Source organism: Silurus meridionalis, chromosome 15 (assembly GCF_014805685.1).
Source record: "Silurus meridionalis isolate SWU-2019-XX chromosome 15, ASM1480568v1, whole genome shotgun sequence".
In the NCBI taxonomy this organism is placed as follows: Eukaryota; Metazoa; Chordata; class Actinopteri; order Siluriformes; family Siluridae; genus Silurus; species Silurus meridionalis.
The window spans coordinates 12,223,562-12,345,457 of NC_060898.1; the positions used below are offsets into that span (position 1 = coordinate 12,223,562).

The 121,896-nt window shown below is 40.0% G+C and overlaps 2 protein-coding genes across 4 annotated transcripts; one reads left to right on the forward strand and one right to left on the reverse strand.

Annotated features, from left to right (window-relative positions):
* Positions 1–12,447: 12,447 nt before the first annotated feature.
* dusp4 (dual specificity phosphatase 4) lies at positions 12,448–17,930 on the forward strand. Its single transcript, XM_046868681.1, has 4 exons — positions 12,448–13,014; positions 13,656–13,783; positions 14,553–14,772; positions 16,053–17,930. Exons 1-4 carry the CDS (start codon positions 12,645–12,647, stop codon positions 16,433–16,435), a joined length of 1,101 nt encoding a protein of 366 aa, XP_046724637.1. The 5' UTR covers positions 12,448–12,644; the 3' UTR covers positions 16,436–17,930.
* Positions 17,931–21,167: 3,237 nt separating this feature from the next.
* Positions 21,168–120,748, reverse strand: tnksa (tankyrase, TRF1-interacting ankyrin-related ADP-ribose polymerase a). Of its 3 annotated transcripts, none has more exons than XM_046867533.1 (28): positions 120,172–120,748; positions 117,433–117,657; positions 106,992–107,087; positions 76,899–76,935; positions 73,911–73,986; positions 53,312–53,332; positions 50,311–50,405; positions 48,270–48,336; positions 44,502–44,688; positions 43,978–44,099; positions 43,491–43,582; positions 42,722–42,800; positions 37,160–37,331; positions 36,988–37,067; positions 35,816–35,961; positions 34,234–34,399; positions 33,324–33,543; positions 32,153–32,262; positions 30,098–30,286; positions 28,533–28,770; positions 28,088–28,170; positions 26,917–27,028; positions 26,372–26,469; positions 26,101–26,175; positions 25,884–25,989; positions 24,270–24,456; positions 24,025–24,181; positions 21,168–23,222 (listed from the first exon to the last, which is right to left on the reverse strand). In XM_046867533.1, exons 1-28 carry the CDS (start codon positions 120,629–120,631, stop codon positions 23,136–23,138), a joined length of 3,783 nt encoding a protein of 1,260 aa, XP_046723489.1. In that variant the 5' UTR covers positions 120,632–120,748; the 3' UTR covers positions 21,168–23,135. The 3 variants fall into 3 exon arrangements, with proteins under 3 accessions (XP_046723489.1, XP_046723488.1, XP_046723490.1); XM_046867532.1 differs by having other exon boundaries at positions 26,908–27,028; positions 120,172–120,747; XM_046867534.1 differs by lacking the exon at positions 53,312–53,332 and having other exon boundaries at positions 26,908–27,028; positions 120,172–120,747.
* Positions 120,749–121,896: the final 1,148 nt, after the last annotated feature.

The following is a 121,896-nucleotide window of genomic DNA, read 5'->3' on the forward strand; positions in this document are numbered from 1 at the left end:
CAAATGAAACTGTATATATATATATATATATATATATATATATATATATATATATATATATATATATATATATATATACACACACACTGTTGTCACTGAACTTGATGTAATTTTACATTTATTTTTATATGATTTTTTTTCCTTTCATCACTAGCAATATTAGCCTTATAGTAAAAGTCTGACACAACAGCTGGCAGGTCAGTAACATTTGCAGGGTTAAAAGCACTTTTTCAACAAACCGGTGTTTTAACCTCATTAAGAACTTTTTAGCGATTATTTTGCTACTATCTAGCTATTTTTACTTTGCTATATAAACCTCTTCAGTAGGGACCGAATGCTCAGGCCAGATGGTGAAGCTGCAGACCTAGCCAAATGACACAAAAATAAGAGGAGATAAACACACATTTCAACACAACACACAGTTCTGAGAGTGGAACAGAAAAGCTGTCATACACATGCTGACTGTAATCACACCTCTCTCTTCCTTCAAAACCGCATCTGTTTCCAGGGTTAAAAGTGAGAGAAAAAAAAAAAAAAAAAAAGCTTGAAGGCTGTCTGCATCTACTGTGTCACATGACTTCATGGTGGACTTCTGCTAATTAGTGAATAAAGCTTGAAATTATTGTGTAAGTTAGTTCGTAGATAAAAACATCTGTGCTGAATCAATTCATCCTGTTTCCTTGCCTCTACAGACAAATGTATAGGACACCAATTCAACCTGTCTGTCAAAGCTCAGTGTCAAACTGTTTATCTGTGTCTCTGCCTGTCTTACTGGATGACTTCCTGATTTCTAGCAACCATGTCCCTAATCAGGATTGAGCATTTACTAAAAAATTAAGTTTGTCTGTCTATCTATACCTTTTTCGTCTGTAAAAGGTGTATATCTATTAAAGATTTTTGCCTGACTGTCAAAGTCAGAGATTTACATCTGTATGTCTCGCTGTGTATCTATCTGTCTCACTGTCTGTATGTCTGTTTGACTGTTTCTCAAAGCTGCACATACACCTGTTTAGCTGTACATCTCTCTTTCTACCTGTACATCGGTCCATAAACCACAGAAGAGTCTATATGAATATATGTACATAAAAAAATCTGGTGTCTCTGCTTTGTCTACAGTACTAATCAGTCGTTCCACCTGTCAGTCAGACAGTCTGTCGCTTTGCCTCCTTGTCTACCTCTCTACCTTTTCATCTAGTTGTATGTTTGTCTTTCTGTCTATCTTCTTGTCATTACAGTGTGAAAGCTTAGCACTTGTAAACGTTACTATGTGGTCGGCGAGAGATACTGTGGATTAGGTGGTATTTAGTGGGTGTTTATTCATGCAATCAATAAAGTGAGCTAACTGAGACGAAACCGAGCAACTAGCAATGATGAATGGAGTTTCGCACTTAATCCCTTCTTGCAGGCCCGGCCTGCTTTAATCGGTTTACCCAGGAGATTAAAGTGCAGGCGGGGGATGTTGAGGAAAGCAAATGCAATCCTCCAATATTGCACCAGGTCAGGGTTTTCAGGGTGGATGGACATTTTTTAACAACCAATAAAGCTTTACAATTCCTTACCTAAGTCATCCCAAATCTTACATCATATCTATTTCATCAGCCAACAAACATGGGAAACAGCACATCTTTGTAGATATTTCAGCAATCTGCAGCCTGACACATGGCCCTGTTCTCTCATAGCTTTGGGATACGTATGAAGCTGTTATTATGTTTTTGTTTTGTTTTGTTTTTTTCAGAAAATTTCATTAATGATATTTTTGTAACATTACAGCAAAATACATTTAATAATAAACTGATAGCTGGGCTCTTGATACTTTTACATTCATACAACATGTAATCTGTGAAGAATTGAAACACACTTTTATGCTAATGTACTGTTACATGCAACGTTTTGTGAGTAAAAAAGTACATTGTTCTTATATAAAGTGCTCCAACAACATTTCTTTAGTTGTAGCAATACAAACATGAACAGGTATATAAGTATTAAACATTCTGTGTAGACTCTAGTTAGGCTCAGTTATTGTGAGCTTAAGTGCTGATAAAAACTCAGAGCCATGTGTCATGAACCTGTGTCCGAGGTCATCAGCATTCACGTGGCATTTGATGGTGATTTCTCTGCATGTCCTCCGTCCTCTGTAATCCTGTCACATGTCCTTGATTCTTCCGCTTCCTCTTTACGTGACTTTTTCTATTTCGAGTCGGTTGATACACTCAGGTGATTCTAGCTCATCCGAAGAGCTACAGCTGGCAATAACGACTGCACATGCAAGAATATTATATACACAGATTTACTACCTCGGAGTCTGTCATGCCCTGACCTCCATCCTGCCTCTTCCTTTTGTGATTTGCTTACACAAAGCAGGGTGTTTTGAATGAGCCGGATGTGACTTTCACAGAAGCTTGTTTGTGTGTGTGTGTGTGTGTGTGTGTGTGTGTGTGTGTGTGTGTGTGTGTGTGTGTGTGTGTGTTGGTGGGGGGGGTTATGTACATGGGATCATATGACCAAGAGTAATTAGGAGGATGATGGACCATTGATTGCCAACCAGAAGTCAAAGGAAACCACAGTGTAGTGGCCTCAACATTGTGCTTTGCATACCAGAGAAAAAAAACACCTTGTATACGTCTGTATTGTGGCCACATGTCACAAAAGGCAGAATGTGTCCTGAACCACGGATTCTGTTTTGTGTTAGTCACAATGCAGCAGTCAGATTTCTTACTTTAAATAAATAGTTATTAAAGAGTCACACCTTTGGACAATTTTAGCTAATTCTGACTATTTCCTATGTATGACATTGTCCAGGAAATCTGTTTTTTCATGTCACACTTTACCAATAATTTTACATAGTCAGAAAATAAATTAATTTGAGTACCATTGTTGTTATTTTCCATCCTGTTGCAGGTGTAATAATAAAGTTTAAAATTTTGTTATAAATTGTAACTGGTTTAATTGGTTCCAATCAGAATATTGATGATAAATTCAAGGAAAACTGTTTCTTTTGAACACAATAATAGAAATAATAAAATTATTGACAGTCGACCCTGCATAATTAGTTCTCATTTTTATTGCTGGTTAGTGTGGTGATGGATTCGGACACTATTCGAGATTACCTGTTGGCAAGGTGGAAGAATTCAATCTGAATTGGATGAAGTACATCACAGGACACCGTGCATACACATGTTCACACCTACTGCCATGTTTTTGAGATTTAACCTAGAACATATGAAACGCCACACAGACAGTAGCCCAATGTTAGGATTAAGCAATTGAGCTGTTCCAGTGTGCTGCCATTTGCAATTAGTGTATAGGTATATCATTTTTCTAAAAATTACACATTTTTTTTTGTTGTTATAGACATTTGGGCTTGAGAGCCAAAAAGGATATTAGAGTAATTGATTAAACAATGAATGTTTTCTTATGGGTTTAGCTCTGAGTTTTGCATGTGATTTTTGCATTTCTTATTAAAAAGGTTAAACTAATATGACTGTATGACCTATAAGGCCAGAGATCTGTTCCAACAAGAGATTCTTAAGCTAAGAAAAGTGAGTGACTAACTATAACATTGCTCAAGCTAATTACTCATCTATTACACTCTATCAAGTTCAGCATGCTTATTTAGATATCACAGCTACTCAGTTAGCCAAAATGCAATTTTCTACTTAATAAATATATGCATAAAACTATTGTATGGTGAGTGGAAATACATGATAATACTTAGGAGAATATAGGTCTTTTCATCAGTAAAGTTCTTTAAAAAGTATGGCCCCATTGGCTAACCAAAATATTAGTACCAATAAAATAATAATAATATAAAATATATCTAAATATAAAAAACTTACTGACTTTTAACCAAAATCAATTATTTTTCTACATTTTTAATTGAGTAAGGTTTCAACACATACATATATATTTGTGGCTGTGCGTGTGTGTGTGTGTGTGTGTGTGAATTTATCTTACACATATTCTAAAATACTTTATTTAGATGTATTATTATTAATATGTAAAAAATGTAAATATGTTATTATTATTTCTATTGTTATTATTGATATATAATAATAAAATTATTATTTGTATTAATTCCAGTAATGCTAAAGAGCTATCTATTCAAAGGAAATACGTTTTTAGCTTCACCCTTTTTGCCACTGTTGAGCTTGAGATCCTCATTTCCAGAGAAGTGTGTGAGTCATGTTTTGGGACTGGATGATGTTTGAAGGAGGTTTATTACACAAACACAGAACTCAATAGGGAATCGGTGACACTCCTTAGATTCCACAGTGATGGGCACAGCGTGACTGACGTGCTAATCATCAGGAAGCAAAGCACAGTCAAGAACAAACGCATGGGCAGTGAGGGAGTGTTAATGCTGACATTTCTGTTCATCTTACTCACATAGTAAAGCTCATCTCACACTCAATCACACTTTTCCCTCTCTCTTGTAATATCTGTTCTGAATAAATAGTTAACAAGACCAGGCAAGACCAGGCCTCACGCAGATCACGCAGATCCTCACACAGTTCCTGCTCACAAAATTTTCTCTTCCATTTGATTTGAAATATAACTAAGCACAAGAGAGGAACATCTACATATTATAACTTTAGTTCTGATATTGTGGTTTTAGAAATGTTTAAATTCAAGAATGTGAAACTTGGCTGGTTTTAGAATGTTGAAGAAATATTATTCTTACAACAATTTATGATTCTCAATGTTCTAATAATGATAACTGTTGGAAAATGAAAGGACATTCATCAGAGTGTTTCTGAGTATAACTCAATTATCTATGGAAACCTTCAAGAACCCTTTTTCTACCAAGACAGTTTGGCTGAATGTTAAATGCAAGGTACATTTTAGGGTATCAAGAAAACATATTTGTAATCTGTAGTCCTTGCTTACCCTGTTACTGCATACACTTTACATAACTGTATGTACAGAATTTTCTTATAATAAAATGTTTGTGTTTTGCACAGGACTCGAAGGGACTAAATAACCCTTAAGATTCAGAATTTTCTATGATATATAAATCAGCATATCAGTTGAGTTCATTCTCTGGTACTTGGAAAGTTACAGGGTCTAATATTTCTAAAGGGTTCATATGTACAGAGGGGGAAATAATTATTCACACAGAAATAAACAGTATAAAGTTTTATGGTAGGTTTATTCCAACAGAGAGCGACAGAATATTTAAAAAATTCATAAGAAAAAAAAAAATGTAGGGTTATAAATTAATTTGTATTTGATCGAGTGAAATAAGTATTTGAACCCGTACCAACCAGCAAGAATTCTGACTCCCACAGACTCAAATTAGTCCTGTCCCTTTTAAGAAGGGACTTCTAATATCCATTCGTGATGTGTATAAAAGACACCGGTTAAAGAATCAACCTCTTCCATTCACACCTCCCCACCACCCTGGGCAAGACCAAATAGAGCGGTCAAAAGACGTAAGGGACAAAATTGTAGACCTGCACAAGGTTGGAATGGGCTATAAGACCATCAGATTGTTGCCTAGGCCGTATGTTTTTGGTCATCGTCATGCTGGAAGACCAATCCAGGACCCATCTTCAGTGTTTTGGCTGTGGCCCCGTTCATGTGGTGAAGTCTTTCTGTACCCTTAGCAGAGAAACATCCCCTAAGCAGATGTGACACCAGTGTGTTTTTTGGCATCACTGTGTTGTACTTTCATGCCACACAAGCTTCGCTTCACAGGTTGCAGTGTGCTCTGTTGCATTTAAAACAAGCCGGTTGGCTTGTACTCTTAGTGTTATCTTACCGTCCTGCTTACCCGTGACTTGAGAAGCCCAACTAATCGATAACGGCATTTGTTGACAAGTAATAAATTTTTTGATTATTATAGATTTTATCGAATAGTTGCAGAACTAGAATTAACGTACTAGACTTTAGCAAAATATAGACTGGATTACAATGTAAAAGACGTTAAATGAGTTTATTGTGCAGTAAACACAGTAGAGAGGCAACGAATTCTGATTCTGAAGATCTTTAGAGCTGCATTGAGTACTAAAACTTATTCACAAGCCCTGCGAACACACACTGGTGTATCATCAATAAAATTCTCAAAGCTAGCAGATTTACTGGGTGGTCTTGAGAAGCTCAATGTGTCAACCAAGGCCCACTCTTAGGCAAAGTCCAGCACAAATGCTGTGAAAGCGAACCATGGCAGTATTTCTCAAGAGAACCAATGGCCAAGTAACCTTATAACCCCTGAATACCCGGCACAGATTTTCTCACCCGCATGCAGACACAGTCAGAGCTTTCATTCTGGATTACAGAGTGGAGGAGGAGGAGAGTAATTGCATAGAAGCTGGAGAATCTGAGTCGGCTTCATGACAGAGTGGTGGGAGGGGATGGAGATGGACAGATTGCACAGTGTTTGGGAGACACGGTTCTAATGAATACGACAGAAGTGGATCGAGTGACTCATCCTACAGAGCCGAAAAAAAACAAAGCTTTGCCTGCTTATCAGATCAACACTGAGAGACAGAGAAAAAGGATGGTGGAATAGTAGCATTCCAAAGATTTATGAAAGATCCAACTTTCTTTGCATCACACTCACACTCTCTCTCACACACACACACACACACACACACACACACAGACAGATACACAGATACACACACACAGCTTGACGTCAAATGACTTATGCTCAAGAAACCCGCACACATCTTCTGCCACTTCTAACCTCTCCATGTGCCATTCCTCCGTTGCTATGACAGCTAACTCAGATTCACATATAGTTCCTCAAGAGAGAGCTGTGCAGCACGTGTGCAGTGGCTGCCATGGCGACAGGACACATGTCAGCTTGGCATAGCTTTGCACAGTGAGCTCTCACACGCACACACACACAGACTTATCAAACCACAACCTTTCCACTCTGAAACATTTAAAGGCTCACATACATAATTCAGTTTGTTCTGCAATGCCACACTACCGGCCAGGCCGACATCCTCACCTCCACCCACGTCACGATGTTCTGTGGTGGACTAAGAAACGTTTAGCACAGCTGTCCATAAGGTGGATCAAACAAATTAGCCCAAATGTAGAACTGTTTTTATTTAGCTTTCTGAAATGTCCTTGGGTTTTATTTTTAGCATATACAGCAGCCACCAGATTGGCACTTTGTGTATCACACACTCTTTTCAAAAGCAATAGTTTACCTTAATTACAAACACTGTGACAGCACGTTTCAGTTAAAGATGCTTGAGTGAAATGAAACACCAAATTGTCTACTGGTAAATGTCACACAAATACCCAATGTAGCAAATGTTACGTAGCAAATGTTGGAACTTTTCAACAAGACTCCACAAGGCATTTTTTTCAGTTTATCCTGCCAATCCAAATTCGGACATAATTGTCAGGAGGTTTGCTTGACATCTGAAAGTTTTTGGAAGTTTTACTTTATAGAAAAAAAAAGCAGTGGAGTGGAGCAATGGCAGCTTCATACAGAGTTAGCATAAACCAACAGCTAAATTGAAAAATGGTGAGGGAACAACAATGAAGGGGAATTAAAAGATTTATAGCTTGCTAAAAATAAGAGCCTACAGTCAAAAGGTGTTTTTATTTATCTATGTTTCACATTTTTAGATATATTTTGTTGTGTGAACTCACTAACATCCCAAAACAGGCAAGCCTCTGTCATACTGTCTCCTGATCACTGTATATGCATCCTCAGCATTCTCCTACCGATATACCCCATGTCCGTCCTCTGCACATGTCCAAACCATTTCAATCTCGCCTCCCTCACCTTGTCTCTAAAACGTCCTACATGCGCTGTCCCTCTAATAAACTCATTTCTAATCCTGTCCATCCTCATCACTCCCAACAAAAACCTCAACATCTTCAGCTCTGCTACCTCCAGCTCCACCTCCTGTCTTTTACTCAATGCCACTGTCTCTAAACCATACAACATCTCAGATCTCACCATAGTCCTATAAACTTTCCCTTTCACTCTTGCAGATACCCTACTATCACAAATCACTCCTGCTATCACTCTTCTCCACTCACTCAAAATTAACAATATTCTCTAAAATATTTTTTTTTTCAATTAGCATTGATGGTGGTGATAGAAAACGCTATATAGCACATCATGAATATCATGGTGGATTTGATCTGAAGCCATTTTCCTTAATAAACCATGCATAGAGATCTTATGTCAAGTGGATTTGGGAGTGGTCCACCCTAGAAGAGCCCATGCCATTCTGATCAGTCTTAAGAACTTTGCAGTGATTTGCAGTGACATTTTTCTCTTAAGGGTACAAGTGAACCACTGTTTGTCTCTTTACTTTACCATCTGTTTATCAAAATGTGACCTGATCTTTCTATCTATCTATCTATCTATCTATCTATCTATCTATCTATCTATCTATCTATCTATCTATCTATCTATCTGTCTGTCTGTCTGTCTGTCTGTCTGTCTGTCTGTCTGTCTGTCTGTCTGTCTGTCTGTCTGTCTATATATCTTGATTTTTAAAAGCATTCATGTGATGTTATTTTAGACATGCTATCAACTTTATAAAGTAATATCACATTTAAACACTTCAGGCTTCACTAGGGTTACATAACATAACTCTTATGAAGTCTTAATCATCAGCTAGCAGATGATGTTCAGCAAACCTTTTTTTGGTTTTGTCATTTTATTTTTGGGCTTGTTATGTTTTGCTTGTATAGTAAAAATACCAGCAGGTCTTATTTTTTGGGGTGTGTGTGTGTGACCTTTTTGTTAGCTGCTTGAGCCTCAGAGCATGTTCAGACTGATCTACAGTTGGTATGAAATCTGTTGTCTTTAAATGTCTCCCATTTAAGTTTACAGCCTGAAGCAACCCAAATACTCGTTATTTAACACACGAAAGTACACACACACACACACACACACCCAACAGACATGAAGTAGGAAAAAAGGACAGATAATGAGAAGCCTGTTAAGGTGTGAGCATGAGTGTATTCCATGCTCCCTCTCCCCCTCTCCCCCGCTCTCTCTCTCTCTCTCTCTCTCTCTCTCTCTCTCTCTCTGTCAGCTTGCTGCAAAAGGGTGTGTCCTTGTAATAACATTATCACCTCCTGCGGGTGAATAATGAGCATGTCTCGGCTCACGACTCTCGGCTCTCTGCCCCGTGAGGGCAAAACACAATGCAAATGGCTGCAAGTCGTCAATGAGCTTGTGTTAAATCATGCAAATGTTTTCCATTCAACATCCGGAGAGTTGAAAGCACAGCAGTTCTGTGTGTGAAACCCAACTCTTAAGATAACGCATCCAAGTGGCCATACAAGTGCACTACTATTTTTGACAGCATCTATTAATATTGCACACACAAGACGCCATTTTATAGTTTCATAAAGTAGCAATGACGACGCTGGCAGGTTCTTTGGGTTCAAGTATAAAAGTTTGAAATGGAGAACAGGCGCACGTGCTTAGTTTGCAGCAGAATATTCGCATTCAACCCAATTTTCTCCCCATTCAATATTTTTGCTTTATGTAAATGTCTTTTATTCCCCTTTTTTTTGTTGGTGAGGCAGTCTGAAAAGCAGCCTGATTTCCAGAGAGAGATTTAGGCCTCTTTCCTGCAGCAGGTTCCAGGTTCAGTAGGATCAGGTTATACACAGCAGCCCCTTTACTCAAATCACATCTGTTCAGTACAAAACCTGAAATCAGCGTCCGTTTATATGTTTTGTAAATGAGAGACAAAACTTTCAACGCCAGTCAGTCTGTTTTTCATTTAAGAACCCACTCTATCTATCTATCTAGCTAGCTAGCTATCTTCTTTGTTTACTACACAATTTGGGAAATATTTATGTACAGAAAAATATACACTATTTATGTACAGTATATATTATATATTACAATATTATGACTGTCAGTTTTTATAGACTATTGGAAGGTAATACTTTTATGGAATCAAAAGTAAAAAATGTAATAAAAATAAACAATAGATTTCCACATTTAAAATAATTATCAATGGCCACTGCTACACCTTTGTGTCTTTTTCATTCAATCATCTTTAGTAAATGCTTTATCTTGTTCAGCTTTACAGTGGCTCTGGAAGCAGGTGGACAGTTCATTAAGTACTGTACACACACACCCCACCCCCACCACACACATGTACACACTCATTCACACAATTTAGCAATTCACCTAGTGGAATGTTTTTTTTAAGTGAGAGAACAGTGAAACTCAAGAGGAACCCCACAATAACACAAGAAGTCTTGATTAAACCAGAGATCATGGCGCTGCGATGTGACGATGCTGCCCACTGCAACATTATGCTGTCCTCAGGATTTTCTTTTACAAGGTTGCATGAATATGTGCTTCTTAAAGCAATCTATGTAAAAAAAAGTATGACCTTTTACTTGTAAAATATCTGATATTTGAATTTGAATGAGTTATTTTAAGGTCAAATTAAATACATAACATTAGAAGAAACATGGTTATAAATGAAAGGGGAATGCAACATCAGAACAAACAAACAAAAAAAGTAGATAAATTTTCATTATAACCTCAAATGAGAGACTATATTTGCTGAAAACAAATTGTTTTTTGGTTTTATATCGTTATTTTTCAAGGTGAAGCAGCTGCATTGCAAAATTATACCTTTAACAAAATAAATGTCTGAGGAGTGTTTGTTAAAAGTGTCATCTAGTGTCTATCCAGCAAATTATACTTTAATATGAGACACACAGGAAATGTTTTGTTTTGCAGACCTTTATTTCAAGAACTTCTGCTCCATTCTCAGAAAAGTGAAGGGAAGTTTGATATTGAAAAACACGGTTTTTCATTTACCCATGACAAACCAGTGACTGATTTTCTCTCTGTCTCAGTTCAATCCACTTAAATAGCCCCTGCAGTGGAGGGTCAGTCTGTTAGCATTCGTAAAAGAAAACAATCATTAACCCGTAAGCTATTTTCTCTCATCTTTACTGTTGATAATAAATAAGTATTCAACAATAATTGACGCCTTCATTCAGAGCCGTGGACGATGGAGTGATTTGTGTTGTTTGTTGATTTTAAAGTAAAACCAAGCAAGACAAATACATTCAGTGCCTCCTATAGAGAAAGGGAAGATTTGGATCCTTTCACACAAGTGAAATGCAGAATGATTAAGAAATCTCAGAATCATCAGTTTGTCATGGCATGAGTGGCTTTGTTTTCAGACCTGTATTTTTTTCCAGTTTATTTTCAGATTTGCATTCATATGCATAAAAAGAGTTTGGTGCTTTATTCTTTAATAATTGTTGTTGGTGCCACAATAAAGAAAAATAATTTGCCATAACCTTTTATGTGCTTAAAGTGTTTTTAATATGAGTGTTGTTTATACTGTATATATAAAGTGAATAGAAGCTAAGAATGCACTCCTATCCATGGAGCCCCTGATCACAACCCATCCGAATGATGAGATTCTTTCAGTTTGTGTGGTAATTAGCATGTCTGTTCTGTTAGTAAGAATTTCAGAAATAAAATGTTCTAGCACCCCAATAAGAAAGAAAGAAAGAAAGAAAGAAAGAAAGAAAGAAAGAAAGAAAGAAAGAAAGAAAGAAAGAAAGAAAGAAAGAAAATAAAAATTTTTTTACTTGTCACCTACACATTACAGCAAAGTGAAAATCTTTCTTCACATATTTAAGCTGTGGATGCTGGGGTCAGCCATGATCCAGCATTCCTGGAGCACAAAGGGTTAAGGGCCTTGTTCAAGGGCCCAAGAGTGGCAGCTTGACAATACTGAGGCAAGAACCCCAACCTTCCAATCAGTACCCCAGAACAGATTATTAACATGTCTAGTATAAATACAGAGTCTAATCTATATCCATAAATTAAACTAATGTTTAAGGATTTCATTTTACAATTAAACAGATTGGAGCAGGAATGTGTTTAAGAAGTATATAACTTAAAAAAACACTTTGATGCAGGACCTTTGCAAAACAAAATACTAGTCTAAGGAAAGCTAAAAAATGGAATGAATAAATAAATGATTTACAATAGTGGTTATTTCTACACAGCAGTATGATTTCAGTTCTTTGGGCTACCGGTCAGAAGGTTGTGAGGTTGAACCCCAGCACTGTTTGCTCTGTAAGCAATCCAGGGGCAGTGTATCCGCGCTGTGTAAAGAAAACAGTTTCTCTCACATGTCCATGTGATAATAAAAGCTCTACTCCTCATTTAAACAGAAACAGCCAGGCTTTGCATTGATCTAACTCCGTGATTAAATACAGTGATTAGGAAAAGCACATTTTAAACAAATATATCGCCAGACGATTTAGATATTTAGGGGAAATGGGTTGCTGTTGTGTTTTTGTCGCGCCACGCGGTCATCTCCGCGGCTTTTCTTTCTCGTCTGTTTTTTTTTATGAATGAAGAGGCGCTCGCGCTTGATGAATGGTGCTAGTAGAAGACGTCATCGCCATTGTGACGTCGCGCTCCTTTTATGGACACGAGCTCGCCCATTCATAAAAACGGGAAGAGCTCTTCTCCGCCTGTGGTAGTAAAGCTCTCGGGAGGATAAGTGCGCAAGAGGAGACTGCGAACACGAAAACCTGTGGTTCTTCTTTACTGGTTCGTTTCTAATAGAAAAAAAGAGGAGAAGTAAAAAAAGAAAGACGCACACACAAAAACAGCTCCGTTTGTACGCTAGAGATATCAGCTCGACAGTAGGATGGAGCAGCTGAGTGAAATGGAGTGCGGAGTGCTGAAGCGGCTGCTGAAGGAGGAAAACACGGCGCGGTGCCTGCTGCTGGACTGCCGCTCGTTCCTGGCGTTCAGCTCCTGCCACATCCGGAGCGCCGTGAACGTCCGCTGCAACACGATCGTGCGCCGGAGAGCGAAGGGATCCGTGTCTCTGGACCAGATCCTGGCCGGTGATGAGGAGGTGAAGTGCAGACTGATCTCGGGCCTCTATTCGGCCGTTATCCTGTACGATGAGCGCACTCCGGACGCGGACGCTCTCAAAGACGACAGCACCATCGCACTGGTGTTTAATGCGCTGGGCAGAGACACCTTCAACACAGAGGTCTATCTCCTCAAAGGTAAAAAATAAAATTAAAAAAAAAATACAGATAGATAGATAGATAGATAGATAGATAGATAGATAGATAGATAGATAGATAGATAGATAGATAGATAGATAGATAGATCATTTATAGGGTCGCATCTTAAACTGCAGATTTTTGTGTTCTCTAACAATGATTTATTTTATTTTTTTGGGAAACAAATCAGTTGTTCATTTTTTTATTTATTTGATTATTATTATTATTATTATTATTATTATTTTCAACTCGTCCATTGGTCATGTTATTGAGGATGAACTAATACCCACAGTTATGCCTGTATTGCTTCATAACCACACGACTTTCTCTTTTTGCTGTATGAGGTCTTATGAGGCCTGGTTTATAAAAACACCACACCGAAACACTAAACCTGCTCTCACTGGTTATACATTTCTTTAATCTCGCAGTGAGAATAAATATTTAGAGAATCGTAGTTACTTATAAGCTCATGCGAGGTTATATATTTCGAAAGAAAAAGAACGAGAAATAATAAATCTGCGTGGGGAGAAATGTAACCCCGCAGTCTTGGACCTGGTCTTATTGCAGTTTTTAGCGCACAGTAAATATAAATGCTTGGTGTTTTACTCCTTAAAGTCATGCTGACTGTTTGCTCTTTACAGGAGGTTACGACCGGTTTTTCTCTCAGTATCCAGAATACTGTTTGAAGAGCAAAACTCTGGCCATGGCGGCGTCTCAGAGCAGCACTGAGGCGAGCTGTACCTCCTGCACAACTCCACAACACGACCAGGTGAGGATCCGAACCTCTGCCTTCGTGCTCACGGCGAAGCCTGAGGGAGAAGGTTTTGGTTTGAGAGGAACTAAAAAACACATTAGCTGGCCTAAAGTAACCTGGGCTACAAAATGGAGCCTTAATGGTCCATCGATTGGTGTCATTAGGCTCTCATCTTTCCGCCCGGTAGCTATCTTTACCCGGCTCTGTTTTACTCCGCCATCATTTCCTGGCCGGAGCTTAAAAAACAGGTCAGCGACCTCAAATCAATATGGCTGCTTCCGGTTCCTGTAAATCCAACATGCTAATAATATTAGGCAAATTATTTAAAAAGAAAGAGGTTTCTCCTGCTCTAGGAGCCTTTTTTTATTTATTATTATTGTTTTATTTTTTAAAAGGTGGATTCGTGTTTAACTATGTACTACAGTTGGGAAGATTGTGAATCCCCCAGATGCCATTGTTTACCACATTTAACCATCATTTAAAAGAGTTTAAAAATCCGAGACTACAGTCAAACATTTTCGTTGTACCTCCTAGTAGATCTCTGAGAGGTACAAATGTTTTGGGCGCTTAGTATTTAGCTCCAAATATGTCCATGTCCAGGTGAAAAATGCACATTATTCAAGATGTTCACACTGCTACTAGACACAAGGAAATGTCTAGTTTGTTACTATTTAAGTAAATAGATGTACATTTAAAAGTTGTACAACCTGGATATTTTGAAAGCTTGCCTACGATGAAGTAGGTATATTTTTCATCAGTGGTATTTATTTCTTTATTTTCACAGGGTGGCCCCGTGGAGATCCTCCCCTTCCTGTTTCTCGGCAGCGCCTTCCACGCATCCAAAAAGGACATGCTGGACGGCATGGGCATCTCTGCCTTGCTGAACGTGTCTTCAAATTGTCCCAACCACTTTGAAGGAGCCTACCAGTATAAGTGCATCCCGGTGGAAGACAACCACAAGGAGGACATCAGCTCCTGGTTCATCGAAGCCATCGACTTCATAGGTGAGCTCACACAAATTTCCCTTTTTCCCCAGCATGTGCAAATCGACTGGGCAGGGCTGATCTGGTGTTGCATAAACTGTTGGAAATGGGTTTTGCCAAGCGCTGCTGCTTTTTAGCTTTTCCCCTGTCCTCATGAATGGTTCCGTGTCAGTGATTAACAGGCTCATCTGCATTACACAGAACTCTGTTTAGTTTATTCGCGTCACACCCACTGTTTTAACCTCTCGTCCATTTCTCCATCGTGAAAGCATCGAGCATTCATGAGTGCATTCATTTGTGTGCTGCAGATGGGTGATGTATTAAAAATGGGTGGAATAGTTAGAAACACAGGGTTGGTTGTTGTATGTGCATGTGTTGGTTTGCAGTATGTGTGGTTCTCCCCGAGGCAGGGATTTCTGACTGTGGGAGGTGGAGAAGAGCAGGGCATTCTCGAGATCCTTTTTCAGTGCAGCACACATCATCTGCAACAAAACTCAATGCTGAAAAAGGAGGGGGGGTAGGGGGGCTTTGTGAGCATGTATGAATGCATCAGAGTGCGGAGCTCGGGGACTGGGGTCTGACTCATCCCCCCCATTCAGCAGCACTCGCTTCCTTCAGTTATTATACATGCGCACTGTGAAAACTGCCGAAATGTCATTTTATTAAAAAAAAAACAACAACAAACAATAGTGCTGAATGGAGGTGAATCTTCAGAGTCGTGCCACAACCTAAGATGCATGTTTTTGTTGGTACCAGAAACCACTTTAGATTATGCAGAAGGCTCTTTTCCTAGTGGGAAGAAAGAATGGCTGAAGAAGTACGCACCAAAATAGGTTCATCTATGCCGTTACTTTAATGAGCCGTTTTTTTTTTTTTTGGGACTGTTATTTTAGGTCCAATTTGAACACGTATTAAATGAAGAGGAGATAATTCATAGTCGGGAAGGAAATGATTGTTCTCTGCCTTTGTGCTACTGCCGATTTCTCGCTTCCTAATTAATGACTAGCATCTCTTTAGTAATGGCAGGGTGTCGACGTTTACATGTTCTAGTGGGTGTAGGGTGTGAAACACACCCCAGGCAGTATTGTCCGTGTGAGAATTGTTCTCCCACTAAAGGTGTCGGCCTGCTTTGAAACCATTGATACCATTTTAGAGTTATTAGACAGCGTTTCTTTTTGTTCCATTTGACAGCTATTCAGCCCATCAGTTTAGACTGTTGGCAACATGCTACAGTTTATCGAAAGTTCATTATTTAGTTGTTTATATTGAACCTAACAAATCCGATGTTTTTTTTCCCACAGACTCTGTGAAAGACTCCAAAGGCCGTGTCCTTGTTCATTGTCAAGCGGGGATTTCACGTTCAGCTACCATTTGCCTGGCCTACCTGATGAAGAAGAAGCGCGTGTGCCTGGACGAGGCTTTCGAGTTTGTCAAGCAGCGGCGCAGCATCATCTCGCCCAATTTCAGTTTCATGGGCCAGCTGCTGCAGTTTGAGTCACAGGTGCTGGCCACGTCATGCTCAGTGGAGGCAGCCAGCCCGTCAGCCACTCTGGGGCCCAAGTCTTCCCCATCTAAAAGCTCACCCTTCATCTTCAGCTTCCCTATGGGGCCGGTGGGGCCACACGGGCAGCCCAGTAGCCTTTCCTACTTGCAGAGTCCGATCACCACCTCACCCAGCTGCTGATAAACTGCCCAAACAATCTCAGACTGGGGTGTGAATGAACTGAGGCCTCACTAATGAAGGATACTTGTATGGACAGTCCCTCTGAGGGGGTTGGGGGAATTGTCACAAATGTTCACCCTTAACGTTTTACCCACCGAAGTTTGATTAGTGGCTGGGCAGCTGGAAGGGGATCTCCAGCAATCAATCATGAACTTGGCAAAGACAAGAAGAAGAATGACTTTGTATTCACCTGTGAGAGCAATGTATTTCGTGTTCTTCCAAAGCCCTGCTGTTTGATTTGGTAGGGTGGGTTGGAGACATGCATCCTCCTTTCCCTGCTGTCTCACTTCCTGACAAAGAGCAGTAGGCCCTTCGGCTGTGCCAGGTGCTGTACACTGTGTCCAGGACTGTTGGCTTTCGGTTTTCCTCCTCCTCCTTTTCTTAGTCAGAAAGAAAAAGTCCAGCACAGACAGAACCTGCTCGTGGTCAGGGGGTTCATGCAGCATGTTTCATTTGTATTTGTTTTGTTTGTTTGTTTTTTGTGGTCAGTGCCTTCTACAGAGAAGGTACAGGCACAGAAGGGTCTGTCTTGGCAATCACATCCTGAACATCACCTTCCCTGTATGATCAGATCTTTGAAGGCGGTCTCCGTCTTTTAACCGAAACAGAGCAATAACTTTTCTCTGCCTCTTCCCAGTTGCCACCAAAGCACTGCCGTGTTTCAGATGTCTATCACACTGTACGATCATACCCTTCATGTCTTAGTTTCTGTTCTAATCATTTGTAAAGTAGCAAGCTCGGGCGTTATCGCCGCCGTACGCGTTGCAAGCTGTCGAATTCTCCGGGAACCGAATGTTCTCGTTTTTTTTAAAACTCATTTTGGTACAGATTTGTTTTGTGAAGTGTACACAGATTTCCCTAGGTCACTATGATAGGTCTAACCACTGTAACCTTTATTTCTCACGTAAACGTGGATCCGTTAACGGCAGCAACTCTTGGTGCCGTGGGACTGCACCGGATGAACATATAAACAGAATGAAGACGTCCGCAATCTTCTCTATGTTTATGTTAAGACACCGCTCAGCAAGAGACTCCACCTTTTGACTCCTTCCACTTGCCTTGAAGAGTAGACTTCATCTCAACAATGAATTGAGGGTTTCCTGGTTTCACGTTTCCTGACAAATGTGGGCACCTTTTTTCTTTTTAAAGAGCACTTTTTAAGTGATGCAATATGCTGAGGTTTTGTTTTGCACACGACCGGAGTAGATAAATGTAGAGTACAGTTTGCGTTTGTTACGCCCGTTAGAGCTTTACTTCGTTGTCCATGTAAATTCCATGGTCTGTCAACACATCACTGATAAATGCAATACTTTTTACTGAATCTGTCAACTCAGACGTTTAGACTGCCTATGGCAATATCAGTCAGTTGAATTTTTAAAGCGATTTGTTGTGTATGTATAGTTTTATTTATTCCTTGACTTCCATTGTCAAATATAACTACGTTCTTTAATAAAAAGTGTGGTGTGATTCATTAACACATTGCTCAAATGGACTCGCAGCACCCTCTTGTGGAGTCAAATTGTAACTGCAAATCCAGTCATTCTCCATTCTCTCTTTGTTTACGGTGAAAAGCCAAATTTCTCTCTAGCAGCATAACTAAGATACCGAAATGTAAAATATGAATATAAAGTACTTAGATTTTACGAGCAAAATAGCACTGCCACACACACACACACACAAATGTTTTTTTAAACAGTCAGTGCTACTGTAATACATGAGTCATCCCTCTGGGATGAATTACGTCATCTATTATATATATATAACGTTTATAAAGTTAATTTAAAAGTTAACTAAAGAAAAGCTCTATAAATTGGCAGTTTTGTGAGCTGTTCAGGATGACACAGTCTCTAAAAAGTGGTATTTTAAATTAAATTGCATTAAAAGCAAGTAAATAAGTAGTTGGCCAGCATCAGTAATCTCAAATCTATTTCTGTTTACATGTTAGTAACTTTTTAAAAATAAAATTCAGGTTCAAGGGTGTGAATGATAACACAGTGTTATGTAGTGTCACGATTTACACATCTAGTGAGTGGAAGCCAGAAATACACAACCATTTGAGAAAACGCAGTGGACATCACCGTCGAGAGAACGGAAAAATCACACCATACTGAATAGACTGTTGGATATGGCATTTCTTATGTTCCAGCCAAAAGAAAATCACACTAGCACTTCCACCTCTAAGCAATTCTCTCACCCCATACTGCACCCCACACGCCCTCTGATCCTCAGCCACAACTCAAATGGTCCCAACATCTCACCCTGAGTATAAAGAGGATACGTGATTACAGACTCTTGGTCTTTCCACTTCATTCCAAACAGCTAAGGCTCCAGCAATCTTCAAAATGTCGTCTAAAGGCAAAACCCTCATTCAGAGGTTTTTAAATAAGCACTTTATTTAAATTAAAAAATGCATTTATAAAGGATTTAATGTATTTTTTTAATGGAGGCTTTAAAGCACCTTGTACATTTCTCTGGACAAACTCATCTGCTAACTTCCATAAATGTAATTTATGTAAAAGACAAATTTGGAAATCCTTCAAACAGGGGCCATAGTTCTGATTTCATACGTTATATATTAAAAAGCCAAATAAAAATACACCTCCCAACCCAAACACAACTTTCCAGTAGTTTTATATTTCAAACACATTTCACACCAATAGAATATATTTAGTGAGGATCTTTTATAATAAGGAGTTTGGCTAATAAAGTAAATGATAGACTATTATATGTCTGTGACACAGATTATATCTTTACTGTTTCCCACCCCTTCTAAAAGTTGGTTTATATTCATAAAAAAAACTCCAGGACCTCTAGAAGCTTCTAATGCACTTTAAAATATTCATGTTTTCATATTGTTTGTTTCCCTTGGTTTTACGGAATATGGATATTAGAAAAACAAAAATCTTTGTTCCCCGAGCAGGTCATTAAATGTATATATTTGCACATTTATTGCTTCTTTATCTTCAGTTCGCAGTAGAAATAAGATCCAGCCTGATTTCCTGTTCAAATGGAAACACGTTTATATACAGAATCCAATCAGCAACTTCGAGATGTTTGAAAGTGCAAACAATTCTACTTTGCATGAGTACCAATGGCTTGTTATAGTTGATGCAGGAGTCCAAAAGAACAATAATGACATTTCGGTTTACGTTTTTATTGATTTCATTTTTTTACTTGCGGAACATCGTTACAATCTGGAGGAGCGTAAGTTTGTTTAGACTCCGCCTCGATTTTATTTATTTGTTTTTTACATTATTTTGAAACTTCAAAACATACACAACAATGCCAGGGTTATGAAAAAGAAATGAGTTAGTGTAGTGTCACCATGGTAACTCACTCCTTACCGGAAATAAGATTTGTTTTGCACATGCATGAAAACGCTAAAGAATCAATAGCGATAGCCGCTAACCAGGAAGTGGTCAGATTCAAGATTTTTTTATTTGTCACAAACATGGTTATATGCAGGATACACCTTGCAGTGAAATAAAAAGTATCCTGCATATGGATTCTTTAGCGTTTAATGTTCAGCTTCAAGAAATTTCTCTTAAAAGGAGAAAATCCTGACAATTCTACATATCCAGAGAGTGAATATATGAATGAATGATGGAAGAATGAAGATATTTGTTAAAGTATGCAGGAATAAGTAGAACAGTTAAGTAGATTACATCTTTAGAAAATTCAATATTTAAATGTAAAACACACACACACACACGTTTGAAGGTTGAACTTCCCAAGTTATTTCACATCACCCCACTGCGTTCCATATATTTATTTATTTAATTTGTGCCAATTAAATTGTTTACTGAAAATAAACAAAATAAAATGTATTGCATTCATTTGATCTATTATATATATATATATATATATATATATATATATATATATATATATATATATATATATATATATATATATATATATATATATATATATATATATATATATATATATAATTTGACCAAGCAGGCATTTTAATAAAAATAATTTTGAAATTTAAACTGTTCAAATGTTGATCACAAATAATAATAATAATCTGCATTAATAAAAAAAAGACAAGCAATTTTGTTTTGCATTACTTCCCCTAACTGTACCCAAATTCTCTCACACACACACATATTATATATATATATATATATATATATATATATATATATATATATATACATATTATATATATATATATATATATATAGTGTGTATGTATACATATATATATATATATATATATATATATATATATATATATATATATATATATATATATATATATATATTTACATATATACACATACACACACACATACACACGATATATGCGTGTGTAAGAAATTGCTTAATATTTTAGTGATTGAAAAAAAGTGATTAGCTTTTTTTTTTTTTAAACAAAAACTGCTGCCTTCAATGTGTTTCTAGGGAACGTGATTTTGTGATCTGTCTGTGTTTGTAATAGCCCTGTTTATGTGATTATATAATCCTTCCCTGGTCTATGAGCATGACGCCAATCAGCAACATGTACAAACAGCAGCCAGTGACTTTAAACCAAAACCTCACACCTGCTGTGCGATCGGATCGGATCAGATCAGGATAACTTTTTTTTTCTTTTTTATATACATGGAACAGGGGTGAAAGAGAATCACTACACCACTCCGATGATAAACGTGGGAGGGACGACAAACCCAACATGAGAAGCACATGTGACATATGTACTTTATTAAGACTGGTTTACACATTTGAGGACTGTTCAGTTAGTCTGCTTGTGGTAAATAGCTCATCACATTCTGATCAAAGTAGAATTAAATAATGAAAAAAAAAAAACAACAGGAAAGAATTGGATACGAGTGAAAATTATAAAGTGGTTCAGGCTGAGAGGTGAAAAAGAAGTGTGTGCTCTTTTCCACCAACATGGTGCTGGTGCCCAAAAAAATAAAAAATAAAAACCCACAAAAGAAAAGTAAAAAAATAAATAAATAAAATTAAAAAAAAAAAGTGTGTCCCCATCACTGGCTCTCGGTTTTGTCCCAGCAATAAAATGTTGCTCGTTAGAAATCAAGAACCAGCGATGTCGGATTGCTTGTTGCCATGACAACACTGAGTTATTTAAATAAGACGTGTGCAGACGTGAGTGGTGGTGTTTTTACCGTATTAAATCCCAAAATTCTATCACAAGAATGAATCATAGGTCTCTCAAAGAATTCACTCTTACCTGACAAACTTCATTAAAAGAAGCTACGACGAGCATCTTTGATATCTGATGTGTATAGATGCTGAAATATTTGACCTAACGCGGTAAAAATATGTTTCCAATCCATCCTACATGGCTATTATTTCCCCCATTAGAGAACTCCTACACTGGTCACATTGCGTAATAGTTCATGTCTTTAAATTGTGTAAAAACGTAGGCCGGTTATTCCCCCAAAACATTAAAATAATAAAAATGGCTGATTCCCTGTACAGCACCAGTACTGTGTTGGTAGAGAAGTGGAATACCATTCACCCCATTAAAGTGATTTACTTAACAAAAACAAAACAAAAAAAACCTCCAGGGGCATGTTCTACACAACCTGTGAATGTGCATCAGTGATGCTGAAAAGTCAGTAGTGTCTCAGAGGAGAAAGAAATCTCTGCAAGAGATTACACTGGAATGAGACTGAAAATACTGATCACTCGGCCGTCATCCAACAACCGATGAACGCAAAAAATGTTATTGAATGCAAAGTGATCAGAGAACAAGAAGGGTGGTGGAAGGGGGGGTTGGGGGAAGCTCCACTAATGAAGCCGCTCTTCATCAGTAAACAAAGAGCAAAGAGAACAGAGCTCTTTCCAAAGCACTCATCCATCACAAGCATTACAGGAAATGTCTGCTTTTTTCCCCTGTAAATGCTATTTCTCACTTTCCTTAGAATAAGTTAAATCCTGCCTCAAGTCTTTTAAAACGATGCATTTTTTTTTTATAAATCGGATATGCTAACGGAGGTGATACATCTGACTTTTTCAAGTCAAAAAGGGCACAAACGGAAAAAAAAAAAACCTTAAGCGTTAAACATTTCGATATTAAAGGCTCAAATAAGAGAACTGGGTTTCCACACGTGTCTGACTTCCGAAATGCTTTTACAATTCATTAAAAAATAAGAAAGTGTCAGAGACGAGAGGCTCCATGAAACATGAAAGAAAAAAAGAAAAAAAAAAACATGGCCGGTCCCCAGAACATTAACGATGAGGTGGTCCATCTTGTAGTGTGTTAGGTTTAAAATAATTCACATAAAATGGTTTAAAGAGAAAAAAAAAACAACAAGGGGGAAGAGACATGTGTACTGGATTAAACTAGTATTAAATGAAAAAAATTATAATAATCTGGCAATTAGGGCACTTGTCTTAGTTCACTTCAGCCATCAGCCCTGGGAGCTGTGACCTCTGACCCAGGTAAGCACATAGAGGAGAAGGGTTGCTTAAAAACACTAACGCTGCAGGTGTGAGCAGAAATGCAGGGAGGTCAGGTTGGAGGCTGGAGGCTGGAGATCAGGTTGGAGGTTGGAGGCTGGAGGTGGTCATGTTGGAGGCTGGAGAAAGACAAGCATGGGCTGGAGGCCAGAATGTGTGTGGAGGAGTGTGGAACAGTCTGAGCAGTGTACAGGAGACGCCCTGGAGACATTCCGCGAGACACTCAAGACTTCTGCTCTGCTGCGTTCGGCGGCTGCGCTGTGCTCTCCGGCTTCATGATCTGGTATGTGATGAGGTACTCCGGGAACGCCTGCGCGTAGTTTAAAAAATGAAAATTAAATTAATAAATAAATAAACAAATTAAATTAAATAAAAAAAACAGTGTGTGATCAAAAAGTAAAGCGGTTATGGAGGCACAATATTATTATTTTCACCCTAGGAAACTGCTAGTCAGTCAGACGCACATGCTTCATTTAGATTTATACTGATAATTAAGTGTCTGCTGTGGACAGAAAGTTAGCGAGATGCTGAAGAGTTGATGGGGCAACATTAATACTGGTAAAACATTTAAAGGTATTGTTACCTGTTGTACTTAAACTAAACTAGAAGCTACTAGACCAGGCCAGGCATTAGTCACCATGGCAACAATCTCCGGAATTCTATTCCTGTAATCCTGAGAGCTATTAGATCCTGTTTCCACCTGTTCATTTAATGCATCCTGTAACTGGGGGATTGGATCCTGATAAGATTTTAACCACATGCATTCACAAATGTGGGGAAAGTGCTTAAAAAAAGAAATTAGGGAAGCAACTTCCTGTTGTGTGTGCGAGCCTCTTTTTCCCTCTCAGTGCTTAGCGCAGAGCAACACACTTCAACTCATTTCTAAAACATGTCTTAATGTTAAAAGCAGAGCCTGTAGATTTCTAATAGTACATTCTTATATCCAACTAAATATTTTTTTGTCTTCTTTTTTCTCAAAATTAATGTCATGCCATCTTTTATTTTGTGTCACCTAAGTGGTTAAGTTCATATGTGGAGCCTCATCTTCTCACTTGAAAAATAACTTAACGTGACTGAAAACCTGGACTCATTCCGAAAGCGTGAACTCTGACCTGTTCCCCTCTGTAGATGACGTACTCGGCGTAGGCCAGGCCGTTGACACTGGGCCGCCCGATGACCGAGTGGTGCCCTGGCGGTGCGTGGGCCATTTTCATGGCGCTGAACTGCAGGAACGATTTGCCCAGAGTCACGCGACAAAACAGCATCTGCCTGCAATACACAGCGAGCACACGAAAACTATCAACCTGCAGGGCCATCCCCTGGTTATTAAACACACTGCTGGCGGAAGCTGCTGTACCTGTGGCAGATGTAGCAGGAGCGGTCTTTGTGTGTGGGGCAGCCGGTGCCGCCGCCGATGCCGTATACATACTGGTTGCTCTTGGATGAATTCTCAGCGAAGTAGATGCCTGCGCCGAACATTCCCCCAATGTAGGCGTGTCTCTCATCAAAACCTTTGTGGATGATGGCGTTAATGAAGGGAGAGCCTGCGCAGGGAGGAGAGAAAAAAAAATAAAACAGGAGTTTGGATTTTAAAAGGATGCTGTCACTTAATGGAGAAAACCTTTATTCTTTGATCTGGTGATGAAGTCTCTGGTGTCAGTGCTTTCACAGTCAGAGGCAAAGCTGAAAAGAACAAAGTCTTCAGAATTGAGGACTTTGTGGCTTCTGTGAAACATGATGTGGTATTTTTTTTGTCTTATTAACATCAAGAGACGGATAAAAGAACCAGCAGTTGGTTATACCCGCTATATCACAGCTGTGATTTTCATTTGAACGGCAGTTCATTGCTGCTTTAGAGTAAATGAGCATTAAATCTAACTGTAAATTGATTAAAAGTTTTAAGTTTCAATAAATTAAATGGTAATTAATTGTACACTGCTGGGCTACAAGAGGGAAAAAAATGCTGCACATCTAGATGAAAGGAATATACCAATGCCCTAGAACATACCAAGTGTGTTATTCATTCAGAATAGTCTCTCCTGCCTCTAAAAGGTCTCCAGTGTCCCTTTACTGGTATGAGTTAAGGTCAGTCTTATAGAATCTGTTAAAAGATGTTGTTAGGAGAAGACCAGAGATGGATCCAACATTAGTCTTTTTTTATGAACCTTCACAGTGTGTAATCACTGTATAATCAGTCAGACTCTGGCTGACATCCATTGAGATCATCACTGGTATTTTCATGTATTTTATATGCCACACAATTTCTGTGGTTTTTATTATATACCGTATTTTCCGAACTATAAGCCGCTACTTTTTTCCCAGCTTTGAACCCGGCGGCTTAAACAATGAAGCGGCTAATTTATGGATTTTTCCTGGGTTTTTCCGGTTTCACAAACTTCAAGCCAAAAAACTGAGCCCCATAACATTAGACCAATGAAATTGCAGAACGGGTTCAGGTGAACCAATGAAACTCTTTATATTAAATCAGAAGCGCTCTCACTGAATCGGCCCACACCACATCATAAATATTGATGAGGTTCCTCTGATGTTTGACCTGCCGCTCACTCGGACTGTCAACAGGAAATGCGAATCATTCGTCACGCTGAAAACAACCGGGCATGAAAAAACGCACTTCACCTGTGTTCTGAGCTGCACGGCATCGGGAGAAAAGCTTCACTGATGGTGATTTTTAAACGCACAACGATGCCAAAAGAAAAACTCCCGAGAGAAATTGTTGTGAAAGGAAGGAGGAAGACAGTGAACAATGACTTTCTTGAGTAGGCTACTGTTTAGAAGTCCATGATCACTACTTTATATTCCAGAAAATAAAGATTGGTTAAACTAGTTAAAAAAAAATATGTGAAAAAAAACCAAAATATTTTATATATATATATATATATATATATATATATATATATATATATATATATATATATATATATATATAAAAAAAATATAACAGAAGTCATACCATGAAAGAGCATACGCTCGTTGTGGTGGTTGTGGTTTTCGTCAGCGATTTCTTTCTGTCTGTGTGCGTATCTCTCTCTCAGCTTCTTATTCACCACCTTCTGGATCTGCACACACATACACGCATAGCTGGGTCGGAGCATAACAACAAATGAATAATTATCACTTAACGGGCGAGTGCTCAGTTTCGACAAGCTCCATGTTCAGCACTTGATTACCTTCAGGATGTTGTACCTGCTGAACACTCCACCGGCGTTTCCCCCGTCCCTGTGCTCTCTGATCGTGCTCTGAAGCTAAAACGCACACAAAAACATTTAACACATTTCTGTTCTGTGATCAAATAAAAATCACACTTCTGTTCACTGTGCTGCTTTTATTTTGCAAATACTTCCAGTACCAAGCTTTTTATTTATAATTTTTTTTCCTTCCTGTACATTGACTTTGTGTAGTGTAATTATAGTGTAAACAAGGTCAGGAATTACGACTCACCTCCTCTTCCACAGACTGAAACTCTTTATCGTCGGGTGCCAGGTCGATCAGCACTGTGCCCTGACTCCCACAGTGGAATGTCAGGTATGGGTTGCCACCTGTCAGGTCAGACACCCCACACACACACTTTAATATTTAATATTAATATAATCATCGTGATTTTGTCTTGCTGCTAATATTTACATTGATTTTACTTTTTTTTTTAGGTGATTAAGAATGTATATTTGCAATTTGAGCTTGCCAATTAGAGAATTTAAATAAAAAGCACTAAATACATCTATAAGGAAACATAATGGCTAGTAGAAGCATCTAGATCACCAATAAGATCCTGTTTTTATTCAACACCTTTATTGAACATTTTCTGACTATATTCATATAAATGAATTCGACATAAAAAAAAAGCAATAGGCCTTTTAATTAAATGGCAAAAACGTGTATCTCGTACACGTCTTCGAATGATCCAGAACTCGACTGTGTATTCCTAACAAAAAGAAAGCCAAGGTTAAAAGAAGGTTAAGGTTAAATGAAGTTTAAACCTTGCTGACCGCCCAGCAGTCTTTCAATGCCTTTGATAAGCTTGTGGCGGTGACCGTACGCATTGATGCCGATCTCCTTAAGCTCCTCATGGCCCATATCAGCCAACACGTCCAGAGTGATCTACAAGACAAAGCGATAGTCGATCAGGCAAAGAAATCCAATAGCTATTATGCAGAACATCCAAGCTCAAAAGATAAATGCAGTAAAATGACAGGATGGGGATTAAACAGTGGGATGGGGAAGACACCCTTATCGCGGATTCCTCTCGCCGTTGATACAAGAATCCCTCCTACACAGCCAGATGAAGATTTATTATTAATGGATGCAGCGGAGAGCAGTAGAGCGAGATGAAAGCCGGTAGAGGAGGGAGATGCTGAGTCTGAGCCAGATAAGGCAGCAGCCTGGCACTGATGTCGCACTCCTCTGGATTTGATCATTTCTTCTTTTATTCGGTCGCCACGAGCCTCCATCGGCTCTCGCTCACACGCTGGCACTTTCAGTACATCACAACTGTTATAGGTCTATTTACAAGTCTCATTCTCTCATCAACAGGAGTGTGACGAGTGTGATGCGGATGGCATCACATTTACTTGATGCCATTACATCATGTGGATGGCAAAAACTTGTGAATTTCTGTCATTTTTATTTAGTATTCAGTATTAATCAGAACACAATGTGTTCATTCTAAACATTTTACTCTTCACTTACATCTCTAACAATTTTACTTTGTTTAAAACCTCGTAACCTACATATGTATATGGTGAGATGTCTTCAAATTCGGTGAAATCATACTTCATATATTTACACTGCAACCCATTACTAGAGCAACAAGTAGTAGAAAGCACAAAAGAAAAAGGGCAGGAAGTGAAATGAGCCGTGCAATCATGGATGCTTCCTGCTCACATGGCACTGCAGGAGCCTGTTTCCTTCATCTATGTGCAAATGAGCGGCCAGTGAGACTCGGCGTGATTAACTCAGAGCCGAGAACCTTCAGCCCTCTACCCATCATGAAGGTGGGCATCACAGAGGGACCAATCAAGCAGAGCAGTGAAACGGTGCTACACTGCAGTGATGGAAATGACAGAGCGCGGCCGATGACAGCAAGCTGAATGACGCAATTACATTTGCATAGTTTTGAACACAACGTTCGGCTTTTCATCAAGATTTGGGGCTTCTCACCTGCTCCCTCTCGAAAATGTCCCGAAGATGCTCGAGACCCAAACTCTTCAGGAACTGGCTGATGTTCATATCGAGAATGGTAACTAAAAAAACAAAACAGAAAATTATTATACACCTTTAATCACCATGAGTTATATAGAAATCTGTTATCTAAAAGTGACAAAATGTATCTGTCACAATGTTTTTTTTTTTTGCTCTCTACAATATCTTCCATTATCAACATATTTTACTTGCTATGTCACACCTGAAGAGGATAAATATAAAATGTACTCAAGATCATAATAGCATAATCAAATTCCTGTGCACTAGAAATGTGGCCAAGACAGCAGTTTTCATCAAGGGTGCCTGATTCCAATGTCAGGGTCTTTACAGGTTAATGCTGTACAGGTGTAAACAAAATGTAAAACTGTTTTTCAAAAATTAAAAAAAATGTAACCAGACTCACTCTCTCCCTCCTTTCTCTCAGTCCCTGTGGCTCCGTCCGCAGGCCCCGAAGCTCCAGCCACTGAGAGCTCAGCCAACGGGCCGGCCAGGTTATCAATGCTGCTGGCGGCTGAAAGGCAGGATGGCGTGGAGGCGGGCGAGATCACAGCAGCGCTCACAACTGTGGCCTGAGGCTTAAAGCAGCTGGGCAGGGAATCAGGATGCATGGCATCAATCAGCAAAGCCCGGATATCATCAGCCTACAGAGCACAGAGGAGATATCATTTAACTATTGCACAGCATACAGGACATTATATCACCGTATACCACAGCACTGCTTAATTCTGATTGATAGAAAATGAATGAATACCTTTTTATCACAGTCCAGCTGTAAGACACAGGTTATTTAATAAACTCATTCTGATATATCATTTCTATTCTAACGCCTCATTCACGTCGGAGTGTCTGTTGTATGAGATGCCTGAGGAGATGTGTATTATTTAGAGAACGAGTGTCCAGTGTCAGGGCTTTGCATCAGACAGAAAACAAAAGCAGTAATAATTTCAGAATTTCTTAGAAAGTTTTCAGCATATTGAGTGACTGCTATAATTCTAAAATATAATATAAACTTGTTGTATAGGTTTTCGACATTATTAAATAGTATTATAAAAGAATGCACAGTATGGTATGTACGACAATAATCAGCACCAGGTGGTAGCAGTAACTCTACTTCATATTTTAATGATCATTGTCCTAGAATAGAATTATAAATGACTCGAATATAATGGATACCAATACTGATGATTCATGATCATTATCAGCTTTATTCAATTGTGCTTTAGGCAAATACATAAAGATAAATAATTTGACACATTACTTTTAAATTGTACAGCAGTGCATTACGATAAGCGAATGCAAAAACGTGTTTGTTATGTAAACACATCTCTCACAAGCCTTCATTGGCATAAATGAGACAGATGGTTGCCGGGTTCTGTGGGAATATAGGAAAATAAATAAATAAATAAATAAATAAACAGGAAAGAAAGAGACAAATTCCTCTACCATGATTTGTGAGCAACTCTAATAACGAAAGGTCACCGTGGATCGGAGCAGCTGACATGCCAACACCTGCAGCATTTCTTAAACAGATATGAGGGCATGTACCAAACCATCCAGGGATTAAGTTCCATCTGCACTGGTGGCTTGGATGCATTTTTAATCATCTCCAACCTGTTTGTTTAAACCTCGCATCTGAAAGGTCCTCGAAATACAGAATGCTTTGATGATGTACTGAATACAGGAGCACCAAAATCTGTCTCATTTTTATAATGACCTTTTTCTTGTTTTAACAAATTACAGTTACATTTCATCTGATGGACCGTGTATAAGACAAAACTGCATTTGTCAGAACACTGAGAAAATGTAAAGCTGTAAAACTGTCCTGCATAGATTTTTTTTTTAAAGCATGAACACACTGTTAAAAGAAATACATTCATATATTTTTTTTTTCCCTCCTTGTCTTTCTAGTTGAAAGAAGTTAAAAGTTATAATAATGCTTGTTAATATTTCTATAATTATTGTGAATACCGTGGCGAGATCGAGTGGCGTCTGGCCCTCCTGGTTTTTCATGGTGGGGTCGGCTCCATGGGCCAGCAGCAGGGCACACAGTTGGGTGCGTCCCTTTTGCGCAGCCTCGTGAAGAGGAGTGAAAGCCCACTTGTCCGTGGCGTTCACACACGTGTTGTACTTGATCAGCAGAGCCGCAATATCCACGTGCTGGGGAAACCAAAAAAAGGCCTACTGTGTTACAACAAAGCAATCAATTATTGTCAGCGAATAACGCACGAGATCGTAGAAGACTTGGTAATGAAATCTTGACATTTAAATCTTTCCCAAAGCTACACAAGTCAAACCTGTTATTCTCACCACTTTCCATTTTCTGGTTTATCTGTGAGATTCGTGGCCTAGGAGTCAATTTAAAAGACAGCTGTCCCTATTTAGCATGAGACAAATGTTGAAGCATTGATGTTTGTAAGAAATCAGCTGTGATATTTTTAATCATTATGCTTGTGATGTGTTCAGATGCCATGATTATATATATATATATATATATATATATATATATAAACTAGCTAAATATACTGAACAACGCTAAGTTTAATGCAACCTGTCACAATTTGCACAAACTGCAGACACTATCACAAAAATGAAGTCCAAGACCAGATATTTTTCTCCATCAGGAACATTTAGAAGAAGGGAAAAGTGTAAAAGAAGACACACTAATACTAGTATAGATCAAGATTTGCCCTGCGACATTTTTAAAAGGCATTTAAATAAATGAATACAAGATTAATACAGGTGACAGGTAATTTTTAACCAGAAGTGTTGAACTACACTCAGTCAGAGTGACCAACAGCCTCTTACTAATGCTCTTCCCCCGATTGCTCAGTTTGGCCATGCGACCAGCTCTTAAGCTCTTAGCAACCTTTGAGAATTATGGAGGCGACTGTGCTCTTGGGAATCTCCAGTGCAGCAGCAATTTTTGTTGTAGCCTTCCTCAGATCTTTGCATTGCAACCATCCTGTTTCTGAGCCATGCAGGCTGTTCCTTTAACCTGGTTTTTGCACGCCGTGTACGCTGCAAAGCCTTTTACAGACAGGTGTGTGCCTTTCAACATTGTGTCCAATCAATTTTATTTGCCACAAGTAGACTCCAGTCAAGGGGTAGAAACGATCCAGAGAAATAGGAGGCACCTGAGCTAAATTTCAAGTGGGTCTTAATAGTTCTGTACATGTGATATTTCAGCTTTTCCTTTTTCAAACATTTCTAGAATTCTGTTTTCACTGTCATTATGGGGTGCTGAGTGTAGATTAAGGAGAAATATGTATTTGAAGGATTGTAGTATCAGGATGCAACATAAAACTGAAAAAAGTGAAGCAGGTTTGAATACTTTCAGAATGTACTGTATATACATGAGGTTTAAGCACACACACTCTCTCCTAAGCTTTTACAGGCATTCTGTTAGCCGTACCGAAGGCCTTCTGCAGCCAATCGGTGTGCAGCAGGAAATGATCCAGCTCTGAGTGTGGTGTGTCTGCTGTAACGTTATCATGTATAATAAATATGCTGTCAGACACAATCATGTTTTGGATGATTGTAACAGTGGAAAAAAAACGTGTCTGTAAACAGAGCAGGCAAAGATGAGAAGACAATCCCTTGTTTAGAGCCTGGCACTGTCATCCGGCCTGGACTGTCACTTGCTACATGGTGTCATCTCACACTCGGGCCTGTTCCCGAACAAATCATGCACCAGATTGTTGCATTAAAAGTGTATGAGTTGGGATGCTCCTGGCAGGCAGCAAAAACACCACACACTTCAGTGCACAGCTATGAGCAGAACTGTCAGGAGCTAGGGGCATGAACGGAAATTATAAAGCTTGTGAGCACATTGTCTGTGTGTGCGTGTGTGTGTGTGTCTGTGTGTGTGTCTGTGTTCATGCGTGCGTTAATAGGTTATTCACATCTACACCGGTTCTTTGACTAACTGTTTGGAAACATTGATGTCCGTTTGTTCAGCACTCCCCTGGCTAATTTGATATCATTAACAGCCATCTTTGGTTATTATATTTTAAATACACTCACCCCATATGAGGCTGCATTGTGGAGGGGAATGAGGCCGCCTTTGTCCTGTGCATTCACGTCTGCGCCGTGCTCCAGAAGATACTCCGCTACCTCCAGGTTATTATACCCCGCTGTGGTAAAAGAAACATTTATAACATTTTTATGATCAAGCAGTATGTATGCTGAGAGAGCGAGAGCTGTAACCACAATAACGAACACCATCATTACAGGACACAGCTTGATGTTTACACAACTGCACCCTGATACACAGACAAACATACACTCCGTTCTTTCATTTAAATATTTCTGACTCTGGCCGGGTCCCGTCTCTTCCACACATCATTATACAACAAACAAGATATTTACAGGGCTGTGTTTAATTTATTGAATTGAACATGACATAAATGCAGGGTAAAACATTCAAGAGAAGCTTAGCCTGATCATTTATCATCTAAAGCTGTGAAAATTATATATATATATATATATATATATATATATATATATATATATATATATATATATATATATATATATAGGCTGTTAGAATAAGTCCCTGGAATAAGCTGGAATAAGTTCGGGTCTCCTAGTTTAACTGAAGAAGAAGAAAAAAAAGACATCCTATACAATTGTGTGCCTCCTTTGTTGTAACAGTTTGAGAAAGAACCACACACACAGCTGGAAAATCAGACATTGGTCCATCTTCCTCTGAGGTTCTACTGAACTATCTGTACAAAATCATCACTTCTGCAGTACATGCTGTTGAAGAACTTTTCTGAACACTCTCCATGTTCCCTCTGTTCTGAAAAATCCTGTGTTGTTCTTATGCACATCTAAGGTCTACAATTTATTTATTGTTCAGGAAAAAAAAAAAAAGATCCTGGAGGCAGGAGAACAGCTTAGCGCTAAATTCAGGATAAAAGCCAGAGATTTAATTGGATACGTCTCCTCTGCCACATCGCGAGGAAGAGATGACATTTTCCGAGAGCGGCACATGGCTGGTAATACTCAACGTCTCAGACTAGAACAGTATGATTCAGAGGCAACTGCTCGAATTTATGGTTAACAATGTGGCTAGTATTGTTTAGAGAGTGACTGCTGTGGGATTATGGGATGTGGCAGACATAGCACAGCAATAGCCGTGTGCGTCAGAGACAATCACAGGTTTTCGGAATGCGCTCAGGCTCTGGGTTACCTGCCAGGTGTAGCGGGGTAGAGTTGCGCCCCTGCGTGTCTCTGCAGTTGATGTTCTCGGGGCTGCAGAGTTTCTGCACACGAGCCAAGCAGCCTTTCTTTGCGGCGTCTAGCAGGGCAGCGTCTCCTCTCAGCAGGTCCTGGATGTCCGTGTCCCCTTCCTTCACCATATCTAGGGGCGTGTTTCCATCGCGGTTTTTCTTTGTCGGATCAGCACCATGCTGAAACACATACGTCTTAGACTCAGAAGCTTGTCTTAAAAATAATCGACAATAATCATTTTAATAATAAAAAGAAGAGGGAAAAAAATGTATAGCTCGTTTAAATTCCTATAACTAAATAATATCAATAATTTAATAAAAAAACAGTATAAAAATGTATTTGATTAACCTCGATGGCTGCCTTCATAATGCTGAGAAACGACAGAAGGTATCTTTTGAAGCAGGTATATAATAGACATTTTTAAATTTCAAACCACACCCACTTATAAAAAATGTTCACCACGTAACGAGAGTTCAATTGTTTCCGGACACTTTGCATTTAATAATACAACACGACCACCTGAACTCAATATGATTTCAATACGTAGCGAAATATTAGCTCTTTAAAAAAATGCGCCGCCCTCGCCAGTCTGGAGCCGCAAAGGGCCAAGGTGAAAAGATGAAAGCAGAAAGCAATAAAAGAGGTTTCATTGCTAATAAACCCTAAGCCGAGGAATCTGGGAAGCTTTTCTGCAAAGGTCAAAAGGTCAGGGCTGAGTCCGAATGTTCCATAAAATGATTTCATTTGAATTAACCAGACAGAGAGGAGGAGATGCTGAGTCACTGTTCTTTCTTTCTCTTTGTGTGTGTGTGTGTGTGTGTGTGTGTGTGTGTGTGTGTGTGTGTGTGTGTGTGTGTGTTGCACCAGACCTTGAGAAGCAGTTTACAGATCTCATATTTGCCCTTGGCAGCAGCTTCATGCAGTGGTGTGAACTTCCACAGGTCGGCCACGTTCACCGATGCACCGTGTCTCACCAGCAGCTCAGCCACTTCGTAATGCCCATACGAGCAGGCATTGTGCAGCGGCACCAGACCTCTGATACACAAACAAAACATTTTACATAAATGTTAAGTATCGCAGGTTCTACAAAAGTCTTCTAAATGACATTTCTTGTAGGGAAAAATGTTTAGCACACACACACACACACACACACACACACACACACACACACACATATATACACATATAAAGCATAGTTTATGGAGCAGGTTTTCATCAAGGATGTCTCTGTATATTGCTGCATTCATCTTTCTGACTGGTCTCCCAGTTACTGCCACTGAGGAAACAGCCCCATAGCATGATGCTGCCACCACCATGCATCACTTAACGCAGGGCATTCAGGCTAAAGAGTATAATCTTTGTTTTTCATGGTCCCTCAGATGCCTTTTGGCAAACTCCAGGCAGGCTGTCATGTGCCTTTTACTGAGAAGTGGCTTACATCTGGCCACTCTACCATACAAGCCTGATTAGGGAGTTCTGCAGAGATGGTTGTTCTTGTGGAAGGTTCTCCTCTCTCCACAGAGAAACGCTGGAGTTTTTTTAAAAGTGACCTTCGGGTTCTTGGTCAGCTCCCTAAGGCCCTTCTTCCCTAATCGCTTAGTTTGGAAGAGGAAGTGGTTCCAAACTTCTTCAAATTACGGATGTGAAGGCCACTGTGCTCAATGGGTCCTTCCATGCTGCAGAAATTTTTCGAAACACTTTTCCAGATCTGTGCCTCGATACAATCCCATCTCGGAGGTCTACAGATAATTCCTTGAACTTCATGGCTTGGTTTGTGCTCCGACATGCACCGTTAACTATGGGACCTCATATAGACAGGTGTGTGCCTTTCCAAATCATGTCCAATCAACTGAAATTGCCACAAGGGACTCCAAACAAGTTGTAGAAACATCTGAAGGATGATCAGTGGAAACAGGATGCACCTGAGTTAAATTTTAAGTGCCATGACAAAGGCTTGATGCATGGCAATAATTTGACCCTTCTGAAACAGATTAACATCTTTTCCACCACCACAGGATGTGTCTTCTGACATGGTTGTTTAAGAAATGAGAAGCTACTCACTGCATCGGTTAGAGCTAATTAACTTGTTGCCAGCTGAATCATAATCCTCCATGCAGTTATTATCTAATGGGAAACTTTTAGCTAATTGCTTAGTTAAAGTCAGGTGTTGACTTTTTTTGGATGGGCAGTGTATGTATATGTGTATGTGAGTGTGTGTGTATGTTTGCAATTTGCAGACAACTTTTCTCTTTCACATTTTACAAATAAACGGTGAAAGCTGTGAATCAGACCTTTTATTTATATATATATATATATATATATATATATATATATATATATATATATAGATAGATAGATAGATAGATAGATAGATAGATAGATAGATAGATAGATAGATAGATATAGATATATATGATGTGAATTTAGCGGATCCCGGAAGCTCAGACTCACCCTTTGTCTTTGGCATGGACGTCTGCGCCGTGATGCAGCAGGTACTCCACCACAGCCACCCGGTTGTAGCCTGCAGCAAAGTGAAGCGGCGTCGAGTGACGTCCTTCCAGATCCCTGCAGTTCACATTCTGAGCGGAGCAGAGTTGCTGCAGAGAGAGTGCATGCACACAGAGAGAAATAAATATGATTGCAGCAGGATGAGTGAACATACAGAAAAAAAGAAATGGCTCAGTGCTCGGTTCATTATTCAGCAGTGTCCCATTATCTAAAAAACTTATACTTACACAATAACATTAGAAATGCTAAATACACAAAATGTACTCTATTATATATGTATGTAAAAAAAGATTTATTTAAGATGCTGTAAAAATGATGAATGAATACTTTTGTAAAAACACGTTCATGGTGTAAAAATCTCAAATAGCTAACAGCCCTGCATTTACTGCTCTATACTGCCTCCCAGAGGAAAAACAGCTCTTTTTTATCTTTCAACTCTGTTATGATCCACAAAATGATTTACAGCACAAAGTCAAGCTTTTTTTTTTATTAGCCAAATCAAACATAACTAAATAATATGAACCAATAAAAAAAAAGCATGAGTTGTGCCTATAAATACACTTGATAAACCTAGATGACAGCCAACATGATGCTGATAGAAGACAATAAGTCCCACTGTATCCAGAACCACATCAGCACATCCGTGTGGCATCCCTGAAGAACTGGGTGTGAAAAGTAGTAAAAAGTTTTAAGTACCAAACCTCAAAGGGTTTAATTGTTTCCAGACACTCTGCATGTTGTGATGCGAATTTTATTATGAATAAAAAATAAATAAATAAAATAAAATAAAATCTCTACAGGAGCCACAAAGGGCCATGATGAAAAACTGAAAGCAAAACGCAATTAAAAGCAGGAGGCAATTTGAAGAGAAGATCACTGTCCCCCACATGGATGGAGTACAATGCACTCTATGTTGTGTCTCTACAGTTCTCTTGTAGAGCTCCTTTAAATGGGTCCAATCAGCACTGCCATTTACTTATAAAAATGAATTATCTCCTATCTAGGTAAATGGCTTTTTACTGCTTTTAGACCCTACATGTAATTACTAAATTAAACACACTTATTTCATATTAAGTGAACTTTTCTCCTCCTCCATATGCAAGTGCATTAGTCACCTTTACAGTGTCCAGGTCACCCGCTTTAGCTGCCTCTAAAAGCCTGTAGTCTACATCCGAGTTCCTCACTGGAACGTTTTCTACGCAGAAGAAAAACAAGAGATATGAACGTTAACAAGCCTCTGATGGCCACGTTTCACATTCTGTGAGTGTGCACAGTAGCTGGGTTTACCGTTGAGGATCTGCTGGACGCCTTCGTTGCCCATCTGTGCGGCGGTGAAGCCCTGCAGCGAGACGATGGCTGGATCTGCGCCGTAGCTCAGAAGCAGCCGACACGTCTGCAGATGACCAGCCAGAGCCGCCCGGTGCAGAGCCGTCTGTCCCAGAGTGTCTACTGCATTCATCTGTGTTAATACAACGCACACCAACACGTGTATAATGACGCGTCAGATTTACTAGTGTTCCTGTATTTGTTAGTGCTCAGACATACAGTACTTCTCTATAAATTACACAATTATCACTAGGAGGGATTTGCATTCGAGTTAAAAAAGAAAGAAAGAAAATGCCACGATGTCAGAGGTAAACATTGCATAAAGTTGTGTAATGATGTGAAAGGGATGAATTTGGAGATATTAGTTAGACTTGAAACAATATAATAAAGAGCTTTTGGCAGCACTAACATGACTAGGAACCGGGATAAGTGAAATCCGTATAGATTGAAAAAAATCTTCAAACAAAATGTAATTTTTGAAGAGGTTTCCCATGCGATCTATGATGCCCTTGGTGCCTTTTCTAATCAGGGAAAAAAAAAAAAAATCACACAGCACACAGAATGCCGTGAATGTTCTTCAATTTAAAGCAGATAACAGACAAGTATATATACACACACACACTGGGAAAACCGGAGCTAAACCTGTTCTGATTGGGTTAGAAGACATAGTAACCAGAGGTGTGTGAGCCCAGACGAAGACCTTACATACTCACATCATAAAGATCCTATAGACACTGAACAGACAACATAGGAATGTGTTTAGAGAACCAGTGTGAGGCCCATCTTAACTCTAACACTTCCTATACACAATATTATGGTAGACGCTTTTGTCCAAAGCGACTTAAGAAATGCAACAAGCGATTTTATCACAAGATGGCAATAAACACGAGAAGTGCTCTATTTACAAGGTTTCAGTCATCGTTTAATATGGTAAAAGCCATGGCAATAAGGGATCAAGGATGAGAGGCAGTTAGATGCTCACAGAAAAGATGAGTTTTTAGTTGTTGAAGGTTGTGAGGTATTTGGCAATTTTGTTAATAGTAAACGATAATTGTGGTCTTAGAACAAAGATCTACAACCACTGAGTTGCAACCAAATGTTCTGAGGAATACATTAGCTAATGAGTAAATGGAGCCCTTAAAATTGCTTGGATATGTTGAAACCCAGCAATGACAGACACACCATTGGATTTACGATGAAAAAAAACAAAAACATTTGGATCTGATTATATACATCTATATATTATATACAGCCTTTTGTCTACAAAAAATTGAAAACACCTGTTTTAGAAAAAACACGTGTTTTGGGGGTGTGGCCACACAAATAGTCCTCAGTCACGGCATCACAAACGGCATCTGTGCTAAAAACATCGTTTAAATTGTATTGTCACTTTAAACTTAAATGTACCTCGAATGTCTGTGTTTTTCCGTGTAGAAGACGATACTTTCTTCTAAAATCGTTAAGATTGTCTCTGCAAAAACAAGCTTCTTCAATCAAAAGCCTTATGTAACTGACGTCAGCTGATGCTGAACAAACCAACTGGAACACATCCACCATTGGAGGTGGAGAGCGTGCAGGCAGCATGCAGATGCGACAGGGACCGGTAATGTCGTAAAATGTGATGCATAATAAAACTCTGGTATGTAAATGTTACCTAATCAGTAAATAAAAATTTGTTCTCTTTTATGTTTAAAATGTCGATTTTTATTTTTTATTTTGGGGGTGGACGAGTGGGGGTCGTCTTATACATGGGGGGTGTCGTGTACACGAAAAAACACGGTACTATAAATATTTATTTGTGGGAGATGGTACAAAAGAGCAAATCCATCCTGGAGTACACATTTATAAGACACAGTGTAAAATATTTTCCAAGAGGATATAACTTCACCAACAGGTCAAATAAATCCAGATAGATTTACATAGGTTTTTTTTTGTGACTGTTATAAATAGGGTAATCTTTAAAGATGCATGCATGCACGCACACACACACACACACACACACACACACACACACACACACACACACACACACAGTAAAACATGACTGACACGATTAATTTAGATGTGAACGAAATCCCAGAGATGCTCCGGGAATAATTTCATTACCCCGTGTCACCATGTAAAACAAATCCAATCTGAATAAAATATTATACAGCATAGAGGGACATCATTTAGGAGGCATGCTTTTATACCAGAGAGACAGGAAAAGCATTGTGTAAATCGAGGTGTGGTGGCAGTGCAGCGCAGGAGAAGACAGCACTGTGAATAAAGACAGCCCACTTTAAAATGAACACAGGCATAAATTAATCAGACGCGCCCTTGAGCAACTCCAGCGTCTCTTTAAAGACTTTCGGCACTGTGCAGGTGGAGGAGAGAGGACGGGGGAGAAACCAGTGGTGTGCGTGTGTGTGCGCACGTGTGTGTAGGTTTTACTCCAACTCTGCAAAGTTTCATCATATAACTTTTGACATGCTGTGTGCAGGAGATTCATTCCTGATTCACAATTCCAACCTATAATTGTAAACACAGTGACAGTTGGACAGGTTCATGTTGCAGCCCTGCACATTAAATGGTCTGGAGATGGCTCGGCTCAGTACGGGCCACTCTCTGTCGCTCCCTCTCCTGCTCTTTCGTATGTAACAAGCTCCCCTCCATCCTCCATCAGCGTTGCTCTGTGCTGACTTGTGCTCCAAAGCCAGCTGAGTTGAAATGCTGTGTTTACCTCCAAGTTCCCCGGTCTGCTTATTAGTTCTACACTGCCGTACCATCTGTTTACACCCCTTACACCACCCCCACCTGCCCACCCCTCTGCTCACACTGCGCTCATCATCACCCAGCCAATCGCACTGAGTCAGAGGAAACAGCCCTCGGATCACGCTGGCAGGTTATAACTCAAACGGAGAAAGTGAAATGAAGTGAATTCAAGCTTTTAGAAAAAATATGCTGTGCTCGAACATCATCTGGTCTTTACTGCGTCCTGCAAGAAAACTCAATAAAAACAACTGAGACGTGAAACAGTCCAATTCCAACCACTGTACTTTGCTTTACCTTTCCTTCCCCTTGCATCAACCAAGCCAGAATGTTTGCCTCATTTCTATGCATACTGCCCAAGTTGAGTGATTAACGTCGTTTTTTTCTTCACTTGTCCTCCGAACACACATTTTCCTCTGAAGTGTTAACGAATGACCAAGAAAACGCAGAGGAATAAAGGAAATAATAAACAAGTGTTTATGTGAACCCGCTAAACGCATCCCTGCCTGGATGAATCATAATGATCAGACAGGCAGGCTAAGCGCTTCTCAGCTTGCCGTCTGAACGAGCCAAAATTAATAAACCGAGCTGTGCGAGCCGGGATGCCAGACACGGATAAAGCAGGGCAAAACATGTTTTGAGAAAAAGATTAGATAAACTCCTAGCATTAGGAAAACAAAGAAGTAGTCTTTGCAGTGGACATAGTGAAGCAGTGAAGCTGCACGGATGTCCAGAGCTCCAAGGCAGCGCCTGAACGACTGTCCAATCAGTCCATACTTATCAGATTGGGCTCCCTGAAAAGAGCCGCATTGATCTGGCAGTCTCTTAAGCACCGCCGCTGCCGCTCCTGCTCCGCGGCTGATACAAATGATTTAGCTCTCAGATAGTTTCCAGGCCCGTGGAGAAAAGCCTGGCTTTTGACTCGCCGCCAAAAAGCTCTAGCCTCACAGACATCTGGCACAAGATCCGCCACTGAAATGTCACCTCAGTCCTTCAAAAGGTGCAAGTTAACAGATAAAAGAGGCCTCCTACGTATTACACACGTAGCTTCAAGATTCCGGCATGCTGTTACTCTGGGTGCTCATGGAACGAATTTGAGCTGACTCAACATTAATGCCGCGAAACATTTATATGGGTTTACGAAGCCAAACAAACATTCAACAGAAACCTGAGTAACCACGTGGGAAAGTCAAAACAAGCATGTAGAACTTCCTCTCAGGTCATTAGCTGTCCTGCATAAATGACTAACATGCACAGTGAAGTGAAAGTAAAAAATAAAAATAAAAAAAAATCTTTAAACTTTTTTTTTTATTAACTAAATGATAGAATTGGTTTTGTCCATTGTTGAATGTCATCCAAAATATGTAATTTGTTGATTTACTTTAGATTGTTAACGCCATTTTCACGTTTTATTGTGATTAAATGTACGTTCTTCACAACCTACTGTTATAAAACAATATTAACAGTGTGTCCTGATGCAAGTGGAGATACTTTTTCCGGCAGACGAGCTGAGCTACCTTCTCTGTAGGAAATATCCAACAGTCGATACAGGGTTGTTAAAATGAAGGACCCTAATCACCCCAGTAACTGTTTGATTAGCCTTTTAACCAAATCGAGAGGTTAAGGAGAAGCTTCTTCCCACAAGCGATCAGACTTCTCAATGCGAGCATTGTCCTTGTCCATTGTCCATCTGCACACTGCACCTTACATTCTCATAATCATTACTACTGTTTATGATCCGTTTTTACCTCATTACCTGTTGTACCTTAAACTCCTTTTAAACTATTGTTTATATACCCCCTTATTGTTTATATTTTCTCATATCTTCTTACTCTTTTATTTTCTCCCCTTACTCTAAATATTTTGCAACCTCACTTTAGCACAATTCCTGAGCGCCCGATTGGGTTTTTATTTCACTGCTAGTTGTTTATTCTGCATATAACCATGTTTGTGAAAAATAAGAATCTAGAAACTTTTTCAAATCTATTTACAGATCATTTACTGCTAAAAGTATTGGGACAACAACCTCAAACTGAGGCACACAATTGTACTGGATGTCTTTGGATGCTGTAGCGTGGACTTTTCCCTTCACTTGAACAGCATTATGATGTCTTTATGCACAAACCAGCACCATGAAGATACAGCTTATAGGGTTCGCAGTGAAAGCTTTTGAAGGGCTTGTTATAGAACTCTGACCTCAACCATATTGAACACTTTTGGGATGAACTGAAAGGAACGCTGTTCTTTTACCAACCTCTCCAATATAAAAAAAAAAACAAATAAAACAAACAGAACAAAACAAACAAACAAAAACAACTGGCTGTTATTTATGAACAGGTTCTTCTGAATGACGTAGAACACTGTGGCCTAACATCATCGAAAGAGTCATTACATACGTCTCATCCATTAGATTCAGACAGAGGCGGTTTTCTAGATGCCATTTCTTACATAAAGCCCCAGTAGCACTGCTTCTTATTATTATTAATGGATATGGTGAGAGCAGACCTGAGAATGACAGCTTCACATTCTCCTGCTTATATGAGGAGAGTGAGCTGAGTGCTGAGCAGCGTGTAAGCGTGTGTGTGTGTGAGATGAGAGGAGACGTGTGAGTAATTGCACAACCGATGTGTTCTAGCGCTCTGTTACAGTACAGACAGGCCAGATGGCCCGTGATGTGATGGGATGTGATGTATGAAGATCACTGATGTTGGTGTGTGGATGTGTGTGTGTGTGTGTGTGTGAAGGAGGGAGAAATGGAGAGAATGAATGTACCTTGGCCCCATGTTTCTGCAGCACCTCCAGGATGTCATTGTGAGCCCTCTCAGCAGCCACATGCAGAGGAGTCATAAAGCTACACAATAAGAAAGAAAAGTCATGTCAGTGTGTATAAATATACACACACATACATATACACACAGGAGTCCCCCGTTCATTGCGGTGGTTGCATTCCAAATCCGGCCGCGATAAACAGACGCCACCCCAAAAATGCTATTTAATGTATACAGTACTGTATTAACATTTTACTTAATAATTTGATTTTTATTAATAAACGTCATTATTTCAATATAAAACTCCATAAAAACAATTCCCTGTAACTTTCATGCTATCCGTGAGAGACCGGGAAAATCAGCCAAACTAATGAGTTATGTATATTATATAAATATATATGTATATATAAATAATATACATAACATACACACATATATATATACTGTATCTATCTATCTATCTATCTATCTATATATATATATATATATATATCTATCTATATCTATCTATATATATATATATATATATATATAAAAACCCTGACTTTTTTTTACCCTACCTTTCATACACACTTGAAAAACAGCTGTGTACTTGGACATAGGAGTTTTTTTTTTTTTTTTTTTTTTACCTAAACCACTTTGCATCATCAGGATTTTTTTAGATTTGCATAACTGCACTTTTACATAACAGCACTTTTGCAACTTGATGAACAGCAAGTCTGCTTTTTAAATCGAAATAAATAAAGTTGAAGATGAAATTCCTCAGCACTCACTCCTTGTTCTTCTCGTTGACGTTGGCGCCTTTCCGTAGCAGCAGCTCAGCGACCTGCTTCCTCTTCGGGTGGGGCGAAGCGACGGCACAGTGCTGCAACAAAAACACCATCCAGTATCACTAAAGTGGCATTAAATAAATTAAACTGACATGGCATCGTTTCAGCATACAGAGGAAACCACTTCCGACTTCAACTCAGGAACACCTCCTTAACGCCGAGCTCAGCCAGTGATGCCAAATCAACAACACACCTGCTTACAGCGTTAACGGTAGCATTTTCAAAGTAGCACTTTGTTGATAAAATCTCAAACAGGTTTTACATATAATTTCAGAAATTAGATACACATCGCTCATCACAGTAAATCAAATCCAGCAATGTGAGGTGGTGGGGATATGGGCAGAGCTTCTACATGGTCTTCATGGGGGACTTCTCTTTGTGTGTGTGTGTGTGTGTGTGTGTGTGTGTGTGTGTGTATATAAGAACTCACCAGCGCAGTCTCGTGGGTCTGTGGGTGTTTGAAGTTGATGATCTCCAGAGCGAGCGTCTTCTTTACTTTGGCCATGTCCGCCTCACGTGCAGCCTGGAGCAGCGAGTGACCCTTAAACTCATCTGAGGAAGAGCAGAAAAAAAAATGGTGATGAGTGCAGAGACGACATAGGAGTGGGTCGTATAAAGATACTGCTTTCTTTAGGAAAAGCTGACCTATGATGTTTGCATTACATTAATCAGAGAGATCCATAACCTGCAGTGGAAACAGAACCTCGTCGAAAAAAACAAATAAAAAAAATCTTAAGTAAAATAGTTTCTGATGATTTATGTTGGGTTGCTTTTTTTTAGATATAACAAATGCTCTATTTCAGAGTGAAGTGTACAACAGTTAAAAAAAATGGTTTTGATCCAGTCTCAAACCCCAACCAAATATTGATTGGAAATTACTATTATTTGTTTGCGCTGTACAAAATTAGATGAGCGGCAGCAGCAGCAGTAGTATAGGAAGACGAATGTGCTCACAGGTGAGTCTCTCTTTGAGCTCGGGAGTAGGGGCCATGTCCACCGCGCTCTTGCCGTGACAGTTGACCAGTGTGGGATCAGCGCCGTGACTCAGCAGGAGGGAACAAACCTCCACGCGGTTCTTGGACGCTGCTTCGTGCAGGGGAGTGAACTGCCACAGGTCCATGGCGTTCACACACGCACCATGCTGAGGACACACAAACACAGGGAATAAAACTGTGGGTGAATTCGTGATGATCGAATAGTAGAAAAAAAAAAGGAGCACAGAATTTCAGCAAAACTAATGGGATAAAAACTAAACTACATCACACCAGTAGGGGGCAATGAAGTTATTCAGTACAGTAAAAACATGGGAAATTAAAATCATCACAATCATGCCCGACCATCTTCGGTGTGGATGATTTTTTTTCTCTTCCAGTAGCATTACGCAGCCAGAAAACACGTTTGGTTATCAGATGAAAGAAAGAAAGAATCTAATCTTTAATCTAATCTTCTAATCTAATCAAACCACACCAAATTTCAACACTACACTAGATTAGGCTATAATCTATAAACTAGGACTGGGCCATATGACAAATGTCATCAGGTATCAATGTGTTTCTATGACATGCAAAATCATGCATAACAACATAGCTGTTTACATCTGTGGTATATTGTAAATAACACCTTTATTTTTATTTTTACGGAGAAGCGCTACAATAAAAAAAAAATTCTTCGTATATGAGGTGGAAAAATTAATGTGTCAGTCACTGAGCCAAAACTGATCATTTTCTGATTGCAGCAAACTCACAAATATTCTATGAATATAAACTAACACTGAAAGGCACAAAAAAGATAAAAAAAAATAAATAAATCTGTTAAAAAAATAAAAAAAAACTTTATTAAAGATTTTATATAAAATAAAACATGTAATCCAATTCCAAAAAAGTTAGGATGCTGTGTAACATTTAAATAACAATAATTAATAAAGAACAATATCTCAAACCCAAATCGTATTCACAAAAGAACATAAGCAAAACTGAGCAAATGAACGACAATTAAAAAAAGAATTTTAAAAAATAAATAAAAAGGGGAATTTTGAACTTGATGGCTGCCACACATTTCAAACACGGTCCTGTCTCAACATTTTTGAAACATTTAAAATGACATTTTCCCGCAATGAAATGGTACATTTACTCAATTTAAACATTTTGCTATTTTTTATGTTCTATATATAATAAAATATGGGTTTATTAGATTCAGATTATACACAGTGTCTTTTTTTGGAACTGATGTTATTCATTATTGCATCAACAACAACAACAACAAAAATAAAGCTATGCTTTTGACTATGAAAACCATGAGACTTTCACAACTAATTCCTGCTGTTTCCTTTTTATCCACAAACCACAAAGAGGAAAGTCCTCTGTTTTGAAAACTGTACCTCACTACATCAATGCAACTGTGAATGTGAAGTCACTGTAGTTACAAAGATGTATTAGAATATGAATTCATGAATGTAAACCTGGACTACTGCCAGAGAAAATGAATCAGACTCATTAGATTCCAGACCTAAACATCAGTGTTTTTCAGGAATAGCAGGAAAAGCACCCAACTCTCTTCTTCTTTCGGGTTCTCCCATTAGGGGTCGCCACAGCGGATCATCCGTCTCCATACCCCCTGTCCTCTACATCTGCCTCTTTCAACCCAACTACCTGCATGTGTTTCCTCACCACATCCATAAACCTTCTCCTTGGTCTTCCTCTTTTCCTCCCGCCTGGTGGCTCAGCATTCTCCTACCGATATACCCCATGTCCCCCCCATGTCCCCCATGTCCAAACCAACAAAAGCACCCAACTGTAAACTGAAGTAAATGTAATATTGCTACACTATTAATGATAATTAAAAAAATGTCCATCAAAGCAAGAAAACGACGTGTTTCACAGAAAATACAGTTTCTACCTAAACACTAAATGAACTAGGTTTTTAATTAAATAATTCCCAAACACATCTGAACGTCATACAGACGAGACAATTAACAGCATCTGAACGTAAAAAGAGAGATGTGCCCTGATAAATACCGCGCGTGCATCTGCATTAACACGTGACCTCTAAAAGACGACGGCTGAGAGGAAGACGAGCTGTAAGTATCAGCCTCGAGCAGCTCCGCTCTGATAACCCTGCCAACACGTGTTAACCACAAAGCTGCTGCTGATAACAGGATTTTTAATTGTCCTTTTGATCCCTTACACAGCATCTTTTAATCGGATCTGGAGTTAAGCAGCCGAGGCGCACGCACCATGGGCTTAAGGAGATATTAGGAGCTGCTGATGCTCTTGGGGAAGAGCTGCTCTTTGTGAAGCACCAGTTAAATCCTCTTACACCACAGCGCTATTAAATTCTCCAATCCGATTGGTCAGTAGGTGTTGATTCGTTTTTCTATAACGGGGTTATTACATTAAAGCGCATGGGACTTGCATGCTATTGATTCTTTGGCAACAGCTCATTTTTTAGACAGTAATCATTGCTGTCAGACACATTCTGTAAAAGGTCAGAAGAAGGAGTCTCCAGTGTCAGTGGTTTGTAACAGCCAGTGCTAAAGACTTAAAGTTTTCTGACAGCTCAGGAAATCACCCACATGATCGATTCTTTTCCTATAACAGCACCAGTGCAAGTATTTCATTCCTTATTGAACAAACGATATGAAAAAGACGCACTGGTTTTTTTTTTTTTCGTTTTTTTTTTCTTCTTCCCCCTTTTGGGGGTTGGGGGGTTTGGGGGGGTACTGTTGCCCCAGAGCCGAGCAACAGTCTAACACATATTTCTACACAAGTTAAGTCAGTTAATTTATTATTAAATACATTACAGATACAGCTTCCTCGTTAATGTGATTAAAATCTGATCAAATTCACAGTGTTTTGTTGTGAGACAGGTGCAGGACAGAAGGACGCTTAATGGCAGGGGACGGAAAATGAATAAAAGCTTCGGACCCGATTTGACCTGAACACACTGCGCATGGGCACGTTTGTGATTTTTGTCAAATCACCTACAATGTTCACATGATCGAGATGGAAATATGTGTAATGTAAATCTGATAGTCTGCACTTTGTTTCGTTTTTTTTTTTTTTTTTTTTTTAATTTATTTATTTAATTTCACCTCTTATATACTATAGACTGTTAAAAAATAATTAAATAAATAAACACCGGTTGCTGTCCAAATATTTATGGAACGGACTATAATATAATATTTTAATGTCACTCCTGATTTGCTTGTAAATGTTCTGTATACTAGTGTAACATCGGCATGTAATTGTTACTACACACTACATGGACGAAGGTTTGTGGACACCTGACCATGAGATTTGTATGTGCTTTCTGAACATCCTATTCCACATTTAGTCCTCCACTCCTCTAGGAAGATGTTCAACTAGATTTCCGAGTGGAGATTTGGGTTCATTCAGGAACAAGAGCGTTAGTAAAGTCATGTACTGATGTAGGGTTGAGGAGGCCTGGGGTACAATCAGTGTTTCAATTCTTCCCAAACGTGTTCGATTGGGTTGAGGTCAGGAATCTAAAAGAGGCCAATTGAGATCTTTCACTCCAACCCCATAAAGAAACAGCCATCATGCACAGGGGCATTGTCATGCTGGAACAGGTTCGGGTCTCCTAGTTGAAGTGTAGGAAAAAATCAATGCTCCCACATCTTATTCAAAATAATCAGTTGTCCTAATGCTTTTGTTCATTTAGTGTATTTCAGGAACAGGTGACAGACCAGTGTGTGATTCTTACCTTCAAGAGCAGCTCTGTGACTTCATAGTGACCATAGGAGCAGGCGTTATGCAGAGGTACGAGACCACTGAACAGGACAGAGGAAAGAAAGAAAAAAAAAATGATTTCTTTTCCACTTCACAACCCAAATATTAAAACAAACACACTGGTACAATTAGGCTTTTCTTGGTCTTCAGGTTTATCAGGTTATATGTCTTGTCATTATGCGCTCACGCCAATAATCTGGGAGAGAGTGGTGGAAATCAGCCAGGGGTAAAGATGCTGATTTTATTGCACACAACGTTACAAATGCTAAAACAAGATCTAGGTGGGGCCTGGAGTAGCAAATCAATATTCATCAGCACTGAGTGAGCTGACGTGAAAAATAATCTGTTGACTGCAAAGAAGCTGAATGGATATTATGACAAATATGATGTTATTCATTCAAACACAAGACCGATGGCGATTCGGGGGGCAGGAGGAACCGGGGGTGGTAGGAGGGGTTGGTTGGGAGACAGTTCTATTAAAATTAAACTTGGATATATTTTAAAGTTGTTTCATTTCACTGTGAACTGCGTCAGCTTTATGTGGTTGAAATGACAATAAAAGCTTCTTGACTTGACTTGAAAGTACATTAGATGTTTAACGCAACTTATTACTGACATTTGAACAGTTTACAATTTCAAAACAATTTAAAATCAAATGTCTGCTTGGTTAAATAGTATATAAAATCATATTTTATAGATTAGATAGATTATATTAATTAAATTGGCAGAAATTAAATTTATTAAATACAATTAAATAAATCGGGGAGAACAAATTTCATATATATATATATATATATATATATATATATATATATATATATATATATATATACACACACACACACACACACACACACACACACACACACACACACACACACACACACACAGAAAAATCATTTGTAATCTCTTAAATATTTGTTTTACTGATGCGCCAAATCTCAAGTCGAGCATCAAAATCCACCATGATGACCACATCCGGCAATTATAACCGTCCGTGTGGAAACACAACAATTACTTTAAAACATTTACAAGAATATTGTGTCTTTATGCTCTAAGTTGAGTCTGGTTTCACCAACAATAAACAAATTTGCATAAAGCGTTAATATTTGTCCATGCCCATGTTGATTAGAGTATTAAAACGTAAAAAGTATTAATTTATGGTACATTTAGAACTGATAAAAATGTGCGATTAAGTTGCGATTAATCACGAGTTAACTCAACATTTTACATATATTAATTATAATTATTATATATAATTCTTTCACTTTGTCATTATAGGGAACTGATTGTAGATTTTTTTTCTAACGATATAAGAGACGTGATACAGGGAAATCAGACTAGTAATCTAATGTCCTAATTTTTTTCCTCTAAGGGTAATAAACTAAATTCATTTTCCTCTAGATGTCAGTGGATAATAAGTCGTTCTTAGGCCACTTTGGTGGAGGTTTTTTTTGTTTTTCGTTTCAAAGATTGAAATTGCATGTGCTGTATTGCCACTTAATTTGTTCACCGACAAACAACACAAGCATCAGAATATTACGCTCACACTTCATATTAAACACGTTTGTGCACATCTGAAGGGATTTTTGAAGGTTCGAGGGCATCAGATAGACTATTTCAAGCAAACAGGAAGATTACAGTAATCCAAATAATCACCCCTGGTATTTATGGTTAGCAGAAAAGCATCTCAGAGCTCAGTGAAGCTTCAGACTATATGCTCACTATGATTAGAAAAAGACTGGCTCTTTTAGATATTTGACATTGTTCGGTTTTAGGTTTTTTTCTTCTCTTTTTTATATATAACCAGAATCATCATTGACTGACTGTAGACTCACTGAGAAAAAGCTGTATTAAAGGTCAGGCTGTACATCTCTATGCTCATTAGTCTGAGAGAATAAGGAGGAACAGTGACCCTATGCCTTGTGTGAGAATGAAATACAATAGTCCTTAAATCAAATCGAGGTTGTAATTTGAATCGGGAAACGTTTCGAGGCGAGTGGAGTGATATCTACCCCTTGTCCTTTGCGTGCACGTCGGCGCCATGCTGCAGGAGGAGCTGGACGATCCGGACTCTGTTGTATCCCGCTGCCAGATGTAGTGGAGTCGACTACAGGGGGGGAGAAAAGACAGAGGGCATGCTTTTTTAGTAAAATAAAATGATCCGGAGCAGTAGATATAAGCATCAACAAGGACACGAAGCGGCTTGACATGAACACTGAACGAGTTCACTTGGCTGTTACAGTGCAGTCTGGGGGCTGAGTACAGAAATGAAGCAGGTTTTCATTCTCCCTCAGGAAGTCCAATAACAAATAACCTCCTCTGGCCGTTGGTCCCTGTGTAATCCGACTGCTTTCAACTGCTTAATGCAGGCAATTCAGACTACAAGCATGTTAACAGCTGCTGCACACCATTTATCCCTATTTAATCGTGATATATCCTCATAGCTGAACTTCCAAAGCCATACAAAATTAGCTGGAAGGAATTGTAAAGATGGAAAGCGCCATTGTTCTGATTAACACGCTGCATTGATAATAAGTGGTGCGGTTACAAAGCCACCAGCTCGGAATGCTCACCAGTGGGAAAATTCCCATTTTGACTATTCATTTTCATCATCCCTAACTGAACCTTTCTAAAAAAGGAAATTCTTCATAACCATAGAACACTGAGTAACAGTAGGCAAATCTTCTTTCTATTGTTCTGTCACGATCTGGTCTAAAAAAAAAAGATGGAGAAATCACAAAAAATACGTGACCTGCCCATAATAAATGTTTCCCTCAGATAATTAGACAAAATGGCCATTAGAGTCACGTATGGTAGTAAACAAACTCCTCACTGAACCAGTCGCACGTCAGGATTTCGATCAATATGGTATTCAAAACCATCCAAGATTACTTCCTGCATTACATACAAAGCCGTCTGATGACCTGAGGACAGCATTAGCTAACAAGAGGGTCGTGCAGCAGCTCTTCAGTCCTTTAGTCCGTCTCACCTGCACATCTGCTCTCACTAATCCTAACGAGATGTCGCTGGGAATTTCCTGCCGATAACGGGATTCGGAAACTTGCAGCGTTGGGAAAAACCAGGGCCGAAACAAATATTATAATATTCGAAAATCAAAATCCGACCTAAGCATACTTTTGTGTGTGCTTTGTGTGAACGCTACAAGAAAGCACAAAGTTCCACAGCAGTCGAATGAGTCACTTTTCTGCCTGACAACAGTAAGAAATAAATAATTAACAGTGTGAACACACAACTCCCGTGCGGGGTCCCGTTCACATGTAAACAGATGTTTTTTTTAATCATTTGCTTTTTCTTCTTCCTCACACAACACATCAAGGTTTTTCGTTCAGATGCATCGAGCAGAGGTTTCGAGTCCCTTTTCACTGCACGCATGCTGCCGGATGCTTTACGATGTTATAAACGTCCGAGGACTCCATTATTCGAGGCTGCTGATCAGGATGTTCTAACACACTGTGGCGTGTTTTGCAATTCTATTTCGCTTTTTGTTTTACGATCGAACCCTCATTGCAGAGACCATCAATCGTCAAACCTTCGTGTTTCTATAAATCCTCGCGTTGGTCGGTTTTCTTTTTCGCCTTTCCTCTTTATACTATCGCTTGGCTGGAATTAAATCAGTTTTATATTTGTATGGATGGAGACATAAAAAAAAAAAAAACCTGAACTCTATTCTTATTCCTGCTTCATATCAGTTGGTTGAACATTTTACGCAACAGCTCTCTACACTGATCAGATTTGGGATTTTTATTTTTGTCATTTCATAAGCGGACAGGATTTCGAGTCAACATGCCAAATTAAGACAAAAGAATTAAAAAACCAAACAAGCGCATCATTGCACACGTCAAGAGGTCATGATGTGTGGTAAAGCAACACGGTGATATACAGCCAGGCACAGGCAGCGTTCATGCTCTGGGCATCTGTGCTCATGACCTATCAGAGGTTATATGAAAGAAGCTGTAATTCCGAAAGAAAAGAAAAAGAACAAAAAAGGGGTGGAGCTAAACTCTTTGAACGTGATCTCGAACAGGCATGATGGAACAGATCCATGGAAAAGGATGCATGGGAGGCACAAGGCACACGCTTCCCACGAGACTGGATTAGTGCCACGGACCGTATGGATTGCTCACAAATGAAACACACAAATCAGTGCATAATCGATGCGCAGGAAAATGAGACCTTCGATTCGTGGGAGGCTGACGAAATGCAGAGGCAATCTGGGTTTTTTGTTTTTTTGTTTGTTTGTTTGTCCCCCCCAAGGCATGCAAGTCACACCAACAGAAAGAATCAGAAGGGATGAAAAGAAACTAAAAAAAATTCGCTGGAGAAATCAGCTTGCACGGTGTTAGAGAGCGCAAAGAAATGAGACATAGCTAAGACTATAAAGTAGCAATCATATCAAAAAAAGAAAGAAAGAAAGAAAGAAAGAAAGAAAGAAAGAAAGAAAGAAAAAGGAAAAAAAGGAAAAGAGGGAAAGAAAGAACGAACAAAAAACTAAAACTAAACAAAATGAACAAACAAAAAGAGAAAGAAAGAAAGAAAGAAAAACCTAAACAACGAAAACGAAATGAACAAACAAAAGAAAAGAGAAAGAAAGAGCGAGAGTGAAAGACAGAAAAAGAGCGAGAGCAAAAGAAAGAAAGAGCGAGAGCGAAAGAAAGAGCGAGAGCGAAAGAAAGAGCGAGAGCGAAAGAAAGAAAGAAAGAAAGAGAAAGAAAGAGCAAGCGAGAGCGAAAGAAAGAGCAAGAGCGAAAGAAAGAGCGAAAGAAAGAAAGAAATGAGGCATGGTGTGATTAGCTTCCATGAGAGGGAGGAGGAAACTACAGTGGGACGGTGGGCACATGACTGAAATTAAAGCAAAATGTAAAAATAAATAAACAAACTGAATAAAAGCAGCTCCAAATCCATTCAGAATGTGATGAGGAATCGGAGCCAGCACACCGAATGAGCAACACAAAACTGAAAGTGCAATCTAATAACTTACTGAAAATAACTTACCAGCATTTTTTGAGATGTCGACTGAGACAATGTCGGCAGAATCACAAAAAAAAAAAAAAACAAACAAAAAAAATTTACAAACAAACAAAAAAAAAAACACAAAACAATGACATAATGATTGCATCATGTAATTTCAACAATGTGCTTGAACAGGCATCTTTACTTTCCTTCCCTCTTTTATTTGTTTTGTGCGAACTGCGTGTACACAAAGTTTGTGCAGCCGCAGTACTGCGACTGTGACTGAGGCCAAATCGAACTTTTCGTCTTTGATTTTCTGAGCCGTGAAACGTCTCTGTCTTTCCCCTGATGTAGGAGAGACGACTCCCAGCAGCACTCGCACAGCTGTGGCTTACTGCCGACTCTCACACACACTCTTCCCTTTTATACCTCTAGCAACATGCACGCTGAATCTATAATAGTACAAGAAGAGGCTGCAGTCTGTTCGTGTGTTTCAGATGCAGTGTGAACTGGCTGGAAACTTTGTACATTCCTGTGGGCATAATAAAAGCTGAGATACTGGTTGTGATTGGCTTTGTGGGGGAAAAAAACTGGTCCTTCATTAACCTAATGGACAGCATTAGCAGGACTTTCTCCTCTAAAGTTACTGTTACACCCTTCATCCTAAAAGCTTGTTTCGATGAATTTTAATTAATTTATTGAAAGAAGTTCTTGCTATATCTCAGATAAGCTATAAACATTCGCACCCAAAGTAAAAAAAAAGTAAAACATTTCTTGCAATATGATTGGTCAGCTTTGACAAATCCCCAGCTTGATTGAATTCTATAGTAACACTGACTGCAGTGTATAACTGTTGATAAGACGTGAAGTGCTCTATAGGAAGATGGTCTATATAACGTTGACGGAAGCCTCCCGTACCAATTGTCTTTGGACACGCACGCTTTGTTTGTTTCCTTGCTTCTTTTTGTCGTTTTATTGCATTGGAATAAATGAAACAAACATGAATAAAGAAGAAGAAAAATCATGGCTGAGCGAGAATGACTGTTTACAGCTGTTATAATGTGTGTTAATAAATAAATGATGTTCTTCTGCATGGAGTTAAAAGCAAATTGCTTGGACTTATGTGCAGTTGTAAAAAAAAAACAAAAAAAAAAAACCTCTTCTCTACTCACTGCTTCATCACAGCACCTCATCACTGATTATTTTACTCCACCACCACATAGTATTTATAGTAATTATTCATTCATTAATATATCATAGTATATATTTACCTTAATTACTATTGTTCTCAGCTTTCCATTTGTTATACACGACCATAACTCAAACAAGTGCGATGCTGTATGTATAAAGAAATATTCGAGATCTGCCCAGTTCTATTCAGAACTGTCTCTATTTCTATCATGTATCTTTTTTTGCCATAATAACAGTGGGGATTTGAAAATGAGACAAACAACCGAAAGTAAAAAGTGAGTTAAAAGGATCGGAGTAACCTTGACAAAGCTTTCTGTCCTCTCAGGGTCTTTGTACATTAACTAGTGCATCGGGGACTTTTCTATAACAGCTTCCCACATGCACTTACTATTTAATGTGGCTGTGCGCGCACACTCTGTACACTCACACACATTTGAACTAGATATTACGGGAATGTATATCGACACATAAATGCAGTTCTGTTTGATCGTCCTCAAGACAGTTGGCGTAGAGGAAAATGTCGTGACATTTGTTATATTATATATAGACATATGGCTGTGTGTGCACCAGATCTCTCAGGTCGCACGTTCTGGGCCCGGACGCACAGGCTCCGCCCACCAAGCTGTCTACAGCAAGTGTACAAGACTTATGCCTTCACATGTTCAGGGGTAATTCAAATAATTAATTTTTTTAAAACAACTAATTAATTAAAGCGAGAATTCTGCTTCTGCCCTCAGGGTGAATATTCATGGTCACCACGAGGAGCTTGCAGACTCACAGTAAACAAACTGAATGTACACGTGCCAGCGTGACAGACCCCAAAACTCAATCTGACAGTCTGTGTTTACAACCGGAGCAGCAGGTGATTCTGACGCTCGCTGTCTCTAGCTAAACATGCGAACTGCTCAGTTCTGGATGGCAGTGGTGATCCGGTGTGGTGTGATCTCCATGGAGGAGGGCTATAGAAAAGTTCTCCTCACTTGGGATGGTGATTGAGTCCAATCCAACTCGCCACAACCATTTTGTTCAGACGCAGGCTCCGAAACAAGCACCCACTCGCGGTAAGGCACATTTTTCCTCAACGCCAACACGGAACACTCGCGGATCGACGCACCTTCACCTGGCAACCTTTGCTTTCCCATACACATCCCTATACATGCACTCAGCTCTGCCCGGTATTCCCCCCCCCAAATCATAATCTAGTTAAATAATTACAATAGGCACAGGCAAGAAGAGTCCCTGTTTGTTTTGGGCAAAATGTTTCAAGAAGTTTTTATTTATTGTTTTATTTAATTCAGCTGTACCTTAAAGAAAAAAAAATGATGACAATGCAAATATTTCATTGAGTAAAAAAGTATTCATTTTGAAACCTTTATAGGTTTACAAATACACATTTCAGCATTATCACTAATCTGTGGGAAGTTTCCTTGATAAACAATCAACTGGACACATGATACCAATTATTATAACGCAAATCGCATATCGACCGCAATAATCGCAACATGACATTTTTCCCAGACCGTGCAGCCCTAATTCATATATGAGGAACAATTAAATCCAAAAACCGAGCAGTCAGAGGTACCGACTGTGCGGCTAGGAAAGGTACGGTTCAGTACTCTTTTTTTTCCTGACATTTGACACTGTAGAAGGAAAAAACATAACCATACCAGGACTGCAGAAAGAGAAAACTCATCTGTGACAGAAAATATCAGGCACTTGTGAAAAACGGGAGAGAAAGAGAAAGCGAGAGATTGTGAAATGGCACACACACATGGAGCATGCGATGGTTTCTGCCAAGCTCCGGCACGGCACCTCGATCAAGGTGAGACGCATTGGACACAAATCCAGAGCTGTTATAAGAACATCCAACTAAAGGAAAGTGATTTAGATGCAAAGGAGCTACAAACGTCGCTGTAGAGAAATTACAGCCGTATTTCCAGCATGAGAGCGGAGGGACACTTCCGTGCGTTTCACTCTTCCAGCCATGGAGGAATTGTGACCTGTAACCATGCCAACAGTGATTTCCCATCCCCCTGCCTGTTGTTTCCATAGTGCGACAGGAAGATAGGTCTGCGCTTAAAATAAACCTTTGGACCCAGGAAAGGCGACCAAGCATTTGGAGGGAAAAACAAGCTGAAGCCACGATGCTCCTCATGCCTACCAGATCAATAAGACATTAGTCAGCTCTGCGATCGCTCATCGCTCTGACCTGCTTCCCAAATGACACCAAAACCCAGGTTTACTGCGTCCAACCCTGCGGTAATAAAGCAGATTCTTTTCCCAATATCGTAACTCTCATAAACAATGACAAGAAGCTCCAAAGTGCTGTGTTCAAGAGATTTTGATTTAATTTGCATCATATCTGAGAACTATCTGCAATATAGGTTATATCTGTGTTAAAAAATAAATAAAAAAATAAATAAATAAATAAATAAAAAAAAACCCACAAAGCTGCTAATGTCAGTAGGCAATTTTTTAATAAGTAAAAGTTTTTTTTTTAAATGTATAAATTAAAAAAAAAATTAAAGTAGCTACTTTCCATTAAACCCTTGTTGTTAAAGAGCATCTCTGGTGCTCTTTAAAGAAGCTTTCTAACATGCAAATAAAATAATATATATCACTACCATGTATAATAGTCCGGGCACACTGTTTCGATCAACCTCACTATTCTAACACAAGTTACAGAATAAATTCAATGCTGTTGCTCACAATACTCGACACGCATCGCATAAATAAAGCATTGAGCGCTGGGGGAATCCTGACAGCTTTTCCTCCTCACCACCTTTAATCCAGATTCCTGATGTAAACCCTATGATGTTAAAAGATTTATGTCCCCCAGTCCACTCTCTCGAATTACTCCACAAGCAACAATACCACAGAATGTACAGTATGTATGGTAGTTATTAGGAAAAAGAAAAAGGGTAAGTACAAAATAAAATTATGTTATGGTAGATATTTAGAGTATATTAGTGAGATGGAAAGGAGCTTGATGAGGGCTGGGTGAGAGATTCTGTATACAAAAAGGTATAATTGCATATAAATGCAACAGCAAAATATATTTCATGTTGAAGCAAATGTTCATTTCTGAAAGTGAAAAAACGTGTCATGATTCGAACATACAACATTTACTATATATTTTTTTCCTGCGAGGAATTACTGGAAATAACAAAGAAAACACACCCAACAGCAGCCTTCTAATCCACCACAATACAGTTTCTATCCTTTTCAAATTGCAATCTATGCCAAGACCAAGAGAAATTCCTCTCACGTCGTACACTTGGAAAATAATACTTCTGCCAGTGGAAGAGAAAGCACCTTTGTCCTCCTCATATCTATTAAAGGAGGTCTCCACAGAGCACTCGCACCCTTTAGCAACCCGTCGAGACCGGCGGCCCAATCAGGGTTCTGCTTGTCTCTCAGGTCTGTTTCACAAAGGCGTAGAAGATGACGAATGCTTTTTGCAATTAAGAGCTATAAAGTGGTAGTGAGAGCAAAAGAGACGTGAACCACTTCAGGTGCGAAGCGCCAGCATTCACCTACGACTGTGCAGGAGCTTGCAGAGAGTCTGCCTGTCTACAAAATATAGATAGACAGAGATAAAGATCTACACATCTGAGTGGGAGCTGAAGTAAAAGAGAAGAAGGGGAGAAAAATGAAAAGGTTGACTCTTCTTTATAAACCTCAAAGGAGTGATTGATGGTTTCTGCAGTGGGTGGGGTATGAGTGATCGGCCTTTCCTGGTGCGCGGTCGCGGCACACGGCGTCGTGATAACACGCTCACCGTGCTGTGTTAATGAAATACACTCCGGAAAGATCCATTATCTTTTAGGTTGACTCAGCTGGTCCAGATCGCACACGCTGGAGGAGAGCAGGAGGAGCGTGTTTGCAGATTGCCCTTCAAACCAACAGATTCCACTGCCACATTCAGATCATTCACCTCAGCACTTACCTCAGCAGCTCTCCATTTACCTCAGGAGAAACACTTTGTAAGCACAGACAGGTGGTGTGAGGGACAGAAATGAATATCTCAGTAAATTCACAGAACGTGGATATGTACAGCTCAAGTAAAATGCTTTCACCTAAAAGTGAACAGGCTGCACGATAACTTCACCCTCCGAATCCGGGTTCATCACCACGGCTTGGATCGAACCACTTAGAACCATTAACCCGGTCAACAAGCCAGAAGAGAAAATTCTATTTACAGTGGAGGCCAAAATGACAGTAATAAAAGAAAGAAAGAATGAATGAACGAACATTCATTCAGGCAGACCAACGGGCCGACCAACAGACAGACCGACCGACAGACAGCTCGACCGACAAACAGACCGACAGCCCGACCGACCGACCAACAAACAGCCCGACCGACCAACAGACCGACCAACAGAAAATAAAATAAATTCAGACATGAAAGAAATAAAGAAAAGGACATAGAAAGAAGAGAAAGACAGACATCAAGAAAAGCAGGAAGAGAGAGCGACAGTGTGGCTGGAGGACAGACAGACAGACAGACAGGAATGAGAGGCAGACAGGCAGAGAGACAGAAGGCTTCATTACAGTCCCCAGAAGTCTTCTTAAATTAACTGCGCAGTATAAAAGGCATGTACAGTAATTAACAGCAATAACACACACACTTCCTCTGGGTTCCTTTGGTAGTTAATGGTTTTTGCTTGCTAAGCGGGTCTTCGCTTGGAACTGTCTCTGAAAGGAAAAGCTTGGAGACTTTAGAACACAACAATGAGCTTCTGATAGTTCTTATTTTAACCATGTGTTGCATATTAAGTAAGCAGATTTTAGCATTTGAAATGAAGAGTCAACTAGCCACTTTAGCTAATGCAAAAAATAAATTAAAACTGGTCCGTTTGTTAGATAGAAACCAAGATGTTTAACGTGTTCCAGCATTCATGTGAAAATCTCTTTAGTCTTTACCTCTATGGAGTGCACCTGCTGAATAGACGAGCTAACGAGACAATTTCCTAGACAGCTTAATAAACCTATCAAGCTCCACTTCCTCCGACTGCTTACTTTGTTGTCATCCGTAATTAACTCGCCATTATCATCGTCTCATCCCCGTTCTTTTCTCTACTCTTTGTTCCCCTTTTGATTCCTTGAAAAGGAAAAAGAAAAAAGACCGCTCTCCTGGTTCTCATAAGTCATATGAGTCAGATGAGCTAACGAGTTGGCCATCCTTCAGGGACCTGAGATGTTGCCATCCTTCAGGGACCTGAGATGTCGCCATCCTTCAGGGACCTGAGATGTCGGAGGTTTCAAGGGAATGTTCTTGAATTTTGTGATGTTTGTCCGTAAGTGTTTAGCCTCGGAAATCACTGTGCCGCTGCGCACAGTTACCACTCCCGCCACATACGCGTGGCCTTTCTTTATACAAATTAATCTGCGTATGCCTTAGACTGGTTTTGCTTTACAAAAAATAAAAAGTCTTCTTATGCCTCCATTATTTCTGAACAATTGCCAAGAGTCTTAATGGCCATGTTAGCATACTCGTGCATCAACTTTTGCATTTTAAATGTATAGATAAAAGCTTTGTCCTTTGCTAGGATTCCATACATCTATTCTCTTGATAATGACGTCTGTTCTCGTCCTGCTAATTCCATCTTTAAGGGCGGCGGTAATCACCGAGACGTCTTTCTTGCTCTCCATCTCTTCGGCGCGCTAATGTTTCTCGCAGGCTTGTACATGAGCCCTGTGAGTGATCGGCGAGGGCAAATGCGACTTCACGCTGTCAGTCAGGTGGGACGGTAGAGTGGAACAGGACAAATTGAGAGAATTATACAGTAGAGGACTGCGGATCTGCTTCCAGCTCGGGGTCTATGATCTTTCCCCAGGGAGGCACATGATAGTAGCAGCGGTGTATCTTTTAATAAACTCAAACGGTTGCTTTCCAAGTTTCGATGTTCGTGTGAAGGCCTCTTATTTTCACTGATTGGAGGAGTTCAGCTAATGAGAGGTAATAAACAGATTTCTGGTGATCTTAGGATGATATACACTATGTTGCCAACAGTATTCGCTCGTCTGCCTTCACATGCAAATTAACTTTAAGATCCAATTCTTAATCCATAGGGTTTAATATGTTTGCAGATCCTCTGCAGCTAGAACAGCTTCAACTCTTTTGGGAAGGATTTCCACAAGGTTTAAGAGTGTGTTAATGGGAATTGTTGACCATCCTTCCAGAAGTGCATTTGTGAGGTCAGACACTAATGTTGGACGAGAAGGTCTGGATCGCAGTCTCCGCTCTAATTCATCCCAAAGGTGTTCTATCGGGGATGAGGTCAAGACTTATTCAAGTTCTTCCACACCAAACTCGCTCATCCATGTCTTTATGAATCTTGCTTTGTGCACTGGTGCGCAGTCATGTTGGAACAGGAACGGGCTTTCCCCAAATTGTCCAAAATGTCTTAAAGACTTTCTTTCACTGAAACTAAGGGGCCGAGCCCAACTCCTGAAAAACCAACTCCGCATCATAATCCCTGGGCTAAAAAGTGGCCATGCTCTCTGGGTAATATGGATAGAATGCTCTTTTATCCCTGACAAGTACAGCCACGTTTGCCAACCCTGTGTTTATGAGATCCTGTTTGCAGAAGATGGCAGACAGTACATATCTCCCTTTTGCATTAAGCTGCCCTGTGATTCAGCATGAGGAACAGATGGGCAAAGGCAACTGCCATCATGGTTTAATTAGTGTTGAAACAGCTACACCAGTTCTATTCCACACAATGGCTGAACACCACCCAAGCTGGACAACTCATAGTTCTCCAACACTGGCTTTGACTGGAAAAGAGCTCAGCATGGCACAGACCAGCTCTATAATTGGCTGGCTTTACATGTCTGAAAGGAAGCACCCTTGGCACCCCAGCCTTCATCCTCAAGTGTTTTTTTTTTTTTTTTTTTTTAATTAAAAAAATAAAACAATAAATAACATAGAGCTGGCTAATAGGAGGGTTGAGATTATTGAGTTCTTTCATTTAGCACCTCCATGCTGCAACTACTGGGTCCATGAGCAAGGCCCTTAAGCATCAATTGCTCAGCTGCACAAGTTAAATAAATCTAACTTATCGCAGTCAAATGCCATAAATGTAAAATGGTTGGTGGCCAAGTTCTGTTCCTCCAAATCAAGAAAGGGATGATGTGACTGCAGGCTTTCATTAAAACCAAGCAGTATTCCAACCAATTATCAAGTGGCCATCCACAGTAGCTGTAGTAAAAGCCTGCAGCCACCCTGGCCATTTCTGGATAAAACTAAAGACTGGAGAAACCTGTCCCAGGAACGAGTGTGAAATTTATAGCTACTGTAATCCCTCAAATCAAACGAATGGCCTTTTTTCAAGCCAAATTTGATTTATGTCCTGAGTGTCTAATGCTTAAAAACTATTCTTATTCTGGAGGAAATGTGGCAGCTAACGCCTGCCCCTTTTGAAATATAGTACTTAATACATGATAGCAGTAGTGGACAAAGTACACAAACCATGTACTTGAGTAAAAAATAGAGATACACTAAGTAAAATATTACTCCAGTAAAAGTGAAAGTGCTCCCTTTAAACTTTTACGTGGTAAAAGCTCAAAAGGTATGTGCCTTCAAATGTACTTAAATATCTATTTAAGTTCTATAATTGCTATGTCATTTTATAATTTTTGTCACAAGACTCGCTTAATCAACTCTAATGTTACTCTTAGATCTATTAATAAAAGAATAATAATGAGTCACTGATTGATGGATATTAAAATGACTAGATACAGTGGAACCTCGGAGCTCGCGGCCTCAGCGCTCGCGACCTCGCATGCTCGCGACTTTCATTCCGACCGGCGACTCTCATTCAGATCGGCTCGTGAGCAACCGCGAGCTGCTCAAAACGCTAGTTTTAACATTTCTAATCAAGGTTTATCTCATTATAACACACTTCAGCATACTATATAAAGTGAGTACCCATTACTGTATTTTCTGTACTGTATTGTACTGTATTTTCTGTACTTCTCTACTGCATACTTTACTGTACCTGTACTTTATTTTTTTTAATTAAGCATTGTAATTGCTGTTAATTTACATAAAGTATTGTTAAAATAGTCTAATAATTAAGTGTTATGGAGTGAAATAGTGTTATTTACTCATTTAAATCGATTTCGTATAGTGTTCTTTGGGTTTTTACTGGGTTGGAAGGGGCGTATCAAAAGGTCGCGAAAATTCGGAACTCGCGACCGGTCTTGGTCCCTAACCCTCGCGAGCTCCGAGGTTCCACTGTATTAGATATTAAAAATCACGCAAATAAGGCCACAGGTGCTGTGGCAAGTTACAGTCAGGAGTTTTATTAATCATTTATTACTCTCAAAATGTTCTGCTTCCTGTTGTACTGTATGCTCGTGCTGAGTAGATACCACAAAGCGGCAATCAAAACAAGTTCAAAACAGAGTGCGCTCTACACTGATTGGGGGCTTGCTGAGTGCTTGACCAGTTGAACTCTGAGGATTTGAGAATTAGAATTGTTGATCTCCACAAAGATGGCTGAGGCTATAACAAGATCGTTAACACCATGAAACTGAGTTACAGTACAGTAGACAGGGTCATACAGAGGTTTTCCAAGACAGGCCTCACAAGGGTCCATCCAAGAAGTTAAGCCTTTGGGCTGTGCGACAGGTGCAGAAGCTGCTTCAAAAAAACAGATGTATGAGTGCTGCAGCATTGCTTTAGAGGTTGCAGAAGCGGAAGGTCCGCTTGTCAGTTTGCTGAAGAAAAACAGTTTGCTGAAGCCTGCCAAGAGCATGAATTACTGGAAACCATGTCCTGTGGTCTGATGGGTCTAAGATAAACTTTTTTGGCTCAGATGGTGTCCAGCATGTGTGGTGACCTACAATCAAGCATGGTGGTGGTAGCATCATGGGCTGGGGCTGCATGAGTGCTGTTGGTACTGGGGCGCTGCGGTTCATTGAGGGAAACATGGATTCCAACATGTGGCAATCTGAAGCAGAACCCGATGCTCCTCCCTTCAGAAACTGTGCCAAACGGCAGTTTTACAACATAATAACAATCGCAAACACACCACCAAGATGACAACTGCCTTGCTGAGGAAGCTGCAGGTAAAGGTGATTGAGTGGCCAAGTATGATTTCAGACATGAACCCTGTTGAGCACCTGTGGGGATCCTCAAGCGAAAGGTGGAAAAGCGCAATGTGTCTAACATCCAGCAGCTCCGTGATGTCATTATGGAGGAGTGGAAAAGGATTCCAACAACAACCTGTGCGGCTCTGGTGAATTCCATGCCCAGGAGGATTAAAGCAGTTCTAGGACAGCAAATCTTTACGGCTACACAAGCAGTAAAATATATCAGAATTTTATTTCTATAGTATTGTACCTTGAGAAGATATACTAAAATGGTTGCTGAAATGTAAAGGGGTGCACTCACTTTTGTGAGATACTGTCTATGTAAAGGGTACACACAGACCTGAAGTCAGTTTTTAAGACATCATGTGCACCTTCTATTTTCATGGTTACTTTTTAAGATAATTTCATTCTGCATTATCACTACCAGCTTCTTTAATACTCTGAGACTGTTCGAGAGTTGTGTTGAACTGATAAGACTGGGGCTAATGAGTGCTCAGTCTGGAAATTAACAATGTCTGGTGTTTCCATTTTAGATAAAGACAGCCAGCCAGATAAGAAAAAAGAAGAAGCATGTATTGTGCTGGGCAACTGCCATCATGGTTTAATTAGTGATTAATCGGCTACACCAGTTCCCCTAAACATGATAACTGAACACCACCAAAGCTGGACAACTCATAGCAGTCCAACACTGGCTTTGCCTGGATAAGACCTGCTCAGCGTGGCACACGACCAACTCGAACATTGTGTCCAACAGTTCCCTGGGCTTTGTGCATGCTGTGATTTGAAGGATGTCCTCTTTCCATCCTTCACATTACTGCAATTTCACAGGATACTTCATTCTCAGGGTGGGCGAAACCGTGACACAAGCACACAAACCACGTGCCACCTTTGGCACGTGCACAGAGCATATAAAACACGTGAATTCGTAACAGTCTAGCGGGCGCGCTAGAGATCAGGAGCTCCTCCAGGCTTATAATGCTATAGGTCTTCCAAAAGAAAAAAAAAAAAAAAAAAAACAGCATCTAAAAGGAAGAGAATTCTGTAACGGCATGTTCACCAAATTAATCTGCTTTGGGAACCCAGCATGGTTTATGACTATCAAAATATGCTAGTTGCGATGTTAATCTCAAGCAAAGAAAAGCGATCGATCCCTGTGGTGCCTAAACCAGAAACCCTTGAAATTACATTGCTCAGAGTGAAGTACTGCCTGAAGAAAGCAAGCTCCAATTCAGACTGTTTCAATTTGGAGCAAGGAAAATAAGTTTCCAGACCTTTGGCTTTCATGTGCGATGGGGAAAGAAAAAAAATAAAATCAAAGAAAACTCAGCAAAAAAGTTGGTGCAAATTAAAAGGAAACTTCGCTCAGGGCCTGGATACGTCCATGAATCGCCTCATTTCTGGGGAGAAAAAAAAATACATACACAAACAGAGGAACCCATCTGTAATTCCATGACAAACAGAAAACAAAATGATACCAGCCAAGAGCAAAGTTCTCTTAAATGACTTCCCCTGCGAGCGTGCATTAGCTCTGATGATTTATGCAGCTATCTGTAAGGCATCGCTGGTGATAAACAGCTCTGTAAAAATGGAAATTAAATAACGTCCCTGATGTAGGCAGCAGCGACATGATATATCGAATGTATCATCAGGATCATGGACTGTGCGTTGGGACGGATTTACAAAACAACACGCAAAAGTCTAACCCGCGTAACACGTAGCTCGTGATGTTGCATCAGAGTACTGCAGAATCCTTCGTTCTGATTGGTCTGAATGATTTGATTTAAAAGTAGAAGGGCTAAAACGATTCCTCGAATAACTTGAGTAATTCGATTACAAAATTGCGACGTTTCGTTTAGTCCGTTCAACAAAACACAGGGCATTGTGTTTCCCACGGACCGTTATTGCTGACACACTGCTCGCATTTTCGTACAATGCTCTAAGAGTAATAAGTATACTTTTGAAATATGATGCTATTGAACAGGGAAATCTGTGGAATTCTTTTTTTTATGGAAAAACTATTTTAATGTAAGGGAATTGTCCAGTGTCAGCACTTTGTAAAAGTCAGTATTGCACAGGAACAATTTTAAAATTTACATTTTGTGGTTTCACAGTAAAATACTTGTGTTATTTAGACAAATTAAAAAGAAAAAAGGAAAAATAAACCAAACTGGTGAAAACAATTGCTTCAAAAGTGTCCCAGGAATGTTCCACAACACAATGAAAAGTATCTAGCAGAGGAAAAGAGCCCTCCCTGTGCATTTAAGATCATAAGTTTGAATCCTGATGAGTCCGAATGAGCATAACTGACTGCGCTCTTAAGTCAAGGTAATAGCTATGAAGTACTCTCTTTCCCCTCCTGTCAATCAGAGCAACACTGGCCAATCATGGATGACTTTGAGTACAGGCACGCATTGGGACATGGTCAGTGCTTTTCTCCTGGTGTGTTATGCCAAACCGAGATCACTCAGCTACCTACACACAAAGCATGTAAAAACCCTGATAATCCCCCTATATGGTAGATGTCATATAACAGACTCAAATTAATTGTGATATAAAAAAAAAAGAGAACATTTTTTGAGTGGCACATAAGCGTTTTTTTTTTTTTTAAATGATGACTTTTTCAAGTCATTTTCCCTGTTGGATCTTTCATGGTCACAAATTGTTTACGGCTCCACTGTTTTCCAACAAAGCAAAGCATTTCTAGTCGTGATGCACAGCGTGATAAAGTCTTTAGAGGATACTGGTGCAAGGTTTGCCAGCTTGCCCACCACTAATCCCTAATGTGTGTCGTTTCTAACTGCTCGGTCGCTATTGCGGTCGATGAAATTACTGCGCAACTGGGTGAAGCCCAAACTGAAAGCTGACAAATTGCTGAGCTTTTTATTCCCCCCTCCACTGTAAACCTGCCACGCCACTTATCATTAGTATGTGAAAGGCTTTCCTACGCATATCCGAATCGTTTGCGTGAAAACGTTCCTTAATTTCACACTACAGCATCGCGGATAATCGGCGACGCAGAAGGAATCGGCGGAACCCGCCAAGCATGAAAACACGGCCCTTTTTTTCCGCTGGATGGTAATTTTCAATTTCGACGAGATGAGAAAACCTCGCTGACACGCTGTGCTCCAGAAGCAGCAATACAAATTCATTTAGACCTTCATTTGAACCAGACTGTGTGTTTGTGGCTCAGATGAGCATCGTGCTCTTCCCTTATGACCTCTCGTTAGAGGAGCGTCTGAAAGCAGCGCCAGCTGGTGGATGCACGGTGCGCAAACTAATGAGCGTGGCCAAGAGTGGCCAAACGTACCATTAGCCTGCCACAATACAGGCTATGCTAGTACAAAGCGCAGGGAAACAAAACGTGACCAAAACACGGGACAATGACTGGTACTGCCGTTTCCACTGGTACGTAAGTTATGATGTCATAAATTGGGCTCCTGAATGCTGCATTCTGATTGGTCAGCGGCTCTGATAATAGTCCAAATTTGAACACAAGTATGCTCGTACTAAAACATTACAGTTGATAAAAGCTGCAGTTTAATCACAAGGACTTGTACACAAGAGGCTTCTCAGTAACTAATTTAAAGCTAAGTAATTTTACGTTTATAGGAGTCTCTAGTGTCGGCCTTATAGCAGTCACATGTAGGTTGGAATACAGACCGTTACAGAATCTACACTACGTGAACGAGACTTTGTGGAACGTACAATTGGTGCTTTTTGAAAATCCCATTTCATGTTTTCTCCCCATATGCTCCTATATTAACCTCCACTCTTCTGGGAAGATGTTCCACAAAACAGCATTCCGATTCATCCCAAAGGTGTTTGATAGGGTTAAGGTCAGAGCTCTGGAGCAGGTCACATGAGATCTTCCAATACAACCGACATACACCACATCTTCATGGACCTCGTTTAGTGCACAGCCGCATTATCATGCTGGAAGGGTCAAATGAAGTTAAACATCGGTGGTAAAAGTTTATGGTATGACCATATTTACTGAAAAAATCAGGTGTCTAAATACTTTTGTCCTTATGTTGTACATCACAAGCACAAAAAAGATTGTGAATATGATTTGGATGTTTATAGTGTAATGAAAATCTTTCAGTAATCAGAAAGAAATACTGCTGCTTATGAGAAAATCTATGGTGATATAATGTAGGGGTCTCACAGCCATCAACTGATTTTCATGCTCTGTATTTTGCTAAGTCTATACCTACAAAACTACTTTACTGTGACACAGATTAACTAAGAAAAAAAATACATTGAAAAGTCAATTAACAAAAGAACAACGCTCTTTATAATGATCTGCCTCTATCTGCGACTTAATGAGATACAGAACATGGTGATAAACGGTCGAGATAAACATGCTCCTGAGGTTCCAGTGACCACTTTTCCTGCTCCTCTCTCCTCCGTGAATCTTCCCACTTCTTCCAGGCCTGCCTCTGGATAGTGTTCTCTTCATTTGGAGGCCACTTTGTGCAGCTGGGGACGGTTTCCCATCAACGCCTTGGGTGGTTCCATGAAATTCCAAAGTAAGAACAAGAGCTTTAAGGATGGATTGGACTGTAGTTAATGTCAACAGTCTGCTACACTGATTTAGGACTACAGTTTGCATCTGATCATCATCACTGTACCACGCAACATCGTATATCTGCTATAAATGGACATTCGGTGCAACCCAGATGAAGATGGGTTCCCCTTTTGAGTCTGGTTCCTCTCAAGGTTTCTTCCTTATGCCATCTTGGGGAGTTTTTCCTTGCCACAGTCACCACCGGCTCGCTCATCAGGGACAAACTTACACTTATAAAGAACATATTCACTTTTAATCACCACATTATCTGTGTAAAGCTGCTTCAAGACAATGTTCATTGTTAAAAGCGCTATACAAATAAAAATGAATTGAATTAAATAAACATAAGCCACACATAAAATCTGTGATTTTATTTATATCTGAACTTATATAAATACCTGTACGATATATTACTATTTTCTCCCTCGCTTGCTTTATGAAAAAATATTAATAAATAAATACATTCGTTGTTTACTTCACCCAAATCAATTTTATCAGCTCTTTATTCATCTTACGCACTGTGTCCCTGAAAAGGCATGGACTAGATGTCCGCGTTTTTTTTTTTTAAATATAAGCTACAATATATAACAGCGACCCGATGAAAGCAAGAAAGAAAGAAATAACCGAATCAATATCAGCTTCTAAGCGCACCGGCTCAATCACTAATCCACATAAAAGAGGCATGGACGGCAACTAGCAGGCAATAAATTGCAGCCCCGTGAACGTCGATTCTGCCTCTCTCTTGCACGCACACACACACACACATACACACACAACCAGAGGATGATGACCACTATCGCAAAAAAAAAACTAAACTAAAAGCCATCTGTAATGGAGAAATGCAACACTGAATAAATGAATGAGGTGTCTAGTAGGGAAAGATGGCAGTTTTTTTTGATAATTAAGAGACAGCTGGAAAGAACTCCTGGTGCATTCTCTCTCTCTCTCTCTCTCTCTCTCTCTCTCTGTGTGTATCTAGAACACCAAAGGTGAGTAAAAATAAAGGCAGCCCTGGTGGAGCTGTTCAGAAGCGTGCTGCTAAATAACAGTGAGAATGGCAACCTGCTGGGCCTCAATCACCTCCATATGCCGCTCCTGCATGGAGAAAAGGCCGTGGCTGTTTTCTCCTCATGTTAAGAAAGAAACCTGACAGTCTGGATCGCTCGCTGAGTTATGGGCCACACCAAGAATTTCTCATTAACGGAAAAAAAAGGAAGTAGGAGCCACACAAGCGGTACAGGAGCGCTGCCAAATACATCCATCCACTGGTGCGAGGACGGAGGAGAGAGCGGTACAGAGGATTTATTACCTTTTAAAACCGTAGCAAACATCGGAAAAGAACTGAAAGGTGGTGATGAATCCTGCGGCAAAATGAACGATCGAGAGTTCTTCCAGGGATCGAGCTCCGCCGCCGATGCGGTCAAAACAAGTCTCGTCGGGGTCCGTAATAAAATGGTGTTCCTTTTATTATAAAATAATCTGGTAGGAAATCACTTGTGTATAAATCGCATCACTGTCTGGAGCAGAGATAGCGGCCCCTAGCAAACTATTGCAACAGCCTGCAATGAGTATTTAGAAATAAGCTGCAATGCTCAAGCAGAGCTCATAAACTTCTTCACAGACAACAACGTTATACACAGTAGTCCCCCGCTTTACCGCGGTTCGAGTCTCGCGCCCCCGGTGTATCGCGTTTGCCACATAACTCATTAGTTTGGCTGATTTTCCCGGCCTCTCGCGTATAGCACGATTTACCGAAAACCTATAGAGAATTGTTTTAATGGAGTTTTACGTTGAAATAATGAAACTTGTTAATAAAAATATAATTATTGATTAAAATAAAGGCTAAATAAAATGCTAAATACTGTACATCACATGTACTCACCATAAATGTATTATAGTGTACTGTATGTCTACGAATTTACACAAAATTCATCTCGCTTATATGCTTGCAAATGTTTTCTGTGTGTGTTTAAAGTGTGTGGGAGGATGATTTATGGCGTAAACAATAAGGGAAAAAAAATTACAAATAAGAGCGAGAGAGAGAGAGAGAGAGAGAGATCAATACATTGTAGTGCAGGCCAGGCATCAGTCTGCCACTCTACCTTGAAGAGCATTATTCATGAAGAGTCTCAGTAACAGTTGGTGTGGAATAAAGCTGGCAGCTAACAGCAGAGGAGTGACTGATGGATATTGCGCCCTGGCTCGCTCTCTCCGGGAGGCACGCCGCAGGTCCTTAGACTCAATAACGCTAATCTGCAGCTCCACTGCGCTGCACGACGGTTCAGACCAGGTTCAGTCAGAAATCCTCCTAACAAAGACGATGGAAGCGAAACTGATTTTGGTTTATCCTCCGCTCCTGCTCGGGGCCTTGTAAGAGAAAATCCAGCTTGTGGGTGCTGGTTAAAGTGACGCCGTCAACTCTTTCTACTGCATGATAGAGGCTTCGCCGGTTTATCAGAAACACACTGTGTGCTGTCTGCACGTGCACAAAGCCGGGATGAAGGAATACAACAGATGGGATGGACACAGTCCTACAGAAATCACTGCAAATATGTACTGCGCAACCAAATGATAAGTCTCATCCAAAACCCAGCTCAAACAAAATAAATAAATAAATAAATAAATAAAACCACACAAGCTGGATGTTTAAAAATTATCGTGATTAATAATGTGGTTTAAAAAATTAATAACACTAAATATTTATTTTTATTCTTAAAGTTTGGACACACCTTCTCATTCAAAGAGTTTTCTTTATTTTCATGACTATGAAAATTGTAGATTCACACTGAAGGCATCAAGGGCTATTTGACCAAGAAGGAGAGTGATGGGGTGCTGTGCCAGATGACCTGGCCTCCACAGTCACCGGACCTGAACCCAATCGAGATGGTTTAGGGGTGAGCTGGACCGCAGAGTGAAGGCAAAAGGGCCAACAAGTGCCAAGCATCTCTCGGGGAACTCCTTCAAGACTGTTGGAAGACCATTTCAGGTGACTACCTCTTGAAGCTCATCAAGAGAATGCCAAGAGTGTGCAAAGCAGTAATCAAAGCAAAAGGTGGCTACTTTGAAGAACCTAGAATATGACATTTTCAGTTGTTTCACACTTTTTGTTATGTATATAATTCCACGTGTTAATTCATAGTTTTGATGCCTTCAGTGTGAATCTACAATTTTCATAGTCATGAAAATAAAGAAAACTCTTTGAATGAGAAGGTGTGTCCAAACTTTTGGTCTGTACTGTATATATATGTATGTATGTATATATATATATATATATATATATATATATATATATATATATATATATATATATATATATATATATATATATATATATATGTATATATATATATATGTATGTATGTATATATATATATATATATATATATATATATATATATATATATATATATATATATATATATAGTATTATTTAATATAAAAACTCATTAACACAATAAATACAACGTTTTTAAAAGTTTTATTGCATAATACTACTTTCTAATACTACTGTATTGGCTGAGCTTCGCAAATTGCCAGAGTTTCCCTAAATTGAAGCTTTTTACTGGGAGGAGAAGGGAGATAGAAAGAGAGCGAGAGAGAGAGACAGAGAGAGGGAGAGAGGGAGAAAGCGAGAGCGAGAGTACATTGTGATGCTCACTCAAATCAATTAATAGTACTCTTAGTTTGTGGACACCTGATCATCAGATTGGCATGTGCTTTTTTAACATCCCGTTACACATTTAGTCCCCATTTGCTGTTATAACAACCTTCGCTATTCTGGGAAGATGTTCCACTAGATTTAAGTATCCTTGTGGAGATTTGTGCTCATTCAGCAATAGAGGTGTTAGTAAAGTCAGGTCCTGATGTATATTAAGGAGGCCTGGGGTGTGGTCAGTGTTCACATTCATTCCAAAGATGTTCAATAGGGTTCAGATCAGAGCTCTATAGCAGGCCACTCAAGATCTTCCACTTCAACCAACGTACACCGTATCTTCATCGTCATGCAGGAACAGGTTGGGGTCTCCGAGTTTAAGTGAAGTGGAAATGCAATGCTACGGCACCCAAATACCTCCGATCCAATTGTATGCCTCCAACCTTGTGGTAAAAGTTTAAGAAAGAACCACATATGGCTGGAAAATGCAGACAAAATGTGTCGTTCTTTCTTCAAATTTGATCTAGAAGATCTCATTCTGCAAGCTGAACCTCCAAACACATTCATGACAAGTTCCAAGTTTAGCGGCGCTTTCTGAACAGACAAATCATTTTCAATCAAACAAGACTCGGAGAACAGTCTCGCAAGTACAGAGGACAACGTCTGTATGATGATTAACGGTGCAAAACAAACAGCACCAAGGCGTTCTGGGACGTTTTCATGAGCTCTGTATCGACTGTACAGGGAAAATACTCAGACTTATAACTGTGCCTAATTTTCATATGACATTTTCAAGAGGAGGACGGGGAAATAATCAAAATGTAATAAATATGCATGAGTGTCTCTCGGATACGGCCATGTGCCCTTCTCTACCCCGCAAAAAAACGGATCTTACTTGAATCCTGGAAACCCAGCCTCGAGGGACAGGATAAATATTCATAAAGATCTAATCAGTCATTCTTAAATGTTGCAAAGTCTTTGGCATAGAAACTTAAATGAAATGAAAGGGGGGAAAAAATGACCGGGACTCAGGGAATGGTGAAAAAGGAGCAGATTTTGTTGCGGTGGCTGACACTCAATCCGCAAGCACATCACTCTCGTAAACTATGTTGGCTTAGGAACGTGTAAAGCTGCAAAACTCATCTTTTGATTAGAAATAAAAATTTAAAACCCTAAAAAATAGACTCATATATATATATATATATATATATATATATATATATATATATATATATATATATATATATATATATAAAAGATTTTTAAAAAGTGAGCAGTCAATTTTGATTTAACAGTTAACAATCTGATCTGCTAATCACTGCGGTATTTCAGAGGTGCCGTATCATAGCTGTATTCTGACCACGACTTCCTACCGCGCTAAGAAGTGGCAAAAAATTCTAGAATTTCTATGTGCTAAATGTAGCTGTGACAAATGCGGAATGTTGGCAAGAGTTCATGAGCTCTAACGTTATAATAGAATATGGTTTCAGAGTTTTTTCCAAGCGAGTTTGTTCTAATATTTGAATATCCCATCAAGCACTACTAGAAAATAGAATAGGGCACAACGAAGACTCAGAGAGACTGTTCACTAAAGTCAGTGTCTCAGGATAGATGGAGATTATTTTAGGGAAGAACACTTATGCAATACTTGGGCGATTTTATTATATTCGGTTTGCAAATAATCGGAGTGATTTATGATACTGATGTAATACACCGTACCTCAGAATGTTTATGATCCCCTTTTTCGGCAATTACATATTTAAAAAAAAAAAAAAAAAAAAAAAAAAAGAGCATTAATTACACTAAAGATCTTCCTTATCTTGAATGATTGTTCACTTTCTATTTCTTTTGCTCAAACTACGCATTTTGTGCCGAGTTAAGCATCTTTTGGGTTTATATATCATTTCTGCGTAAATGATCGCAAATGTGCTAACGCGACACATGACCTGATGAGGCAGAATTTCCCCAAAACCATTAATAAGGCGCAACTAGTTGTAGTATCTGGTATGATGCTCATGCAGAGGCAGAACTCTATTCCATGGATCGACTCGCCGGTTAACGAGCAGCTAACCGTCCTACCGGAAACCTGTCATTAGCGTGTGTGGTGTGAGGATTAGAGGACTTACCTTGCGGCCGTCGCTGGCATGGCAGTTGACGTTGAGCGGGGTGAGCAGGGCCATGAGCTTCTCTTCATTTCCGCTCCTGAAGCAGAGCAGCAGTTTATAAAGAACATGGGAAAGGGGAAGAAAAAACAAAAAATAAAACTAAATCTGGAGGAGGCAGAAAGCATGAGGCAAGTAGACAAGTGGGAGAAATGAAACATCCTAGTAAACACAGAAAGACTGAGAGAGATGGAAAGCTAGAGGCAGTCTTCTCTTGTGGGACCTCAGAGCAAAAAAAAAAAAAAACAATAACACAAGATAGGGACCTGGAGCTCAGTGGGGCGAAGTGAAAGCCTCAGCATTCTTAATGCACAGATGACTTCTGGGATGATTGTGTAAAAGTCGAAATATACCTCTGCGAGCTCACAGGCTCGCACAATCTTCTGCAGTGGTGCGCTTTGCCGACGCGGGCCAGATATTAAAATTCATGAAGATTACACGCAGATGATTGCATGCTGCAAAGTGCTGATGGCATAGACTGCGGGGAGCACAGAAACTAATGATACACGAGCAAGAATAACTGCTATTTTTTATTATTCCGTATATAAACGATGAAAAGATGAGAGAAAACCACTTGTGATGTAGAAGTGAAGCTTGAAACCTGAATCTGACGTTTGGAACAAATCAATTTGGGCACGTTTGACACACAAATATTGCTTATCTGGTGGCTATGATTTTGACGTGGTGCTCGTTTGCCCTGCGATTATATCTATATTTGTAGAAGTCGGTCGTTTCCTGGGTCCTGTAGCTTTGGGAAGCAAAATAAAATAAAAAAAAAAAAAAACACCAGAGACATCATTGGCTCATCTGGCACAGGGTCACCTAAGACTTTACCCAATGATACGTAATCTTAAACTCGCTGTTCCTCAGCCAAGCTCAGACTACTGTGCGCCAGTGCTGAGCCATGTTTCATTTACTATAGCAGGGTATCTATGGAAAGCCGAAATACAATGTTAGATATCAGATTGATCTTCATATTAAAAGACAGCTGATTGCCATGACTCTCTAGCTTCTAGACACTATGTATATAAAAAAAAAGAGAGCTCATTTAAGTATCATTCCCAGCCAATTTTATCTGTTTACAACAGATAAGCCAGCCCAATAGATTGGGCTGATCAGATTCAGAAAGCACCTGACAAGTGGCATTGGGATAGAAAAAAAAATAATAATAAAAAAATGGCACCATTGTGGCCAGAGCCTACAAAAAAATGGATTAAAAAAGTTATGGATTAAAAATTCTAAAGATAGCAAGACCCTGAGGTTAAAAAATAAATAAAAAATAAAAAAAACTGTATTAAATGATATGTTTTGAGATCTAGTGAAATTATATCTCATATATATATATATATATATATATATATATATATATATATATATATATATATATACACACATATATACACACACACATACACATAGTGTACATATAGTGTATATACACACATTACACTAGAAGATTGCTGAACTCCAATTGGTTAGAAGCTACGGGATTACTTTCCAGTACCGGCAGCTTCAACAGTTGTGCAGCAACAATTCCCATGTTTACATATACGTGCTTATCCCGATCCATTACCGTTTCTATAGTAACAACTTCACTACCTTGAATTACAGTCTCCAGCGTCAGTGCTTTGTAACCACCAGAGGTAGTGCTGCATGTTCCCGGTTTAAACCCTGGCTGAAGATCGAAGTATGAATTGTTCTTTGCTTTCATTAATATAGAATCGTTAGCCGTTTTGCAGTGGCATAAGCGAAAAAAAATAAATAAATGTAATCTGGACATTCTGGTACTAGTAACCAGGTTCTCTACCCAAACATGATTATTTCACTATAACAGCACATTCCCAGGTGTTTTACTCCTTTTTTTCCCCTAGTAGCTTTAATTGTGCCACAGTATTTTAAAATCTGCCAAATCAATACAGATTTATGGCGGACACTGACTTCTGGGGCGTTCTCTATCTTGGCCTTGAGTTATGCAGCTCTGTATCTTCCTCCACCTACTCAGATTTGGCAAACTAGCTTTCAAAAAAAAAAAAAGCTGAGCTGTTTTGTGTTGCTAACCACAGATACCTGGCTTTAGTGAAAAGAGCAGATTCTACATTTAGATGCACGCTCCATCACAGGAACCGGGAAAACCTGAGTATGGCTTCCTAATACATTTGAGGGCGGAATCTTTTCTGAAACGCAGGAGTGTCAAAAGGTGTGTCTGAAGCCCGAATGTGTGAAACGACTCTTAGGGCTGAATGGTGAAGAGAAGAAAATGGGAAAGCAGATTTATTTCTGCTGTTATGGGAGGGGAAAAAAAGGTTGTGAGGTTCATGCTCCGGCTTAATGAGGGTGTTGGATTGAATTGCGAGTCCTTTGTAGCCTGTCCTTGGTGCTCCTGAGCCATTACTAAACGACGTGCCGTTGCCGGGTGTGGGGGGAATAAAAGCGCTGGAGCTCGACATGAAACGGCCGTATAAACGCTTCGAGGATGTCACAGAGTCTCTGTATCTCCCGGGACTAATAGCACTGAGGTGAGGACAACAGGTAGGAACAGGAAGAGAGAGGAATCGTGTGGAGGTGGCTAGCAGAGGAAAAAAATGGGTCTTGTTGCGTCATCATGGAAAAGCCATCAGTTACGAAAAAAAATTATAAATAACAATAATACATGATACAGAGCTGTGAGCTTGCTGAAAGTCAACATTATGCTACATGCAACTCCTGCTGTGTCTATATGTGGCTTTGTGTTCCCTGAGGCAAATGCTGATCAACACAAAAACATTAGCTGTACCTCGTGACCGCCCCCTCCTTAATACCTGAGAGACGCATGCATGCATGCATGCACACACAAACAGAAAGAGAGAAAGAGAGAGGGAGAGAGAGAGAGAGAGAGAGAGAAAGGGGAGGAGGAAGGAAGGAAAGAGAGCCAGACAGAGGGAATACAGACAGAAAAAAGATGCATGGACTCACCTCGCCGCTTCCAGCAGTTCGTCCTTCTTGTATTCGCCTAAGTGATTGCAAAAAATCATGGTGTCAGAGGCAGACAGAATAAAGGATGCACAGCAGCAGCAGGAAGCCAGAGTCACACAGCAGCACTGGACCAGCGACAGTCCAACATCCAGCGTAAAAATCCACACGTTCACGCACATGCATAAGGAGCCCCTCTCTCTCTCGCTCTCTCTTTCTCTCTCTGATCAAGCTGTGACGCTGAACCCCGGCACGCTCACAACAACATCGTCCAGCAAACCGAATCGACGCGTATCGCTCGCATCCTGGAGCTGAACGGCTTGCTGCGCGTGCACACGCCGAACACGCGCTTCCCCTCCTGCTACCTCACGTATCCTGCTCTGTTGTCCTGTTGGCACAGGAGGGGTTTTGCATTCTCTCTGATAACACGAGATAACACAGAGGTGAACAGAGGAGGGGGGGGGTTACAACAAGAACGGCCCCTTTTCTCCTCCCCCTACTTGCACAGTCTGTCCTCTCAGCCAATCAGAGGAGTTCTTATGATTCCCCTTCCCCAACCAGCACCTCATCACCAACACCACCACCACCATCCTCCCACATGTGCGCGCTCTACCACAGGAGGAGGAATGCAAGAACGGTGTTTGTGTGTGTGTGTGTGTGTGTGTGTGTGTGTGTGTGTGTGTGTGTGTGTGTCTCAGAGGGAGGATGAGGATGGGGCAGCACTTCAAAAACCACGATGAAGAGCTAGGATTGACAAAATGGCTTGAGGGAAGAGACGAGGACTACAGGCACCAAGCCTACTGGGAATTACACAGAAACGTGCAAATAGAGCACAAACAGTAATAAAGCAAAGTGGTGTGTTTGAAAAGCCCTTGTGTGGGACCACACACACACACACACACACACACACACACACACACACACACACACACACACACACACACACACTCTCTCTCTCTCTCTCTCTCTCTCTCTCTACCAGAATGTAATCCTATTTGCCATAAGCATGCAAACACAGCAACCCGGACCTGTAAGATTCATTTCAGCTCAGTTATCATCATGATCTCCTGCTTCCTCATTCCATAAATCACACAGCAAGCAAAAGTGCAGCGCATTAAAGATTCATTTATCTTTGCTATTCATTTATTTATTATTTGTCATTGGTATAACCCGGTAGAACAACGGCATTTGATGTTACAATATCATAGAACAAGGTTTCATAAATCATCATAATGTGGTATATTCGCACATAGACTTTTTAATGAACATAAAAATCAACATAATGCTGTTTTGTGGGGGTTGTGTAATCATCACAATGTTCTAATATCACGACGGACGCATTCCATGGCTCATTTATATATCAAGTCAGCATCAAGGACGAGGATGGTAGACTGTACCTCATTTCATACAGCGGTCTGAGTGAATACTCAATTCTGATTGGCTAGAAGGTGTCCGTTCGCTCTAGATCGATGCGCTACCTATAAACAACTGTTACCATAGCAACATGCGGTACAGTCACATGCAGTTGCATACAGAGCGCGATGGTTGACAAGGCACAGACGATCACTCCTAGAACTCTATTAATCTTTCCTTCAAACCGATGTGCTTTAATGGCAGTGTTTGTCCCTGTATAGGATCGAGTGCTGAAAGATTCCTTGAGTATTTCGAATACAAAAATTCTAATTTGTTTAGTATATTTAACCACACACGGAGCACTGTGATTCCCCACGGTCCGTTATTACTGATGCACTATCCGTGCTGTCTGTGTCGCCAATTCTCCAGGGCTTGGAGTTTACTTGCAGCCTACTGACTTTCTCCCGGCAAGTTTGTTTTCAACCTTTGCGTGAAAAGTGGCGTACGCACGTTTTTGTTTTCTAGCCTCGTTTTGTACGTAAGCCACGTTTATAAACGAGACCCCTGAACAGGTAAACGCAGTGGAAGCTGCAGAATGAAAAATTTAGGAATGGAGAGAAAACATTGAGGGGAAGTTTCAGGCTAAAGGACACAACAAAAAAGTTTCCGAAGTTTGGGATCATTTTAAACTAATCCATAAAGAAAACACCCGTAATTTAAAATGAATTTTGAATGTTTATTTATGAGGTTTTTTAAATCATATATTTATTTTTGTATTTTGATGTAATATGGCAATTAAATGCACTAAATAGGTTTAGTTTTCACAGATTGCAATTTCAGCAATATACATTTCTTTCAAAGTGTGTTTTTCTCGTAAAGATTTTGTATTGTTCTTTAATGAAGAAAATGTACTACTTCTCCGATTACTCGATTAATCGACGGACTAATTGGTAAATTTCGAATAGACAGAACTCTAAACCTATTAACTTGTATATATAACTAACAAAAACTAACCCACTGTTTAATCCTTTTAGTTAAATATTGTGCAGCAAACAGTGTCACTATTGTCGCTTTGAACCAGGCGCGCGCACACACACACACACACACACACACACACACACACACACACACACACACACACACACACACACACACACCTACCTAGCCACTGATAATCCCCTACACAAAGCCTACATTGCGAATGATCTCACAATTCACCGTTTCATTATTGACAATTATTAACACACAGAACAGCATGTGATACACAAACTTAACTATTCCTAATGTGTAAAACGAATTTTACGCCTGAGGCACGCATTGCTGTACTGTTTATTATTGTCTAACAGATTTTGAATGACTGGAATATAAATTAAAAAAGGTAATTATAAGAAGATATTAAAATCAATGGTGCTATTCTACAAAAAGAATGATCAATGATAATAAAATATTACATTAACATTAAACTGGTGATGTTGATACGTTGATGTTAGTCAATAATACAATTATATTTTTTCTGTATTAATAATAATTGCTTATGATCATGATGATTATTGTTATTATAAATAACTCTGTAGGTTCAAGCTGATTGGCTGTTGCGATTCAAGGTCAACAGAACTGAGCTGAATCTGATTCGTATCAGCATTAAAGCGCGAAGAGGTGATCTGTGCTTTTCAAACGAAGGGGGAATTAAATAAAATAATCCCCCCGTCAAAATCGAAATATCGCGAGCAGATGGAGAGGCGCGAAGCATGAAGGCTTCAGAGACTGTAATTGAGCAGTTTGGCAGGTTTAGCGATCTCTTCATTGTAGACGCGGAGCAGCCGTTTGGCGAGACGCGGACGTGTTCGCGCTCGTTTGCAATTGCTTCAGTGTGAAGGATGCGGGTTAGGGTTGAGTCTTAAAACTACATGCTGACAAACATTCCCGGCTCCAATTCGAACATCGTTTTTTTTCAGCCTGAAATGAAATCGATTCCCTGCTAAATAAAGTCTCTCAGGTAGAGGGCATGGCTTCAAATTTGGAGCTCAAAATGATTCATATGATAGTTCCATCACAATTGTTTTATGTGCATTTAAAACTTAAGGCTATTTTATTGGGCTTGTGTTATAAGGCTATAGGTTATACAGGACAATGTAGCCTATTGAAATCTCTTGATCTCAGGATGCTGATCAGCTACAGGTGAATGAGGGGAAAATTGGCATCAGAAAGGTAGATGAAAGTCTACGGTTAATGATATACTTGTGCGGCGCTAAGCATCGAACCTGTCTGTTTTGCAAATGCGTATTTAATCAGTGTATATCTAACATCTGTTAGTAAACCCTCCCTTTGGATGCGGTCACAGAAGGATGCACCACTGCAGTGTTCACGGCCTCCTTTTATTCATTTATCTTGCGCAGCTGACGGCTGAGAGCCTCTGGTTTGTGGAGTCATCATGCAGTTTCTACTCTTTCCAGAATCAAATTACACCATTTATGACACTCGGTACATGTTTTAGGTCCTTATAACTTTCAGTGGCAAAATGCATTTGTGGGCACCTGATCAGAAGATTTCGTATGTGCTCTTGGAACATCCCATTCCTCATTTACTCCCTGTTTACTCCAATCTTGGAAGATGTTCCACCAGATTCTGGAGTGCGCTTCTGGAGATGCTTAGTAAAGTGAGGTACTGATGAGTTGAGGTGAGGAGGCCTGGGGTGCAGTCAGCGTTCCAATTCATCCCGAAGGTGTTCAATGGCATTGAGGTCAGCGCTCTATAGCAGGCCACTCAAGATCTTCCACTCCAACCCCTGTAATGCATATCTTCATGGAGATGGCCCAGGAGAGCGGAACAGAAAGATTTCCGAAGCTTCGACGCTTGACTGCACTTTTTCCATAAACAAGACAATAACGGTCAGGGACAGGACTGATCACGTCAGAAATGACTCGATGTTTGCGAGAGCTGTGAAAAACACGAGTAGTGATAAAATAATTCCCCGGTGTCTGTGTGGCAGTAGGCGTGTTTACGTGCATACTAATATGATCACGATGATGTTTCCACTGTTTGTCTTGCTGTTTCATTTCAAGTTTTCTTGCTCACATGATTCTACAGATCTTCCAAATGTATTAGTCTTTTCTTGTTACCTGATTTCAGCAGATACCAGCTCTGTGTTTTTTTGTTGTTTTTTTTTTTAAACCAAATAGTACAATATCTTATACTGAAATTGAAGAAAATTTAATCTAGTCTGGATAATAAGCGTATTCCACACAATATGCCGCTAATTAGATTTCTTGGGTTTCCTATATAGCACACACAGTAAACCTATTGTTTTCCTACACGGAGGATTTCTCCTGATGCAAATATGCAACAATGAAGCAACTTCCTGGTGAGAAACGAATTATAAAATAAATAAAATAAATACTATTAAAAAAAATAATAATAAATAAATAAATAAATAAATAAATAGTATAGGTCATGCTAGCATGCCATTCACGGTAGGGAGCAACAAAGAAACAGGCAAACTCATTTTCCACGTGTTTCGCAGAACTGTAGCTTCGGCATCTGCGATTTGCAACATGAGGATTGAAATGTGTTTTTAAATAAAAGAATTGAGATTCCATCTAAATCACATTCGACATTGCAAAGGGAAGCGGTGGCTCCCTGGTTAATATGCTGGACTTCTGATAGGATGATGATAAGATCAAATCCCAGCACCATCAATCTTTTACTCCAGGGGGCGCTTGAGCAAAGCCCCTTCACCTGCTCAGTAATATAAATGAGATAATTATACGTGTCTCTGGATAAGGCCATCTGCCAAATACCATACAAGTAATTGTACAGTGATTTATCCGAACGCTTGGTTCAAATGATAACTAGGACTAACTAAGTCTGGGTTCAACATTTCTTCAGTTCCCTGTTTTAGTTCTGACCCGTGTTTTAGGCCTCAATTACTGTTCGACATGCAACAAACAGAAGAAACGGAAAAAAAGAAATAACAATGTAGATCATGATTGCCCCTGGTGCGTGCTGCTTACAGCCACTAACCATCAGGCAGCAGCTCAGGAAATCACTAAAGCATTAAACATTACACAGAGACACTCAACAAGTCCTTCAGAAATGGGACCAATAATCAAAACTAAGAGACACTGAGTTTAGAAATGAACCTCAGAGACACTGATTAAATATTAATGTCCAAAAAGTGTGAGGAAAAACCCCCTTTATATATATTAATATGAGCTGGCCTTACCACAGCAATACATCTACATGTCATGAATGTAAGCAAAATAAGATGTTGCCATGGTTATTTCTGGCTCAGCTGTGAGTGAAGCTGATTGGCCGTGCGCCCTGGGGATCATTTGCGTAGGCTGCCTGAGAACAGCCTTTCAGTATGAACATGAAGGGCCTGAAGGGCATCTTTGATCCGGACTCACGGTGGTTTGGTGCGAGACTACGTTCCTGAAGAGGAAGTGCCGCTTTGAACTCTGTGTCGCCAGGGAAAGTAGGGGTGACCTTTTAACCCTGTGTAGAATTAAATCCAGGAGGCAACGTAACCTTTCCATTCTCAGCTGCTAAATTGGGGGCAGAGGTTGCAGCATCTGTTACATCAACTAATGTCACGCAGAGGTGTAACTCAGGGGTCTCAACTAACAAGGACCAACTTCCTTTTGTTTCATTCATTTATCTCACATATTGTTTTAATTATAAAAAAATGGATTTCCTGCTAATATTTGAATGTTAGATATGGACAAAAGTATTGGGACACCAGATTGGATACGACAAAAATCAATTATTATCTTCACTTGAACTAGGAGACCCAAACCTGTTCGAGCATGACAATGTCCCTGTGCACAAATCCAGCCACATGAAGACATTTTACATTAAAGACGCCCTTATCCAGAGCGACTTACATTTATCTTATTCCTACAACTGAGCAGCTATGGGGTTCTTGGCTTTTTGTCTTAATCACTGAGCTACAACCTCCCCCAGATGGTTTAACAGGGGTTGGAGTGGAAGATCTTGAATGGCCTGCTATAGAGCTCTGACCTCAACCCAACTGGAACTCTGACTGCACCCCAGGCCTCCTCACCTTACATCGGGACCTGACTGTAGTCTAATGCCTATGTTGCTGAATAAACACAAATCTCCACAAGCACACTCACAGAGGATTGGAGGTTGTTATTATAACCTCCAATCCTCTGTGAGTGTGCTTGTGGAGATTTGTCTGGTCAAAAGTATGTGGACATCGAGCCATTATAAACATCTTATGGCTCGATGTCCACATACTTTTGACCAGACTGTTACTGACAGTTGACACATTGTTTGTTTTCCTATTAAGATTTGCATTTGAATTGAGCATCTAAAATTAAAGAAATCACGTGTGGTCATGTAATCATGCTTTTTATTATTATTTTTTTTCATTCAAACTTCAGATAAATAATAACCTTTAAAACTTCCTCTTAAAAAAAAAGAAGGAATTTGAAGCGGCTTTATTCCTGCAGCTGATATAAATAGCTCCTTTAATCAGACATTGTGGTCACGCTCTTCTGACTGGATTCATTTCCTTGCTCCTGCTAATAAGCTCCCGGTGTAGGCAGTATGAAGATCGAGCATATCCTGAGACTCCTCAGAAGCCTTCACCTTTTCACCATTGCGGAAGGCGTTACACGCGCCAGGCAGCTAAACGCAGCGAAACAGCAGCCTCAGCAACTTTTTATTTAATGCAAGAGGCAGCATGGTTCTGCGAAAATCAGACAGGTAGGACTAAAAAGATCCGATGAGCACACCAGATGATTAAACAAAACAGAAGGTAATTGCTGTGTACATTTCTCAGAGGGAGGAGGAGGGAAAAAAAGGAGAGGAAAAAAAAAACCCACACTGATATGGCAGCTGCAATTGATGGAATACCACCAGGCCTCTGTGTCAATATAATTCCAATCCAAATAGAGCTTCGGCTGTGCACAGTGTGCTTAAAAACAGCTGCAGCCTGCATTACTAAACAAAACCCTGCATCCAGCTCATAGGTAACATGCTAATTACTGCTACTAGGAGGAAAATAAAAAAAACAAAAGAAACTTTTCTGATTTAGAAAACAAATAAATAATAAATAAAAAAAGATTTTATATATATATATATATATATATATATATATATATATATATATATATATATATATATATATATATATATATATATATATATAGCCTGCACATCAGCACACATGAAAAACTGTACAAATAAACATTAATGGGGGAATTGCAAGATGGCATGGATGATGCAGGAAAGCGTGCTGATTTGATCATCCAGACAAATAAATATTTAAATACACTAAAAATTTGAGGACACCTTATTCCAAGATCTGTATGTGATTTTTATACATCGCATTCCACATTTAGTCCCCGTGTGCTCCAATAATAATCTCCACTCTCCTGGGAAGATGTTCCACTAGATTTTCGAGTGTGCTTATGGAGATTTGAGCTCATTTTGTTTGTTGTAAAGTCAGGTGCTGATGTAGGAGAGTTGAGGAGGCCTGGGGTGCGGTCAGCGTTCACATTCGTCCCCAAAGGTGTTTAGTAGGGTTAGAGTCAGAGCTCTGGAGCAGGCTGCTCAAGGTCTTCCACTTTCATGTAAAGAACATTTTCGCAAGAGGGACCGAAGTGCACTGAGGTGGTAGAATGAACTTCCCCTAGATGTCAAAACAGCTGAATCATTGGCTTCAAGCGACAGGTGAAGACAACCTCTTCCTGAAACACTTAAACTAGCACGTTTCCCCTGATTGTTTGGTCTTTGTTTATATATAGTTTTTCAAGGTGTGCGATAATCCTTTCAACAAAGTTTCAGGCTGATGGTATCTTAGGTTTGTAATCGAGCGAACCAGTGCCCATGTATTCAATGATGGAGACTCAAAGCGCTTTTTTTTTTTACGTGGCGGTGGATGAGGGCGTCTACTAAATGCTGTAAATGTAAACAAGGACATTGTCATGTTGGAACAGGTTTTGGGTCTCCTAATTCAAGTGAAGTGAAAATGTCCTCCCATATAATTGTGTGTCTCTAAATTTGTGGGAACAGTTTTCAAAGTGCCTATACGGTATATTTCAGGTGGAAGAGTACCGGAGAACGTCATAATAATAATAATACAACAGCTGCGCTCGGGAACTGCGACAGCAATTAGGCTTGTGCAATGCAACACCATCATCTCTAAACGATTTTACGTTCCTGTCATATCCAGCGATGTGTCTGGCTGATTACATGAAATGACCCGATCTGCCAACTGTTACGGCGCTCGGCGGGGAGCCTAGAACACACTTGTGCGTGCCGTCGCTCAAAAATAACCAGAACATCTTTTTTTTTCTTCTTCTTCTCTACATTACAACAAGGCATGACCTGATCCACGTGTGAGGGTGGAACGATTTTTTATGCTTGGTTTTAAATGCTTTAATGCTTTTTATAAGCCCCGCCCCTTTTGTCCAACTCTTCCGCAAATAACTTTAAGGACCATACAAAAGAAATTAAACACGCCGGTAGATTTATTTTTTTCCTTTTTGGTGTCTCTTCAGCAGCATCGACAAAAGAAATGTCGGCCATGTGAACATTATACAACACGTCTCCAAAACCATTCGAAATGTGCTGTTCTGGTTTTGCTTGCGCCTATTAGTGCAAAACCATTTAAAACCCTGGCATCCAGCTGAGCCGGGGTGATCGCCGCAGGTCCCGACTGTAGCGCTGATAATACACTCCAGCACACTCCAGTTCTGTCTTTAAACTCAAATGCTCATTTTCCTGTTTTTTTTTTTAGCTGGTTCTAGATGATTTAATCCGTGGGGGGTTGAAAACAACAAGGTTAGCACGATTATAAATACTCAGCCAGATGGGAGATTTTGGATGATTAAACAGCAATGTGCAATAAACCATCAGAACAGCAGAGAAACAATAGAATTGTTTTTTTTACAATCATTTTTCTTTTACGGATTTCGGCACACACCCTGATCCAGATAGATTTACAATTATATTGGGTATAAAACGAGCCAGCTACGGGAGTTAAGCTCAGGAGGCCCCACAGTGGGACCTTAGTAGAGTTGGGATTTAAATTAATGACCTGATCCGAAGTGTAATGCCCACTAAGCTACTGCTTTCCCCGTGTTCCCACTGTTTATCTGCTGCTGAAAAGGTCAGAATGGTACAGAGGGACGATTTTAATTACCTTCTAATCATCCACACGTCCGTTTGTGAACTGCTCCATGTTTCTCTTCTGTCTGAAAAGCGGAGTTTAATGATACACTTAAGTCTAAATAAACCCGCTGACAGATTTGACTTCGCATTAATGGAACTAAAAGATTCGCTTTGGCTTACAGTGAGGACGCGCCGAAGTCGATATTTTGCTCACCATTTGCTCTGAGTTCGTTTGACCATCGTTGACCTGCGCGGTTCCTACGCAAAAATTCGTGAAGCTCCTCATCTGAAGTAAATACTGCGTCAGTTTTATTTTCACAGAGGGGTTAATAACACTGTACACGCCTAATGTACTGCAACCCTTCTCGCTGGCTGTAAAGCCGGGTGATGCGTTACGGCCCCGGGTGTGTACTTACGCTGAATAAAGTGCACGTTTCATTATTAACCCTATTAGACTGGCAGTATAAGTGCTGAACAATCGATTGCTTCCTCTGATGAGGAAATCCACAGGGAGACTTATTACGCTCAGGTGGACCTGGAAAATGAATAATTGTTTGCGACTCAGCAGATTAGAAGTGTTCAACTTGGGATATTTGACAGCCCGGACTACACGCTGTTGAATTTTGGCCGTGAGGTGACGCAATCGCTTTCAGGCTGTACACGTTTCACACTGCTTTAGATCAAGCGGTGTTTAAAGAGACTGAAGTTAGATGCAACACCGCCTGCCTGACACGCTCGTACCGTTTCCCCTGCCGGTCAATACTAGCAGCAAATAATACACTCTCCACCGGATAACTTGTTAGCGGAACTGTGATTTCGAAATCACAGTTCCAGAGGAACCGTTTTGCTGCAGGGAGCTGAAATCTAACAGCAAGAAAGTAGAAACGGATGTGTTTTTGGTGGAACAAAAGACGGCGCAAAACACCAAAGAGAAGCGTTTGACCTTTTCTCCGTTATCTTTTGTTATAAACTTTTCTCCACGCCTGGATTTCATGACGCAAAAGCACAACGCCGATCCTGTATCCTAATACGGATCCTCGCTGTGAAATATTACACCTGGAACGTGACTAGGCTTTTAGTAGCCAACGTTCACGTGCATCCACAGCTGATTTAATACGTATGCATTGTTTCAGTATTGAGATCTGAAACGTTTTTAGCTCAAGGCATTAGAACAGCTTGAGTGGTTAAATACTCATGGTTTCAGTGCGGTTGTGCTTTAAAACCTTTGTATTATAAAATTGTGGAAACTGTGGAAATGTGGAACTGAGGTCCCGTATACACCATACAGACAAAAGTTTATGGACACCCGATCATAAGATTGGTATGCGCTTTTTGAGAATCCTATTCCAGATTTAGTTCCCATTGGCTGTTACAATAACCACCGAACTTCTGGGAAGATGTTCCACTAGGTTTTGGAGTGTGCGTGTGGAGATTTGTGCTCATTCAGCCACAAGGGTGCTGAATGTAGGTTCTAATGTAGGGTGAGAAGGAACATCATCCCAAAGATGTTCAGTAGGGGTGAGGTTGGAGCTCTATAGCGGGCCACTCATGATCTTCCACTTTGTGTAGCTTTGCGCACATCAGCATCCTTTTTTGACAGTCTATACAAGTGTCTACCTCTAACGCTGTGGTAAGAGTTTGGGGGAAAAGCACATATGGCTAGAGAAGTCTGGTGTCCTAATACTTTTGCCCACATTCTATATATATACACGAGAACACGCTGGGCCAAATGCGGCTCACCACTGATATGCTACGGGTTGTACAGGAGCACATAATGAAAAAAGAAAAAAAAAAGGGGGGGCCTTTCGCCTGCTTTTAAATGACACCAGCGCCATACTGCAGCAATCTACAGCACCCAAGATGAAGCCTGCTTCTTTTCAAATCTTACATTTCCAGTTGAAATTGGTTATTTATTGGTCGACTAGTAGGGTTTTTAGTTTGCAATATTCAACCTCTGGCCAGGGTCAATTTTTGATTTCTTTAACTGTATTGGAGAAACGGATTGTAAAACTGGATCACGGTTTGGATCACATTACGGTTTTAAGTCACGGAAAAGGTGATTTTTTTTGCTCAGTAAAAAAGGGTGAGGAGACAAACCGCGTGGTTGAAAGATTAATCTGCTAGCTAAAAAAATAAAATAAAATCACGGCCAACTCCAATCCGGTGCACCCCTACAGTTTATTATAGGGAATTCAATAAACAAAAATATAGAAACGATAAGTGTCACTTTAAAATGTAATAAAAGCATTAAATGTTAAGGAAAAAATTTAATACTAAACTAAATAACTGACTAAAATAAATATTTACAAAAACATTTAGTGAAATTGGTATATTGCCATTTCTTGAATCTTATTGGTCAGAATGTCACAAACAGTTTTCGACATGGTAAAGAGTTCCTGAGAGCGTGTGTTTACATTCTGCAGCAAAAACGTAAATAAATAAAGGTTTCTTAGCTAATTTTTTGTCTCATTAACCTCAGGACAGAGAACGGTCACTTAAACGAGTGTTTATAGCTGCTGTAACGTGTGATGTGGGAACAGGAAATCACTTGTTTCAGGGCCGTTCCAGAACATAAAAAAAGCAACTATAACGGCATTGAAATGATGCATTGTTCCTTAATAAACAAACCCCCTTTTAGTATTAGAGGAATAACGTGCGGTAAGGAAATAGATTTTAGCTTAATAAAAGCAACAGCTTCTTTGATTAGATTCAGATAACAGCAAAAGGCCGGTTTTAATCCTTATTTAGTTGATGCTAATCAGGTGTGCCTATTTCACGTGCACATATAAAAGCGGTGTGTAAGTAAAGTATTATTATCGAGGTAACATTTTGCAGTTAACGTTCACCTCCTGTAGCACTTCTTTATCTCGGCTCATTGAATGCATGCGGTCAAAAAAAAAAGGTAAATCTATTCAGCAAACCCTGGCAGTGTGGAACAGACGGCTTCAGATGAAGCTGCAGGGTTTTCTTCCTGTGATAGCAGACGGTAGAAAGGAAAGAGACTGCGGTGCTTCAAGTCGGTAATGAAAATGTTTCATGAGTAGCATTGCGCTAAGCGCAGATAACAGCTGGAACTTTGGCAGTCGGTGTGAATTTAAAAGGGTTTTTTTTTTCCCCCGCTTGTTCTTTTTAATTTTCCGGAAAACGGCTGGTTTATTGCCAGGGTCTGCTGAAGGAGGAGGAGGTCGGTGCGAGTAGAGCGGCAGGGGTCATTTTGGTTAATTTAGCTCATCTTCGAGAGCATCAGAGGTCTTGTGTAGCTGAAAAGCCTCACAGTGCAGTGGAACAGAAAACCGACTGGCGCTCATATGACAGCTGTCTGAGCTGTGAAGAAATTCGAAACAGCTGGGGTGTCAATTTTTTTTATTTATTAGAAAAAAAGAAGAAGAAAAAAGACCCTAGAAAAAGGGATCACTTGATTTTCTGCCATTGGGAAGGGTCCGAGGCTGGACAGTTCGACACCACAGTTTAGTGATGCTTGGAAAAGTGGGTCGTACCTGATAAACAGAAGGCCAGGGAAACATCCAGCTGAGCCTCACTGTCACTCAGCTTTTCCTGGAGAGTACAGCAGCCGACCGAAATTGATGAAAACACGGCATGAGAATGAGCAGCACCAAGGATGAGCAGCAGTAGGGATGAGCATCAATCACTGAAACCATATGTGAGTGTACTCACGTACTTCCGATTACTTTGAAAACAAAGTTTACAACGAGGAAACTGTAAAGATAATAAACCGTTTCATCCTTTTGTGCCCAAGAAACTACTCAAATGTAAATGGCAAGTAGCACTGTGGGGGGCCAAGCACTAAAACGGTCTCTTAAGCAACAAGAGCACATGGAACTTCGAGTAAAGAAAATTCATGGCGTATTTGTGGTGGAATTTTCGGACCGTCATGAAATTTCTTGTATAACCTCAAAATCACGGTCCTGAAGAAGCCTACCAAATCTGTGTCAGTGCACAAAGTCGTTGCTGAGATTCGGCATCACTTCCTGTTTGGTGGCATTGCTGTAAAACTCATAAAGGGGGCAAATTGTTTTGAATACTGTAAATTCTTTTGAAAATGTTTGCCCAGGTTGCACTGAATATACCGAGTGCATAACTGTACTTACAAATAAGCAACAGGTTTGACCCATTGGTGGTGCCAGTGTTGGCACTTTAGGCCAGAATCTTCTTTTGGATCCTGTTTAAATTTCACAGACCATTGGTTCTATGGCTGAATGAGAAGACGAAGGTGCATACAAGAGAACGCTTCCACATCTCGTCTTCCAAACCCTACCATCTTTGCTCATTTAAAATAATGTAGCCTATGCAGTAGAGCTGTACCAAGGTCATACTTAGTTATGGTCTAGGACTAGAAGGTTACCTCACTGCATTTCCATTTTCAACACATTTCTTAACTTCAGTGTCTCTCATTCCTGTTATATCTGGCCTTGGCGGCTGGTAAAAATAATTCAACCTTTTATTCCCGCCTGCACGCTCTCTAAAATCACTCTACACTCCTCTGCTTTCCTGCACAGGAGAAACAAACACTGGGAAAGAAGCCGAGGTTTGATTCTGGTGACTCGGAGGAATCGTGCCTTCACCTACTGCACATGTTCCACTGTACCGCATCAAATACGGAATCAGTGGCTGCTGAACGTAGACTGTATGGGATGGTGCGGAAATGTACTCGTAATTCTGCTACATCTGTTCTACTCCTAGCACGCTCGTAGCTTGATAACACATAATATCCATCAGACGCTCAGAGGAGCATGACAACTACTTTTGCTTTTCTGTTTCATATTCATCACAGATGCTCTCTCTTTTAGCTTAAAAAAAAAAAAACTCGATCAGTGCTTGGCGATATTAAATGAGCTTAATGGAAAAAGGAAAACAGAAAAAGAACAGACAGGTGATGGGATTTTGATTGCTTTCCTATAATAAAATTACCCCACAAAAAAAAATAAAAAATCTGGACGTAAAAAAGCAGGTGCGGTTATCTTGCTTTGCTAATCGGTCGGCTTAGCGCATAACGTGTCGAATCAAACGCGCGCCTGTGTTGAAGTGAGAACATTCGAAAAAGCCCAGCAGCTGGTTTATGTTTCAGCTACCGAAACCCTGCTTTGGTTAGTGCACCAGGTAAATAAAGTGGTATGGTGCGATGCAGTCTCCTCGTCTGGCACAAAGAGTTTCCATCAGACAGACCCGTGCGGTCCTGCCAGCGTGAGAGCAGCTGCTCTGCCATGTGAAAAACAGCACGATTCCAGATGCACGAGAGCGCGTGAAGATTAATCACTTCCCATCCGAGGTGCTAGAAAACATCAAGGCCAATTGGCAGGACTCCTGTTTCTGTACAATGCGAGTTTTTCCTTTTTTTTTTAAGAGCAGGTTATAAAACAAATCGTCTGCCAAATCAGGCAAATGAGTTGTAGACATTTCTTTCCCAACAAGTAAATTAGGAGGTGGGGGGAACGGCGTAGGGCCGGTGAATCGACATGTTCTCATGGCAACGCTGAGTAAGATGGATGGGTAGGGGGTGGTGGTGGTCTCAGGAAGCTCAGGAGTTGACAGACACGGAGAACAGACGCGTCACTCAGCGCACACTGATTCAGCCATGAGCCAAACCTGCTTCTCCACACAGCATTATTACTACCTTACATCAGCGCAGTCACTGAGACCACAATCAGGTTTATTTTAAGCTCCCGGAATGTCTTACGATCGCGGCCACGAATGAAATTCGGACTATTTTAATATATTCAGATAAGAATGAGCCTGCTTCCAGAAACGCGTATTGAAGCAGACCTGGTACAATGATCAAGATTTGGCTGGAACCATTTGTGCTTTCCATTGTCACATTTACTATATAAGTATCACACTAAGCAGAGAACTTAGTTTAATTACATTTTAATTCAATGTAAAGGTAAAGTCAAAAAAAAATGTTGTGTTTAAAATAGAAGTCATAAAAACTTAAGCCATTAAAACATTTAGAAATATAGCAAACTGATTGCCTTCAAAATCACAAGTAAGTAAATAAATAAATAAACATTTATTCATATGAAAAATGTGATTGAGCGATTGGACGACAGGTCAGTGAACTGTGATAAGAGCTTTAGTCCATAATCACCATAACACACTTTTTGGTCAAAAATTGCAATTCGCAATGCGGTAATCAATAAGTCGTGCTCATTTTATTAGTTTAAAATTGAAATGTTCAGAAAACAAGTTATCTCCTTTTATTATCATTTCTACTATAGCAGCTGTAATAGTCCTTTCACCCTTTCATCCTTACACAGTAAATTTGGACAAGACGTGATAAATGGCACCCTACGCCCTGTGGACCCCTGTAGGAAACCGCGTAAAGATGCTAATATAACAAGTCGTCCCATAATTACAGCATTTTTATAGAAGAGCAGCCTTTATTTGTGACATGTACATTACAGCACAGTAAAATTCTTTTCTTTAAGTGTTTTCCGGCTTGTTCGGAAGCTGGAGTCAGAGCGAAGAGTCAGCCAGGGTACAGCGCCCCTGGAGCACAGAAGGTTCATTGCATTGCTCAAGAGCCCAAGAGTGGCAGCTTGGCGTTACTGGGGCCTGAACCCCCGACCTTCCAATCAGTAACCCAGAGCCTTAACCACTAAGCCTCACTACCACTCCTTTTTTAATACATTTATAGATTTTTATTGGTGCAAATAAAAAAAAAACCTAAGAGGTGCCATCAGTGTGACAGACTTTCTTCCAACGCTACTTTTGGAAGATGCATAAAATGAAAGAATTTATTTTAAACTTTCCAGCTTTTAAATGACTTCATACATTAAGATTACTTGAGGCACTTATTTTTTTTTTAGATGATTCGTCACTTTATTTCTATTGTGATGAGTCTGATTTGTAAACAAAGTTGCAATGAACACTGCTAGTCAAATCTGTTTATTATTATTAACAAAAAACGTGTAAATGACATTCGTGGGGGAATACTTGACGCCTGGACAGTTACAAAGCGCAGACAGTGGAGACTTTGTGTCCGCATTGAGAAAAATGAAACAAAATCAGTACCTACACACTATTTCTGAACTGCTTCCATAGTGCCTTCAACACATCCCTGACTGAATGGTTACTATAAAAACAGCTTGTGGTATAAACAAATATAATAATAATAATAATAATAATAATAAAAATAATAATAATAAAAACTTGCAATTTAATAAACCCTGTTCTATAAGAATAATGTTTGGAAGAATACCCGATCATTGGGACTGGATCCATATAAACTGGTAATTAAAAAAATAAATTTAAAAAATGGCAATTTTGTACTTAAAAATGTACTTGTGTTTTGCTGCTCGGATTATAGGTTTCTGAACAGTGTTCCAGTTGGAACGTGGGCTTCTTCTTCCTGCAGTCACAGCGCTCAACCAAACCCGCTTGTGATCTGTAATAAAATCGGACCGCAGGCTCACTAAAAGGATTATGTTCCTGCTGTAATGAGGTTCATCCTCTTCATTCCGGCCATGAGATTTAGCGGATTAATACAAGCAAATGAAAGTGCAGGAAATCTTTAGCTCATAAAAAAACAGGCATCACACTGGTCTCTCTCTCTCTGTGTGCGCGTGTGTGTGTGTGTGTGTGTGTGCCAGTCTATATTTTACATTCTCACTCATTTCTAAGGAAAGTGCAAATCCCCTGTGAAAATCCGATAACCGTCTGTAAGAGACACTAAGCCTGAAGACGGCAGTAAAGACGGCTATTGATTGAGTTCCTCTCCTCCCCGGGTCCCGGCTCCCTCGCGCTGGCTTTAGCCTGTTTACACGGGACGTCTCTCTCAGAGCTGCATCCTGATCCGGCAGCACAGAGGACCCATTTAAAAAAAAGTTCGAGAAAGCTCTGCACGTAAGCCAGGGGACGTGAGCGGCTCCGATCCGCTCGTTTTCTCTCCGCAAAGCCGACGGTGAGGAGCAGCACCTGGCCGGATCCAGGCAGCTTTCCCAGAGCGCTCGCGACGTGTCCCGAACCCTCAACTACATCACATGCTCATCTGCACCCTCAACTGCATTCCTGCTCATCTGCACAATATAGGGTTCACAAACAGAGCAGGAAAAGAGCTGCGTACTGCCCAGTCCGGTGTTTTTCATTGGCTGTAAAAACGATTCACTACGTGTTTTAGCTCACAGTGAAACCACACATCAGAAAAACACTCAAATCTGCATATATGCCAATACTGGAGACCCGAAAACACAAACTCTGTGTGAAAGCTCGACAAGACTCTTTTTTTCGTGGTGACACTTTCTTTTCCTCAAGTGAGCATGAAGCCTGAATGTTCATTGTGTGTTACGGGCATGTGAACAAGCGGATTTTCTGTACTTGTTGTTTTACAATATATCGTAAAGCATTTATTATAATTGATCGGTTCCCTGGTGGTCTAGTGGTTAGGATGCGGCGCTCTCACCGCTGCGACCTGGGTTCAATCCCCGGTCAGGGAACCAACCCCAGCCACTTTCAGTGCCGGTCCAGAGCCCGGATACATTAGGCAGGGTTGCGTTAGGAAGGGCATCCAGCCTAAAAACGTGCCAAATCAAACATGCGGAGGATCCGCTGTGGCGACTTCTAACGGGAGAAGCGAAAAGAAAGTTATTTATTATAATTGATTACACTTGAATATCAAAACACCTGGTTTACTTATACTTTATAAGATGGGACAGGCTGAGAGGCAAATAAACTGTTCATGATGGGCTGAGAATTTGTATTTCTTCTTTAAAAATACAGATTCCTTTTTATTGATTTTTATATTTATTAGTATGATCAATGAACACTATTATTTAGGGTTAACTCTGTATTATTGTGTTTTTGTCTGTTAAGTAAGAATTAATAATAAATAAATAAAAAATAAATAAATCCAATCTACCTGAGACTACTATGTATTTTGCACACACACACACACACACACACACACACACACACACACACACACACACACACACACACACACACACACACACACACACACACACACCTTTCACAACTGGATTATCAACATGGACCCATGGAGTTGCTTTGGGCAACTCAAGTTACGTGTTATAGATAATACCGCCGCTTGCATAATGGCCGATTACAATTATACAAATATTATAATATTAATGTTATCGATTAGTTGTTACATCCATAATCTTAAGACATGACGTTTGTATTCAGTATCACGCAACCTACTACAGGGTTTTTCCAAGAGTAGATGTCTATAAACAGAAAGTATAACTATAGAAGAGATCAAAAAAAATCTCATCTGATTCAGCATCGCCCGATCATAACACCCCGGCACGTGCACCCCCTGAGAACACGCTCAATTCTCACACACCTCAAACTGAGTAGCTTTAAATGACATGATTTGAACTCGTGCCTGTACTGCTGTGCGTGTCAGAGTCCACCATATTAAGAAAGACTTCTGTCTTCCTCTGTTGGTGTTTTATTTATGAAACACAAACAGTCGGGATGTTTGCTCAGAGAGATGTGTGTCACAGTGGGTTCAGTCCCACAGGGGGGCGCTGTTATCCCAACATACTCTCAATAAAAGCAGGCGCAGCTTTCACAATCCTTGAGTGAAAAGGTAAGAAATCGGATCTCGAGAGCCGATTTAACAATTCATCTGAAAAGCGAAACGTCCGAATTGGACTGTTTTTGAGGTGCACTTCAAAGCAAAAGCTTTTAATATCACATCTGCTTGCAATTAAACATATCGGCAGCATTGTTCCTTCTTTCGGATCTCCCTGTGCAGGTGTCTCGCTTCAAAGTCGGCGTTCATTCAAAAATTCATTGGCATCTTTTCGAAATAGATATGTGTGTGTGTGGTCACATGGGAAGTGGTGGCTCAGTAGATAAAACACTGGACTTCTGATCAAAAGGTTCCCAGTTCAAATCCCAAAAATTCAATCTAAGCCGTCGCTGTTGGGCCCTTAAACAAGGCCCTTAAACAAGGCCCTTAAACTCCTTAATTCGCCCTGGATGAGGGGTTTAAATAGCAAAATGTAAATATGGTACAGCGTCTCTATGCTCTGTGGTCACGGCGACCCTGGAAGAACACTGATGCACTGATTTGTATGCAAATTGCACTGAGAAATGGACCAATCCATTCTGCGCATTCTTCACAATTCCTTATTGCCCTTTAATCTAAGCAGGACACCAACGGTCAGCTCTGTCGAATCCTCTGGCCGTGTCAGTGCTTTTTTATTAGCATCTAAGTCATAATTGAATAGTTAAGAAACTACGCTTCACACTTGGCGTGCCACGCTGAAGCTGATTAGAGACATTTCCATCCGGGAACAGAGGATTGATCTGCTCGGCTCTTTTCGAAAGCGACCTCTCAATACCATTAAACAAAGCGATTAACTGAAATGAGCGCTGCTTAAGACGGGGGACTCTCACGCTCGGAAATCCTCCACCGTGTGCTTTCTCAGCAAAAATAAATTAGCTTTCTTGCGAGAACATCGGGAACATGTGCTCTCTCCTCTAATCAAAGTTCTTGCTTTCTTTTTCCGGGTTGTGTTCTGCTGTTCTTTTTTTGCTTTTTTTTTTTACTTGGATTAGCATCCTTTTATTTCCGCTTGTTTCCTTCGTGTTTCTGCTGGACCGCTTACAGCCATTTCACCCGAACACTTTCCACAGCCTTGGGCTGCGTGATAAGAGCTGCAATATTAATCGCTATTGTTTACGCACCAATTAATCAGCCAATAGTAAAACTGGGTTTACTTTTTTGATCTGATTTATCAGTGGAAAAATAAAAGAGCAAGATTTGCATGTACAGTTGTACATTCCAGGGAGAAAAGAAAAACTTATGGCACAAAAATGTTCAGCTCATTCAAAGCTAGCGACTAATTCTAGTTTCTTCCCGACCTGCGAGCAGCCTTTTCTCGACGAACAGAGCAACACCGACAATATCCGTGTGTGCGTGCACTTATTATATGGGTGAATACAAAAAAAAAAAACAATGAAAGACCTATTCAGTATTTCACAAAGTGCTGTAAAATTCTCACATCTGATTGGTCAGAAGTTGTTGACTGAGGTTCCAGAACAGCTGCCATGTGAGGAATGCAGCTGCAAATCAGAGGTTTATATTAAAATGCTTGTTCTACTGTAAAGTATTATTGTTACCATAGTAACAGTGCATTCGCAGGGACTTGTACGGTGAACATATAAAATAATTGTTGAAAGTTTCCTGACAAAGATCTCGGATGTCCTGGTTTATCTTTCAGAGAGAAAAATCTTTTTGTAAGATGGCAAGCTGGAAATGCTTTAGTTCCTCTAGGGGGAGGTAGAGATCCTGTACTGTGTACTGATACAGTGCGTGTGAGTAATAAGCAGAATGGCCAGCATTAATGAATTACAAATCACACCAGCTTCACCGCACCACCAGACTGTGGATTCCTTTTTCCGTAACAGCACAAGACACATTTTATTCCTTACATAATGCGTTTGGCTGTGCCACGTTACCAAAAACCGGAGACGCCGGTGTAAAACACACGCTACATGAAGCGGTGACTGTGAACAGCTTGAGCAGTTTGCTGTTTTTCAGGATGATCCGTGCATCGCGTGCGTACACTGTGGATAAAGCCCTTTAAGTGCGGTATACATTATTCATCGATAAACAACTACAGGTCGAGCTGAATAGAAGCCTTCAGTGCTCCCAGCGCAGCAGCGAGAATAAACAGCTCCGATCGATGGGTCGTCTGTGGGTCATGAGTCTCTGTCAGTGCTGGAGCGCACGCTTCGGAGCAAAAGGAAAAAAAACACACACACAAATAGAAGAAACTTTAGCAATCTCCAGAGCTTTATTAGAAGGTGAGAAAGCAGTGAGTCTCTGCTGGCACACACTGCGCAGGTTTCAGCTGAAGGCCGTGTGTGTGATGCTGAAGGCACGGTGCGTGTGTGAAGCCAGTCGTTTGCTCGGACGGCGGTAGCGCTGATCGCTAAAGGGAATGTAGAACTTCATTATGACGCGTCATTATATATAGAAAGGTTGCGTTCAGATTGTTGACGAACATGTCATTTTAGGTTGTTGCCGAACATTCGAAAGCTGCCATTAATTTAACTTGTATTACCTATTAGGTGAATGAATTTTGAGAACAAACAACGAATGAATAAATGCAAATGATCAAATCCCAATCAAGCCCCGTTACAATCCGACGGAACAGTAAAGTGGTTGTCGGTACTTGACAAGCTGCAGCTTTCAGCAAGACCGTAGCTACATGGGCAACATGCACTAGTAAAGCTGATCAGCTAGCAATCAGTGGGGAAAAAAAAGGTATTGTGATGTATTTCAAATTGCACTACCAACCCATTTTTAATACAAAAGCGTTTCGCTTATTTTCGATCCATTCGAACATTTCTACAACATGCAGTCAGCCTTCACGCCAAAGCAATTCTTCAATAGATATAAATAAATGACGTTACAGGAGAATTGGTCTGAGTGACCGCACTTTCTTCTTTCCCCTTCACTTAAAGTGTTCGAGTAGAACATGAAAAAACGTCCGCGAGATCGATTAATCGCCAACTCTATGTGTTTTTAGATCTATCTTCTTAAAGATGATGATCTGCTGCTGCTGAACAGCATGGCTCTGTGTTCCCACTCCCGCTGCAGAGAACACAACGGTCCACCGTGCTTCAAGCCGCAGCAGGGTGCCGTTATTTAGAAGGTCAAACGCAACCTGTGAGCACAACGCTTATTGTAAGTGTGTGCCGGGGCAGAAAAGACAAATAACAGCACTTGTAATAAAGTGGGTTTTCAGAAACACTTCTACAGATTTTGCCTTGTGTTATCGAACCTCGCACTCTCGTCTCGTTAGCAGGAAACAAGAGCGTATGTGTAATGCGCACAACTTTTATTACCGTCTGCTCAGAAACCATCAATCAATACCGAGTCAGCGGGTCACTCAATCCGCGTATTAACATAGCACGCTTCTTTTATTCTCTGTGCATGTGCGGCTTTAAAAATAGCACGTCGATAGTTTGGCATGTAAAGATGCTACTGTGTGTGTGTGTGTGTGTGTGTGTGTTGCCCACACTTAAGTAGAACTGCAACAATTAGTCAACATAATTAAATCGATTGTTAAATCAGACAGAACATCGACGTGCCGTGCAGCACACCGTTTTCACTCCAATTACCGCGGCTAGAAAGGAGTGAGGCTATTAAACGCCATAAACACGCTCTCTTTTCTTCCTTAATGAACTCGAGGACATGTTGGTGCAGCACACTGTCGCCCCACAGCTCCAGGGCTCATGGTTCAATCCACCATGTTCTATCCGTGCCCCCGTGTGTTTCCTCTGGGTTCTCTGGTTTTCTTCCACCTCATGCAGTGGATGACTTGTTCGTGATGGACTGGTGTCTAGTGTTGTCTGAGTCTAAGTCTGAGAATTAACTCAATTAAAATTTATATATATATATATATGTATATATATATATATATATATATATATATATATATATATATATATATATATATATATATATATATATATACATATATATATATATATATATATATATACATATACATATATACACATATATATATATATATATATATATATATATATATATATATATATATATATATATATATATATATATATATATATATATATATATATATATATATATGTGTGTGTGTGTGTGTGTGTGTGTGTGTGTGTGTGTGTGTGTGTGTGTGTGTGTGTAAAACCTAAATTGCTGGACAGACTATAACAAGGAACTTAAATCAAGTTCAGAAAAAAACAAAACGGCAAAAAATGGCCATCTTAACGAGTATTCACATATGACAAATATTTATATACATTTATGTTTAAAACTTCCTTGTGATGTTTGTACGCTCTTGTGCAACAAAATCAAAAGTTAACATGCATGTAAGCTGATTCATAAAGCTGTCAAAATTAACGTGTTAATACTGCAAAATTTGGACTACACTGATTATTATGTGCCATCTCTTTTTTTTTTTTATAAATATGAGAGGCGAAATTTAAATCCTATTATTAAGATTATTAATTAATAATTATGAAAAATCTGCTTAGATCAACTTAAAAAAAGAAACTCCACTGGAAAGTTTAACTGATGCGCCAAGGCTCAAATCAAGCTCCAAAATCCGCCACGATGATTGCTTCCGGCAATTAAAACCGTCCGTGTGGAAACATAGCAAAAGTTCTGTTTGTTGATACTTCAAACATTTATAAGCGTTAACTCGTGACACTCGTGTGATTAATCGCGATTTTATTTTGATTGTCAGCTTTACTTATACCAAACAAATGAGTTCTATTCATGTTTGTATACAATACAATTTGTATAAATTTCCCTACATTTCAAATTAATTCTTATAAATTCCTGCAAATTGGCAAAAAAAAAATCCCCTAAATTGGTGGCAAGTTTCCAACTTGGCATATTTCCATAAGTTCCCATAGAAAGTTTCAGAAAATGTACTGGTAATTTTCTGCCCCTTTGCAACAGTACTGGTGTCCCCTGCAGAGCGAGTCCCTGTCCCTCACCCAGGGTTCCCCTGATAATAGTGAAGTGCTTACTGGAGATGAATGAGTGAATGATTAATTGCAAACTCTGCGTCTTTTGCCTTTTTGCTCACTTTATTTTTGACAGCAACAGTAATCGTGCTCATTTGTCTGTATGCTCAGTATCTCACAAAAGTAGGTTTGTGGTTAATTTCTACAGCATTGTCCCTTGGGAAGATACTCAAATGGTTGCTGAAATGTGAGGGTGCAGGCACTATTGTGAGATACTGTATATCTACGACTACGTACATGTTATGTCTACTGCAGTTGAATATTTAGAACTAATGTTTAATGCTGGAAATGTTATACTCTGTTATTGTCTTTGTTTAGTTTATCGAGTATATAACTAGTTTTGACTGTTTTGGACACTAAACATGATTGGGAGGTCATTTTTCAATCCTCACATGACGGCCACTGAATGGTCTTTATAGCAAGTGACGTCCACTCCCATTATATTACACCCGCCAACCTCCCGTTCACTATTATACCTGTTTTTAACATTTGGGCACGCTGCAATGAGTTCCTGCTCGAAAATATGCCAAAAGCACAGGCTTTTGTCCCCCAAATAAAAGGGGCTGATGAGCCAGTCGATATGGAAGTCTGGAACGGCGGGTGTTATTAACTAATTTTTCCCAGAAGAAACTGACTTGTCTTTGAAGATGAGCAGCACAGAAGCATATTCTGTGTTGCATGTTTTCAACAGAAATTTGGAAATGTGCATTATCAGTATGCCATCACTCGAACATGCAGGACTGCGGTATCTGGCATTTTGAGTGGAATTATGCGATTGGTCTGTTTAACAAGCTTCCAATAAATTCAACATGTGTATGTAGTGCTCAAACATATCTTGCACCAAACCTGATGTAACAGACCTTCGTTTTTTACAGTAGTCCTTTTGACATGTGCATGTTAGCAATGATAATCATGGTTCCATTTCAGTTAGGTTTCCAAAAGCCAGGTTCCTGCCATTGCTCTATTAAAGTAAAGAGGGGGACACACTAAATACATGCCACTTTAACCTATAGATGCTTTTCTAATTCTTTTTCTTCAGGTTTTGTAATACTGCATACAAATGTATTTTCTGACTCTATTCTACTAAAGAAACTGAAAAATATCCACGTACAGCCGTTAAACCTTTGCTGAACCGACAAATCTAATGAAGGCCTGAGACTTTTGCACGGGACTGTATTCCATATGCATGGAGTCTTTCAATAACCTAGAGAAAATGGAAGTGCGTAAAATTTTTATATTGTGATTGTCGTCAAATAGATTAAATCAGGAAGTCACGATGAGGGACAGAGTTCTAGCTCAGTTTTTGCTTAAACTATGAAAACCACAACTGCCAAACACTTCTGCATGTACGTACAGCGGTCGCATTTGAGCCGCTCATCCTAAGACTCAGAGTTGCAGGAAGCGCCGGGTTCGAAGATTTACAGCTCTCATTTTGTGCACCTCGCAAAATGTGACGGATAGTAAAGAGCGAGGGGGTGATGATGGCAATGATGATGATGATGATGATGATGAAGATAAATGGCAACCGGAGTCTATTACAGTCATCTTGCCTCGAAGCTGCAACAGCGTGCTACAGTGCCTTCGAAAAACTGCAGGGAATAAGAAAAGTGGATCTATAACAATTATGAGAAGTACTCGAGCGGCTGGCGAGGGACGGTTTGCGCTATTTATACACGCGCGCGCAGTATGGCGAGTGCATTTCTTCTGCTATTATCCCCAAAATGTGAAAGCGAGTCTCTCAATAGCTGTTTGATATCTGAGTTCAAGGCAGACGCCGTCATTGAATGGAAGCAGCTCTAAATGCATTTACTACTCAAGTGGAGCTCGAAGTTGATTTTTCCATCATGGTGAGTGATACACTGCCCTCGACCCTCAAGCACCTTCTGTTTGATATGAGAGCCAGGCAGTGGTCTTTATTTATTTTCTTGTTTACTAATTTATTAATTTATTTATGTGAGCATGGACTTTCCAAGTCGATCCTAATTATGCCTCAATCATGATCAACAAAAACAAAATAACTGTCAAGTACAAACTAGTGGTTGAGGTTACACTACTATTTTGTCCATTTATTAAAAAGAAATTATACTAGCACATGGATCACAATCACATTAATCTGTACTGCAGATCCTCTCTGTTTAATTCATGTGTGTATATACGTATATACACAAACACTTTTTGTTGTGTGCGCGCGCATATGTATATATATATAGAGGGATATGGAGAAGGATGATCCGTTGTGGCAACCCCTAATTGGAGAAACCGAATGATGTTTTAATATACTTTTATACTTTATTTTATTAATTAACTTTTGTTACTTTACCTATTTATTTTTTAATCTTTATATTATATTTAAAGAAAAAAATTTAAATATTCAAATGTTCACATTTTTTTTTTATTGAACTAAAACAAGCTCACAGCAAGGTGATTAGCCTTTCTTTAATAGGATTTTGACTGTAATTAATATCAAAAGTCCACTACAATGGACCACAGGTCGCTTGAAGTGTTCTGTATTTAGGTGCTGATCACTGCACGCCTTATCAATGATGGATCTATAATGAACGGACATTAGGTGCCACCCAGACGAGGACGGGTTCTTTTGAGTCTGGTTCCTCTCAAGGTTTCTTCCTCATGCCATCTCAGGGAGTTTTTCCTTGCCACAGTCAACATTGGCTCGCTCATTAGGGAAAAACTAACAATTATAATTAACTATATATTAACTATAATTATAATCTTATAGGCACTAAACTTCTCCACTATTTTATACAACTTCATAACCTTTATCTCTGTAGGCAATGTCCATTAAAAGCGCTCAACAAATAAAAATGAATATAATTGATATTGATACAAATACACAACATATACAAATATAGACACAAACAAAAGGCACCCTTTTCTTCTTTTTTTTTTTTAAAAAGAAAGGCTACCACGTAGATTCGGGTAGAGATCAGAGGTTGGCACAGAGACGGCGGGGAACAAAAAAAAAACTTAAAATAAAAAACCCCGGGGGTTGTATTACTGCAGGTGTGAGCAAAAGGTCGTAAGCGTTTACGTGAAAGTGCGGCGATGTGCTACGTTCTACGTCATCCCCGTCATGATCAGGGGCTCGGATTGGATTCGTTTGTTTATTGTTTGGGAAACAAACCTGGCGACATCTGTAAAATTATATTGTGGGCAGAAAAACAACAACTAAGGGGGAAAATAACAGGTCTGTGCCCATTGCTAATCAAGACCGATTATGTAGTGGAGTGGTGTAGCTGAAGTTGTCAAAATGTCAGATCCAGAATTCACACACTTTCTGTAGCTGAGGTTGTACCCACAGCATATAAAAAGAAAGAAAGAAAGAAAGAAAGAAAGAAAGAAAGAAAGAAAGAAAGAAAGAGAGAGAGAGAGAGAGAGAGAGAGAGAGAGAGAGAGAGATATGGTTGTTTCTTTGGTCTGGTCTTTCCCACAAGAAAATCTATAAATATGGTCTTTATTTAAAAAAATGTAAGCTAGTTGAACATTTCAGCCTGACTAAAAGAAAAAGAAAAGAAAAACAAAGAAAGGGTCATGGTCTTTTCTAGACTTGACATATTGATTTTTTTTAACACCTTGCTGCCCTTTTTGAAGGTTATTAATGATAGAATGAATAGTGAACATTTGAAGAAAACCAGGAGACTGAGGAGAGAGTTTGTTTTAATCTACACCAAATACTAGTCTTTTTTTTTGGTATTGTATTTTGTCCATTCGTCCATTAGAGCAGTAAACTATTGATTTGGTGAGGAATATGGGAGGATCCGTGTATTGACATGAACTTCCTACAGGTTTCTGTACAAGTCATTTTTCATCTAAAAGCCGCTCATGTGTGTGTGTATAAACGTTCTCCATATTTATATAAATATACAAACAAAAACCACTCGTTGCTTATCTGCTACTATTCGCAGCTTTACAAAACCATCAACCTGAGTAATCGACTCGTGCATTTACATGAAATTAGATTTCAGAGATGCAAAAAAGTGCTGCGTGTTAACAATAATCAGTAAAACAAAAGCTGCACAGCAAATCGCCAAATACCTAAAACAGTACTATTTTGAGTTTACAACCATACAGCTGCACTCATTGCATTTATTTCGTTTTAGAGTGATTGCTGCCCTCAGGTTCAGCTACGCTACATGTACATTATATTGGGACAGCTACATTTATTACTACTACGAAGCGAGCTCCATAAAGATGGGCTTTACATGGTTTGAAGTAGAAGATCTTGAGTGGCCTGTTGGAGAGATCTAATCTCAACTCATCAATATTTGACTTTACTTACAACCTTGTTGCTGAACGAGCACAAATCTCTAAAAGAAGCCTCTAGTGGAACATCTTCCCAGAAGAGTGGAGGTTAAAATCACAGCAAATGATCACACTAAATGTGAAATGGGATGTTCAAAAACACATACAAATCTTATAATCAGGTGTCCACAAAACTTTGTCCATGCTGTGGATAAAAATTTAGTTTAGATCTGTTTAGAACATACAGAAGAATATGCTTATTAAAGCCTATAGCTGTTTGAGGAACAATACAACCTTCACTCTGTATATTTGTTGAACTGGCACCATCACTCATCGTACTGTGCTGTATTGTTCGCACAAGTGCACTTGATATAGTCCTGTGTGTAGGTCTGCTTAGGGCTATTTGCTTGTTGAACATGGGGGGCATCAAGAACATGTCCCTCACTTCGCAGCGCAAACGTGAAGAAATAAAAAAAAATAGCAAAATGGCGAGTTCCGTAGCGAGCTAAATGCAGGATTACTTGTGAACACAGCGCAAGTCTGTAGTCACTTTTAATGTCTGAATAGTGGCATGTAAAACTTCCTCACTATGTGCCTTTAGGTCAAACGTACAGCCCAAAAAATAGAAACTAAAATGCATTTATAAAGGAAATAGCGTACTGCCTCGCTCCTGTAGACCCTGAGCTTTATGTTTTTGTTATTTACGCCAACACTAAGACCATTTGGCACACAGGCAACGTTTACTATAACATCCATAACACACTGGCTAATGTCAGGTAAAGCTCTGCAGTAAGCAGCACTAACTTCAGATCCCTTCAGGAGGCTGAGCTCACCGTCGCCTTTTAAATTCTGCTCTGCTCTGAGTAAGACAAAGTCGGATAATTCGCGGCGATCTGAAGCCCGTAGGACAAAATTCTAGCATCTTTGGTGTCAAGTGGGCAGAGTTATTCGCGTCTAAGTGGCAGGGTTTTGATGACGTATCGTCGCTGAATACATTCCCAAAATCTAGTAAAGGTATCATTTTGTGAACTAGAGCATGCAGTATCGCATTGTGGTGCTCTGAGACATGTGACAGTGCTGTAGCCGTTTTATTAATGGCTCTTTTATCATAAAAACAATCAGTGAAAACCCTAATGACGAAATTTTCCTAAAAAAATAAACAGGCGTGTTTTTCACGCCCTCGCATACGATGAGGCTACTTGTTGATGCAAGACGGAGACTAATCTTGAAGATCAATTACACACGGCTGCTCTGTTACTGCCCGACACTAACACCCGAGATGTGATGCAACTCGGAGTAAACGTGGGGAGAACGTGGATGAGGAGAGACACAAGGCGAACGACACGCGAGAGAGAGAGAGAGAGAGAGAGAGAGCGCGACTCCTGCTGCATGTGTGTACAAAAAACATCAATGAGCATAATTACAATCAATTACACAGAGAGAGAGAGAGAGAGAGAGAGAGAGAGAGAGAGAGAATCCTGCTGTGTGCATCGACAAAAACACTGAACATCAGTAAGGAACGAGAGAAAGAGACTCCTGCTGCATGCGTGTATAGAAACAATCAATGAGCATCATTACAATCATTTACAGAGACACAAAAAGAGAGACACAAAAGAGAGAGAGAGAGAGAGAGAGAGAGAGAGAGAGAGAGAGAGAGAGAGAGAGAGAGAGGAAAAAAAGAAGAACTGAAAGATCTAAATGCACAAATGCACACACAGCAAAACAAACAGGGAACATTTGAAAGCCAGATGGAAAGAAACTCCAAGAGAGAAAAGAGATGAAAGAGATGATGAAAGAGAGACGCTGGCTGCGTTGACTCACCGGTAAGCACGGCTTTGGCGGACGGCTCGGACAGGTCCAGCGCTGACTTGCCGTCGGTGTTGCGGATGTTGGCGTCGGCGCCGTGTTGGAGCAGTACTGTGCAGGGGAAACACAGACAGTAGCGTAACTCAGGCAGGCACAGGCTCGAGGCCAGCGCTCTCCTCGACATCCCGCTCGCACACACGCACACACACATCGCACAACAAGCGGGCAACGGACGAAGCGACACACAACGGGCCAGCAGAAAAGCCCATGTTACTTGAGCGCTGAGCTGCGAGATCGCGGGGAGGAGACGGAGACGAAGTCAGCTGATTTGGTGCGCTCAGATTTTTTATCTCCCGCTGCCAAGTGAGCAGCTCAACACAAACAGCGTCCACAGTCTCCAGCTGCCAGCGTGCGCATGCACACACACACACACACACACACACACACTCTCCCTCCTCAAAACACACACACACACACACACACACACACACACACACACACACACACACACACACACACGCTTACACGCGCTCGCTCTCCCTCTCACTAACTGTCTCTCTCAAAAAACAACACACGCAGTCGCCCGCTCGCGCGCGCACACACGCCTCCTGCCACCTCACCATCACTGCTAGTTAAAGGAAATTCCGACTGTACACAATGTTCCCTTTCACCCCAAATGTACTGCATCAGCCAAGACGCGTTCGGCGTCTGAATGTTTGCTCCACAAATGGCGCGCTCGCCTCGATTAGCATCTCGTTAACACCATTTCAGATCGCAAAGAAATTAGCCTATGTAAATAAAGCAAATTTCAATTTGAAAACATGTTGTGGCTCTAATAGGGGGCCATCACTCCTTCCTCCTTCTCAAACAAATGACTCTTTGTATTCATCTTCATTGATACCTAAAAAATATATATTAAAAATGTTCATACATTTACACAAACTCAAGAGCAAAATATTCAATAAGGAGAGTTTCCCCCTCCCCCCGAACAACAGCTTTTCAAAAATGCCACATTGCTTGCGTCAATCCTCCTGCAAAAAAAGGTACTTGTGTCCGGCGTGATAAATGAAAGCCGCAATGTCTGCGATGTGCGTGTGGATGCGTGTGCCGCGAGTCGTGTCTGAAACAGAGGTTTTTACCGCAGCATCACCACTATAACAGGGATTGATGAAAGGCTTTGTACGTATTGTGGATCTCGAAAGTTTTGCTGTTTTTTTTTTTTTGCAGCGCTGATGTGCTTCTGAACCTGTGGGCAACGCGAGACGTCGGGGCCAATTTACAGATCTCTGTTTTCTACACCCGCGCTTAATAATCTCCATGCGCACTATACGCCGAGTGCTTTAGAGACTGGGAACGGTGTGCCTGATCATCTCAACAGCTCTGTACAGACAACGAGAGGAAATCAAATTCACCTGAAGTCGATTTCTTCGTTTGGTCGGATGAGTGCGCAATGCGAACGTGATGATGACAATGCTGCTACAACAAGATATACGGCACTATGGCTGAAACGATTCCTAGAGCAATTCGTATACAAATAAACTGTTTTACCACGGACCATTATTATTGACACACCACCCCGGACCATTATTACTGACACACCACCCGCTAAACTCTGGAGCGCTCTGGGCAGGTAAACACTGGCTGCAGAATGCAAAAAATATAGAACGGGGAGAAAACAGCGAGGAGCGAGAAAAGATTCATATGCCCATTTCCACCACATTTATAAATTTCTTTTAAAAAGTTTGATTTCTTTTCCTGCCAATTCCGGCTTATTTTCAGCTAATCAGACAGCGTCACCCTCTATGAAGTGCCAGAAAGCTTTACACATTGAAAATAAAATGGGCTACAATCGATAGAATTGCATTGTATCAAACTAAACCTCTGATCCATGAAAAGAACTCTAACAATTCGGCTCAGGAGGAGACGGAAACAAGACCGATGAAGCAGAGGAGCCTTGTTAATACGCCAACGGACTTTTTTTTATGTGGTCAAACGATAGAATGTTTCAGAAGTTTGGGATCATTTCAAACTAAAGCATAAAAAAAAAAAAAACACGGTGCAGTGCATTTCCTCTGTGTGTGTGTGTGTGTGTGTGTGTGTGTGTGTGTGTGTGTGTGTGTGTGTGTATTTGAACTTTAATGTAATATGGCAATTAAATGCACCAAATCGGATTTCACAGATTGCAATTTCAGCAATAAAATGTAAATTTTTCTTAAAAAGAAAACAAATAACTCGTTCATTTTAAGAGACCCGTCTTATTTTCTCATATATCTAGCATTGCTCTTTAATTCAAACAAAAAAAAATACTCATTAGATAACTACAGCCCTTCTTACACAATCAATGTAGTGTTAGAAACAATCTTCTTTCTTCAAACCTCTACATGCTTAGTGATTCACACTTATATAATCTTAAACGCATGATCACACCTATTAATCTGCTCTTCTCAATCAGAGTACCACTCGTTCTTTTTCAGTCTAGAAGTTGCACACACCAGGTAATTCCACAAACCAAAAAGTAAGATGCTTCGATTTATTCACACTAAATTATAAGCAGATGTGCTATACATTTATTATTTAGAAAGTGCTAATGATATTTATACGTAGACTAATATCTGCTCGCTAAACAGTTTCTCAGGCGCATTCTTTCAGCAAAACTGCCACGTCACAACACTACGGAGACCGAGGCGTGTCCTGAGAGTCGCATACAATATAGATTAACATGGCAGAGGTAGAGCTGCATCGGTGCGTCAGTAATAATGGTCCGTGGGAAACACGGTGCCTCGGGTACGGGGATGTGGATCCCAACAATAAATGATGAGAGTGTATATCAGTGAGACGGCTTTGTCCTTTGATGCAGGTTTTTGCACTTTTTCATGCTCGGCTTTGCAGCTCGCTTTTACAACCCAAATCACAGTACGGGTTTGATTCGCCTTCTGCCTTCTGCTCTCACCCCCTTTTCACTGCAATACCACGGATCAGGTTTAAGACGTCACCTGGGTGCCTGTCCAAATAAACCGCACTGAACAGGAACGTGCACCAGGATTCCATTAATATGCATGTGTGAAATGAGTTTTCTTTCAACACCAAGACTCTAGGCAGCTCTTGCAACTTCTCATTGATAGGGAAAAAAAACAGCTCTCCACATTATCGTGATGCTGCTGGCGCTTCGGTGACTCATAGGTCATCTGTTACTCATCAAAAAATAAATGTAAAAAAAAATTGCAAAAACACACATTTCAGCTCAGTGGCGCTGTGAAATATGACACCTCGACACCAAAGCAGGACGCCTGGCTTTAAAGAAAAGAAGAAACATGAGGGGGTTTCGGAAGTTGCAGATGTGCTGCGACGCATTGGCTCTCTCGGTCGAACGAATGGGACTGCTGTGAGCACATCTGCATACACAACTGTCCTGAAAGTGTTGGGGTGACAAGCTGTCGAGTGGAATGAGCAGGATGACAGAGATGGGATGATTAAAATTCGCAGGCGTGCCTCCCACAGCCGGGCTATCCATCAGCCCTAAGGGTTAGGTGGAGAATCAGAAGCCTCACGTTAACCTTCGCCCTCGAACCACACACACACGAGTGGCAGGAATACAGAAGCAGGTCAATTAGTAGGCACTGCTGTTCAAGTGCTATGTGAAGCTCAAACTCTACACTGTTTTATTGTATAAACAGCATCACTAATATTTTTTTCAATAACAACAGTTCTGAGAGCAGCGCACCTACAAAGCGCAGGGTTCTATTGTTCATCGTTAAAAGTCTTGCTGTAGTACAAGCGGAACAAAACACTTCAGGACGTTTAGGAGACCCATTCACTTTATATAGAGCTGTATGACACAACTCAGTCATTATTTTTCCAGAACAAAACGACACTGCTGTGCCGTGTGCTTATTTATTTCTCATACGCAATAATCACGTGTGTATTTGACTTGAAGCCTGGTGCGAACGATGGATTAACTTGACTTGAAGCCTGGTGCGAACGACGCTTTTGGATTTAGTCTCTTTCGTTGTAGATTTTAGTTACATTTCGTCGTATATTTTACAATTAAAGCAACAGTTACACTTCATGTTACACTTCTGTGGCACTTTTTTTTGCTTCATTGACTCACATTCAAGACGTGCGATACAGCAGAAACAAGTTCCACGCGTCGCTGCGTTCCCGAAGGATCAAGTTTGGTGATCTCTGAATACTGATTATAGAACTGTCGCTGCATCTCCTTTTTATACTACATGACATCAATGCAATTTAAAATCAACATTTGAGGGGAAAAAAAAATAAATCAGCTGGTTTGACGTATCGGTGCATTTACATTTAACTAAAATTAGTCGGTTTTCTGGTTTACATAAAGTATATACGTGTTTGAGTGTGTGTGAGACACGTAAAAAATAATAATATGAACAAAATCAAAGGACCTGAAAGCTGTTGAACAGGTACAACAAACGCAAAACCCTGAAGGAGCACGGTTACTGGCTGCATCTTCTCCAGAGTCACAGTGTCATGAAGCTCAAGCTGCTGGAATCGTTCATCACACAGGCAGTAAAAAAAAAAAAAAAGCCCTGACATGTCCTTCCACTGAAACACTGCCACGGCCTCCATCAGCCTCATCCATCTTTCAACTAAAGACTGACATTAAACAGCGTCTGATTTTTTAAAATCCTCTCCAGCAGCTCTCTCTAGACCAGACTGGAGTTCCTGAACTGGAGCCTGGACGCGACGCTAATGAGCACGGGCATGATTTATTCATTAGCGCTAAAGAGCAGCGGTGAGTGAAGCACTCGGATCTGACAGATCTGATATGTTATAACTTAAAGTGATTCATTTTATGCACTATAACAAATTTTTTTTGCATTCCTGTGAAAAGTTTTTGCTTGAGCACTGCAACTGTGCCAAAGAGAGACAGGTATCAGTATCTTAACCACTTTTTTTTATCTGACATCTCAAATGTAAGTTATAATGGTCAGGTGTTTCGGTTAGCGTCTCACTTAGGGATTTCCAGCAACGTTCAAATGCCGCGATAATGAAAAATCCAGAGTAGAAATAGCCTTCCTGCATAGCAACCACCGAGCAACGTCTTACAAACCACCTGAGATACCATAGAACCTGCCTAGCAACAACCTAGCCACCACCAGTTACACATGACTAACAACTTGAGATGCCAGAGGAGTCGTCTGGCATCCCTAACCACCAGCAACCGCCTGGTACACCTGCAGAAATATATGTACCGTAACAAAGCAACAGCTAAGCAAAACCACAGTACTGCCTAGTGAATCTAAAAAAAAAAATACAGCTACAGCGTTTCTACAGCAACTACTAGCTTCTTAATAATCGAGATGTAAAGTACCACAATACCAACCTGTAACACCACAGCAATTACCTAGCAACCACCTGGAAGACCTTAGCAACAGCAGCGGATTGCTTACACTGCATATGCGCTCGAACTCACTTTCTTGGTTTTACTATCGATGTGTGAAGGGACTGAGTAGGGTTTTTACTGTTGGGATGTTCGCCAGCTGCCCCGCTCATAAAAACAAGGTTGAGGTGAACAAGCTCCTATGCTGACAGTGATGTACGAGACGGGGTGCTAAATCTGATTTTGTAGACCAAAAAAAAAAAGTGATGTCGAGCTGAAGCTTAAAAACAAAGTATGTTCTTGAAAGGAAAAAAAAACATTTCTAATGGTACATCTATTCAGCATTTTAATGTCTTGTGTTATTCCCTTCCCCTACAGGACACACGCTGCGTGATGGGAAATACAAACCCAGAGCTGCGGAGTCTGACTGAGAAAACGGTAAAGCTCTAATCTCTCTTCATTGCAGGGAACTCGTTTCTAAGAATAGTTGCAATAAAAACCGATATGGGAAATAAAGCAAATAGAGTGCATACGCAATTATAATATACCTGTAATGTGGCGATATTATAAGATTACCAGCATGTCAGTAAATTAGCATGTCATCACATGGCTTTGTGATTAGCTGTGTAGGTTCATCTTTGTAAACAGGAAGTGTTTGCCCTCTGAATCTCCTCTGGATATTTGAGCACTGAATCTCAGGTGACAGGCTTCAAATCTAGACAAATAGCCAGCTAACCCACTGGACAGGCGCAGGCTTTAGATCACAGATCTAATCATTTTAGCCAACCTAACATATCAGTAAGCTGAAGAGGAGCGTCAACGCAGAGGGAAATGGGTAAGAATTCAGATTGTAAAGACGGTGATTACTGTAAATCCACTCGACATCCTGTCGTTTTCTTTTTCAGGTGATCCACCTGCAATTGCAAAATCAACACCCTAATGTTCGACTGCGATGGACAGCAAAGACCACTATCCCGAACATAAGTAACAGGACCCCGGACTTTTCCAGCCACATGTTGTTCTTCCCCAAACACAAAGTTCGAGGCACACAATTGTAAAGAATGGCTTTGGACGCATTGAATTTCCACTTTACTTGAACTAGGAGACTCAAACCTGTTCCAGCATGAGCTCCATGAAGATGTGCTTCACATCGGTTGGAGAGGAAGATCTCGAGTGGGCTACTATTGAGCGCTGACTTCAGAAGTGGTTCTCTTTATAAAATGCAGCGCTGTACTAAAGTAAGAGAACCCTTTCGAACGTTTATTTAGAATTTAATGTTCATGTTAAACAGCATCAATTAAAATGTATTTTTAATCAAGAAGGCCATGCAGCAGTACTGTATATGTTCAGCATAAAACAAAGATAAAAATGTCATGGTTTTACATCTAAGAAAATCATATTTAAGGGAAAATGCATTTAAAAAAATCTCCAGCAGAATCTTTTTCAGTGTTGTAGATATTAAATGAAACATTGTTTAGTGAAGTTTTTTTAGGTAAATAATAAAAAAAATAAAAAACTGCACTGTAACAACAGCCTTCAGAACAGGTACCCTAATTATCTCAGGTGTCCAGACTTCAGATTTACCAGACAGTGTTTTGTTTTATTTAGTGTGTATAGACTCGTGTGCGTTCTCAATATCCCATTCCACATTTAGTTCCCGTTTGGTGTTATGATAAGAAGTCCTCTGCTGGGAAGATGTTCCACAGGAATTGACTGTGGCTCTTGTGCTTATTCAGCTATAATAAGGGTGTTAGTAAAGTCATACTGATGTAGGGTGAGGAGGCCTGGGTTGGTGTCAGAGCTCTATAGCAGGCCACTCAAGATCATCCACCCATGCGAATGATATCTTCAAGGAGCTGTCTGTGTGCACGGTGGCATTGTCCTGCTGGAACAGGTTTGAGTCTCCTAGTTGAATTGAAGGGGAAATGTAACGTTACCGTCACCAAGTACATTCTACACAATTGTGTGCCTCCACCATGCCGAAGCCGCAACATGGACTTCCATTTTTCTCTTATGTGCGCTCTTTTTATGCAAAGTGTTGCTCTTAATAAAAACAACAGCGCGAATTTATGGAAAGACGATTGCTGGAAGGTCTGAGGAAAAGACGGGGTACAGTTTTTTTGTCGTCTATACGGAGCATCTCATCACCCCTTCCTCCTCCAAAAAGCAAAATCGTGTGGATGAAGGTCTGTAGTGAGGACTGGTGGGAGCAGGTTGTATTGCTGAAGTTTATTGACCTGGAATGGAAACTAAACTTTCGCATGAGTCGCGGGTCATTAACGCGTTTGTGTGGTCTGGTAGAAGGATCTATGGCCCCGGAAGTAAAGGCTGGGAGAAATCCAATTCCCCTTATTATGCGTGTCGCGGTAGTATTATACCAGCTGTGCGTGATACCATGTTGCTGTGAATCGTTTTGCTTTTTGACGACCCCTGACCTCTTGACGTGATGACGTAGATACGAAGTAATCAGTTTAGCCGTTTACATAGCAGAACTTTTATTTTGTTCGGTTTATAGAAAGGTCTATCCCAAACCTTTCACACCAATTACAATTTTATTTAGTTCAAGAGGGCGTTTTCAATCCGATTGAGGTGTTTACATGGATCATTTTCATTCGGATTGGACTTTTAAACCGATTACAATGCTCCGTGTAAACGCACCTACTGACAGGAAGAATAATTCTGCACTGGGGTGTGTTTTCATATTCGGGTATTTATAAAAGTGTGTTCTTGTTCAGCATTAGTCTGGGATCATGCAACACTTCCAGCATGCAAAATGTCTTCAAACACCTGATGAGAACTGAATATGACAATATTAATCCTAGCAACCATCTGGAATTCCATAGCAAGATCCACTTAAAATACCATAGCAACATCCTAGCAACCATTTGGAATTCCATAGCAACATCCAATTAGAATACCATAACATCCTAGCAACCATTTGAAATTCCATCGCAACATCCACTTAGATCAGAGCAACATCCTAATAACCATAGCAACATCCTAGCAACCACTTGGATGACCACAGCCACACAAACAACTAAAGTAATATTCTAGCAAACACATGAAATTCCATAGAATCATTCCAGCACCAAAGCGACGTCGTAGCAACCACTTTACAACACCAAATGAGATACAATATCAAACAACTATATTTATTTACAAATAGATGGTATGTAAATGTTAGACATTACTACATTAAATTAAAATAATGCAATCCCAGAAAAAGAAAATATAACATAAAACTGCAACACGGACACATAATTTTAAAAACAATGCTTACAAAACTGGCAAGCAAACACACACACACACACACACACACACACACACACACACACACACACAGAAAACGTACAGGTTAAAAAGCAATGTTGTATTTGTTAAAATGAAGACTGGACTCATGACCCACAGAAACCAATTAAAAATAAATAAATAAATAAATAAAAAGCATCACCACAGCGCAGTAAAGAACTGATTAATTTTCCAAGCAGCGTGTAACACAAAAAAAACGTGCTAATCAAGAAAAATGACACATGGTTAACCCTTATTGAAAACTGCTCCTCAAGCAAAACGGTGAGAAATTAAAGCCATACATCTCCTGTACGTCCTGAGACACTTCGTTAAGTACCGTATTATCTGGACTATAAGCCACATGACAAATTCTGCCTGGTTAGAAATGGAAAAGAATATTAGGTGGTATATAATATATATTATATATATATATATATATATATATATATGAAATGTTTGCAGAGCATTTAAATTGCCAGAAGTCCACACCACATATATGGTTAGTCAGACGTTTTACACTGCTTTGGAATACTCCTTTTCATTTTGTTGACAAATAGGATTCTGCGTTGTTGAAGCACAAAGCGAACAGCATTATGTACATTCCGGCTCCGTCCATAGAAATCCGGACAGATGTGAGAACTGCATTTTCCTGCATTCTTATACTGCGCATGCATAGAGACCTAAAAAACTTTGCTCCGCGTCATTTCTGCATCGTTCCTTTCGTTCGGGTTGAAAATATAATCTGGGACGTGTCCACTTTCTTGCTTGCTTTTGAGTTGAATGGGTCACGTGACGGCGTCACGAAGCTAAAAATGCTCCATTGTTTTTAAACATCTCTGCGTTCGTAGTCCACACTACTACTAGTTTACATTGCCCTAAAAAAAAACATGCAGTAGCTCAGAAAAAGCTGAAACAAATTTATCGAGATGAATGTGGACGTCGTCGCTTAAAAAGTAGCATATAGAAGAACACATAAATTACTATTAGCGTATAGTGAAAATAACAATAAGACATCATGCTCTAGTTCTCAAATTTAGGGTCAGGAGGGATTTAAATCTATGCTAGTTTACATATATGATTTAATTTCATTATTACATGTATAATGAAAACGTATGAGCTCACCGAAATGCTGCAGTTGCTGCAGACCGGCAAAAGTCAACAAATAAATAATACAAAATAAATACTTGAAAGTTTTTATTCTTCCTGTGCAGCCCGGTATCAAATGGAGACCCCCTGCCCTAGAGGACCAAGTGCTCTCAACTAACTGTCTGTAAAGTATGCCATGTCCTTAAACCTCCCTAAAATCGGACATTACCTATGAGACACATGCATTAGACTCTATAATAGTAACTGACTGCATGTGTCTCATAGGTCAAGTCTAACGATCAAGTTAATATATTGTTTAGGCAAACCGTATATATATTTAAATATATCCTGATAATATGTACAACCTAAGATTTTAAAAATTTTATCCTGATTAGATGAAATAAAGGTGGGCGTGGAGGAGAGAGGGCCTCTCGTGAGGAGGAGGTTGTTCTCATTCGCTGTATCTTCAGAGGCAGCGTGCAGCTACAGTAAAAGTTTTTTTTATTTGTCACAAACTTCCAATTTGTTCTCACTAACAGGATTTCTTTCACCAGCATGCTTCCTTCTTAGCTTTCAGCTAACGTTTAGAAACAAAACAGTTTAGACATTGCACATTAGCACCAGTGTGCTGCTTCAAAAGCAAAACAAACACCAAACTATTCTTGGCTGATGAGCTACATTTGGGGAAATCTGGACTTTAGTTAGTACTTCAAGTTAGTAAGAGTCTCTTACCTATGCACACGTCGATTTTGCCCTTGATGGCGGCCTCGTGGAGCGGCGTGTAGTTCCAGTTGTCTCGGGCGTTGGGGTCGGCACCCTGGCACAGCAGCAGACTAACCACCTCGGCATGGCCAAATGAGCAGGCGTTGTGAAGCGGGATCAGACCGCCATCGTCCCGGGCATGCACGTTTGCTCCCGTCTGCAGAAGATGCTCCACTACGTCCTTCCTTCCGAAACCTGAGGGAAAAGGTACACATTATAAACTGTATGTCGGATCATACGTGCACCATCAAACTAACACACATGCCTGATTACAGTGATGTTACGTTCTCAGAAGGCCACTTAACCCCGTGCCTGGTTATGGTTAACCGGGTTACCACAGAAACCGCCCAAACCAGCTGGGACTTTCATTTGTTGATCGTCAAAAACGAGTGAAGTGACGCAAACAAGTCTTCCAGAGCAGTGACGTGAGCGTGCCGAGAAAAACGTCAGTCCGGTTCTGTGAGCACGCGGTTAAATAACTTCCAGTTTAACATGACAACTTTCTACATGATGAACTAATCAAGATCACAGAGACAAGCCAAGGAACATCTGAGACAAAACCCGTCTCATCTGTGAGTGAACACAAATTCAGACACGAATCAGGAACGTTTCCACATTCCAAGCTGCGTGCTTCCAATATACAAGCATTTATTATTAATATAAACCCGGCCTACATTCCAACAACTCGTTTGATCCTCGTTCCCCATCACACACTTTCAACTGAACTTCTTGTACTAATCTTCCATTGAAGACAGGATGGAGACACAGGATTCAATTACGCTTCACGCTCTCCTCTTCACGCCTGGGTTCAGATTGGACAGGAGACAATATGACGAAAAGGTGCTACAATGTCTGGTCCTAAACTTGGACTTTTATTATTATTAGATTTGATTCGTCTTTATTGTTAGTGCACAAGTTACGGTACAAGTCAACAAATGCAGTTAGCATCTAACCAGAAGTGCATTGATAGCAGTGTAAAATATTTACATATGCACAGATATAGTAAGACAATGATATATAATATATAGTTTTACAGTATCTACAGAGTTTAAAGTAGGAGTGACCCGCGAATAGTGAAAGATTTAACACTTCGATAGGAGGAACCTGATTCGACTACCGATCTGACAGTCGAATCTTCGCAGTGGTGCTATAAACGAGGCTCATGCTATTTTGGTTTGTTTAATGTCTGATTTCACGATCGATGGCATGATTGAAATTGCTTCATACGAGCGCATGTTGGAAAGACTGCATAGCGAGGAAGAACATGGGATTATTTTTGGCTGCATATAAAAATTTTTGAATAAGTGAAGGACTGATTAACAACTTTCATTTCCATGTGCTTTTATTATGATTGTATTCCACTGATAGTGAGTATTGGCTGAATGTGTAACAGCAAAGAAAAAGCATTATTGAATGCGGTGTTGATGTACTTTGGTGTTTTGACTGTTCAAAAAAGTTAAACGACCAAATAAAAAATGCCTGATTTCACATAAAATTACTAGTTTTCTCCCTATAAGTTCAAAAACAGTCCTTTATGATAAGGCTGTAAAAAATGTGAAAAGAAAAAGAGTTTTGAATAAATATTTTTTACGTGCGTGAGCCGTGACTGATCCAGAAGCATCTTTTCAGCAGGGACTTAAATACAGGAATCCCCCGTTTATCATGGTGGTTACGTTCCAAAACTGCCCGCGATAAACGGACACCACCCCAAAATTGCTATTTTATGTATACGGTACTGTATTAACATTTTACTTCTACGAAAAACATCAAAACAATTCCCTAAAAGTTTTCAGTGAATCGTGCGATCCGCGAGAGACCGGGAAAATCAGCCAAACTAATGAGTTATGTGGCAAATGCAATTCCGCAATAAACCCGGGGGCACGAGATTCTGTATTTAACAATTTCTAGGCAATTGGGGGAAATTACATTTCTGCCTGTTTTTCAGTGCAACAATGTTGTGCTGAGCAATTTAGCTGATTCATGTTGATTTGCTGACATGGGAACTGAAAACAGTGTCTGTGGTTGTTTCCTTATTTTTTTAGTTTACTGATCCGAAGTGTTTTTATTCATTTTCTTTTGTATCTTGTATCTGTGATGTTCGCCGTGGCTTAAAAATGTTATGAGAAATCGGTGAACGAATGTTTATCCACATTGCCTTTCTTTTAAACTTTAAAATTGCATTGTGAGTTTCGCCTTTCACTTAACAGGCAGTTTCATTCGCTTTATTAGAAAGTTGTCTGTGTTTTTGTATGAACCCCAACACACACACGACGTGACAATTCTGATTTAAATTCTGATTCATGGCAAGAATCCTTGACTACTAGACCAGTGTTTTAAACATGAGAAAGCAAAGACAGTAGGTACACATGATGTGCATGTTTTTAAGTTTGGAAAAGAGCAGAGTAAATCTGAGGGAACTGTACAGTAATGTTGGGGTGGCCGCCGCCTCCACCCCCATCGAATTCAACCCTAAAATGTGTGTTTATTTAGTACATTAGTCAAAATAATTATTCTACCTACACAATGTATAGTTTGTAAACCAGTAAAAAGTATTGAACTAAAACGCTGAAACTGGTTTTAGAAAACAGACATGTAACTGAATCTCAGCTGTTTGGGAGCGAGCCAGCGGACTGTTGGGATTAGCGTTAGCTCGCTAACTAGCAGAGAATTACCCCTGGGGGGTAAAACAGGGGCTGTAATGTCGTTTACCTGCAGCAAAGTGCAGCGGAGTGGATTTGCGCCCGGCCATATCTTTAGAGTTAACATTGACCGAGTCCACAAGCCGCTTCACCCGAGACACGTCTCCATTCCTGCAGGCCTCAAAGAGCTCCCGAAAAGCGCCGCTACTCGCGCAGGTCCCCGTCGGACTCGTGCTGGGTGAATCCGGGCTGGAGGCTCCGGTGGTGCTCGGGGAGCTAGCGCTGCTAGTGCTGGTGCTGCTGCTGCTAGTGCTGCTAGCACTGCGGAGCGGAGCTGGGGAGGAAGAGGAGGAGGCCGCGCTCGGGTCCGCATCTCCAGCGGCGTCCTGTTCGCCTCCAACCGCTGCTGAAAGACTCGCCACGCCGGCGCCCGGAGGGGATCCAGGCGGGGTGAGGGAACTAGAGGCAATACGCGGAGGGGAGGATAAACTCTGGTGTTGCTGCTGAGAAGCGCGACGAGACGTCGCCATGTTTTTTTTTTTCCACCACAATCCCTCTGCTAGCAACAAAAACAACAATCTAGGATGAGGGAACTTCCGGGAAGTGTTGCGGCCAACTTCCGGTTTGCACGCGCATGTGGCGCCATGTGATAGCAAATATACCCAGGATTTGATTCCAATCAGAAGATACCAGAGCAAATACTTTATAAGAAGCCAATCAGAAATGCAGGATCACCTGTCACCAAATAATGTCATAGATTGACTTCCATATTAATTGAATGTATTATTATTTCCATTTCATTTGCACAACGTGTTTCATGGAAAATTACGTGTTAAATATCATTGTAGGTGGGAAGTGATGAAGTACAAATAATTCGTTGCTGTACTTAAGTAGCCTTTTTTCGTATCATTACTTCACTATTTTTTGGACAACCTTTTACTTTCACTCATTACATTTCTTTACACAAATATGTGTACTTTCTACTTCTTACATTTTCAAACCAGTATTTTTTTTTTTTTTTTTTTTTTTAGTCTTTATCAATATTTTTTCGTCTCATCGTGCACCGTTTTCAGCCAATCAACCTATTTCTTGTCATTGCACGGCTTTTTCAATCTACCACTGTTGTCTAGATTACAAAGCTAACAATGAGCAGAAGGCAACAAGAAGTTTGGGTTAACATGGATGAGACAGAGGGAGTCAGCGATGAAAACATGACTGAGAACAGAGACATTCCTGATCATTATCATCTTTTCTCTGCTTGGGTTCTATATAGTGGTTGTTTAGCCTGGATACCTTCATTAGATAACAACTTTTGAAATTCTTTTGTATCAATGAGTGTTTTAAAACATAAGTATCTGTACTTCTACTTCAGTTAAGGATATACGTCATTTTGTCATTTCTGCTTGTAAGTATATCTCTGATCATATCAGTTTCTTCTCCTATATCAGTCAATGTGTAATAAAAAAAACAGCTATTACATTCACACAAATTTTGTTTAGCTTATGGAGTTTGCTCCAGACCTGTTTTGTGAGCTCTGACTATTGTGCTCTCTGACCATCAAATCAAAGGCCATGAAAATGGCATCTTTATTGGACCCCTGCTAGATGGCTCTAAATCTTATTGATCAAAGCATCAGCTTTACAAGTACGACATGTACTTTAAGCTACATCCACTCGCATTGTTCATTCTTTAGGCCTCACGCAGATTTCTTTGACCCTGGGAACACATGATGTGATGGCTGAAATATGACTGGATAGAAGCTAACCTAAGAAGCAGCACAAACAAGAGAAAAGCT

Bases quoted from the DNA above. Each gene is read 5' to 3' on its own strand.
- tnksa (XM_046867532.1), bottom strand. From the start codon at position 120,631: ATGGCGACGTCTCGTCGCGCTTCTCAGCAGCAACACCAGAGTTTATCC. The intron at 37,068-37,159 runs GTAAACCCAGCT...TCTTCTGCGTAG, and splicing joins CGTCCAGCAGATCCTCAACG to AAAACGTTCCAGTGAGGAAC. The intron at 26,470-26,907 runs GTTTAAACTTCA...CTGACCTGACAG, and splicing joins ACTGCTGGGCGGTCAGCAAG to GTGGCAACCCATACCTGACA.
- dusp4 (XM_046868681.1), top strand. From the start codon at position 12,645: ATGGAGCAGCTGAGTGAAATGGAGTGCGGAGTGCTGAAGCGGCTGCTG. The intron at 13,784-14,552 runs GTGAGGATCCGA...TTATTTTCACAG, and splicing joins CAACTCCACAACACGACCAG to GGTGGCCCCGTGGAGATCCT. The intron at 14,773-16,052 runs GTGAGCTCACAC...TTTTTCCCACAG, and splicing joins CGAAGCCATCGACTTCATAG to ACTCTGTGAAAGACTCCAAA.